Below are 142,822 nucleotides of genomic sequence, written 5' to 3' on the forward strand. Positions count from 1 at the left end.
TCGGGAAGTCTTTTGAGGAGGATATAAAATATCCCATCATCTCATGGAAATTCTTGAGTGGTGATCTGATCATACTTTTGTAATACATCATTTTCAATAGGACTCATTACGTTCAAATTGAAATTATGAACACTCTCGAACTGCTGAGCAAGTTTTTGGGCTTTTTGTTTATTCGTAAGAAACATTTGGTCACCATCTTTGAGGACTGGAATGGGCTTTGAAGGTTTCTTAAGAACCTGAGAGTGAATCTATGTTTGATTTCCGATTGTAAATCTTTAAAAATAACTTTCAAAGCAGGATCACGAGATCTTTGATATTGACGTCTTCGTATGCTCTTCAAACGTATAAGAAGGTGAAGTTCATTGTCAATGCTTGGTGTATTAAACTTTACTCTAGCCTTAGGAACTGATAAGTTTCGGGCATTGAGTATTAAACTGCACAAATCATCGAATGCTCCGTCAATGTCAGCACTGTTTTGTAAAACAATATCATAATTCAAATTTTCTTAGATCGTGGTACGATATCGATTCCAATTGGCCTTGTGGTAATTAAACACAGACCTAGTGGAATTTAAAATAGTTTCACGGGATATTGAAAAAGTTATAGGAAGATGATCAGAATCAAAATTAGCATGAGTTAACAAATCACTGCATGAATGACTTTGATTTGTTAATACCAAATCAATTGTAAATGGATTCCTAACAGAAGGAAAAATGTAGGACCATTTGGAAATAAAACTCAGCCGAGCAATCGTTAAACAACATTTTTTCATTGGAATTGCTTTGTGCATTATTCCATGATTTCAGGAATCCATGTTTTGTATTGAAATCACCGATCATAGAAAAATTTAGATTTATTTCTCTTAAGTTTTTGTAAATCTTCCTTGAAATGATTTTTTTGCTCACCAGTGCATTGAAAAGGTAAATACACTGCGGCTATGAATAAAATGCCAATATCTGTTTCGATTTCAATTTCCAAACTTTCAATAATCTTCGTTTCAAGATGAGGCATAACACGATGTTTTATTCGACGGTGGATAACTATTGCAACTCCACCTCCGGCAACATCAATCATGTCGAACCTGTGAACCATATAATTGGGGTTGCTTTTTAGTTTTATATAAGGCTTAAGAGCGATTCAGTCACAAATGCAGTATGCACATCATGGACTGTTAAACAAAAATAATCTTCTTTCGTTTTTAAAGAGCGAGCATTCCAATTTAGAAAATTTACTGCATTATTTAAAGTCATTGCTGAATTTCAATTTCATAACAATATCAGTTGTAAATTTTATACCTACTTGAACAGCGTCGTACATCAAGTTACAGTTCAACAGAGCGGACATTAACTGCAGCATGGATTGCTGTAGGTAGTCAATCTCCTCGGGAGTTGGACTACCTAAATCAACACTGGCTAACTTTTCAGTACCAAACACGAAAGATTTGTTGCTGTTTGAATTCGAAATATTACCTGAAAGGACACTAGCACTGGTGGTGCCTGAGCAGGATTAATTGTTTTCAATTTGATGTTTTCTAAATTTGAATTATTACCTACAGACACACTAGATACAGGAAATGCTGGTGATGCCTGAACAGTATTGAATGTTTTTTGATTACCCATATGTATATTATTGACAACAGGTTGTTTTGAATACCTATGTTGTCTAGAGGAAATAATTTTGGTCCTAAAAGGCCAATCAAAGAAATTTGATTTGTGTTTACCCCCATAGGCTTGACAATTCCGGCATTGCGTGAGATTATGGATGCCTCCATGTCTTTTAAAGTTTGCCCACTTTATTCGCACGTTGAATAAAACACGTGCTTTTTCTAACAAAAATCAAATTATTTTGGTACGATCAAAATGTACCAAGTAATTTTCCTGGTGTATTGTAGTATTAATAATTTTTTGCGTTTGATTTACGTTTCATGAAAATTACTTGGTTGGGGGAAAAACCAAGTAATTTTGTCGAACAATCTTTAATTTCATCAATAGTTTGGTCATTTAAAAGACCTTTCAAAACAGCCTTAAACAATCTCTCGTTTTTGGCATCATAAGTATAAAATTTGTACATCTTTTCAGTCAAATACTATAATAGATGTTTATGGCCTTCAGAAGATTCGGTGAAAATACGAATTTCACCTTGGTGGCCAATTTTGAAAATTAACTTTCACATGAGAAAGAAATGATGAAAGTTCTGAACGAAAAGCTTTAAGATTTGCAACTATCACCACAATAGGTGGAACTTTAGCTTTCTTCATAACGGCATTTTGGTCAGAATTAGAAGCTTCAAATTCTGATCACCTATAGAAGAAAGAATTTCATACCTATTGCTTTCTGAATCACTCGGAGGAGAAGCCTCACGTTTTCTTGTAGCCGCATCAAAGCGAGCGTTTTTGGTTCGTCCTGGAATTCCAGGACAAATCTCACTTCACTTTCACTATACACTAATTTTGTCAACACAATTCACACATTGAACACTCATTAAACGTTAAAAACAAATTCAATACTTTGCGATTCAACAGTAACTCTTTAAAAAAGATTGCCTGTTGAAAGCAGAAAATTTCTAATATCTCTCGGTAGTCTAAGGCTAAGCCTCGAGCTGTTGGTAAAATGCGACCGTTCTGCAAGGCGCTTTGCACTATACTTTTTTTCCTTTTGTGCTGTGTTTCTGCTAACCTAACGTACTTGCCACTTACACCACAGCTTAGCAAAACAAGAGTGGTGAATCATTCTAGGGAAAATACACAGAAGTTTCAGTTTCGGATACTTCTTCTACCATGATTTTTATTATTTTTTTTGTTATCTCTTAAAAAAATCTGAATTCATCCTGGCTGTTGCTTGGACACGAGAGTATCATACAAGCGTGTTAGTAGTGTGCGATGATGCGATTTCGATTGATTTATTTGCAAACTTCGAAACTCATCCTTTTATTTCAAATTTATTTCATAAAATAAAAAAATGAGCAAACTGGCCATGAGAAGGAAAGGATACTAGAACTGTGCCATTTTCTCGGCAATATTTGATTGGTTCAAAGTACAATGGCATTCCTGATTGTCAAGCAACAGCAAAATTGGTTCATTTACGCTGCTTTCTGGAACCTTATTCAAGTGTTCCAGAACATTGAGAAACAATTTTCCAATCGCCTTGGCATACGGTACGTCAATCCATAATTCATATGGGAACTTTCGATCGAATATTTCTCTAGAAATGTTTCTTCCACGTTCGTAAATACTTGTTGATCTGAGTTTTTGGACGAGAAGCTTCCTGATTTTTCCGTTTTTTCGTTTCTTTGATTTTACAGACGACAGACCAAGGTACTTCTTTAATTCCGCAGGTACAGCACTCGTGCGCTATTTGCACGAAAGTTGTAGTGCGACTAGCAGATGGGCTTTTTAATGCATTGAACTCAAAACTGTAAAAAAATTTTAGGGGGTGCGCTAATGTTTTGTTTTCGTATATCCGTTTACAAACCAATTTTGAACCAGTCAATTTTTTTCATGCATTGCGTTACGAACATTACTGTATTTCAGAGAAACTCACGTTTTCAGAAGCTGTTCAGTGTGTAGACAGCTTAATGCGACATTTCAGTGAGGATGTGACGCAAGTGATCAAATTGAAATCAATTATATCACCTGTAATTGAAAACAAATGGGGCAAACGTGCAATGTGATTATGTATATTTGTTATTTAGTAAATGCAATCGGGATCTAAAATAACAAAATTATAAAATATTGAACTTATTTTCAGTTAATTAAATATTTCGTGGATTCAGTATCCCCTCGCAAAACTTGACAGAAAAACGTTAGCTTCAAAAACCACGTGTAGTTTGACGCAAAACTGCTTTTTAATTGCACTTTCGTGCAACTAGCGGACGTGCAATTAAAACGCAGTGCAACTAAATCGCGTGCAATTAGCGAACGAGTGCTGTATCAGAAACGTGTATCAAAGACATTGTTCCGTTAAAAACTCTTCCCATTGCATCTTCGTTGATGCTTGCTCTATCGGTTTTCCTTTTGTAGTTCCGAATCATTTTTAGGACTGAGAATCAGTCTAAATCGATATTTGTTAATAAACAACATTCAAACATAAATTTGGTAAGAGTCCGAATGTGCCCCACCACCATCCGAAGACAAATCTTAATTCATCTAATAAATAAGATCTTTGTTTCCCCGATATTATCACGTTTTTTCATTGCATATTAGTCACGAACTAAGGTGGTGAACTTAAATTTTCAAATTGTTCACAAAGAAATTAGCGAAATACTTACAACTTAAAGCTCAAACGGTTGTAAACATGAATGACAAAATGGCACTGTGTTGTTTTCGTAAGTAATAAACAACCAAGAGCTATTAAACTATATGGTAGATGTTGGTGTAAGGGCTGCCAACTTACTTATATTTTTAATTTGGTTGAAAATTGCACCATTTGTTTTTTTTAAGCTCTGTCCGAAACTGCCCCCGTCAGAAACTATCCCCCTTTCCCCTGATATATTTTCGTGTGAGAAGCTCACATCAGTTATCAGTTTTCTTTTTGGAGAGTTTTTTCAGATTCCACCGCGGTGTTTTTTGCATGCTCTTCAGATACATACGATTCGCTGCTCTCTTCAGGCAGGTACGAGAAAATGTTGGCGTGTACTAAATAAGCTGTTGTACATCTGTAACATTGAATCTGTGTCATCGCAATACCTAAATGTATTTACCCATTCGAGTACTCTCTCACTTTATAATAAACGTTTCACAAAGCAAGTCGCTTTATTTTACCGCTGCGCATTACTGTCCTTTATAGGTTATGGGCTTTTGTTTCGCGAACATTACACGTTGGAAATCGGCGTGGGTTGTGAAAAGTTGAATCGTTTTTTTCGCGTACGCATATTTTCCGAGTTAAAACAGTTAAAATGAACGGTGACGGGATCGTGCGGGATCATCTGGAACTGGAACAGTTCAACATACTTCGAATCTTCCGGGAATCGAGCGGCTCGTCGGTAGAGAAAATTGGGCGACATGGAAATTTGCCGTGCAAACTTACATGGAGCTGGATGACCTCTGGAGCATTGTGAACCCGGAAAGAAATAAGGATGGATCATACACCGTAGATGCTGGCAAAGACCGTCGTGCGAGAGCCAAGATCATTTTGCTGCTGGACCCAATAAATTACGTGCACGTTAAAGATGCAAATACGGCAAGGGAAGTTTGGTCTAAATTGGAATGTGTGTTTGAGGACTCTGGACTTACCAGGAGAGTAGGCTTGTTGTAAAGGTTGATCCAGACAGACTTGTCTTCGTGCTCCTCGATGTCAGATTACGTCAATCAAATCGTTTCTACCGCACACAAATTAACCGGACTAGGTTTTCCGATATCGGATGAGTGGATTGGAACACTCTTACTAGCTGGGCTTTCGGAAGATTTCCGTGCCATGATTATGGCACTCGAAAACTCGGGTATTCAAATCACTGGGGATGCGATTAAAACGAAGCTGCTGCAGGAGGTAAAACATTCTACAGACGATTCGGCTCTAGCTGCAAACCGGAAGACCAGGGACTACAAAAATAAACAGAAAATAATCCTCCCAAAGGACCCAAGTGCCGCGAATGCCATAAATTTGGGCATATAGCTCGCAACTGCAAAAATGCAGAGAATCGACACGCATTTTGTGCAGTAAAGTCGTCCTTTACGTCGACAAAAGGTGATGATTGGTATATCGATTCAGGTGCAAGTGTGCATATGACCAGTCATAGTGAGTTCTTGAAAAATTTGGAACTGTCGTCGCTGCGAATGGAGGAGGCAGGAAATATACTGCAGTAGGTTCAACTACGTTGCAGCCGATATGTCGGAAAGACAATATACCGGTCCATGACGAACAACTGATTCCAGATCTTTCTGTCAACCTACTTTCCTTTAATCAAATCGTAAAGAAAGGCTACACTGTGGTGTTTACCAATGCGGGATGCAAAATAACAAACGATAGCGGTGAAGTTGTTGCTACAGGTAAGCGTGAAAATGATTTGTTTAAGCTGGAACAACAGCAGGAAGCGGGAAGAAGTATAGCTTGTTCCTCTGCGACTAACTTACACATCTGGCATCAGAGACTGGGTCATTTGAACCTGAAAAGTGTACGGAAACTAGCTAACGGGATGGCGAATGGTATTAAGGTTGTCGGAAGTAGCACTACAGATTGCGATATCTGTCCAATGGGAAAACATTGTCGTCACCCATTCAACAAGCAAGGTTCACGCGCTTCGGAAATTCTTGACGGGGTACACACGGACATCTGTGGGCCTACGGAAGCTAAATCACTAGGAGGCAGGAGATATTACATTGTTTTCGTTGATGATAAATCACGGCATATGTGGGTGTATTTTTTAAAAAGCAAATCCGGTGCGGAAGTTTTGAAAACGTTCAAACAATTCCATTTGTTGGTTGAACGACAATCCGAGCGAAAATTTAAAACTCTTCGTAGTGACAATGGCACTGAATACACGAATAAAGAGTTTGAGGATTATTTAAAACGGCACGGTATTTGGCATCAGCTAACAAATGCATACACTCCAGAACAAAACGGCATGGCAGAACGCGCAAATCGTTCGATAGTCGAACGCACCCGTTGCTTGTTGTACGAAGCACGATTGGCTAAAAGCTTCTGGGCCAAAGCCGTAAATACGTCGGTTTACCTTCTCAACAGATCCCCGACTCATGGTCATAATTTGACACCGGAGGAAGTTTGGACAAAGAAGAAGCCGGATTTGCCTCATTAAAAAGTATTCGGCACGAAAGCTATGGTGCATATTCCTAAACAGAAGCGGCAAAAGTTAGATGCAAAATCCAAAGAATGCCTCATGGTTGGCTACGATGATCGCACGAAAGGGTACAGAGTTTACGACCCGCAGTCGCGCAACGTGTTCATCAGTCGCGAAATTTGTTTCGTCAACGAAGGAACATGGTGTCAACAGAGCACCACCCGTAGAAACATCTTTCAACTCCCCTTCGAAGAAGTAGTGACCCTGTCACCGGTTGTACCGCCTTCGAAGAGTGCCAAGGAAGAAGATGACGATGACGAGTTCTACACAGACTGCGAAAATGACGATTCCGAGCAGGAATTCTATGGATACGAAGATTCCGAAAATACGACTCTAACCGATGCGACCGTGCTCCTTCCGCGCAATTTCTCAAATCCACCTGGGTCGCAGGTGTTAAGGCGAAGCGGTCGAGAGCACAAATTACCAGGCAAGTATAGTGAATTCGAAGTTTCGTTCAGAGGATTGCCGCATTCTAACTCTTTACAGACAACCGACACGAAAGTTTCTGATGAGGAATTTCAAGAGGAATCAGCGACGCAAGCTAATGTTTCGACCAGTGAAAGCGCATCCGTTGTAGCTAGAAGCATGTTCGTTGATGGTGATCCAATGACTCATCAGGAAGCACTGTCCAGATCTGATGCTGAATGCTGGAAGAAGGCCATGTACGACGAGTACGATGCGCTGATGTCGAATAGAACCTGGACACTCACAGAGCTACCGCCGGATCGTAAAGCCATTAAATGCAAATGGGTCTTTAAGACCAAGCATGATGCGAACGGGAACGTCGACAGGCATAACGCGCGTCTAGTTATCGCAGCGAAAGGGGATGGATTACACCGAGACGTATTCACCAGTCGTCCGTCATAGTTCTCTGCGGTATTTGTTTGCCCTCGCTGCTAAGCACGAACTCACAATCGACCAGTTAGATGCTACAACTGCCTTTCTTCAAGGAGAGCTTTCAGAAGAAATCTATATGGATCAGCCTCCTTGCTTTGAAAAACCGAACCAAAGCAAGAAGTTAGTGTGTCGATTAAACAAAGCTCTGTATGGACTGAAGCAGTCCAGTCGCGTTTGGAATGAAAAGTTGGACGCTGCACTGAAAAGTTTCGGAATGGTTTCTTCAGTGTACGATCCTTGTCTTTATTATCGAATTGATAACGGTAAAATGTTGTTTGATGCGATTTACGTAGATGACGTATTCATTTTCTCAAATGATAGAGGCCTGACGAACGAGATAAATCAAAACTAAAGAAATCCTTTCTTATGAGAGATTTCGGATCAGTTAGTAGTTGTCTAGGAATGCGCGTAACTCGTGGGAAAGCTTCCGTGTCGCTTGACCAAGAAGCGTACATTGAGTCAGTGCTACATCGTTTTAATATGCAAGATGCTAAAACCGTTACGACTCCGATGAATGCAAGCGTGAAGCTCACAAAGGATATGGCGGCTAAGACTCCGGAAGAGGTAGACAATATGAAGAAGGTTCCGTATCAAGAGGCGGTAGGTAGTCTCATGTACCTAGCTCAATGTACTAGGCCAGATATTCTATACACCGTTAATCTACTAAGTCGCTACAATATGTGCGCCGGTCCGATGCATTGGGAAGCAGTAAAGCATCTACTACGCTATCTACGAGGCACTAAAAGTATAAAATTGCGATACTCTAAGCAAGCGAACGATATTCTAACAGGATACTCCGATGGAAGCTGGGCAACAGACTTAGATGATCGAAAGTCTACTAGTGGATTCATCTACATGCTACAAGGAGGAGCCGTGTCTTGGAGCTGTAAGCGACAACCGACCGTTGCTTTATCAAGCTGTGAGGCGCTTTCCGCCACCGTTCAGGAAGCCACTTGGTGGCGCGGATTGATTGCGAAGTTCGGCCAAAATATACCGATAGATCTCTACTGCGATAACCAGAGTGCAATTGCTATAGCCAAAAACGGTGGCTATACGCCACGTACGAAACATATTGATATACGGCACCATTTCATTCGAGATGCAGTTGATCGAGGTGTTGTCCAGCTGAATTATATAAGCACCGAAAAACAAATTGCGGACGGATTGACCAAGGCGCTTGAGCGAGTCAAACTGGAGCGCAACCGTGCTGCGATGGGATTGAACACATCAGCTTAAGGGGGTGTGTTGGCGTGTACTTAATAAGCTGTTGTACATCTGTTACATTGAATCTGTGTCATCGCAATACCTAAATGTATTTACCCATTCGAATACTCTCTCACTTTATAATAAACGTTTCACAAAGCAAGTCGCTTTATTTTACCGCTGCGCATTACTGTCCTTTATAGAAAAGACAAGCAACAAGAATGCAACCAATGACGCCTCGGTAAAAATATAGAAGTGTTTGATTTAAGCTAGGTTATAAGAATTATTTTCTTCTAGATTAGATTAGATTTATTTTTCTTTGACCTAAACCAATAAATTCGTGTTTGAATAAACGGTAAATATCAAATGTAGTCCATTCGTCTGCAGTTGTAAAGTTAAGTGAGCAAATGATATGTTTAAGATATCAGACAGTAAACTGAAGGTATAAGAGAAATGTGTTGTACGCAAGAGGTAGTGAAGTATGAGAGTTGTATTTGATGGATTACAACAGGGTCAAATTAAAAACAATGCTGAAAGAATTTAAAATGTATTTTGTTTATTACTACAGATGTTGAAAAGTGCTTTCTGAAGAAGTGCTGCTCTTCACTAGAATAGCATCGTACTGTTTCATAAATTAGATGAAATTATTGTGTATTTAGTTTAACTCCATTTATTTTTTTCAGGCTGGACTCTACATTACGACTATTCTCCTCTGAAAATTATTTACATGTTCAGGACATAGATATTGAGCCATATGTTTCAAAAATGTTAGGAACCGGAAAATTAGGATTTTCATTCGTACGAATAACGGCACTTTTAGTGTCCTGCAACCGCCTCTGGATAGGTTTGTATTGTGTGTTTTATCATTTTATCAAGATAGGCCGATACAAATTTTAAATAGGGTGGCAAGGGTACATAACAGAGAAAAAAAGGAATATCATTAAAAAAAAAATCATATATGCAAGCTACCATGTTTGTTAACTGCATGCAAATGATTGTTGAAAAATATCACATAATTATAATTTTTATTCATTTTGAAGGCATTTACATTGTCACTTAACTTATGTGTTGCTAAATAGAGAATGTACGCTGTCAAAAAACCAAATGATTTAAATTTTTCCCTTCCCTCTCTAATTTACCAGGGAAACGAAAAAAACTGGTCAAAATATTCGTTTTCTCGCAAACGTGACATTTAGAGTAATGTTGTGGCCATTAACAGATCTGTGATGAATCCCCTTACAAGAAAAATTAAACAAATATTTTCTCGAAAAATCAATATTTTTGGTCACCGTCTTTGGAAAAGTTTTCCAAAATAACATAAATTACACTTAAAAAATACGCCTTGACAATTTCTGCTGGATTTATTATTCATTCTAAACAACGCATTTTTGGTAGCCAACAGCACAACTATACCGAACACTTAAAATGTATCATTCCCGCATATATGAACATACATTAACACATATACATGCAAATAACATTAAATTCTTTCAAAAATATTATGCGATTTAGTTTTTGAGTTTAGTTTTTAAATAGTTTATTTGACACGGCACGATACAATTTATGTTTAACTGAGCCAAGTACATTTCTTTTTAATTCTAAATTAGCAGGGAAAAGAGGGAGGCACATTTTTTATATCGCGCGGCCGACTACGAGCTAGTGCGGATTGAAGGTGAGAGGAGGGGTGTTACAATTTTGTTTCTAACTATTTAATATTACAGAATGTATTCATTTGTACGTGGCTAACCAGTGATGTTCTATTTGAGCAGTTTTGGTCTGAGGTGTCTGCGTAAACATAGAGATGCCGAGTCTTCGTTTTAGTGTCTCCAGCCGGGTGTATCATTTTCTTTCAGTTTGTGACGGGAATTGTATTCTAGCAAATAGATAAAAAATCAAATTTTAATGCCAGCATTTTTTATAAACCCGTATAGCTGTGTCATGTACTGGAGATCACCGCTTTCCAGAATGTCTCTAACGGGTACGTTCGGTTGTTTTCCTCGGGCCCGAAGGGAATCTATAAGCTCGGTCCTAACACCACAGTATTCGGTACACGACCGAGCATGTTGTTTGCTCGATGTCATGGTAGCCATGGCCACAAACGCAGTGCTTACTGTCTACAAGCCCTATACGAAAGAGATGCGTGTTTAACGTGTAGTGATTGGACATAAGTCTGGACATCATTCTGTGCCGAACACGCATCAGTATCGGACGTGTTTGGTGATCGCTCCGATAGAATATAAAACAAAAGACGCGCGAGCAAGTGTTGGCATTGTTTGCCTGGTCGAGTGAAGGTTCAAAGTCGCCCGTCTTTGTGCAACTGTTTCGCATCGTGGCTGTTTGCTGGTGCGTAAGCCGATTTGGCTGCTAAGTGATTTGTGCTACAGCAGTGGACGAGAATCTCAACACAAAGGAGGAAAAAGAAGAAGCCAACAGTTGACAGCGAGTTGTGTCGCTGTGCTGAGTGATCACACACCCGGCTCGCTGCTGGTGGCTGTTTGGAGCTGCTGTATTGGTGCTGCTGGCTGTAACGGCTGCAGCTTCGACCGTTCGGACAACCAACCCTGCTGAAAGGAGAAGTAAAGAGGTACGTGTTCTGTCGGCGCTAGTGCGCTAGATTTAGCGCGATGGATGTAGATCCCTCGCCTCCCGTGCCACCATCCCCGAACCCCTCCGACCCTGTCCCTCCTGCCAACCCTTCCTCTGTTAATTCCCCAGTCCCCCCTCGCCCCAGGCTTTACCCGGACGGATCTCAGGGCAGCTTTACTGTTTTCTTTCGGCCAAAAGCAGGACCGAAATCGAAACCGTTAAACATCCTGCAGATTTCGAAAGACCTGACGGAGGGGTACAAGGCCGTGACCGAAATCTCCAATGTCAGACCCAACAAGCTACGTGTCGTGGTCAGCGACCTGGAACAGGCCAACGCTATTGCTCGCTCCGAGCTTTTCACACGCGAGTATCGCGTTTATATACCCGCACGAGACGTGGAGATCGACGGTGTCATAACCGATTCGAGTCTGTCGGTCGAGTGTATCTTGGCAAGCGGTTTTGGCTGCTTCAAAAATGCTTTGTGTCACGACGTAAAAGTAAAGATCATAGATTGCAAGCAATTGCGGTCTGTGTCTCTTGTCAACGGCACAAAAGTGTACACTCCGTCAGACTCGTTTCGTGTTACGTTTGCCGGATCTGCTCTCCCTAGCCACGTCTCGATCGATCGGGTTCGTCTGCCTGTGCGATTGTATGTACCCCGTGTTATGAATTGCACCAATTGCAAGCAGCTAGGCCACACAGCCGCCTACTGCTGCAATAAGGCACGATGTAGCAAGTGTGGAGAAACTCATGCGGACGATTCTTGCAGTGTAAATGCTGAAAAATGTATTCACTGCGGGGAAAATCAGCATGAGCTCTCCACATGCCCGGTGTACTGCAGCGCAGAGATGAAATCAAGCGGTCACTAAAGGAGCGTTCAAAGCGATCTTACGCTGAGATGCTGAAGAAGACCGTGACCACTTCTACCATAACATCGAACCCCTTTGATCTGTTGTCTTCTGATGAAACCGATTCTGACGATTCACCAGCGGGAACAACTTATGCCAATCCTGGGGCGTCTAGAAAGAGGAAAAATATTTCCTCTCCTAAAGTTCCCCGAAAAGGTCCTAAGATTTCCCAAAGTGAAATGAAAGTTACAAACAAACCAAACAGTGCTGCGGAAAAACCGAAGCAAACTCCTCCTGGGCTTGCAAATTTAAAGTCCCAGAAGGAGTTCCCAGCACCAGTGATGGAAACGAAACGAATATGATGCAATCGTCGTTTATTCATCATATGTGCACTTCACGAAGTGTACAGGCCGGGACTAAACTCGAATCCTCTCAACCCATAATGAAATGATGATAGGGTGCATAGGTTTCTGGGAGAAAACAAACACATGACTAGACTACATCAGCTCTGAGAAGCGATTCGATCGTTGCGTTTGTCTTTCCATAGGCCGGTAGTTACGGGAAGAAAGGATAGCAACAGGAGAAATTCATGTCGCCTGAACAGCAGCAGAGGTGTGGTGCGGTGAGAGGGAATGTGTGGGGGAAGGAACTACTTCGGCAGCGGTTGAGTTTAAGCGAGAGTAGGAGAGCATACACTGTCATTTTCTTTCTTTTTCTGACAAAAAAACATATTCATGAGTCAAAAGAATAAGGATATAACAAGTTCTGATCGCTCTCTGTAACAGAGACGAATAACTTCATATACCGAGTTGTGCACATTGAGAACCACGTATTGTGGTGTACACTAATGAATAGACATATGTCGTAAAGAGGAAAGCAAAAAGAGTGCACCAGCACCGATACTTTGTTTTTCGCATACTGACGACGATGTAAACGCATCCTAGGCTTGTTTTATATGTATTCATTAATCGCTAGAGGTGATTTTTTTCCTTCGCTGCCCAGCACTGCCAGGAACATCTAAAACCCCAGTTGTTCCTTTTGCACTCCCAGTTGATTAAACAAACTCTGGATTAGTGAAATCTTCTGACATTGTGGACTGGATTTTTGAAACTTTCAATGTACCCGATCCAATTAAAATTTTTCTTACAGTATTCCTCCCAACAGTTAGATCATTTTTGAAGCAGTTGACTGCCCAATGGCCCCTCCTTGCAGCGATTGTATCCTTCGATGCCTAATTCATCTGCGTATACGGAGGATTCTATCTCTGTCTAACAGTGGAATTGTAGAAGTATTTTACCAAAAATGGATTCATTTAAAGTTTTAATAAATAGAAACAAATGCGATGCATTTTCCCTTTGTGAAACTTGGCTTACTTCAAATATTGATCTCAACTTCCATGATTTTAATATTATTCGCCTTGATCGAGACACCCCATATGGAGGAGTACTTTTAGGGATTAAAAAGTGCTATTCTTTCTATCGTATTAACCTCCCCTCGATTCCAGGCATCGAAGTTGTCGCATGTCAAATGACAATACAAGGTAAAGAGCTTTGTATTGCCTCAATATATATTCCTCCCAGAGCACAGGTTGGGCAACGGTTGCTCTTTGATTTAATAGAACTTCTTCCCTCGCCACGTTTGATTTTGGGAGACTTCAACTCTCATGGTGTGGGTTGGGGTTCCCCCTACAATGATAACCGCTCCTCTTTAATCTATAACCTTTGCGATGACTTCGACATGACTATTTTGAACAACGGTGAAATGACACGTATCCCGAAACCTCCAGCGCGCCCAAGCGCTTTGGATCTATCCTTATGTTCGACGTCGCTACGGTTGGATTGCACATGGAAGGTAATCATCGATCCTCACGGTAGCGACCATCTGCCTATTCTTATTTCAATTACTAACGGTTCAACTCGCATGCGACCAATTGACATTCCCTATGACCTCACACGGAATGTCGATTGGAAGTTATACGAGGAAATGATTTCAAAAGCGGTCGAGTCGATTCAACATCACCCACCACTTGAAGAATACAACCTCCTCGCGGGCTTAATCCTCGACGCCGCGTTGCAAGCCCAAACGAAGAAATATCCCGGCGTAACGATCAAAGAGCGGCCTCCAACTCCGTGGTGGGACAAGAGTGCTCCGATGTCTACACGCAAAGATCCGACGCGTTTTTGGTCTTCCAGAAGGGAGGTATACCCGATGACTATATACGGTATTCGGAGCTTAATACCAAGCTTAAAAGCCTGGCTAAAGCAAAGAAACGCGGAAATTGGCGTCGGTTCGTGAACGAGACGTCGAGGGAGACATCGATGAGCACTCTTTGGAACACAGCCCGAAGAATGCGGAATCGCGTAACGGTCAACGAAAGCGAGGAGTCTTCAAGTCGGTGGATACTTGATTTTGCCAGGAAAGTATGTCCGGACTCTGTTCCTGCGCAAAACTTTGTTCGCGATACGTCTCCGGGTCACGACGCGATAGAATCACCTTTTACGATGGCAGAATTTTCAGTTGCTCTCCTGTCCTGTAACAATAACGCACCTGGGTTAGATAGAATCAAATTCAACTTGTTGAAGAATCTACCCGGCAATGCCAAGAGGCGCTTGTTGAACTTGTTCAATAACTTCCTGGAGCAAAACATTGTACCGCAGGATTGGAGGCGAGTGAAGGTGATCGCCGTCCAAAAACCAGGGAAACCAGCTTCTGATCACAACTCTTATAGGCCGATTGCAATGCTATCCTGTATCCGGTAATTGATGGAAAAAATGATACTCCGTCGTTTAGACCACTGGGTCGAATCAAATGGTCTACTATCAGATACTCAATTTGGCTTCCGCTGTGCCAAAGGGACGAATGATTGTCTTGCGTTGCTTTCAACAGATATTCAGCTGGCGTATGCTCGCAAAGAACAAATGGCGTCTGCGTTCTTGGACATTAAGGGGGCTTTTGATTCCGTTTCTATTGACATTCTTTCGGGTAAACTTCACCGACAAGGATTTTCTCCAATTTTGAACAATTTTTTGCACAATTTGCTGTCCGAAAAGCACATGCATTTCACGCACGGCGATTTGGCAACTTTTCGCATTAGCTACATGGGTCTTCCCCAGGGCTCATGTTTAAGCCCCCTTCTTTACAACTTTTATGTAAATGACATCGACGAATGTCTGGCAAATTCATGCACGATAAGACAACTTGCAGACGACAGTGTAATCTCTGTTACAGGGGCCAAAGCTGCCGATTTGCAAGGACCATTGCAAGATACCTTGGACAATTAGTCTGCTTGGGCTTTACAGCTAGGTATCGAATTCTCTCCGGAGAAGACTGAGATAGTAGTTTTTTCTAGGAAGCATGAACCTGCTCAGCTTCAAACACAATTAATGGGTAAAACGATTTCTCAGGTTTTGATACACAAATATCTTGGTGTCTGGTTCGACTCTAAAGGCACCTGGGGTTGTCACGTGAGGTATGTGATGAAAAAATGTCAACAAAGAGTGAATTTTCTTCGTACAATAACCGGACAATGGTGGGGAGCCCACCCAGGAGACCTTATAAGGCTTTACCAAACAACGATATTGTCTGTCATTGAGTACGGGTGTTTCTGCTTCCGCTCCGCAGCAAACACACATTTGATCAAACTGGAGCGAATACAATATCGTTGTTTGCGTATTGCCTTGGGTTGCATGCAGTCGACCCATACGATGAGTTTGGAGGTCTTAGCTGGAGTACTACCATTGAAAACCCGCTTCTGGAGCCTGTCTTCTCGCATTCTTATCAAATGTGAGGTCTTGAACCGTCCTGTGATTGAAAATTTTGAAAGGTTAATCGAACTTAATTCTCAAACCCGTTTAATGACATTGTATTTCAATCACATGTGCCATAATATTATTCCTTCTTCGAATATTCCAAATCGTGTCGACTTATCAAATACTTCTGATTCTACTGTGTTTTTCGATACTTCCATGATAGAAGAAACTCGTGGAATCCCGAATCATGTACGCGTGCAGCAGATCCCCAAAATTTTCTCCAATAAATATCGAAACATCAACTGCGACAATATGTTCTACACTGACGGATCACTTCTTGATGGGTCCACTGGCTTCGGTATTTTCAATAACAATTTAACCGTCTCCCATAAGCTTGATAATCCTGCTTCTGTTTACGTCGCAGAATTGGCTGCAATTCAGTACACCCTAGGGATTATCGAAAAAATGCCCACGGACCATTATTTCATCTTTACGGACAGTCTCAGTTCCATTGAGGCTCTCCGATCGATGAAAGATGTTAAGCACTCTCCGTATTTCCTGGGGAAATACGGGAACATCTGAGCGCTTTATCCGAAAAATCGTATCAGATTACCTTAGCGTGGGTCCCTTCTCACTGCTCGATACCGGGCAATGAGAAAGCGGACTCTACGTCAGAATACGATCATCAGTTGGCAAAATGCTTGGACCAGAGGGGAACTGGGAAGGTGGTTACATTCCATAATCCCCAAGGTGTCGACAATCCCGTGGTTCAAGGGGTTTGATGTAGGTCGGGATTTCATTCGCGTGATGTCCCGGCTTATGTCCAATCACTATAGATTTGACGCGCATCTCCGTCGTGTTGGGCTCGGGGAAAGTGGTATCTGTGCCTGTGGTGAAGGTTGTCACGACATAGAGCACGTTGTTTGGTCATGCCCTGTACACCGTGACGCCAGGTCTAAATTAATAGCTTCCCTGCAGGCCGAAGGTAGGAAGTCGGCTGTTCCTGTTCGTGATGTCTTGGCGAGCCGTGACCTATCCTACATGTCCCTTATATACGTTTTCCTGAAATCCATCCCCATCCCCCCAGCCCCAGTTTAGTCCTACCCCCTTCCGCCTGCATCCAGCCTAACGACAAGAACACGTTAAGACCCCGGATCCGGAAACAGCAACCAGACCCGCACGATACTCTCAAGGCCCGAGGGAGACAACCCAATATGCCAGTCCGTAATATCTTGGCCCAGCAGCGGAACATGTGCTTACCTATGGCAATGAAAACCATCATACAGTAAACCAGTGCTTTCAATGCAAAATATTATAGCTTTAAGTTACATTTAGTTTCAGCTCGTAGTCGGCAGCGAGGATAAAAAGTTTGCTTTTAGTTATTAAGATACTTTAGAAAGTAAGCTACCAGACATAATTGGCGCCGTTAAACATTAAATTGTACTTGTGCCGTGTCAAATAAATTATAGATAAACAAAAAAATAAGTCTGGACATCACGCGAATGAAGTCCCGACCTACATCCAACCCCTTGAACCATGCTTTCGTCGATACCTTAGGAAAAATGGAATGTAGCCACCGTCCCAGTTCATCTGAGTTCCATGATGATTGCCAACTGTTGAGTGTTCTCTGACGCAAAATGCTATTAAATTCATCATAAGCAATTAGTCTTACATAAATATCGCCATCAATAGCACCTACCTTAGCTAAAGCGTCAGCCTTTTCATTGCCCGGAATGGAACAATGAGAAGGGACTCACGCTAAGGTAACCCGGTGATTTTCATCTGTTAAAGCACTTAAAAACCGCCGTATTTTCCCCAGGAAATACGGGGTGTGCTTCACAGTCTTCATCGATCGCAGAGCCTCAATGGCACTGAGACTGTCTGTGAAGATAAAGTAGTGGTCTATGGGCAGGGTTTCGATGATCCCAAGAGAGTACTGAATGGCAGCAAGTTCTGCGACGTACACGGAAGCAGGAGCATCGAGTTTGTAGGAGGCGGTAAAGTTTTCGTGAAAAACACTGAAGCCAGTGGATTCATCTAGATTTGATCCGTCAGTGTAAAACATTTTATCACAACTAACATGTTTAAATTTATTGCAAAAAATCTTAGGGATCTCTTGCGGTCGCAATTGATCCGGGATACCAGAAATGTCTTGTTTCATGGTGGTGTCGAAGAATATAGCATTATTAGAAGTATCTAAAAGTACGACATTGGAGGAATCGTATGAAGAAGGATTAATATCTTGAGCCATATAGTTAAAATATAAAGTCATAAATCTGGATTGAGATTGAAGGTCGACCAACCTCTCTAAATTTTCAATTACTAATGCGTTCATAACTGTGCATCGAATTAGCAACCGATAAGAGAGATTCCAAAAACGATGTTTCAATGGAAGAATACCCGCTAGCACTTCAAGACTCATCGTATGGGTCGACTTCATGCAACCTAAGGCAATACGCAAACAACGATATTGTATTCGCTCCAGTTTGATCAAATGTGTGTTTGCTGCGGAGCGGAAGCAGAAACACCCGTACTCAATTACAGACAATATCGTTGTTTGGTAAAGCCTCCGGAGGTCTCCTGGGTGGGCTCCCCACCAGGTTCCGGTAATCGTACGAAGAAAATTAATCCTCTGTTGGCATTTTCGTGTCAGAAACCTAATATGGCAAGCCCAGGTGCATTTAGAGTCGAACCAGACCCCGAGATATGGGTTATGCTTCCTAGAAAAAACGACCAACTCAGTTTTCTCCGGAGAGAATTCGATACCCAGCTTTAAAGCCCATTCGGACAAATTGTCTAAGGTATCTTGCAATGGTCCTTGCAGATCGTTAGCCTCGCTTCCAGTAATGGATACAACGCTATCGTCTGCAAGTTGCCGTAGCGTGCATGAATTTGCAAGACATTTATCGATGTCATTGACTTAAAAATTATATAAGAGAGGGCTTAAACATGAGCCCTGGGGAAGACCCTTGTAACTAATTCGGGAAGTTGTCGAATCACCATGTGAGAAATACATATGCTTTTCTGACAACAAATTGAGCAAAAAATTATTCAAATTTGGAGAAAGTCCCTGCGAGTGAAGTTTCTCGCTCAAAACTTTTACAGAGACGGAGTCAAAAGCCCCCTTAATATCCAAGAATGCAGAAGCCATTTGCTCTTTTTGAGCAAAGGCGAGTTGAATTTCGGTAGAAAGCAACGCTAGGCAATGGTTCGTTCCTTTGCCCCGGCGAAAGCCAAATTGAGTATCTGAAAGTAAACCATTTGTTTCGACCCATTTGTCTAACCGTAAGAGGATCATTTTCTCCATTAATTTCCGGAGGCAAGAGAGCATAGCAATCGGCCTATAAGAATTGTGATCAGAGGCGGGTTTTCCGGGTTTTTGAATAGCAGTGACTTTTACCTCCCTTCAGTCGTGCGGAACAATGTTTAGCTCAAGAAACTTGTTGAACAAGTCCAACAAGCGTCTTTTTGCAGAGACGGGTAGATTCTTCAACAAGTTGAATTTGATTCTATCCAACCCTGGAGCTTTATTGTTGCACGAGAGGAGAGCCAACAAAAATTCCAACATCGAAAATGGAGGCTCTTCCGTAGCTACTAAAAACGCGTCGCGAAAGGTTTTCTGTTCCGGTACAGAGTCCGGGCAGACCTTTTTGGCAAAATCGAGTATCCAGCGACCTGAATATTCCTCGCTCTCATTAGAAACGTTACGATTCCGCATGCGTCTGGCCGTGTCCCAAAGAGTGCTCATCGCTGTTTCCCTTGACAACGCGTTTACAAACCGCCGCCAGTATCCGCGTTTTTTAGCTTTAATTAAACTCGTCATCTGTCTATCCAGTGCCTCGTACTTTCGAAGCAGGTTGATAGTGCCGTACTCCCGGTAGTCCTTATACGCCGCGGACCTTCGCGCGTACAGCTCAGAGCACTCTTTGTCCCACCACTTGTTGGGAGGGCGCTGTCTAATCGTTACCCCGGGTATCGGTTTCGTCTGAGCTTGAGTCGCGACGTCGATTATCAAGCCAGCTAAGAACGCGTATTCTTCCTCCGGAGGAAGTTCCTCGTGAGTCTCGATAGATTGCGCTATAATAGACTCATAACATTTCCAATCAATATTACGTGTAAGGTCGTAGGAAATATTAATTGGGTTCGGGGGAGTTGAACCATTAGCAATTGATATAACGATTGGAAGATGATCACTACCGTGGGGATCGTTGATTACTTTCCACTGGCAATCTAACGCTAGTGATGTCGAGCAGAGGGTTAGGTCAAGCACGCTTTCACGTGCTGGAGGATTAGGTACACGTGTCGCTTCCCCAGTATTCAAAACTGTCATATTGAAGTCGTCGATCAAGTTACAGATTAAAGAAGATCGGTTGTCGTCGTACAGCGACCCCCACAGCGAACAGTGAGAGTTAAAATCTCCCAAAATCAAAAAAGGTGCGAGAAGCAATTCTGCTATATCAAGGAGTTGCTTCTGTTCAATCCGCGCGGAATGGGGAATATATAATGAAACAAGGCAAAGGTCTTTTCCTTTCATATTCGTTTGAATGGCAACAACTTCAATATTCGAGATCGAGGGGAGGTCGATTCTGAAAAAAGAATAGCACTTTTTGATCCCTAAAAGTACCCCTCCACCGTGTGAGTCTCGATCTCGACGAATGATGTTGAAATTGTGGAAATTAAGTTGGTCATTTGAATTGAGAAAAGTTTCACAGAGCGCGAACGCATCACAATTGTATGTGTTTATCAAATGTGAAAATAAATCGAATTTGGGGATGATACTACACAGTGACAAAATTCCTAACCACTTTCGACGTATTAGTCATCGAAAGATACGATAGCTGAAATGAGGGCCAAGTTGCTGTGAGTTGCTTCAAATAGGTTTTTACTGTAGGGAGAAGGGCAAGAAGAATGTTTAGAAGGGGATCTGATATGTTGAATGTTTTAAATATCCAGTCCACAATATCAGAGAATTTTATGAACCCTGTTTCTTTCATGTCTTCTGATCGAGAAATGGGTGCACGAGGGGTTTTTGGTGCCCCAGAAAGCGGTGGGTACTCCTGGTTTGATTTGAAATTAAAACCGGGGGGCACTTGCTACGGTTTTTCTTCACCGCTTCCTTTTTGTGTTGTCTTATTGGTCATTCCGCTAGGGGTTATCTTACGACCTTTGCGAGAAAGATTAGGAGAGTTGAGCATTCTCCTCTTCCTATATCCCTCTGGGAAGGCATAAGAATACCCTTCGACGGGATCGTCAGATGTACCCTCATCGGTTGGCAAAAGGAAAAGATGTTTCCTGTCGAGGGTGGCTCAGCCCTCTTAAGCATTTCTGCAAAAAAGCGCTTTGATCGTTCCTTGAGGGAACGCTTAATTTTTTCCTCGCGCTGTTTGTACGCGGGACACGCCGAAAGATCATGCCGAGTTCCCTCGCAGTAAAGACACTTTTCAGTATCCCCACTGCAAGCGGTCTCAGCATGATTGCTTCCGCACTTGCTGCAGCGTGCCTTGTTGCAGCAGTAGGTGGCTGTATGACCTAACTGCTTGCAGTTTTGGCAATGCATGACCCGCGGTACGAACAGGCGTACAGGCAGACGAACCCTGTCCAAAGAGATGTAGTTCGGCAATGCGGATCCGGCGAATGTTACACGGAAGGAATCAGAAGGGAGGAGTTTCTTCTTCGATGAATACTGAATGCATTTGCTTGACATCCAGTATCTTTACATCTTGAATCGGGGGGTTCTTGAAGCAGCCAACCCCGTGACGCAAAATGTCATCGACCGTGAGGCTTCCTTCGGTAACCACACCGTCGATCTCCACGTCCTTGGCAGGGATGTACACGCGGTACTCTCTCGTGAAGAGCTCGTGGCAAGCAATTGCGTTTGCTTGCTTCAAGCTACTAACGACAACTCCCAGTTTGTTCGGTCTAACCTTTGTAATTTCGGTTACGTCCGAAAACTGTTTTGCCAGGTCCTTGCCTATTTGTGTAATGTTAAGAGGCTTCTTTATGGGCCTAAAGAAAACTACGAACGGACCTTTCGAAGCATCTGGGTAAGCTTTCACCCGTGTTGCCGGTACCCTTGGTACGGGGCTAGGTAGCGGGGAAGGTAGAGGGGAATTGATGGGGGAGATCTCAATCTCTTCCCCCTTTGTTTCCACATCCAGGAATAGTTGCACCTGCATGTCGTCCATTTTGCGGGAGCGTTACGCTCTATCGCACACAAACGATAAATATTCGAATGTGGGGGGTAGGGGGATCAAGTAGTTGATATTAAATTTTAAAAACAATTTTTCAAACTACAATGGATCGAAATAAAAAAAAGACAGTAATACTAATACTAATAACAATAGTAATAATAGTAATAATAATAATAATAATAATTATAACAATAATAATAATAATAACAATAATAATAATAATAATTATAATAATAACAATAATAATAATAATATTAATAATAATGATGAAAATTCTAAAGTGAATACTTCACCGAACGTCTAAGCCACGACCTCACGGCTGATAGTTGGATTAATCGAGTGTCTCCGCAGAACAAACAATGACGATCCAGCTTCGTGTTGTGACACAGTGGCCGTATTTTACACTCGACCTTGTAGATGTCACTTGTAGTTGACTTCCACTCGCTCGATCGTATGATGGTCCGTGCTGCTAGCGGGGTAACAGCGGTGCGGGAGAATTATTCTTGCTGATATATCAGCTGCGTATCAGATCACTGGCGGGGTAGCCTGCCCCTACCAGTGTGCAGAAGATGTTTCTGCCGATATACTGCAGGCTATTGTTATCGTGTAGCACAAGAACTGATCGACAAAAAAAAAAACACCCGTACGATAACTCGTGTATTGTTATTTTGCGAATCAAACGGAGACGAACAATTTGCGTCTAATCAAGACGAAAGCAAAACAACGACAAATCGATTATACCACAATCAAAAACAAAATCGCAGCATATATTTGAAAGAGTTTAATGTTAATTGCATGTAAATGTGTTAATGTATGTTCAGATATGTGTGAATGTTATATTTTAAATGTTCGGTATAGTTGTGCTGTTGGCTAACAAAAATTTGTTGTTTAGAATGAATAATAAATCCAGTGGAAATTATCAAGGTGTATTTTTTAAGTGTTGGTGAAAACTGTTTCAACAAATAATAAGTTCGAATTAGAAAGGCTGGGTTTTTTATGTAAATTTGTATAACTTTGCCAGAGACAATGATCGAGGATATTGATTTTTCGAGAAATTTTTTTGTCTCACTTGTTACTCATCACGGATATCTTTATGTTCAAGGAATGGTCTCTTTTTACTATGAAACTTTCCCAAATACATCATTGTTCTAAAACGTACCGGTCGCGAGAAAACGACTTCTGACCAGCTTTTTCATTTCTGGACCACAGTGTATCGGCTCTTTCATCGTTAACTATTCTCGTCAAAGAGGTAAATGATGTAATGATGTAATGATAAAGCATATTTTTTTTGCATGATGGTTCTTTGTAATGCAGAGCATTTTTCTGCAAATTAGAATCGTAGCTATTTTAATTAGATAAAAATTCTCTGTTTTTTCCTGAATAAAATGGAGTAGCGTTTTTTTTTGCAGATAATGCGGTCAATCATAAAGATAGAACCCGGGTACCAACAAATTAAAACTCTTGTAACATTTAAAATTTTTATCCTAACTCGATAGTTTTAGCGACCCCAGACGCTATTTTAAAATTCAAAACGGTGACTTCTGGCTTCCGGAAAACAGCCATAATTAACCAAATACCACGTGTTGTGTCGTCTTAGAGTAAACTGTATGCTTTTGCAAACTGGCTTGCGTGTCGAGAAATGTAAACTCGATAGTGGAATCTGCCCAATTGATGATAACCAATATGTAAACAAAAGATGCCTCCATGCAGCTTGAGTAAAGCACCAACCAAAAAAAAAACAATTTTATTGAAAAAATCTTCAAACTTCTTAGGTCCTAATAAGGTCCGGATCTGACCTTTTCAATAAAATGTGGCCATCTTATTCCTGGAAACGGCATTTTCTTCCTGGAAACGAAACATCACACACGAACACGTTTCAGCTAGTTCATTGTATTTACTATTCCGTTGTAGGTACTAATAAAAAACCTAAATTAATCCACCTAGCGGTCAGACCCAGCCTTTCTCATTCAAACTTTTATTCGCAAAAAAGGATTTACATGAACGCTTCAATCCAATAAATGTATATTCACTCTTTCTAAAATATACAAATATGTTCCATAATCGACCTCAGGTAGCATTTTGGATTGTAAAATGGCAACATCCGGTTTCTGGAAATCAGCCAAAAATGGTTGATTTCCACCCAATATAATAATATCCGGGTCTAGAATGATACACAGGAGCTAAAATCGACCACATATATCATTTTGAATTCTAACATGGAGACATCCGGTTTTTAAAAAATAGCTGAAAATGACCAAATACCACATTATACGAGTATTTCTTTAACCAGTATGACGTTCAAAATCCAGAAATTGTCTCCAAATGCCATCATGAAATATGGGTATTTCCGGAATCGTAATGATGCACTGGAGCCACAAATCGACTTCAGACAACATTTTGAATTGTAAGATGGCAATTTCTGGTTTCTGCAAAGCAGCCTAAAATGGGCAATCCCCATTAAATATGAGTATCTCCGAACCAGAAAGATGCACAAAAATTAAAAATTGATCACAGACACGATCTTGAATTTTAAGATGGTGACTTCCGGTGTCTGGCAAACAGCCGAAAATGACCAAATACCATTCCATATGAATGCTTTCGGAATCAGAATTACGCCCAGATGACAGAAATTGATTTCACAGGCAATTTTAAAGTCCAAAACGATGACTTTCGGTTTCTGAAAAACAGTCCAAAGTGATCAGTGCGTCTTGAGCTGCCTGACAGATCAGACGTATTTTCGGTTGCTTGTAGACTGGTCTTTGACTGCCTATAGCTTCAAAGTTTGTGTTTTGTCAGTGTGTCTTTTAAAGATTACCTGGAAGTTGACTTACATCAGTCTTTCTCAAGACTACCTTTTTTCTTTTTTCTCAATACTTGCAATTTGATATTATTTTTGATCTTTTTTTCGTATCACCTGAAATGGCAGGACGAAAAAAGAAACCACGCATCGCTACGGGGAGGAAAAGAGATGCATCTCTTTCTGAAACTAGCTTATGCAGTGAAAATCTATATGATATTCTGCCTGAGCAAGGAGCTGGCGAAATCGAAATGTTCGAAAGTAAAACTATTTAAAGTGAAATTTCTGTAAAAAAGAAGAAAGTTCCACCTATTGTGGTAACTATTGCTTTTGAATTTAATATTTTTAAAAGAGAACTTTCTACGTTTCTCTCCGACGTCAAAGTTACTTATCAAATTGACCGAAGAGGCGAATGCCGTTTACTGGCCCAAACATTGAAAGATTGGAATCGTCTTATTCAGTATTTGACTGAAAAGATGTATAAATTTTTTACATATGATACGAAGGGCGCCAAGCCGTTCAAGGTCGAATTGAAAGGTCTCACCAACGATCAAACTGTTGATGAGATCAAAATTACTTTGACAGAATTACTTGGTATAGCCCCTACCCAAGGAATTCTGATGAAACAAAAATCACGAGGCGAAAACAGTCAGCGAACTGGAATTACCCTTGTAAATTATTTAATTCATTTTAACCGCAGTGAGGTTAATAACTTGAAATTTTTTGAAAAAGCACATGCTTTATATAATGTGAGTGTAAAATGGGAATTATATCGAAAGTATGGCGGAGGTGAAAAGCATATCACCCAATGCCGTGTTTGCCAACGTTATGGCCATGGTTCAAAGTTTTGTAACATGGACCAAAAATGCCTCATTTGTGGAGACTCTTCTCACAAAAAGGACACATGTCCTGTGAAAGAGAGTAAAAATTTTCGCTGTGCGAATTGTAACGGCAACCATATGTCGAATTTTTATCAATGCCCAGCCCGCCCCAAGGTAAACAAAATTCAAAACAAAATTCTCCAAGCGTACCAGTGACGCATAGTTTACCTACTCCTTTGCATACCCGTTTAACATATGCACAGGTTACAGGTAGTTCGAACATTCTACCGCCTAATGTTGGTAGTTCGAAAATGACCGCTAATATGGGTAAGCAACGCGCTAGAAAATAATTGTACACCTATTACCCCAGCTAATATTGCTACCGAAAATATTTTTTCTAATGTCAACTGCCTGGGGCCTATTACGGCAGGTAAACTTTCTTTTCTGCAACAAGCAATATTCGATTTTATGAACGCCATGTTGCAGGCAAAATCGATGTTTGAAGCCATCCAAATAGGTACAAATTTTACAATTCAAATTGTTTCTAATTTAAAATTTAGCAATGATTTTAAATAAACCAATCAAAATTTGGAATTGGAATGCTCGCTCATTGAAGGCCAATGAGAATGAGCTTTTTAATTTTTCAACAGTAAGTAATGTGCATATTGCAATTATTACTGAAACATTTTTAAAACCTAACATAAAATTAAAATATGATCCCAATTACGTGGTTCATAGATATGATAGGATTCAGGGTTCCGGCGGTGGAGTTGCAATTGTTATTCATCGCCAAATCAAACATCGTGCTCTTCCTCATCTTGAGACGAAAGTTATTGAAACTTTGGGAATTGAAGTTTAAACTGAACTTGGGATTTTATTTATTGCCGCAGCATATTTACCATTTCAATGCACACGCGAGCACAAAAATTATTTTAGAGGTGACTTACAAAACTCACCAGAAATCTTTCGAAATTTTTTATAATCGGCGATTTTAACGCTAAACATCGTTCATGGAATAATTCTCAAAGTAATTCCAATGGAAAAATTTTATTAAATGATTGTTCTTCATGATACTATTCTATTTTGACTCCGAATAGTCCTACATGCTTTTCTTCTGTAAGAAACCCATCAACAATTGATTTGGTGCTAACAGATCAAAGTCATGTATGTAGTGATTTGATCACACATGCTGACCTTGATTCTGATCATCTTCCAATAACTTTTTCTTTATGACATGAATCAGTTTTAAACCCTATGAGCTCTGGTTTTAATTATAACAAGGCTAATTGGGAAAGATACAAAACTCATATTGAGAGAAATTTCAATAATGAGCTTGATTTGCAAAACGAAGTGAATATTGATTCCGCTTTGAAAGCATTAAAATGTGCAATTGTTGATGCCAGGAATTATTCTGTTCCAAAGGCTCAAGTGAAATTTGATTCACCAATAATTGACGAAAATCTTCAACTTCTAATTCGTTTGAAAAATGTCCGCAGACGTCAATATCAACGTTCTCGTGACCCTGTTTTTAAAAATGTTTATAAAGATTTACAGAAAGAGATTAAACATAGATTTACTCTTCTGAGAAATCAAAATTTTGAAACTAAAGTTGAAAAATTGAAATCATATTCAAAACCTTTTTGGAAGCTGTCGAAGATTCTTAAGAAACCTTCAAAACCTATCCCAGTTTTAAAAGATGGTGAACGTTTTCTTGTATCCAATGAACAAAAGGCTCAAAGACTTGCTCAGCAGTTTGAGAGTGTTCATAACTCAAATTTGAATTTTGTGAGTCCAATTGAAAATGAAGTCACACGTCAATTTGATTTAATTTCTTCCCAGAATTTTTTACCTGCAGAAATAATTGAAACTAACATGAATGAGATTAAATCAATTATTAAAAATTTCAAAAATATGAAAGCACCTGGTGACGATGGAATCTTTATATTAATCAAACATCGCCCTGAAAGCTGGAATTTTTAGTGAAAATTTTCAATTGCTGCTTCAAAATTGCATATTTTCCCAAATTATGGAAAAATGCAAAAATTACTCCAATTTTAAAACCGGATAAGAACCCAGCTGAAGTTTCCAGTTATCGACCAATCAGTTTGCTTTCTTTAATAAGTATACTGTTTGAGAGAATTATTCTTAACAGAATGATGTCACACATTAACGAAAATTCAATTTTTGCAGATGAACAGTTGGGTTTTCGCCATGGGCATTCCACTACTCATCAATTGCTCAGAGTTACTAATATGATACGAGCTAACAAATCTGAAGGTTATTCCACTGGAGCTGCTCTTTTAGACATAGAAATAGCATTCGACAGTGTTTGGCATAAAGGTTTGATTGCGAAATTGCAAACTTTTAATTTTCCAATTTTCCTAATCAAAATTTTAAAAAATTATCTTACTGACCGAACTCTGCAGGTTGTCTATCAGAATTCAAAATCTGATAGATTTCCTGTCAGAGCAGGTGTACCTCAAGGTTCAGTCTTGGGTCCAGTCCTGTACAACATATTCACTTTAGATCTTTTTGATTTGCCTCCAGGATGCACAAAGTCATTGTTCTGTGATGACACAAGCATTTCCGTAAAAGGAAAAAGTCTTCGTGTCATATGCAGTCGATTGCAGAAAAGTTTAGATATTTTTTCTTCCTACTTGCAAAAGTGGAAAATCTCTCCCAATGCTTCTAAAACTCAAATGATAATTTTTCCGCATAAGCCTAGGGCTTCTTTCCTCAAGCCAAACAATAATCACGTTGTCAAGATGAATGGGGTTATTTTACGTTGGTCTGACAAGGTTAAGTACTTGGGACTAATTTATGATAAAAAACTTATTATCAAAGAGCACATTGAGAGTATACAAGCTAAGTGCATCAAATATACGAGATGTTTATATTCTCTCATTAACAGGAATTCTAAACTTTGTTTAAAGAACAAACTTTTGATTTACAAACAATTTTTAGACCAGCAATGCTTTATGCTGTACCGATCTGGTCAAGTAGCTGTTCAACAAGGAAGAAAACGCTCCAAGGGATTCAGAATAAAGTTCTAAAAATGATTTTGAAGCGTCCTCCTTGTTTTGGTACACTCGAATTACATAGACTTACTGGTGTTGAACCATTTGAAACTATGTCAAATAAAATTATTAACAATTTTCGACAAAAATCGTTGCAATCCTCAATTGCTACGATAAGCTCTCTTTATAGCCAATAAGTTAGCAATTGAGTTAGTTGTAAGTTTACTTTCGCTTTTCTGACAAGTAGGTTTAAATCCCTACGAATGATAAGTCCTAATTGCGAAAGCAAACAAATCCTAACAATTAAAATTACAAATTTCTAACAGTGTTGAGAAGTCACCATTTGTGATTGGACACACATACTCATTATTTACTAATATTTATCATAAATACTTAAGCTATTAACAAATCCCCCCCTAAAAAAAAGCCCAAAGTGATGAAATACCACCCAATATGAGTACCTTTGGAACCAGAATGTTGCAAGAAACTAAAAAATGACCTCAGACACCTTTATGAATTGTAGGATTGCAACTTCTGGTTTCTGGAAAACAGCAAAAAATGGCTGATATCGACCACAGACCCTGTTTTGGATTCTAGGTTGGCGGCTTCCGTTTCCAACCAATATGAATATATTCAGAATTAATGCGATGTACAGAAGCCAAAAATCGAGGATATTGTCATTTCGATAAAACAAATAATTTCAAACGATTTGTTATTTGACTTTGATCATATCCTATGGCAGATTCGTCGTGCATTTGCAGACTTTAAACACATCGCAAGGAATTAATGAATTTGAAACGTTCAAATAGTACGATACCACATTTAAATTATGTTGAGGCAACATATATCGATCAAAGCAGGTATAATTTCAAATAGTCTTTGAATTTCTCTTCTTTCCATAACTTTTGAGCCACATATCAAATTGTTATGAAGTTTGTTATTTGTAAGTTTGAGAGATGACTCGTTCGTATGACACTAGTTATGTTAAAATAAGTCATGTTGTCTTTGAGATAATAGACTTTCGTTGTTTTATTGACAATTAAATACATAACGGTTGCTTAAATTCGATAATAATCAAATGAAATGCGATCGTATAGGGCAGCCAAATTTTGAAACCACGTGTTCAAATCGGTTGTGTAGTTTCTGAGATAATGAATTTTCGTGATTTTCACATTTTGGTACATTACAGACAAAGTTACAGTTTGATTACAGTAAAATTCAATAGGTTGTTATGAGGTAGTTAGACATATTAATTGTGGAAATCGAGTCAGCCACCTCTGAGAAAAGTGAGTGAGACCAAGTAGTCTTCGGAATATGTTCCTTTTCATAGCTGGATTTCACATTTTTAAACATAACAGGCAAAGTAAAAGTCCGATTGCAAAAAAATCAATAGGGTCTTATGAGGCAGCTAGACCTTCCATTTGACACTGATTTTACAAAAATTGGTCCAGCCATCTCTGAGAAACATGAGTGAGATTAAACAGTCTTCAGAACACGTTTCTTTTCATAACTTTTAAACCACAAGTTCAATCTTTATAAAATTCAAAAGTTAAGGGTATTTCAGGTAACCCGTTCATTTGAAATCAATTTTGTTCAAATCGGTTGTGTAGTTTTCGAGATAATGATGTTCGCTGATTTTTACATTTTGATACGTAACGTCTAAACTAAAAATCCGATTACAATAAAATTGAATAGAGTCTTATGGGACAACAAGACCCTTCATTTTCAATTAATTTCATGAAAATCGGTCCAGCCATCTCTGAGAAAAGTGAGTGAGAAAAAAAATTTCCACACACACACACACACACACACACACACACACACACACACGCACACACACGCACCCACACACACACACACATCACGAGGCAAAAACAGTCAGCGAACTGGAATTACCCTTGTAATTTATTTAATTCATTTTAACCCTCTAGTGCCCAAGTTAATTTCTAGATGGGTTTCGGTAAAATCACTATGAACCATTATAAACTCTTTTTAAGTATTTATTGAAGCTTTTCAGAGCTTCGACTGAAGCCCGCCAAATGGCGGTATTGGGCACTAGAGGGTTAACCGCAGTGAGGTTAATAATTTGAAATTTTTGCCTTTCTCTTAGAAAGGTATAGCAATCACTTGCAAAACCGAAAGTATAAAAGTGCTCCAAAGGGCCGAATGGCATATATCACTCGACTCAGCTCGACGAGCTGAGCATTTTCTGTATGTGTGTTTTTTTTTTAAAGGTGGCGGGGAAATCTGCAAACAGACACCTGAGAAGAGAACTCAGGGTGTGGGGATGAGACTGGGGGAGAGATGCTGGGGTAGTTACACTCGCCCAGGCACCTACTGATCCCAGTCCCGACCCACTAAAACCCCTCCAGTCTCCAGCCCTGGTCTTCCCGGAACGACGGTTACGTATTACGTCGGGGAGTGGCTTTTGTGCGTGATGCACCCTCTTTACTCTTATAACCTCCTAGCTAACTACCTGGAGACTGGTAATTAGCTACCACTGGCGTGTTGGTGGTTGACCCGCCACACACGTTGCAGCTCCAGAACAATCTGAGAGGCGGCCGCACAGACCGCGTTCCAGATGTCCGGGTCGTCGCACATCCTCCGGACTAGATTGTCCGGAGTAGTGCCAGGCCCGCTCACAGCCATCATGTTGCTCCTCGCTCTTACGAAACGGGGGCATACGAAGAAGACATGCTCAGCAGTCTCCTCCTCCTCCACGCACTCGGGACACATGGGGGACACCGCGTGTCCGAACCTGTGCAGATATTGCCTGAAACAACCATGGCCTGACAGGATTTGAGTCAGGTGGAAATTCACTTCACCATGTCGTCTCCCGACCCAGCCGGATATCTCCGGTATGAGTTGGTGCGTCCATCTGCCCTTTGTGGAGTTGTACCATTCTCGCTGCCAGCGGAGCATCGAGAATGACCTTCTGGTACCTCGTATGCCCCTTGTGTCACGTTGGTCGAAACACTCTCTGTCCTCCTTGATGACGATGCTGATAGGCATCTTGCCAGACAAGACACAGATTGCATCGTATGACACCGTACGATACGCACTCGCAACTCTCAGGCACATGAGCCTGTAGGTACTTTCCAGTTTGCCACGGTAACTGTTAGTACCCAGCGCTTTGGACCACACTGGCCCACCATACCTAAGTATGGACGAAACCACGCAGGCAAGAAGTCTTCGCTTGCTGCCATAAACCGCTGAGCTATTGGACATCACACGAGATAGTGCTGCAATAGCCGATGAGGCCCTCTTACAGGCATAGTCGACGTGACTCCCGAGCGTGAGCTTGTCGTCCACCATAACCCCCAAGAGCTTCAGGGATCGCTTCGAGGTGATGGTGCAGTCTCCGACTCTGACCACCGCCTGTTGCTCCGATTTACGGTTGTTCACAACCGTGACCTCCGTCTTATGATGCGCGAGCTCCAGTTTCCTGGAGCGCATCCAGTCCTCGACCTTGCGTATACAGTGCGCGGCCGTCAACTCGACCTCCTCGATAGACTCGCCGTAAACCTCCAGCGTTATGTCGTCTGCAAAGCCGACGATCACAACCCCTACAGGGAACTTGAGTTTCAACACTCCGTCATACATGACATTCCACAACACCGGGCCCAGGATAGAACCTTGCGAAACTCCTGCGGTAATTGGGACGCACTTCTGACGCTCCTCCGTGTCGTAAACAAGTACTCGATTCTGGAAATAATTTTCCAGAATCTTGTACAGCGACACCGGTACATGCATGCTCCTGAGCGCGAGCGCTATGGAGTCCCAACTGGCACTATTGAACGCATTCTTCACGTCGAGCGTGACGATTGCGCAGTAGCGTTTTCCCTTTCTCTTGCGCTGGATTGCTACCTCCGCCGTCTTGATGACGGAAGAGATTGCGTCCAGCGTGGACCTGCCCTTCCGGAAGCCGAACTGGTTACTTGCCAGACCGTGTACACCCTCCGTGTACCTCACCAGTCTGTTGAGGATGATCCTCTCAAGCACCTTGGCCGCGGTGTCCAGCAGGCAGATAGGCCTATATGCCGATGGGTCCCCTGGCGGTTTGCCAGCTTTCGGCAATAAGACCAGACTGTGCCGCTTCCACCTGTCCGGAAAGAGACAGTCATCCAGGCACCTCTGCATGACTGCCCTGAACAGCCCGGGGGCCGTTTTTATCGCCAGCCTGATCGCCAGGTTATGGATACCATCCGGTCCCGGTGCCTTGCTCACCTTTAGGGATTTGGCGATCACGATGAGTTCCTCATTCGTAACCCTTGCCTCCTCCCCTGCCTCAACACGGCTGTCGTCGCTCACGGATTGGATGCTCGGCAGGTTGGCCGACCATCTCTGGTCTATGTCTGAGATACTGGAACGTCGAACGTGAGACTCGACCGCCGGAGGCCAAGGACTTGGCTCGTGGCGTGGAAGGAGTCCCTCGATGATACGCTCCAGCATCGCTGGTGATCGCTCTGCAGGCGCCAGCGCGCCTTTAGTCTTGGCCATCACGATCCTGTAGGCGTCACCCCACGGATTTGTATTGGCACTCACACATAGCCTATCGAAGCAGGCCCTCTTGCTGGCCTTTATCGCACTCTTTAGCATCGATCTTGCCGAACTGAATGCTGCGCGGCGCTCTGTCCTGTCTTCTTCGTTTCGCGCACGCTGCATCCTCCGTCTTGCACGGAGGCACGCACTGCGAAGGTCGGCTATCGCGTCCGTTCACCAGTAAACCGGTGGCTTTCCATTCCTAGGTTGGCGAGTCCTAGGCATGGTGGCGTCGCACGCCCGCGATAATGTGGCAACTAGTTGGTCAGCAGTCGGGCGGAGCCAACTGCCCCCCTCGCGCTCCCTTCTCATTGCCTCTTCGAATACCTCGGCATCAAACTGCGATGTCTTCCACCCGCGAACGGTCGGAGTGTTGGCTCTACCCGTCGCTTGCCGCCTCTCGTTGTTGTCTACACTATAACAGACCGCCTGGTGGTCGCTATTAGTGTAGCCATCGTCTACCCTCCAGTTCTTGATCAGTCCTGGGCTGGAAACCGTCACGTCGATGATCGACTCCGCACCATTTCTGCTAAATGTACTTTTGTTCCCAACGTTGGCCAGATCAAGGTTGAGCTTTGCAAAAGCCCCCAACAGGATCTGACCCCTCTGGTTCGTGGAGCGACTTCCCCACTCAACAGCCCAAGCGTTGAAGTCGCCCGCCACCACCAACGGCGTTAGGCCCGTTAGCTCCATGGATAGGAGGTCGACCATCTGGGTGAACCTTTTGGTAGACCAACGTGGCGGAGCATAGCAACTGCAGTAGAACACTCCGTTTACCTTAGCAACTACGTACCCTTCTTCTGAGGTTGAGACAACCTCCTGAACCGGGAACTTGCTCGTCGTACATATGGCCGCCAAACTGGACTTATCCGCAACCCAGCTACCGTTTCCGTGAGGGATGCGGTAGGGATCCGATATGACGGCGATGTCCGACAAAGACTCAGTGGCTGCTTGGTGTAGCAGCTGCTGAGCTGCGAAGCAATGGTTTAGGTTCAGTTGCGTCACCCTTACGCCCGTGGCTTCGCAGCCGGCTTACCGGCTGGGCTCCTGGGGCCTCCCATAAAGTGTTTGGCGTCCCGTTTCCCGGAACATACCATGCACTTGGGAGACTTCCCACAGTCCTTTGCTTTATGGCCTGCACCTCCACATCGCCTGCACAGCTGGCTCCTATCGGGCCCCTTGCAGGTCCAGGACTTATGTCCGCCCTCGAAGCACCGGAAGCAAATGTCTGGTTGCTGAAATATGCCCAGAGGACATACAGACCAGCCGACCTTCAACTTGCCCTCTTTCAGGGCCAGGTTAGCGGCCGCCGACGGTAGTCGGAAGGTAGCTATGTGGGTCCCCGCCGGACCTTTGCGGAGGCGGATTGACTCCTTAGCCACCTCCACCCCGCACTTCGCTTTTAGGGCTTGTGCAATGTCGCACCCCTCAGTGATTTCTTCAAGGTTTTTAAGCTGGAGAGTCACTTCTGAGGTGAGTGCCCGCACTTGCGCCTCCTTCCCTAGTACCTTTTCAGCTACCGTTTTGTAGGTAGCCCCCTTGTTCTTGGCGTCCTTCCGGAGCTCAAGTATCATCTCGCCAGTGCGAGATCGGCGGATACTCCGCACATCCGCCCCCAGATCCTTGAGCTGGGCTTCCCCCCTCATCTTCTTCAAGACTTCTGAGTACTTCGACCCATCCGTCTTGAGTATGAGGGCATCACCCCTACTCCGCGCCTTTATGACCTTTTTTGATCCTCTGGCCGCTCCGCCATCATGTCGCGTCGCACCTTCCCGACGCTTCCTACCCTCTACGGTAGTCCAAGGGTTGCCGGTAGCCTCCACCTGTGCCTTTTCCGCGGTGGACCTTGAACCGGTTGGCGTGTGTTCCCGTGGGAGTAGCACGACCAATCGTTTCTTGGTGTTCCCGGGGGCCGTTTCCCCCGGGGACTGCCTCGTTCGCTTAGCGACCTGCCCCGTGGAGCAGACCGACGCGAACGAGGGGGCGTCTGTCTGCACCTCTTTAGATGCAGTCGCCCTCCCGGTCCTGGCCGCTTTCTCGGCCGCCTTCACCCGAGCTACGAGTTCTTCGTGCTCCTTTCTGGCTTCATCGATTGTGCTCCGAAGCAGGAGGAGGCTCTGCTTCAGGTCGCCAGCGATTGGATTATGGCATCGAGTTGTTCAGACAGCGCCGCCACTCTTGGCCGCGTGTCCATACACCTTTCGACGGCCTTGACTAGCAAGGGACCGTCTACCGAGATGTCTGGTGTGGACACCGACGGATTCGCCGTTTTTTCACCTCCAGACTTCGCCGCATCCGTCTCAGCTTTCTTCTGCGGAGATCGCTGGATGCCACCTCTTGCGAAGGGATTTTGTAATCCCTCCGCACTCGTCTCTTTCGTTTTGAATGTGTTCATCTTGATGTTAAATGGGTCCCCCTTCCAGCCGCTATCCTTGTCCATGGTGGAGTAGTCGCCTATGTGGTCCCATGATGGTCTATACCGAAGCAGTGAGGTCATGGCTAGGGTAAGCAGTCATAGCGCCTTATGGGCAACTATGACACCCCCGACCGGCGCAAGTCAGGAACAACCATCTGATCCTACTCCTGCCTGATTCCCACCAGGCAATAGACTCGGAACGTACTGGAAGGCCTGCCAGGTTTTATGGGACGAAGACCCCTGCACCGGGTACCACCTCGCCATTTCAAGCCGAGTCACACGACTTTACTAAGGGCGCTCGATGCAGGTGCCAGCCCGAGGATGCGGTACCATTCCGAAATCCAGCTCATATCCGTTCACTACGCTGCCAGTTGCCATAATCGGGACCTTACTGGCATCAGTCCCGATGGGCGGGTAAGTGCTTTTGGGTGTTGGGAGCGGCTCTATTCGCTCCGTCAGAGGTGCTTCCGGGTGATTGTGGCTTTTGCGAGGAGTCGACTGTCCCTGGTCCGACGCTCACCACCCCTAGGCGACCTCCCGCTGCTGGTCCGGGACTGTTCGGTACTGTCAGTGGTCACACCTGTATTGTGCGCCCTCGACGATCGCCACACGTCGACCCGTGGTGGCATGCAGCTCTGCCGATGTATGTATGTGTGTGTGTGTGTGTGTGTGTGTATGTGTGTGTGTGTGTGTATGTGCAGATTTTTATTCTCACTCACTTTTCTCAGAGATGTCTGGACCGATTTTCATGAAATTAATTGCAAATGAAAGGTCTTGTTGCCCCATTAGACCCTATTGAATTTCATGGTAATCGGATTTTTAGCTTAGAGGTTATGTTCAAAAATGTTGAACAAAATTGGTCTCATAAAAACGGACTACCTAGAAAACCCTTAAGTTTTAAATGTCATAAAGATTGAACTTGTGGTTTAAAAGTTATGAAAAGAAACGTGTTCTGAAGACTGTTTAATCTCACTCATGTTTCTCAGAGATGGCTGTACCGATTTTCATAAAGTCAGTGTCAAATGGAAGGTCTAATTGCCCCATAAGACCCTATTGATTTGTTTTGCAGTCGGACTATTGCTTTGCCTGTTATGTTTAAAAATGTGAAATCCAGCTATGCAAAGGAACATATTCCGAAGACTACTTGGACTCACTCACTTTTCTCAGAGATGGCCGACCCGATTTCCACAAAATTAGTGTCAAATGAATGGTCTAGCTGCCTCAGAAGACCCTATTGAATTTTACTGTAATCGAACTGTAACTTCATTTGCAATGTGCCGACTTGTGAAAATCACGAAACTTCATTATCTCAGAAACTACACCGATTTGATTATTATTATCAGATGAGCAGGCTAGTTAAGGGTTAACTGATGACTTATAATTGAACACGTGGTTTCAAAGTTTGGCTGCCCTACACGTTCCCATTTCATTAGATTATAATCGAACTTAAGCAACCGTTATGTATTAAATTGTTAATAAAACAACGAAAGTCTATTATCTCAAAGATTACATGACTTATTTGAACATAACTAGTGTCATACGAACGAGTCATCTCTCTAATAACAAACTTCATAACAATTTGATATGTGGCTCAAAAGTTATGGAAAGAAGAGAAATTCAAAGACTATTTAAAACTATACCTGCTTTGATCGATATATGTAGCCTCAACATAATTTAAATGTGGTGTCGTACTATTTGAACGTTCCAAGTTCATTGATTCCTTGCGGTTTGTTTGAAGTCTGCAAATGCACGACGAATCGGCCATAGGATAAGATCAAAGTCAAATGACAAATCGTTTGAAATGATGGTTTTATCGAAATGACAACATCCTCGTCTTTTGGCTTCTGTACATCACCTTAATTCTGAATATATTCATATTGGGTGGCATTCTGTCATTATCAGCAGACTTTCTGGCATCAATCTGACCCCGGAAATACCCATATTGGGAGGTTTTTTGGGTTGTTTTCCAGAAACTACAAGTGGTCGTCTTCAAGTTCAAAATAGTGTCCAGGGTCAATGTTTGGTTTCTATGCATCATCTCGTTTACGAAAATATCCATATTGAGTATTATTCGGTCATTTCCGACTGTTGCCTATAAGTTACCATCTAAAAAAATAAGTTGCCAATTCAAAATGGTGCCTAAGGTCAATTGTTGGCTCCTTGCATCATTCTGGTTCCAGAGATACTCATATTGGATAGTATTTGTTTATTTTAGGCTGTTTTTCACAATCCGGTAGTCGCAATCTTGGATTTAAAAATGGTATTTAGGAAACTGGTTAAAGAAAAACTCATATTGGGTGATATTTGGTCACTTTGGACTGTTTTTCAGAAGCCGAAAGTCGTCATTTTGGACTTTAAAATTGCCTGTGAAATCAATTTCTGTCATCTGGACGTAATTCTGGTTCCGAAAACATTCATATTGAATGGTATTTGGTCATTTCCGGCTGTTTGCCAGACACCGGAAGTCACCATCTTGAAATTCAAGATTAGGTCTGTGATCAATTTTTAGCTTCTGTGCATCTTTCTGGTTCCAGAAATACTAATATTTAATGGGAATCATCCATTTCAGGCTGTTTTCCAGAAACCGGAAGTTGCCATCTTACAATTCAAAATGTTGTCTGAAGTCGATTTGTGGCTCCAGTGCATCATTACGGTTCCGGAAATACCCATATTGGGTGGTATTTGGTCACTTGCCGCTGTTTTTCCGACACCGGAAGTCGCCATTTTGGATTTCGTAATGGCATTTGGAGACAATTTCTGGATTTTGAACGGCATACTGGTTGAAAAAAAACTCATATTGGGTGGTATTTGGTCATTTTCTGCTGTTTTCAGAAACCGGAAGTCGCCATCTTACAATCCAAAATGTTGTCTGAGGTCGATTATGGAACATATTTGTTACTCTCTAAAAACATTCACCTGCCAATATGGTTCCATTAAGTTGATCAGTTCGCGAGATGTGCAAAAGTTTGTGAAGAAACATGTACTTCCAGAAGAGGGAGGGGCGTCAAACCATTATGGACATATATATTACCTCTAAAAACCTTCACATACCAAATTTGGTTGTATTTTCTTGATTGGTTCTTGAGCTGTGCGAAATTCGTGTTTCATTTTCATGGGATCCCTACCTTATAGAAGAGGGAGTCGGGTGTCGAACCATTATGTACATATTTGTTACCACTAAAAACATTTACCTGCCAAATTTTGTTCCATTTGGTTAATTAGTTCTCGAGATGTGCACAAATTTGTGTTTCATCCAACTATTATGGACATATTAGTTACCCCTTAAAACATCCACATGCCAAATTCGGTTTCATTTGCTTGGTTTGTTCTTGAGTTGTGCAGAAATTTATGTTTCATTTGTATGGGACCCCTCCCTTCCAGAAGAGGGAGGGGTCTCAAACTATCATAGGAACCTTTATCGGCACCAAAATCCCCTACATACAAATTTTCATGTCGATCGGTTCGGTAGTTTTCGGGCCTATATGGATCAGACAGACAGACAGACAGACTTGACTGCATTTTTATATGTAAAGATTACAACATCAATATTTTAGAACCTATAGAGTGAATATACATTTATTGGATTGAAGCGTTCATGTCAAACTATTTGAACAAATGAAAGTTTGAATGAGAAGGGCTGGGTATGACCGTTAGGTGGATTAATTCAGGTTTTTGAAAAAGCACATGTTGTACATAACGTGAGTGTAAAACGGAATTATATCGAAAGTTTGGCGGAGGTGAAAAGCATATCCCCCAATGCCGTGTTTGCCAACGTTATGGCCATGGTTTAAAGTTTTGTAACATGGACAAAAAATGCCTCATTTGTGGAGACTCTTCTCACAAAAAGGACACATGTTCTGTGAAAGACAGTAAAAATTTTCGCTGTGCGAATTGTAACGGCAACCATATGTCGAATTTTTATCAATGGCCAGCCCGCCCCAAGGTAAACAAAATTCAAAACAAACTTCAAAACAAAATTCTCCAAGCGTACCAGTGACGCATAGTTTACCTACTCCTTTGTATACCCGTTTAACATATGCACAGGTTACAGGTAGTTCGAACATTCTACCGCCTAATGTTGGTAGTTCGAAAATGACCGCTAATATGGGTAAGCAAAACACGCTAGAAAATAATTGTATATTACCCCAGCTAATATTGCTACCGAAAATATTTTTTCTAATGTCAACTGCCTGGGGCCTATTACGGCAGGTAAACTTTCTTTTCTGCAACAGGCAATGTTCGATCTCATGAACGCCATGTTGCAGGCAAAATCGATGTTTGAAGCCATCCAAATAGGTACAAATTTTACAATTAGAATGATTTTAAATAAACCAATCAAAATTTGGAATTGGAATGCTCGCTCATTGAAGGCCAATGAGAATGAGCTTTTTAATTTTTTAACAGTAAATAAGTAAATTTTATTCAATGATTGTTCTTCATGATACTATTCTATTTTGACTCCGAATAGTCCTACATGCTTTTCTTTGTAAGAAACCCATCAACAATTGATTTGGTGCTAACAGATCAAAGTCATGTATGTAGTGATTTGATCACACATGCTGACTTTGATTTTGACCATCTTCCAATAACTTTTTGTTTATCACATGAATCAGTTTTAAACCCTATGAGCTCTGTTTTTAATTATAACAAGGCTAATTGGGAAAGATACGCTTTGGAAGCATTAAAATGTGCAATTGTTGATGCCAGGAATTATTCTGTTCCAAAGGCTCAAGTGAAATTTGATTCACCAATAATTGACGAAAATCTTCAACTTCTAATTCGTTTGAAAAATGTCCGCAGACATCAATATCAACGTTCTCGTGACCCTGTTTTTAAAACTATTTATAAAGATTTACAGAAAGAGATTAAACATAGATTTACTCTTCTGAGAAATCAAAATTTTGAAACTAAAGTTGAAAAATTGAAATCATATTCAAAACCTTTTTGGAAGCTGTCGAAGATTCTTAAGAAACCTTCAAAACCTATCCCAGTTTTAAAAGATGGTGAACGTTTTCTTGTATCCAATGAACAAAAGGCTCAAAGACTTGCTCAGCAGTTTGAGAGTGTTCATAACTCAAATTTGAATTTTGTGAGTCCAATTGAAAATGAAGTCACACGTCAATTTGATTTAATTTCTTCCCAGAATTTTTTACCTGCAGAAATAATTGAAACTAACATGAAAATTTCAAAAATATGAAAGCACCTGGTGACGATGGAATATTTATATTAATCAAACATCTCCCTGAAAGCACAATGGAATTTTTAGTGAAAATTTTCAATTGCTGCTTCAAAATTGCATATTTTCCCAAATTATGGAAAAATGCAAAAATTACTCCAATTTTAAAACCGGATAAGAACCCAGCTGAAGTTTCCAGTTATCGACCAATCAGTTTGCTTTCTTTAATAAGTATACTGTTTGAGAGAATTATTCTTAACAGAATGATGTCACACATTAACGAAAATTCAATTTTTGCAGATGAACAGTTTGGATTTCGCCATGGGCATTCCACTACTCATCAATTGCTCAGAGTTACTAATATGATACGAGCTAACAAATCTGAAGGTTATTCCACTGGAGCTGCTCTTTTAGACATAGAAAAAGCATTCGACAGTGTTTGGCATAAAGGTTTGATTGCGACATGGCAAACTTTTAATTTTCCAATTTTCCTAATCAAAATTTTAAAAAATTATCTTACTGATCGAACTCTGCAGGTTGTCTATCAGAATTCAAAATCTGATAGATTACCTGTCAGAGCAGGTGTGCCTCAAGGTTCAGTCTTGGGTCCAGTCCTGTACAACATATTCACTTCAGATCTTCCTGATTTGCCTCCAGGATGCACAAAGTCATTGTTCTGTGATGACACAAGCATTTCCGTAAAAGGAAAAAGTCTTCCTGTCATATGCAGTCGATTGCAGAAAAGTTTAGATATGTTTTCTTCCTACTTGCAAAAGTGGAAAATCTCTCCCAATGCTTCTAAAACTCAAATGATAATTTTTCCGCATAAGCCTAGGGCTTCTTTCCTCAAGCCAAACAATAATCACGTTGTCAAGATGAATGGGGTTATTTTACGTTGGTCTGACAAGGTTAAGTACTTGGGACTAATTTATGATAAAAAACTTATTTTCAAAGAGCACATTGAGAGTATACAAGCCAAGTGCATCAAATATACGAAATGTTCATATTCTCTCATTAACAGGAATTCTAAACTTTGAAGAACAAACTTTTGATTAACAAACAATTCTTAGACCAGCAATGCTTTATGCTGTACCGATCTGGTCAAGTAGCTGTTCAACAAGGAAGAAAACGCTCCAAAGGATTCAGAATAAAATTCTAAAAATGATTTTGAAGCGTCCTCCTTGGTTTGGTACACTCGAATTACATAGACTTACTGGTGTTGAACCATTTGAAACTATGTCAAATAAAATTATTAACAATTTTCGACAAAAATCGTTGCAATCCTCAATTGCTACGATAAGCTCTTTTTATAGCCAATAAGTTAGCAATTAAGTTAGTTGTAAGTTCGATAATAATCAAATGAAATGAGATCGTATAGGGCAGCCAAATTTTGAAACCACGTGTTCAATCATAATTCAACAGTTAACCCTTAACTAGCCCGCTCATCTGATCTGATAATAATATTGATCAAATCGGATGTGTAGTTTCTGAGATAATAAAGTTACGTGATTTTCACATTTCGGTACATTACAGACGAAGTTACAGTTTGATTACAGTAAAATTCAATAGGTTGTTATGAGGTAGTTAGACATATTAATTGTGGAAATCGAGTCAACCACCTCTGAGAAAAGTGAGTGAAACTAAGTAGTCTTCGGAATATGTTCCTTTTCATAGCTGGATTTCACATTTTTAAACATAACAGGCAAAGTAAAAGTCCGATTGCAAAAAAATCAATAGGGTCTCATGAGGCAGCTAGACCTTCCATTTGACACTGATTTTACAAAAATTGGTCCAGCCATCTCTGAGAAACATGAGTGAGATTAAACAGTCTTCAGAACACGTTTCTTTCATAACTTTTGAACCACAAGTTCAATCTTTATAGAATTCAAAAGTTAAGGGTATTTCAGGTAACCCGTTCATTTGAAATCAATTTTGTTCAAATCGGCTGTGTTGTTTTCGAGATAATGATGTTTGATGATTTTTACATTTTGATACATAACCTGTAAACTAAAAATCCGATTACAATAAAATTGTATAGGGTCTTATGGGATAACAAGACCTTTCATTTGCAATTAATTTCATGAAAATCGGTCCAGCCATCTCTGAGAAAAGTAAGTGAGAATAAAAATTTCCACACACACCACACACACACACACACACACACACACACACACACACACACACACACACACACACACACACATACACACACACACACACACACACAAACACACACATTCATTTCTCCATCCTGGACTTTTTTTTAAAAAGTTGCCTATTAACGTCAAGCTTCTTTAAAAAAAATAAAAACAAATTCAACTCTTTTTTTTTTTAAATTGAAATTTAATGTTTATTTTTAATTTTTTTGTACAGTGTATATTTTTTATGGTGCATTACAACTCATTCTCAGTCAGTTTTTCTATATAACCAACGGTTTCTGGGCTACAATGCTTCGAATAAAATCTATGCCAAAAGGCATACGCCCTTTTAGAATGTAACTCATGGGGATAAAAAATCTCTCCACCTGTGAAAAATGCTAAGTTTGCTAAGCCAAATACGTGTACAAAGTTTCATTCAAATCAAAAATGGTCGATATTCGACCATAGGTCATTTGGAGCGATTTTGCTCTTATATACTTTCGGTTTTGCAAGTGATTGCTATACCTTTCTAGGAGAAAGGCAAAAAGTATTATCTTATTCGCTCTTCTCGGCTTTGGCGTCTTTCTCCAGACAACTGCTTTCCCTGCAGGTTTCACTCGTTCCAAAGGTTACAAAAAAACTCACATTGGGCGCGTGTGGTTCACTCTTTTTGTACGCATGTATATGAAAAAAAAAAAAGATTTTGAAAAATAAGCTTCTCTAGTTAATTAATTTTCAATTTTTCTTTTAATTTTTTTTTCGAAAATAAAATAACTCTTTTTCAGAGTGTACATTTTTCTCAGAAAGATAAAATTTTTATCTACATTTTTGCTGAAGACGTCACACCGATCAAACCAACCGTTTTGGCTTTTAAAATATTTGTAATAATCAATACCTTCCCAAAATAGCATTTTTCAATAGCTCTCAAAAATGAGTCGTGTTCCAAAAAATTCAACCATAGCACAAAACGGCATCTTTTGCCTATAGAAGCGTCCATGCAAAGGCTTGGCGTTTTCTTTATTTTACGCGCATCTTTCGCGAACTGCTGTTGGCTGACGCGATGTTCATTTCGTTTCGTTGCGGACTGAACATACTCTTGACCTTGTTAATTCGGTGATATTTTCTGGAGTATGACATGTGCTGGTAGTGTTGTTATCGATGATCGGCAAACCAGCTAATTTGAAAGTATTTCACTGAGCGTCTTAGTAGAATGATATAAGAAATCAGAAGGTAGAAATATAAGCAGGGTTAATATTGTTCACACTCTTGAGTGAAAGTGGAATAAAGCAACCTTACTTACCAGTCAGCTCCAGGCCGAAGTGTCCCTTTCTGTTCGAAGAAGTCGTCTCCATTCAACTCGGTCCATGGCAGCTCGCCAGCCATGTCATCTGCGGAGGCCCCGCAGGTCGTCTTCCACTTGATCGAGCCACTTTGCTCGCTGCGCGCCCCGTCGCCTTGTTCCAGTCGGGTTGTTATCAAGAACCATTTTCACCGGGTTGTCGTCCGACATCCTAGCGACATGCCCAGCCCACCGTAGTCTCCCGATTTTCGCCGTTTGAACGATGAGTGGTTCTCCCAGCAGCTGATGCAGCTCGTGGTTCATCCGCCTCCGCCATGATCCATCTTCCATCTGCACTCCACCACAGATGGTACGCAACACCTTTCGTTCGAAAACCCCAAGGGCGCGTTGGTCCTCCACGAGCATAGTCCAGGTTTCGTGGCCGTAGAGGACTACCGGTCTGATCAGTGTTTTGTAGATGGTTAACTTCGTGCGGCGGCGGATTTAATTCGAGCGGAGTGTCCTCCGGAGTCCAAAGTAGGCACGGTTTCCTGCCATAAGGCGTCGACGAATTTCTCTGCTGGTGTCGTTGTCAGCAGTCACCAGTGAGCCCAGGTACACGAACTCGTCTACCACCTCGATTTCATCACCGCTAATATGAATTCGTGGCGGGAGGTTGACACTGTCTTCTCTGGAACCTCTTCCTCTCATGTACTTGGACTTCGATGCGTTTATGGCCAGTCCAATTCGTCCGGCTTCAGCCTTCAGTCTGATGTACGTCTCCGTCATCTTTTCAAGGGTTCGTGCTACAATATCAATGTCATCGGCGAAGCCAAAGAGCTGAGCAGACCTTCTAAAAATCGTGCCACTCGTGTCGATACCAGCCCTACGTATCACACCTTCCAAAGCGATGTTGAATAGCAAGCACGATAATCCATCACCTTGCCGTAACCCTCTTCGAGGGACTCGAGAGTGTCCCCGAAACTCGAACTACGCACACCCAAACCATCGTCGACTTGACCAACCGTGCCAGTTTATGCCGATTTAAAATCGATGAACAAGTGGTGTGTGGGCACGTTATACTCACGGCACTTCTGTAGGACCCTTCGTACCGCGAATATTTGGTCCGTGGTGGCGCGGGCACCCATAAATCCCGCTTGGTATTGCCCCACGAATTCCCCTGCAAACGGTGATAGTCGACGGCACAGAATTTGAGAGAGTACCTTGTAGGCGGCGTTCAGCGACGTGATTGCGCGGTAGTTGCAGCAATCCAACTTGTCGCCTTTTTTGTAGATGGGGCACACTGTACCCTCCATCCACTCCTCCGGTACTACCTCCTCCTTCCAAATCTTGGCAATAACCCAGTGTAGCGCCTTAGCCAGTGATTCACCACCGTGTTTTAACAGCTCGCTGAAGAGTTGGTCAGCTCCAGCGGCTTTATTGTTTTTCAGCCGGCCGATCTCCTCTCTAACCTCCTGGAGGTCAGAGGCTGGGATTCTGTGGTCATCTGCGCGTACACCGAGATCTACTACCACTCCGTCGTCGTCCTCTGCTACATCGCCATTAAGGTGCTCATCGTAGTACTGCTACCACCTGTCAATCACCTCACACTTGTTCGTGAGAAGGTTGCCGCCCAGGTCCCTGCACATGTCGGCTTGTGGCACATAGCCTTTGCGGGAACAGTTCAGCTTCTTGTAGAACTTTCGTGTGTCATTCGCACGGTACAGTGCCTCCATCGCCTCGCGATCTTGATCTTCCTCCTGGCGCTTCTTCTTCCGTAAGACCGAGTTTTGCCTGTTCTGTGCGCGTCGGTAGTGCTCCACGTTCGCCCTCGTTTGGTGTTGCAGCATTCTCGCTCGTGCTGCACTCTTCTCTTCCACTAACTGTTTGCACTCGTCGTCAAACCAGTCGTTTTTCCTGTTCGGAGCCATAGTACCAAGCGCCGCTGCAGCAGTACTACCTATGGCTGATCGAATGTCCCTCCAGTCATCTTCAAGAGTAGCTGCGCCAAGCTGCTCTTCCGTTGGTAATGCTGCTTCCAGCTGCTGCGCGTACTCCCGTGCAACCTCGGCGTCCTGTAGTTGCTTGATGTTTGGTCGCGGTGGGCGACTTTGACGCGTGTTTCGCACCGTCGAAAGTTTTGAGCGCATGCATACTGCAACAAGGTAATGGTCCGAATCAATATTCGTACTGGCCGATTGTTCCGATCCGTATATACTTCTTCGATATTTGCAACATTTGGTGTTTTTCGGGGCGGCTTGTTGGGCCTTCCCCAACCCCCTGTCTCGCCGGAGGGCCATCGTGTCAGCTCTGATTAGAGTCCCACGCTGACACCAGGACGTTGATCAGCCGCTCCTAACATGGAGATCAGACGCTGTTTTGAGCCGCACCATCTTGGTGGACAGACGCTCGGGTTGGCGAAGCATTTCCTCTACCGCCGAGATATGGTTACCGCGCCAACGATCGCGTCGCACCTTCTCACTTAGCTATTGTCGGATGACAACATTGCCCAGGCAGCGCCAACCAGTTGTGTCCATGTTTTAACTGGTAGTCTATTGTATCATATGACTCGTGGAGGCGTGAGATAGGAACTTGTGAGGACCGGAGCTAAGTTTGACGCTCCTTCGAAGTTGTCGACTCAACATTTGAAGCGCACCATAAAGCAACCATAAACGTTATTTTTTTACAATCCTTTCAGAGTTCTTCCTTCCCGCTTTTTGCATGGAAGTGAACTGTCAAAACACCATGTAGTATAATAATCAGCCTATGTAGATGTAAAAATAAACAAACTACTCGCTACAATTGAAACCGGTTCAGCGCAGTCTAATGCTGATTCTGCTCTTCGTGAAATTCTCGACGAGGTAAAATGTGTCTCTGGAGCTATTACCAGTCTCCAAATTAACCAAACTAGCGCATCACAACAACACAAGTCACTGCATGAAGAATTAAATCAAACTTTGGCAGCTAACAATAAAGTTACGAAGCCCATAATGGACCATTCTTCGCCAGGATGGCGATTTTTGGGCAGTAAATGGCGCTGGACGCCAAACTGGTCGGAATATGCTGGACAACGGACTCGTAGCCTCCAAGAAAAGGCTGCCGAAAAATCTAGACGAAACAGGAAACGCAGGAGGCGACAATATATTGAATCGAAAAACTTCAACAGCAATCGAAACCATACCACCACCAGCAACAGTAACAAGACAACGAATAGTAACTATATCAACAACAACCACAAGTTCACACACACTTACCAAAACGACCAGATCCGTGTCAATGGATCGGATAAACAATAACTGGCAACCGCCAAAGTTAAATTTGCCGGACCACCATCAACTGTTGACCACCCAATAGCAGGCCTCGCAGTTCCAAATTTCATCAACTTCCGAAAGGGTGAAACCATGAACCCTTACCGTTCTGACAACCAGAACCAACATAATATTGAATAACCACCAACTGAGAACACTACTTCGTCAGCAACATTAGAATCGCACCCAACATCGTGGTCGCTCGACCCCATGCGTCCTCCTGTTGTCAACCTAACACAACAATCAGCTGTTGGAGACGGGCGTTTTCTGAAGGCGCGTTTACGAGATCCAAAAATTATGCACCTTGTACGTCTCTACCTTGCGTACATGCATGATAAAGACCCAACGGTTTGCTACGGCGGTATGACGAAAACCAGCATACAAATTACTTTGGCATCAGAGGGACTACCAGTAGCTGCGGAGGAGCTCAGGAAATTTTTCTTCGAAGTACATGAAGAATTCGGCGTACCAAAGCGAGCGGCTTCCGAAGACCTTAATTCTTATAGTAGACATTTGAACAACCAGAGGATTCAATCCCTGCAATGCGCATGGGAAAGGGCCGACAAATTTTATAGACCGATTTTTCGGAAATAATGACTCCTTCCGATTAGAAATAGGTAAACAACTCTCAGTCAATCGACCTACTTCCCAAAATTTCTACACTGAAACAGAATGCGAATGAAATTTTGATTTACTGTCAAAATTTCAATCGCATGAAAAGCCCTGCAAAAATGAAGGAAATTTATAAAAATTTACTTAGCGCATCCTTTTCTATTATTCTGGCTACTGAAACCAGCTGGGATGAAAGTATAAAAAGTGAAGAGAAGCGCCTATAATGTATTCAGAGATGATAGGAATTTGTTGGGTCCCGAAAGAAGTCAGGCGGCGGAGTATTGATAGCTGTTTCGTCTAACTATAGTTCCGAAACTATCAAAACAACAAAAGTTAAGGAATTTGAGCATGTGTGGGTTAAGTCACACATAGCAGGTGAAATACACGTGTTTGCCTCAGTGTATTTTCCTTCTGACCAGGCTCACAAAACCACTTATGAAACCTTCTTCCAAATTACTGAACAAATTTTGTCACAAGTTCTTCCCGAAGCTTAAATCCATATTTATGGAGACTTTAATCAACGCCATGCAGATTTCATGAAGGACTCCGAAAATGAATGTATTCTTCTTCCAGTCGTTGGGGACAATGAAACACTGCAACTTATTTCTGACAAAACCGCAAATTTCGGACTGAACCAAATCAACCACATCAAAAATCAACAGAACTGTTACTTAGACTTTTTATTTACGAACATTTATGATGATTTCTGTGTGACTGAATCTTTGAATCCTCTATGGAAAAATGAGGCGTATCACACGGCAATCGAATACTCTTTATTTATACATGCGCACCAAAAACCCAACGATTATGAATACGAGGAAGTCTTTGAATATGGAAAGGCAAATTATGAAAATATTCGCAATAGATTAAACAATGTTAACTGGCAATTTATACTTAAGAATAGAGGAAATATTGACGTGGCGGTGGATACTTTTTATGAAGTTTTATTTGATATAATTAAACAGGAAATACCTCTGAAGAAAGGGAGACGTACTGGAAATACAAAAAATCCTGTCTGGTATAATAGTCATATTAAAAATTTGAATAACCGTAAACAAAAAGCACATAAAGTCTATAAAAGACACGACAGTAGTGAAAATTTAGCAATCTATTTGGATATATGTGATCAACTAAATCTTGCCATCAGTAATGCGTTACATTGTAAGAACCATAAGTGTTTGTGTCCCGTTTAATATTTATTCGCGAGTTCTTACGTTGCACTAAAATTTAAAATTTAAAGAGTAATGCGTTTGATGAATATAATGCAAAAACTGAACTTGAAATAAAATCCTGTCCGAAGAATTTCTATAGTTACGTGAAAACTAAACTAAAATCTGACAATTTTCCCTCTATAATGCATCTTGACGAAAATGTCGGGGATAACTCGGAAAGGATTTGCAATCTTTTTGCGAAATTTTTCCAAGAAATCTATACAACATTTTCTGAAGAGGATCGCGACCACGATTATTTTGCATTTTATATTTTTTTTAACTTCTCGAGGGATATTGATGTAAACCAAATTCACGTGCAGGATATTTTTCAGGCGTTGAATAGCTTAGATGCCTTAAAGGGTCCTGGACCTGACGGAATTCCGCCAGTATTCATGAAAAATCTTGCAACGGAACTTACAGCTCCATTGTTCTGGCTCTTCAACATGTCATTGGAATATGGATGCTTCCCATCAAAATGGAAAAGCTCGTTTCTAGTGCCAATTTTCAAATCAGGCCGGAAATCCGACATACGTAATTATCGTGGAATAGCCCTAATTTCTTGCATTCCTAAACTATTCGAAGCAATTGTAAATGAAAAACTATTTTCCCAAATTAAAAACCGAATAACTGAGTAGCAACATGGCTTCTTCAAGGGCCGTTCAACATCGACCAATTTACTTGAATTTATAAATTATTCATTAAATGCAATGGATAATGGAAACCATGTAGAAGCTCTTTACACAGATTTCAGTAAGGCATTTGATCGCATAGACATACCAATGCTACTTTTCAAATTGCAAAAAATGGGACTTGAGCCAGAACTCCTGAAGTGGCTCGAATCATATTTAACCAATCGCAAACAAATAGTTAAATTTAACGGACAAAACTCAAATCCGATTCTAGTCACTTCTGGTGTCCCCCAAGGCTCTCATTTAGGACCTCTTCTTTTCATCTTGTACGTTAACGACATTTCCTTTATTCTCAAAGAACTAAAAGTGTTAATTTATGCCGACGATATGAAGCTCTTTTTAGAAATAAGAAATGAAGAAGACATCAATGCATTCCAGAATGAAATATACATATTCTACACATAGTGTAAAAAAAGCTTACTAGAATTAAATGTAAAAAAATGCGGCGATGCTGACTTACAGGAAGTTTTGAAAATAGCGAAAATTTTCGAGACGGTGGCCTTTCAAGAAAAATCTTTCAACAGAGAAGCTCTAAAACCCCAACCTAATGAAGTGAACAAAATTGAAGTAAAATCATCCTACGGTTGGAAAAAGCGCTCTACGGAAACGACGCAAGTGGAATGTCATCGATGTGGATATTTTGGACACATGGCACGGGATGAAAAGTGCCCGGCGAAGGGTAAATCATGCAATAAGTGTAATGGACGTGATCAATTCGCGAGAAAGTGCCGCAAATGGAAGCATTCGATGCCACCCGTTGTTAAGCGTGATGTTATCTCGAAGGTGGCTGACAGTGTCAGTGATGAGGCCAGGAATCATGGTTCCAGTATGGTTAACCAAATTGTCAATACTGAGACGGAATATGTATTCAACGTGACGACCACCGACAACGATGGCGAAGTGCAATGTGAAATAGGAGGTGTTACGGTTTCAGCGGTAATCGATTCGGGTTCAAAATTTAATCTGCTGAGCGAATTCATTTGGGAGCAAATGAAGTCCAAAAAGGTAGTTGTTAGTAACCAGACACGGGAAGTATCCAAGAACTTTAAAGTTCATGGCGGACAGGAATTGTCAGTGCTCGGAGCTTTTACTGCTACCCTCAAAGTGGGTGAACAAATCACTTCGGCTGTGTTTTATGTGGTGAAAGGAAGTGGAAAAATCCTGATTGGTCGCGATACGGCAACGGTTATGGAAATCCTAAAAATAAACACTACTATCAATGAGATTGATGCAAAAGACAAAACCAGTCCTTTAGGCACCATCAAGGACGTGATCATCGATATCCCCGTCAAGACAGATGTTGTACCAGTCATTCAGCCATATCGACGCATTCCTGTCGCATTAGAAAAACTGGTGGATAATAAACTTGATGAATTGCTGAGCAAAGGAATTATCGAAAAAGTGAACGAACCTTGCAAATGGGTTTCTCCGGTTGTCGTCGTGCCTAAAGGAGACGACATGCGCATATACGTCGACATGCGGCGGGCTAATGAAGCGGTGGAGAGGGAGAATCATCCATTGCCGACGATTGAGGATTTTCTTCCGGATCTCGCAAAGGCAAAAGTTTTCTCAAGACTTGATGTAGAAAACGCTTTTCATCAGGTGGGCTAACGACGATCAATTGAAATCAAATTGACAGTGTTTCTAAATCGCGCGATGTAAAGACTTAAGATTTACGTTAGGGAGAAATGAGTTTCATTCATTTACTAAATATAGGAAAGTTTTATTTGGATACATTAAAAATAGAGACGTGAATAACTGTCAATTTGGTAATCTCGGTGAATAAAAACGATTCTTGGAATTTAGATACATATAATTTTGTTTTTAGGTGGAAATATCCCCAAGGTCCAGAGAAATAACAACTTTTATCACACGCAGAGGCTTATACAGGTATACTCGCCTAATGTTCGCATCAGTTGCGCCCCTGAGCTATTCCAGAAAATTATGGAACAGGTCTTGAGTGGGTGCGAAGGGAAGGGGAACGACAAAATCAATCCATTCTGAAGAGGCTTACGATCAGTCAGGCAACCAATGCTGATTGGGAAGTGGAATTGAATAAGTATTTACTGATGTATCGTTCCACCCCCACTCAACAACAGGAAAAACGCCATCGGAAATACTCCTTGGTTACAATATCCGTGATAAGGTTCCATCGATCCATCAACCGAAGGATATTGATGATAAAGTTGTTGATAGAGACAAGGAGAAGAAAGATAAGGGAAAAACATATGCCGATGAGCGACGTAATGCTAGACCGAATCATATTACGGAAGGAGATACAGTATTGTTGAGAAGGATGACGAAGGCCAACAAGTTGTCATCGAATTTCGATCCTGAGGTATTTAGAGTAATCAAAAGAAAAGGCGGAGATGTCGTGGTTGCCTCAGGAGAGTCTGGAGTCGAGTGTCGTAGGCACGTTTCTCATTTACAGCGCATCAACATCTATATTGAAACCTCAACCATTGAATTGGATACGAACCAGCCATCATCATCATCAGGACCAACCCTCTCATCTAAAACATTTAAAACATCGAATCCAAGCAGTGAAAAACGGACAAGTGAATCTACAACAAGCTCTGAACCACGAACTAAGCAGACAACACGCCAGCCATCGTATTTGCAGGATTATATTCACCATACTTAATTGCTATCGTATACTCATATTATAGTAATCTAATAATCATATATATATATTTGAAAAAAAAAAAAATGAAACAAGAAAAGTAATGTAGTATAGTAATCAGCCTATGCAGAGGTAATATCCTATGATTTATGTGTGTGAGTAAAAGACTAAGGTGAGAGAGTACACATAATAAAAAGTAGTAGTGATTTAGACAGCAATCGGTAACGACGTGTTTGATTTCCTCTCTGACAGACCTCGATACTACACACCTCATTATATTTCAGAAAATTCAGTTTATTTCTTTTATTTGTTTATTTGTTTCCGTCAATCATAATAGACTACATCTTGAAAACTATTGCTAACATTACAAATAAAGTTATGTAATTATAGTGCTCAATATTTTTCTAAGAGCATTTCGTGACATCGTTAAATCAATAACTTCACAATATTTATTGAAAAGACTCATCATACTATTAAGTGGCCCGGTCATGGCATATTCTGTTCTATAAGAATTTAATACAAAAATTTTTCGCGTTCTTAATGAGCGTGTAGGAACATAAAAGTTGAGTTTTCCAAGCAAATTTTCCGAACTTATGCGTTGTGAAACTAAATCGTTGACAAGAGTTACCGAAGCGATTTCTCTTCTTTTTGCCTTTCTCCTAGAAAGGTATAGCAATCACTTGCAAAACCGAAAGTATAAAAGTGCTCCAAAGGGCCGAATGGCATATATCACTCGACTCAGCTCGACGAGCTGAGCATTTTCTGTATGTGTGTGTGTGTGTGTGTGTGTGTGTGTGTGTGTGTGTGTGTGTGTGTGTGTATGTGCAGATTTTTATTCTCACTCACTTTTCTCAGAGATGGCTGGACCGATTTTCATGAAATTAATTGCAAATGAAAGGTCTTGTTGTCTCATAAGACCCTATTAAATTTCATTGTAATCGGATTTTTAGTTTAGAGGTTATGTATCAAAATGTAAAAATCATGAAACATCATTATCTCAAAAACTTCAAAACCGATTTGAACAAAATTGGTTTCAAATGAACGGGCTACTTAAAATACCCCTAACTTTCGAATTTTATAAAGATTGAACTTGTGGTTAAAAAGTTATGAAAAGTAACGTGTTCTGGAGACAGTTTAATCCCACTCATGTTTCTCAGAGATGGCTGGACCGATTTTTATAAAATCAGTGTAAAATGGAAAGGTTAGTTGTCCCATAAAACCTTATAGATTTGTTTTGCAATCGGACTATTGCTTTGCTTGTTATGTTTAAAAATGTGAAATCCAGCTATGAATACGAACATATTCCAAAGACTACTTGGACTCACTCACTTTTCTTAGAGATGACTTAACCGATTTCCACTAAATTAGTGTGAAATGAGAGGTCTAGCTGCCTCATAACACCCTATTGAATTTTACTGTAATCGGACTGTAACTTTGTCTGTAATGTACCGAAATGTGAAAATCACGAAACTTCATTATCTCAGAAACTACACAATCAATTTGATCAATCGTATTATCAGATGAGCATGTTAGTTATGGGTTAACTGATGAATTATGATTGAACACGTGGTGTTTGGCTGCCCTATACGTTCCCATTTTATTTGATTATAATCGAACTTTAGCAACCGTTATGTATTGAATTGTTAATAAAACAACGAAAGTCTATTATTTCAAAGATTACATGACTTATTTGAACATAACTAGTGTCATGCGAACGAGAGTTAACAACCGAGCTACCAAAGGAATTTGATGACAATTCAGACAATGCCATCGACGAGCAGGTTGACGACAATCGAACGATCGGAGCCACCACCGAGCGATGCGGAGTCAGCGGTTCATATTCTGGCCAACGTGAATCGAACGGCGGGCATAAATGTAATCGTTAGAATTAATAAAGTTAGTCTTAATTGAGCAGTGAAATGTGTCAGTAGCTTTTTTAAAAACTCCGAACAACACCCAAGTGTTTAACTGGCGCCCGAATAGGGACCCAGAAGTCGGGAAAAGTATAAGTGTTTTAAAGTGTGAAAATCTTCATATTCGGTTAAAGCAGCCGGATCACAACGGTGGAAAGAGCCACACACCAGAAACCAAGCGATCTGCAGGACACTGAGGTAATCACCCGATCGATGTGAGAGTCCCGAGTACCGCTAGGAAAAAGGAGCAACTCGTAGCATCTGCCTGCCGATCCCCCGACGGTAAAGGGATTCCCGTCAACCCAGGAAAAGAAAGTCCAGATATGCTGGCATTCATGTAAGTGATAGTTTTAATAAATAGTGATGGTGTTTTAGTTCAACTGACAAAAGTCCAGACTAGCTGGCATAGTGAAATAAAAAAGTGTGTTTAATTGAGCCTCAAAGAGAGCAAAAAAAAAAAAGTGTTAAATTCAAAAAAATCTGAAGAAAAGTAGATTAATTTTTTATTTTGCAAGAATAATGAATCCACCTATACCCACGTCGGTGAACTCATTATCAAACCAACAGTTCTACGAACTAGGTAAAATACCGGATCTTCTAAGAGATCTTCAACCGTTTGACGGTAGAGCACAAGAATTACTTGCATGGCTCACAGACGTAGAAGATATTTTTCGACATTATCGGGAAAAACACGCAACCCCAGATCAGGTTGCAATTATAGAAAAAACTGTCAGACGTAAAATTCGTGGTGAAGCCGCAGATATTTTGAACGCAAATAATATTACTTACGATTGGCTCGAAATAAAAGAAACTCTCTTACTTTATTATCGAGATAAAAGAGATATCAAAACATTGGACTTTGAACTGACGACAGTGAAGAAACACCCGTCCGAAAGCCTCAGCAGCTCTTACAACCGAGTAAATGAACTGCTCGCTTCTATTATCGTCCAAATTCAAACAGACGAGAGAATGAGTCAAAATGCCGATTCACACACCACATATTTTCGAGAAAAAGCATTAGATTCATTCATTAGAGGATTAGAAAAACCCCTCAATGTGTTATTGAAAACGGCTACACCAACAAGCTTGGCAAAAGCATACCAATTTTGTATAGATTTTTACAACATGGATGCGAGAAGCGCACCATTCAGAAATGAACATTCCAATTATTCAATCCCCAAACCCAGAGAGCTAGACTTGCCTCGACATCCGCCAAAAATTCCACCACGTAACCAAAACTTTCCTCCTCCACCACCTAGAAACTTTCAAAATTCTTGTTTACCCCATCAGTACCGAAACCCCTTCATATCAAATCAGAGAAATAACACGAATCCATTTGTACAACCTCAACCCCGTTTCCAACCAAACTTCAATCCATTTTTGCAACCTCAAAATAGATTCCAACACAATACAAACTCCTTCAATCATCCACCGAAGCCTCTCCCGAGACCCGAACCAATGGAGGTAGTTCAAAGTGTCCGACCTCGGTTTTTAGATTATGGAAACCGACCTACCTTTCCTATCAAACGCCAACATCCCCCATCATCTAAAATACAAAATTTTAAAAGACTAGCTCACCCCATAGAAGGAACATCAACATTTAACGAAGTAGAAGCCAATGACGAAACAGATGCTAAACAATATCCCGAACACCAGTTTGAAGAGTACGAAGATTATCATGATTTTTATGCATACGATAGCAATAGTCACCCCCCCGAAAACATAGATCAAACTGATGCAACTCAAGAAACCAATTTTTTAGGATGGAACCCGAGTTGGTGAAACCGGTTCTACCATTCATCAACCTAAATACAACAATTGGAAACCCTTCCTCATCGATACCGGAGCGTATATCAATTTGATTGATCCTAAACTAGCCTGGAGTTATAACATTTCAAGACCATATAATTTCTCAGCAAACCAAATATCAAGTGCTAATGGAAATTTCGATGCCACATCAGCAATCGACATAAATTTCTTCTATCCAAAAATAAACTTCAAAACGCAATTCCTACTTCACAAATTTCATCCGTTTTTCCGTGGAATTATCGGTACGGGTATTTTAAAAGCACTTAATACCACAATCGATATGAAAAAGATGACTCTTACCTTATGTAGAAATTCTGAAGAACTAGTAATCCCTTTACAAGAATATATACCTCAGAAACAAATAGCTAATAATGTAGAGCAGTTTAGAACTTGTCATCTAACCTCCTCAGAAAAGAAAAAATTGGAAGAAGTTTTGAATGCCAACAAAACGGCATTCCATGAGCCAAATTCGAAACTTACATATGCGACAAAAATTGAGTGCACCATCAACACAACTGATGGTATTCCAGTACACCAGAGAGTTTATCCATACCCTGCAGCCTATACAGAAGAAGTCAACAAACAAATTAAAAAGCTTTTGGAAGATGGTATTATTCGACCTTCTCGTTCAGCCTGGACAGCCCCAGTTTGGGTGGTCTCGAAAAAAACAGATGCCTCTGGCGAAAAAAAATTCAGAATGGTCATTGATTATAGAAAAATCAATGAAAAAACAACTTCAGATCGATATCCCATGCCAGAAGCAGCTATGTAATTGATCAACTCAAAGGCCAGAAATACTTCTCCACTCTCGATCTAGCTTCCGGCTACCATCAGATCAAGATGAAAGACGATGATATACAAAAAACAGCATTTTCTATAAACAATGGCAAGTACGAGTTTACTCGAATGCCATTTGGCTTAAAAAACGCCCCTGCAACTTTCCAAAGAGCAATAGACGACGTTTTAAGAGAACATATTGGAAAAATATGTTATGTGTACATTGACGACGTCATAGTCTTTGGAAAGACTCTCGAAGAACATTCGGTGAATCGAATATTATTTTGAACACGTTGAATAGAGCGAATTTCAAGATTCAATTGGACAAATCCGAGTTTTTACATTCTGATGTAGAATTCTTAGGATACATCATAAGCTCAGAAGGTATCAAACCGAATCACAAAAAAAAATGAAGTGATTCAAAAATTCCCAGAACCCAAAACAATAAAAGACTTGAAATCATTCCTCGGAATGATGAGCTAATACCGTCGATTTGTAAAGGACTTTGCAAAAATCGCAAAACCTTTGACAAATCTTCTACGAGGGGAGAGAAATCCGATGTCGAGCAAAAAAATTTACCTTTGTGATACTGAAAAACAATGTTTTAATAAAATGAAAAACATACTTTCTTCCTCTGATGTGTTGATATACCCTGACTATGAAAAACCATTTTTATTAACTACAGACGCTTCAGACTTTGCTATCGGAGCGGTACTGTCTCAAGGAGAAATGGGTCGAGATAAACCAATACATTTCGCTTCAAGAACCTTGTCTGTGCAGAAGAAAAATTTTCTGTTCCTGAGAAGGAAATGTTAGCGATTTATTGGGCTTTACAAACATTTCGGAATTATTTATATGGAACCAAGTTTAAAATTCTCACAGATCATCAACCCCTCACATTCGCACTCTCGCCAAAGAATACGAATGCCAAATTGAAAAGATGGAAATGGTACTTAGAAGAGCACGATTATGAGATAATGTATAAACCAGGAAAAACAAACGTTGTTGCGGATGCTCTAAGTAGAATGGTATGTTCCATGACAGGAACCCAACATTCTGCCGATACTAGCGACGATTTGTACATCATATCAACAGAGGTACCAATTAACGCTTTCCGTCATCAAGTTATCATTAAAAACGGTCCGAACTCAGTAATAGTTGAACACCCTTTTGAATCATATACAAGAATTACTATAACGATTGCCGATATTAATGGAAATTCTATTTTGCAGATCCTAAAAACTCACTTTAACATAGGTTTGGTAAATGGATTATTAACAGACGAAGACACCATGGGAAAAATTCAAGAAACATATAGAAAATATAGACTGTTAAAAATCCGATTTACTCAGAAGCAACTCGAAGACGTTCAAGACGAAAACGAGCAATGGAACGTCGTAAGGAACGAACACATGAGAGCCCATAGATGTGTTCAAGAAAATAAGCTTCAAATCATGCGGAAATTCTACTTTCCAAAGCTGCATCAAAAACTCAGAGATTTCATTGTGAATTGTCGTATCTGTAACGAAAACAAATACGACAGGAATCCCATTAAATATCCTCTTCAGAAAACCCCGATACCGAATGCTCCTTTCCAAATCGCTCATGTAGACATATTATTCCTCGAGAGCAATCATTTTCTCACCTACATAGATAAATTTTCTAAATTCGCTCAAGTGATGCATGTCCAATCCCGAGCAGCAATTGATATTGTCCCAGCCCTCAAGGAACTCCTGTCCAAATACAAACCACCAGATATTTTAGTCATGGATGGTGAAAAATCATTTATGACCGGAGACCTGGTTAATTATTACAATGGTACTGGAATCACCCCCTACATTACGGCAACAGGAAGAAGTGAGATGAACGGAACGGTTGAACGGCTCCATTCAACTCTCTTAGAATTATACCGAATAACCAAAACTGAGAATCCCAATAAACCTCTTATTGAACTCATGCACATGGTCCTTCATAAATACAATTCATCCATACATACCGCAACAAAATTTACTCCTTACGAAATTATCCTTCCATCTCCCCAAACACCCGAAATCATCGAAAAAGTATTTGAAAATTTAAAAAGGAAGCAAAAACAAGATCTTGACCATCATAATAAATCAAAGAAAATAAGAAATCCTAAAGAAAATAGCGAAGCATTTGAAAAAACCCGACAAAGGCTGAAACACAAAGCAAGATATAAAAAAGTTAAAATAGCAAAAGTTAATAACAGTACAATGGAAGAAAAATTCATAAAAACGACATTAAAATTCGAGAGATCTAACTCAATGCACTTCAATTACAGACTAGGACTTTTAATCCTACATTCAGGATGGTCATCAGAACAAACTATATCACTCCGGAACCTAACTAACCAGCCAATCCTAGCATTCGACCATGGAACTAGCAGAGTAAGAATTGACTCATATTTTTATATCCATCATTTTAACATAAGTTCATATCAATACCATGTACGAAACCTTAGAGACATGTTTGACGAAATAGCGAGCAATCAGTTTTCCATATTAATTATAGAAGAATTTAAACAAATCGATCAAATACTGAACAACCTTATTTCAATTAAAAGATCAAAACGCTGGGATAGCCTAGGATCAGCATGGAAATTTATAGCAGGTAGTCCAGATGCTAACGATTTAAAAATAATTAACTCCTCTATCAATAATCTAATTCAGAATAATAATGCTCAGGTAAAAATTAACCGGGAATTAAACCTACAGATGAAGGAATTCGTACGTAAAACTACTCAAGCCATATCATTGTTCAATACAAAATCCATAGAAAATCATTCCATTTATATATTTTTGAACCTAAAGTATTTACATGAAAAATTGGAGCAAATTGTAGACAGTATAAGTTTAGCAAAGATAGGAATCTTAAACAGCAAAATTCTAAGTACATGAGAAATACAAGTATTAGTAAGAAGACTACACGACGAGAACGTGACAACCAACTCTATCAGCGAAGCACTATCATATGCAGAATCATCAGTGGCAACCAACAGCAAGGAGGTAGCTCTGCTTATCAAAATTCCTAAACTAGACAAAAGAATATTCACGAAAATTCACATTTATCCGATTCGTCATAAACAAAGACAAATTTATCTTGAGAGACAAAATTATTTGAAACACAACAAAGAGATCTATGCCGTACCTTCTTTGAATCCAACGATATTCAACATAGAAGACCTAATACCCGAAAACTCAACATGTATTTCGGAACTCTTAAATGGAAAACCAGCCAGTTGTAATTTTACCCTCAACCTCATACAAGAAGAAATCATCACCGTTAACAAAAATCTGATCATCAACTATGATAGAAATTTTTCACTTACAAGCAACTGTGGAATTTTTAAAAGGAACCTATTCGGTCCATTCTTCATCTCGTTCGAAAACTGTAATGTTTCGATTGACAACAACACTTTTAGCAGCAATATTCATAATCTCGAAGAATCACCCTTACAGATACCACTAGAAGGTATCTCTGTGGAGCAAGGACATCTCATTGTTAACTTGAGCCTCGAACATCTCCATGAACTACATCTCGAGACTAGAAAAGAACTGGAAAATATCAAATTGCAAACAAACAGCTTTCACTGGCCAAAGTTAACCATTTTCGGAGGAATTACTTTCCCTCTAACCACAATCATCAGCATTGTTCTCCTTTGTAATTTCATATCAAGCAGATCCACAAAAATCAAAACTCAACATGACGATCCATTAAAGGACATTCCAACGATCTCAGATGCAAAACCAATTAGAAGATTGACCATTGCGGATGTGATTTCCCTAGAGTCTCATCACTCAGCCGGGAGGAGTTAACAACCGAGCTACCAAAGGAATTTGCTGACAATTCAGACAATGCCATCGACGAGCAGGTTGACGACAATCGAACGATCGGAGCCACCACCGAGCTATGCGGAGTCAGCGGTTCATATTCTGGCCAACGTGAATCGAACGGCGGGCACAAATGTAATCGTTAGAATTAATAAAGTTAGTCTTAATTGAGCAGTGAAATGTGTCAGTAGCTTTTTTAAAAACTCCGAACAACACCCAAGTGTTTAACTCGAGTCATCTCTCGAACTTACAAATAACAAACTTAATAACAATTTGATATGTGGCTCAAAAGTTATGGAGAGAAAAGAAGTTTAAAGACTATTTAAAACTATACCTGCTTTGACTGATATATGTGGCCTCAACAAAATTTAAATGTGGTGTCGTACTATTTGAACGTTCCAAGTTTATTGATTCCTTGCGGTTTGTTTGAAGTCTGCAAATGCACGACGAATCGGCCATAGGATATGATCAAAGTCAAATAACAAATCGTTTGAAATGATTGGTTTTATCGAAATGACAACATCCTCGTCTTTTGGCTTCTGTACATCGCCTTAATTCTAAATATATTCATGTTGGGTGGTATTCGGTCATTTTCAGCAGATTTTCTGGCATCAATCTGACACCGGAAATACCCATATTGGGAGGTATTTAGTTATTTTGGTTGTTTTCCAGAAACTAAATGTGGTCGTCTTTAAATTCAAAATGGTGTCCAGGGTCAATGTTTGGTTTCTATGCATCATCTCGATAACGGAAATATCTATATTGAGTATAATTCGATCATTTTCGGCTGTTTCCTAGAAGTTGCCATTTAGCAATTCAAAATGGTGCCTGGCGTCAATTGTTAGCTCATTGCATCATTCTGGTTCCAGAGATACTCATATTGGATGGTATTTGGTTATTTTAGGCTGTTTTTCACAAACCGGAAGTCGCCATCTTGGATTTCGAAATGGTATTTAAGATAATTTCTGGCCTCTGAGCGTCATTCTGGTTGAAGAAACAGCCATATTGGGTGTTATTCGATCATTTTCGGCTGTTTCCCGAGAAGCCGAAGTCGCCAACCTAGAATCCAAAATGGGGTCTGTGGGCGATTTCAGCTGCTGTGTATCATTCTTGATCCGAATATTACTATACTGGGTGGAAATCGGCCATTTTCGGCTGTTTTTCAGAAACCGGATGTTGACATCTTATAATCCAAAATGTTGCCTGAGGTCGATTATGAAACATATATGTTACCTCTAAAAACATTCACCTGCCAAATTTGGTTCCATTTAGTTGATTAGTTCTCGAGATGTGCAGAAATTTGTGTTTCATTTGTATGGGATCCCTCCCTTACAGAAGAGGGAGGGGTCTCAAACTATCATAGGAACCTTTATCTGCATCAAAAACCCCTACATACAAATTTTCACGTCGATCGGTTCGGTAGTTTTCGAGCTCATATGGATTAGACAGACAGACCGGAATGCATTTTTATATGTATAGATTACAACATCAATTTTTAGAACGTAAAGAGTGAATACACATTTATTAAATTGAAGTGTTCATGTAAATCTATTTTTAAAAATAATAAGTTTGAATGAGAAAGGCTGGGTCTGACCGCTAGGTGGATTAATTAAGGTTGTTTTTATAAAACTTAGCATACTGTTGGCTCTATTGATGATCGTATTGTAGTGATCAATGAATGTTAACTTAGAATCCATAATTCCTCCTAAATCTCTAATTTGATAACACTTTTCTACAACTTGATGTCCAAGAGTGCAACTGGCATGTTCAGGACTTCTTTTCCTTGTGTAGGATATAATATTACATTTTGCCTTTCTCCTAGGAAGGTATAGCAATCACTTGCAAAACCGAAAGTATAAAAGTGCTCCAAAGGGCCGAATGGCCTATATCACTCGACTCAGCTCGACGAGCTGAGCATTTTCTGTATGTGTGTGTATGTGTGTGTGTATGTGTGTGTGTGTGTGTGTGTGTGTGTGTGTGTATGTGCAGATTTTTATTATCACTCACTTTTCTCAGAGATGGCTGGACCGATTTTCATGAAATTAATTGCAAATGAAAGGTCTTGTTGTCTCATAAGACCCTATTAAATTTTATTGTAAACGAATTTTTAGTTTAGAGGTTATGTATCAAAATGTGAAAATCACGAAACATCATTATCTCGAAAACTACACAACTGATTTGAACAAAATCGGTCTCAAAAGAACGATTGAACTTGTGGTTCAAAAGTTATCGGTAAAAAAAGAAACGTGTTCTGAAGACTGTTTAATCTCACTCATGTTTCTCAGAGATGGCTGGACCGATTTTCATAAAATCAGTGTCAAATGGAAGTTCTAGTTGCTCCATAAGACCCTATTGATTTGTTTTGCAATCGGACTATTACTTTGCCTGTTATGTTCAAAAATGTGAAATCCAGCTTTGAAATGGAACATATTCCGAAGACTACTTGGACTCACTCACTTTTCTCACTTTTCTCAGAGATTGTTGAACCGATTTCCACAAAATTAATGTCAATTGATAAGTCTAGCTGCCTCATAACACCCTATTGAATTTTACTGTAATCGGACTGTAACTTCGTCTGTAATGTACCGAAATGTGAAAATCACGAAACTTCATTATCTCAGAAACTACACCTATGGTGTCCCAAAAAAAATCGATGTTGAAAAAGTCATGGTGCTCAGCCCTAAATTGAAAGATAATGTTATTTATAGCATTTTTGTAGAACATTTCGACTTTTTAAAAAATTGTTTTCAGGTTGCCCAAACGTGATTTATGAAAAAATGACTTTTTTCAGCTATAAACCCACTCTTTTGCACTTTTTTCAATTCTGTTCGATTCCTAAATTTTTCCATATATTTTTTTATTTTTGTGGGGTTGTTTTTGAATATTTTGCATGATTTGGTTCAGCATATCATTCAGTTCTATGACTCCCAGAGCCTATTAAACATCACTAAAAAAATAATTTTTCTAATATTTTTTAAATAAAACCCTACAAAACACAAATGAAAAAAATTGTGTTCAAGAACTGAAATTTTCATTGCAAAGCGAGATTTACGACGAAAGTTTACATGTTCGAAGATACTTGATATCTTATCGGGGAGTTGAGATATTGGCATTTATATATGTGATGGAAAACTATGCATTTTAACAAATATGTTGAATAACTGTTTTATTTTGGGAGATAAAAAACAACAATGTTTAAAAAACAACTGCATTTTTAGATGGCTGATAACTTAGTAGAAGGTTTAAAAACTCGGAAAAATTTGTGAAAAAAGTTAGAACGGAAATTGTGATTTTTAGTGCCTTCTATTCGAAAACTCAATGGTGCTCGTAATATATAAGAGATAGAAACATGATGTCTTCAGTAAAGTTTCTTGTTTTAATATAACCTAAAACTTTGTCGAAGACACCGTGCGTCTATCTTATTTTGATTAAAAAGTAAATTTATCTCAGTCATAGGTGGATTGATCACCCATCTTTCTACATTAAAAGATGCATTTTTAAATATCCTGAAACTCCTCCGAACATACCTTATGGCTATAATCATCATTTGAATCACTATTTAAGAAATTATACGCACAAATGGTAAAATAAAATACTGTGCAATGGAGATATTGAGCTTTAGTGGCATTTTTGACAAAATGCATAGTTTTCCATCACATGTAAAAACGCCAATATATCAGCCCTCCGATAAGATATCAAGGATCTTTTTTCATGTAAATTTTCGTCTTGAATCCTGCTTGGCAGAAAGAATTTCAGTTCTTGATCAAAAAAAAATTTTTATATGTGTTTTAAAGGGTTTTATCTGAAAACTATAAGAAAAATTCACTTTTTTGTGATGTTCAATGAGCTCTGTGAGTCAAATAATTAAATGCGATGCTGAACCAAACCATGCAAAATATTCAAAAACAATCCCACAAAAATAAAAAAATATATGGAAAAATTTAGGAATTGAACAGAGTTGAAAAAAGTACAAAAGAGTGGGTTTGTAGCTGGAAAAAGTCATTTTTTCATAAATCACGTTTGGGCAACAATTTTTTAGAAAGTTGAAATGTTCTACAAAAATGCCATAAATAACATTATCTTTCAATTTAGGGCTGAGCACCTTGACTTTTTCAACATCGATTTTTTTTGGGACAGCCTACTACACAATCAACATTATTATCAGACGAGCGGACTAGTTAAGCGTTAACTGATGAATTATGATTGAACACGTGGTTTAAAAGTTTGGCTGCCCTATAAGTTACCATTTCATTTGATTATAATCGAACTTAAGTCATCGTTATCAACTTGTTAATAAAACAACGAAAGTCTATTATCTCAAAAATTACATGACTTATTTGAACATAACTAGTGTCATACGAACCTACAATTCATAGTGGTGTCTGAAGTCAATTTTTAGCTTCTTGCAACATTCTGGCTCCGGAGATACTCATATTGGGTGGTATTTGGTCATTTTCAGCTGTTTTTCAGAAACCGGAAGTCGCCATCTTAGAATTCAAAATGGTATCTGTGGTCGATTTGAGCTCTTGTGTATCATTCTAGATCCGGATATTATTACATTGGGTGGAAATCGGCCACTTTTGGCTGTTTTCCAGAAACCGTATGTTGCCATCTTACAATCCAAAATGTTGCCTGAGGTCAATTATGGAACATATTGGTTACCACTGAAAACTTTCAATCACCAAATATGGTTTCATTTAGTTGATTGGTTCGCGAGATGTGCAGAAATTTGTGCAGAAACATGTACTTCCAGAAGAGGGAGGGGCGTCGAACCATTATGAACATATTTGTTACCACTCAAAACATTCTCATACCAAATTTGGTTGTATTTTCTTGATTGGTTCTAGAGCTGTGCGAAAATTGTGTTTCATTTGTATGGGACCTCTCTCTCATAGAAAAGGGAGGGGTGTCAAACCATCATGCACATATTTGTTACCTCTAGAAACATTCACCTGCCAAATTTGGTTCCATTCAGTTGGTTAGTTCTCAGGATGTGCAGAAATCTGTGTTTCATTTGTATGGCTGTCCAAAAGAAGGAGGGGTGTCAAAACATTATGAACATATTTTTTACCACTAAAAACATTTACCTGCCAAATTTGGTTCCATTTAGTTGATTAGTTTTCGAGATGGGCAGAAATTTGTGTTTCATTTGTATGGGACCCCTCTCTTCCAGAAGAAGGAGGAGTCTCAAACTATCATAGGAGCCTTTATCGGCGCCAAAAACCCATACATACAAATTTTCACGCCGATCGGTTCGGTAGTTTTCGAGTCTATATGGATCAGACAGACAGACAGACCGGACTGCATTTTTATATGTATAGATTACAACATCAATTTTTTAGAACCTTTAGAGTGAATATACATTTATTGGATTGAAGCGTTCTTGTAAATCTATTTTCATAAATAATAAGTTTGAATGAGAAAGGCTGGGTCTGACCGCTAGGTGGATTAATTTAGGTTTTTTATTTTGGTACAGTTGAGTCTAAAACACCATACAGTGATGATAAAAAATTATCAACCGCTTTGTTCATATCTATTTCATTTTTTAGAAGTGATTGCCAGTCGATGTCAGTTAATTTACGATTGATTAGTTCAAAATTTGCTTTAGTGAAGTCATATTTATATTCAGGCTCATGATCAGAGGGTGGAGATCTCAATCATTAGCGAGTACTCAATTGCACTATGAAATTTTTCATTTTTCCATAGGGGATATTCTGCTTTGTCAATTGGTGAAAAAAATTCTAAAAAACAGTTTTGCTCATTCCGGATTGAGTTTACCTGATTTAATCCAAGTTGACTAAATCCGTCAAAAATAAATTGCAGAGTTTCGTTTTCTCCTACTGCAGGTAGTAAAAGCGATTCATTATCATAATTTACAATAAAATCAGCATAATTTTGATTGAAATCTCCATATATATGAATTTTTGAGTTAGTGTTGGACTCATCATTCACTAATTCTACGGTCCTTAAAAATTGTTCATATGATTGCTTTTTGGCAAAGTGGGGTGGAAAGTAAACAGATACGAAAATATGGATTTCACCCTTCAACAGAACTTTAACCCAGACATCTTCAAATTCGGCATGTTTCTGGGTTATGATTTGCTCAGAATCATGCTGAACCCCAACAGCCACAAGCACTCCTCCACCTGATTTCTTATCAGAAAGTGATAAATCACGATCGCTCCTGAACACATTAAAGGAACTGTTGAAAACTTCTTCACTTTTAATATCTTCGTTCCAGTTCGTTTCCGTTGCTAAGATGATTGAGTATGAACATCCACTTGTTCTGTTATCAATGTGATTAATTTTGAGTGCACTGCGCATCCTCTTGATATTCTGAGCGTAAATCAAAACTGCATTGACTACTGGCGTTGTTTTTTCTTTCTCTGAGCGTCACTGATTTTGAAAACACGAATGCTTACAATAACATCTATCACACGGGAAACTTGTTGATCTAAAATTATTGTTATTGTTATAGTTGTGGCTGCCAGCCAAATGGTAAGGACACCATACAGCTGAAGAGGTTGCGGGAGTCGTTAAGTTGAGCGGGCGCGTTGAAACGGTAGGCATGAAAGATGATTGTGACTCATTATTCGCTGAGTACGGATTAAGTACTTCGCCTCGTTGAAAGAGATATACTGGAGATTAGGTGGAGGTCGAGAAAATTTATCCTTCGCTGCAGCAAAAGCACACGGTCTGGTGGTAGTTGGTTGTAGTAGCTGTTGTTAAGATTCCTGTTAAGATTGAGGTAACGATTCGGGATTTGATTGTTGTTATTATTGATACTGTTATTGTTGTTGTTGGAGTTGTTAATGTTGCGGTTGTTGTAGATGTTATTGTTGCGATTGTAGTTGTTATTGTTGCGGTTCTGGTGGTTGTTATTGCTGCGGCTATTGTAGATGTTATTGTTGCGATTGTAATTGTCATTGTTGTTCAGGTGGTTGTTATTGTTGCGATTGTTGTAATTGTTACCATTGCGGTTGTTGTTGTTAGTATTGTTGTTGTAAGCCTGTTGTCGTCGATTCCTCCTTCTTCTGGCTGCATCTGCATTCTTCAACTGTACCAAACGACGCCTTTTACGTTCATCATAATCTGTCTAATCCGCTTTCCAAACTTTTTTTGAACCTAGAAACCGCCATCCTTAATTATTGGCATTATCCAAATTAAGTTCTGTTGCCAAACTTGGAAGTGAAACAGGTGAAGCTATTGGGGGAGCGGCAACACTTGCTGACTTAGTTCTTCGATGCAGGATGACAGAGATTTAAGCTCATCTACAATGTTTATCTCTAACGGATTGGTTTGTATTGAACAGCTGGTTGCTGTTTCTACAAACAGCTGTCCTAACTGAGAAAGTTTGTTATTTATGCTGGTCAGCGATTCCAACTACTTCTCACGATACTCTCACACAGGAGGCATGGAATTTTCGATTACACCCTCCAACACACGACCAAAACACTTCGGTACCGGAGTCTTTCGCGCAGACTTCGCAAATTTGATTCAATTTTACCGACACAAAAACACAACAAGCAAAATGTAAACTAAGCGAAAAACAATAATTTGATTTGAATTCGCGCGTGGATAGTAAATAGGATTATAAATTATAAATTAAATAGTTATGTATATGTATTTAACGTTATGCAACTCGGCGGTAGTAATTTAAAAGGTTTAACCTTACACTACCAGGCGATAAATAAATTGAATTGAATTGATAGGAGCTAACAACAAACACGTCCAACTTGGTTGACGATTGACGACTAATTTTTACTATGCCTATAAAATATTTCAATTCCATGCAATGTTCATATACTCTTTCTTCATTCTTTCGTTATTCGTTAACGAAGATTGTCAAAGCATCGGTCAGTGCCAGTGAAAAAGTGTTTCGGTGAGGTTAATTCTGGCTGCGTGGAATGAAATAGCGATGACGACAACAATGGCCAAAATATTACGCCTAAAGAAACCGGAAGATCCATATAGATGTTTCTATAGGCAAAAGATGCCGTTTTGTGCTATTGGTTGAAGTTTTTGGAACACGACTTATTCTTGAGAAGCTATTGAAAAAACTATAAAATTAATCTACAAATGGTTCAAAAAAAAAAAAAAAAAAACAACAAGCCCGCTCTTTTGATATCAGTTTTGTTCAAATCGGTTGATACATAACCTCAAAATTAAAAATCCGATTATAATGAAATTCAATAGGGTCATTTGTAATTAATTTCATCAAAATCTGTCCAACCATCTCTGATAAAATCGAGTGAGATTAGGATAGCGTTACATACACGCATGCACACACGCACACACACATACACACACACTCACACAAAACGTTCAGCTCGTCTAACTAAGTCGATTGATTTACGACATTCGACCCTTTAGAACACTTTTATACGTTTGGTTTTTTCAGGGATTGCTATACTTTTCTAGAAGAAATGCAAAACTGTAGTACATATTATAAATTTCAAAATATTGTTTATACTTTTGGAATTTATAATACTATGCATATTTCAATTTATTTCACGATCTTTCATCAGCTTTTGCCTAAAAAAAGTCAAAATTAAATTTGGGGTAGAATGTACTATGAAGCGCTACAGAAGAGTACTTGACATGTTCCATTGCTTTTGATTTTAGTTCTGACTTCTGAGACTTCAAGCGCTTCTTATTTTACGTGCTGATTTCTCTTATTGCTCTTATTTATATTTGGTTTCTGCCTTGGAACAATGTAATTGGTAACAATGGTAATTATTATCGAAAATAACACTGCAATCGAGTATTTGAGAATGAGCTTTACCATAAAATACATCATATGCATCCTATATTCTTTCTTCACGTTCAATGGCGCTTAAAAAAATTATAAGCGCTTAAATTACATAAATACTTAACTTGTGCGTTTTAAACAGTTCTTTCCTGTGCACTAAAGTCGCTTTTTACGTGGGGGATACGTGCCGCGTAGAAGGAATCCGCGTAAAAAACGCGTAAATTCCGGAGTCCGCTCAAAATAGCCGCGTAAAAAACCGCTTGAAAGCGACCTTAGTGTACGAACATTAAAAAAAAGCAAAGCCTTGGTGCTCCGATTCGGAACTTGACCTTCTGTTTACTATACACAGACTTCGCAGCCAACCGTTAAAGTGTATAGGACAATTGCGGGGCTAGCGCTACGATCCTACGAGCCAGCATCGTACCTCCAGACTAGCTGGGGAGGCAACAAGGTGTACGAACATTACTTTAATCATATATCATTGAAATTCATATAACTACTGGTGATGAAAGTTGTCAATTCAATCCTATTTCAAATGCATTATCTGAAAATAAAGATTTTTCGCGACATTTAAATATTTTGGAGAATGTACTCGAGAACAATAATTTTTTGAAGGCCAAATCTGTATGGTAACATCCATAACACTCTCAGGACTTTATGAAACTTGCTACGACAACGAGAATTGGAATAATATGAATTCTGTTTTTACGCGACTTTTTTTTACGTAATTTTATTTTACACGATTTTTTTTCGCGATTTTCTGGAAATTACGCGATTTTTTTTTACGCGATTTTCTCGAAATTACGCGATATGAGACATGGGAAATATTGTTTATGAGCTAAGATGTAACACAGACACAAACATACACACATACAAATACATACACATACATACACACATACACACACACATACACACACACACTTATCACATAGCGAAAGATTTTGTAACGACACGATCATTTTTTTCGCGATTTGCTCCAAATTACGCGATTTGTTAAAAATTACGTGATTTTTTTACGCGATTCTTTTTTTGCGCGCACGCATCAATCGCGTAAAAAGAGAATCCAGTATACTCTATTTGCACTGAATCTTAAATTAAACAAGCAATATCTATATCTCACATAAGCATAGTGTATCATATCATACATATTTGCTAAAGCTTTTCGAAATATCTGGTTCAATGATGGCAATTTTGGTCACGGGTTGCTGTCAAACGCGAGTATTTTTTGTCTGCTAATTGTTTTAGCGCTGATGACGATGGTATACATCTTTGAAACGTTGGCGGTGAGACCCAGCCTTTCTCATTCAGGCTTATTATTTTAAATAGATTTACACGAACACTTCAATTTTCAGAAAAAAATACACCTTATCACTCTAAATGACAAATTTTTGGTAGCCTACAGTGAAACTCTACCGAACATTTTAATCATAACATCGAAACGCATATGAACATACATTAACAAATCAACGAATAACATAAAATAAATATGTTTCAAATATATGACGCGAATTTTTTTTTGATCTTGGCATAATCGAAACGTCACTTAGGTTGGATCCGATTATGTATAGACTTGATTATATATCATTTGATAAAATATCATTTTAGATTCGATTATTTATGGTAGAGTTTTTTTTCTATTTCAAATATGTGTTTCTTTTCCCAACTTTTGAACCATGTGTTCAAGCATTTTAAAATTCATCAGTTAACCCTTAACTAGGTGATTACATTGTTCGAAATTAAGAGTCATTTCATTCATTTCGCTTTTTTTATGCACTAAAATTACGTCAAATTTCATATTATATACTGTAATTACAACATCAATATTTAAAAAACCAAAAAGTGAATATACCTTTATTGGATTGAAGCGTTCATGTAAATCTATTTTTACAAACAATAGGTTTTCATAAGCGGGGGCCTAGCGTGGTTGGTAACGTCTCCGCCAACCACGCTCGACGCCTGGGTTCGAATCCCACCGCCGACATAGGTGTCGATGGTTGTGAGGTGGCGTGATCCACTCACAACCAACCCAAACTGGTCTAGATTCGATCCTAGCCGACACCGGGAGATTTTCTGAGGCGAAAAATCTCTGGGATCACGCCTTCCATCGCATGAGGAAGTAAAGCCGTTGGCGCCGGTCCGTTAATAAACGGGTCGTGAGTTAGGGTCCTGGGTGTGGAGTCGCCTCCCTGGGCGTCGGTGATTGGCCACAACAGTGGCGGAACTAGACCGACGGAAAATAAGCGAGAATTAAAAAAAAAAAAACAATAAGTTTTTTTCATTCCGCGTCGAAGACTCGACAGAAACGGACGTGCAAAATGGTCGTTCCATTACATAGTGCAACAATTTTTTTGCCTTGGCTTCTATGTATGATTTTTTTATCAAGTTTGATGCGAAAATAAATTTCCCGGAGTTTGAACATATTTCAACTTAACTAACTTGTTGCCCCAATGGCGCCATTTTGAAATTTTGAGAAATTGGAAATTTTTGATGGTTTTTCGACGCCATTTTGTTTTAAGACCAAATATCAAAATTCTAAGAGTTTGTCCACATATTATCATCTCTTTACCAACTTTTGACAAAAAACAAATCTTAAATCGGACAAAAAACTGAGCTCAAAACGATGATTCTACGAAACCGGTTTTGGCATAGTTTTAGTATATTTCACAAAGCAAAATAATATCGATCATTTTTGGGCATTAATGGTAATGCGCTAGTATCTTAAAGTGGTAGTCAAATTATATCTTATTTTAAGTAAAAAAGTCTCAGAAATCGAATGGAAGGTGTCTAATCTACGTAATATGTCAACAAAATGTCGGTTTTGCCCCAATCTCCTACAATATAAAAATACGTTTATCTGCGAAAAAAAATGTTAAAAAATAATCGATATTATTTTGCTTTGTGAAATATACTAAAACTATGCCAAAACCGGTTTCGTAGAATCACCGTTTTGAGCTCAGTTTTTGTCCGATTTAAGATCTGTTTTTTTTTTCAAAAGATGGGTAAAAAGATGCTAATATGTGGACAAACTCTTAGAATTTTGATATTTGGTCTTAAAACAAAATGGCGTCGAAAAAACATCAAAAATTTCCAGTTTCTCAAAAATTCAAAATGGCGCCATTGTTTCCCCTTAAGTTGAAATATGTTCAAACTCGGGGAAATTTAGTTTTGTATGAAAATACACAAAAAAATTATATGTAGAAGCCAAGCCGGAAAAAAGTCAATTTTTGTTGCACTGTGTTATAATTCGGTCTGTGTGTACGAATAGCCAAACAAAAGAGAAGATAATCCGTGTTCAAGGCCAACAAGCTTGTGAACTGTGTCGCTACGTTGAAGTGATTTTGTACCCGGCTCACTGCAGTGGCTGTATTGTTGTGAACCTACCGGCTGCGTCTTTGATTTTAAAAAGATTATCCGCGTTCAAGTCCATCTGACGAGTGAGTTGTGTCGCTGCGTTGAAGTGATTCCGCACCCGTCTTGCTGTGTGGCTGTATTGTTCTGCAGCTAACGGCTGCAGCATCGAACGATCGGACAACCAACGGAAGAAAAAAGTAAAGAGGTACGTGTTCTTGTCGGTGCTAGTGCGCTAGCTTCAGCGCAATGGAAGTAGATTCCTCACTCCCCGATCTTCCGTCTTCGGAACCACCTGACCCTACCCCTTCCGTTACTCCCTCCCCTGTACATTCTTCAGTCCCCCCTCGCCACAGGCTTTATCCAGACGGAGCAGGGCGCAGTTCTTTTTTGTCTACTTTCGGCCAAAAGCAGGATGGAATTCAAAATCGCTTAACATCTTGCAAATCGCGAAAGATCTGACGTCACGCTACAAGAATGTGACCGAAATTTCGAAAGTAAGGCCAAACAAGCTCAGTGTCACAGTCAGTGACCTGAAGCAGGCCAATGATATAGCTTGCTCCGAGCTCTACACGCGAGAATCGCGTGTATGTACCCGCACGAGATGTGGAGATCGACGGTGTGATAACCGATTCTAGTCTGACTGTCGAGTGTATTCTGGAAAGCGCCATCGGTTGCTTCAAAAATACCGAAACTCAGGCGAAGATATTGGATTGTAAGCAATGTCTCTCGTCAGCGGTAAAAAAGTTTACACTCCGTCAGACTCGTTTCGTGTTACGTTTGCCGGTTCTGCACTCCCTAGCCACGTCTCGATCGACCTGGTTCGTCTGCCTGTGCGATTGTATGTACCCCGTGTTACGAATTGCACCAATTGCAAGAAGTTAGGCCACACAGCCGCCTACTGCTGCAATAAGACACGATGTAGCATGCGGAAGATTCTTGCAGTGTTAATGCTGAAAAATGTATTCACTGTGGGGAAAACCAGCATGAGCTCTCCACATGTCCGGTGTACATGCTGCGCAGAGATAAAATCAAGCGGTCACTTAAGGAGCGTTCAGAGCGTTCCTACGCTGAGATGCTGAAGACCGTGACCACTTCCATGGTTGCTTGATCGATCATCTGTGCGAACGTTTCGGTAGACCAACTTGGCGTAGCATAGCAATTGCAGTAGAATACTCCATCCACTTTGGCTATCACGTACCCCTCCCTGGTGGTCGACACAATCTCCTGAACCGGGGACCTGCCTGTCGTGCAAATGGCCGTCTTCCCAGACTTGTCCGATACCCAGTTACCGTTTCCGGTTGTGATGTGGTAGGGGTCCGAAACGATGACCACGTCCGACAACGACTCAGCAGCTGCCTGGTGTAGCAACTGCTGCGCCGCATAGCAGTGGTTCAAATTTAGTTGTATCACCCTCAAGCCTGCGGTTTAGTAGCCGGCCGTGCAGCCGGACACTTGGGGCTTCCCATGGCGTGTTTGGCGTCCCGTTTACCGGTGCATACCAGGCACTTGGGAGGTGCACCGCATTCCCGCGCTTTGTGGCCTGCGCCAGCGGCGGCATAAACTGGACCAGTCGGGCCCTTTGCACGACCAGGATTTATGCCCCCGCTCAAAGCACCTGAAGCAAACGTCTGGCCGTTGAAAGGTGCCCAGAGGGCAGACCGACCAACCCACCGTTAACGTGGCCTTCTTCAGGGCCTTGTTACCCTTCGCTAGTGGAAGCTTTATGGTAGCAACCTGGGTGCCGGCCGGGCCCCTGCGGAGACGAACTGCTTCCGCGGTCACTACCACTTCACACTCTCGCTCGAAGGCTTATGATTTGTTGCACTCTTCGGTGATCTCGTTCAGGTTTTTAAGCTGGAGAGTCACTTCAGGAGTGAGGGCTCGGATTTAAACGCCTAGCACTTCCTGGGCCGCCATTTTATAGGCACAGCCCTTGCCCTTTGTCTCCTTCCGGAGTTCGAGGATCATCCCGCCGGTGCGCGACCGGTGAATTGACCCGACATCCGCGCCGCGGTCTTTGAGCTTGGACTCGCCTCTCATGGCCTTCAGGACTTTAGCGTATTTAGACGCATCCGTATTGAAAATGAGCGCGTCGCCCATGCTCCGCCTGTTCGACCCTTGCGGCTTCTTATTGCGGTCGCTGCGCTTCGCACGTCGTTCCCGCTTTAGCCGCTTCTTGTCCACCACGGTGGTCCATCCACCAGCACCCGTGGCTTCGCCGTTTGTCGGTTCCTTGCTCGGCTGGACTGACGGGCCAGCATCCTGGCTGTGTCCGAACAACCGCCTTCGTTGCTTCCTGGGCTTGTCGTCGCCGTTGGTCGTCGGTTTAGTTGAACAGACTTCGGCAAACGATGCTGCAGCTGTTTGTGTGTATTTAGACACAGTTGCAGCATTCCATTTTATAGGCTGGTTATGCCTTGCCTCCAGCGCGAGTGCCTTGTTTTCGGCATCGTTAGTCTGCTTAAGGGCTTCCGAAAACTCAGATTTCGCTCTGCAAATATTCATACGTAGCAACAGATGACATTGCTGCAAATCTTTCGAAATGTTACTACGTTCGTCCGTGAACTTGAGTATTTCATCAAGTTGTACGGACACCGCCTCTACACTTGGGAACTTATTCATGTGGCTTTCTACCGCTGAGAGTAGCATAACCCCGGCGATCTGCTATCGTTCTTGGGTGGTCTTAGGTGTTTCCGCCATACCACCAGTCTTTGTCGTTCCGGTTGGTGCTGCCTTAGGCGTGCCCGCCTTTGCCCCAACTCGGAACTCCCCTGTCGGCGTCACCAAAAGGTGTACCAACCTGTGCGCCGCCTTTACTGGCATTAGCCAGTCTCGGTGGAGACCGTGCGATGCCTCGCCTGGCAAACGGGTTTAGTAACCCGTCCGTCCCTTCCGCTACCTTCGCTTCCTCTTCGTTTTTTGAATTATACATTTTAGTTAATAGGGTCCCCCATCTAGCCGCTATCCTTGGTCATGGTGAGGTGGTCGCCTATATGGTCCCATGGTGGCCTTTGCCGGAGCAGTGAGGTCATGGCTAGTGAAGGTCGTTATAGCCCCTCATGAGCAACTATGACGCCTCCCGACCGGCGTAAGTCAGGAAAGGGCATCTGATCCCACTCCTGCCTGATTCCCAACAGGCAATAACCGCGGAACGTACTGGAAGGCCTTCCAGGTTTAACGGGACGAAGACCTCTGCAGCCATATGCCACCTCGCCGTTTCAAGCCGTTGTCACATGACTTTACTAAGGGAACTCGGTGCAGGTGCCAGCCCAACGTCGTGGTTTAAATTCGTATTCCATCTCAAAAACCTAAAACACAACGACCAGTACACCATAATTAGAACCTTACTGGTATCAGCCCCAATAAGCGGGTTAGTGCATTTGGGTTTGGGAGCGGCACTACGCGCTCCGTCGAAGCTAACTAATCGATGGAATCACACACCTATCGGTGGTCGCACAACCCGTGACTGGCCTCGACGGTCGCCAGGCGTCGACCCGTGGGAGCATGCAGCTCGGCCAATACCATAACATCGAACCTCTTTGATCTGTTGTCCTCTGATGAAACCGATTCTGACGATTCACCAGTGGGAACATGTTATGCCAATCCTGGTGAGTCTAGAAAGAGGAAAAATATTTCTTCTCCTAAACTTCCTCGAAAAGGTCCTAAGGTTTCCCAAAGTGGAATGAAAGGTACAAACAAACCAAACAGTGCTGCGGTAAAACCGAAGCAAACTCCTCCTGGGCTTGCAAATTTAAAGTCCCAGAAGGAGTTCCCAGCACTGTCAGGAACATCTAAAACCCCAGTTGTTCCTTTTGCACTCCCAGTTGATGAAACAAACTCTGGATTAGTGAAATCTTCTGACATTGTGGACTGGATTTTTGAAACTTTCAATGTACCCGATCCAATTAAAATTTTTCTTATAGCATTCCTCCCAACAGTTAGATCATTTTTGAAGCAGTTGACTGCCCAATGGCCCCTCCTTGCAGCGATTGTATCCTTCGATGCCTAATTCAACTGCTTATATGAAGGATGCTATCTCTGTTTTACACTGGAGTTGTGGGAATATTTCACCAAAAATTGATTCGTTGAAAGTTTTGATAGATAAAAACCAATGCAATGCATTTTCCCATTGGGAAACTTGGCTTACTTTGAATACTGATCTCAACTTTCATGATTTTAATATTATTTGCCTTGATCGAAACACTCCATATGGGGGAGTACTTCTAGGGATTAAGAAGTGCTATTCTTTCTATCTTATAAACCTTCCCTCGATTCTATGCATTGAATTTGTCGCATGCCAAATGGCAATCCACTACTTGAAGAATACAACCTCCTCGCGGGCCTGATTCTCGACGCCGTATTGCAAGCCCAAACGAAGAAATATCCCGGCATAACCATCAAAGAACGGCCTCCCACTCCGTGGTGGGACAAAGAGTGCTCCAATGTTAACACGCAAAGATCCGAAGCGTATTTGGCTTTCCGGGATACAGATAATGCCGACGACTTTAAACGTTATTCGGAGCTTGATACCAAGTTTAAAAGCTTGGCTAAAGCAAAGAAACGTACTCTTTGGAACACAGCCCGAAGAATGCGGAATCGCGTAACGGCCAACGAAAGCGAGGAGTCTTCAAGTAGGTGGATATTTGATTTTGCCAGGAAAGTATGTCCGGACTCTGTTCCTGCGCAAAACATTGTTCGCGCTGCGTCTCCGGGCCACGACGCGATAGAATCACCTTTTATGAAGGAAGAATTTTCAGTTGCCGTCCTTTCCTGTAACAATAACGCGCCTGGGTTAGATAGAATCAAATTCAACTTGTTGAAGAATCTACCCGGCAATGCCAAGAGGCGCTTGTTGAACTTGTTCAATAAGTTCCTGGAGCAAAATATTGTACCGCAGGATTGGAGGCTAGTGAAAGTAATCTCCATCCAAAAACTGGGAAAACCAGCTTCTGATCACAACTCTTATAGGCCGATTGCAATGCTATCCTGTATCCGAAAATTGATGGAGAAAATGATACTCCGTCGTTTAGACCATTGGGTCGAATCAAATGGGCTACTGTCAGATATTCAGTTTGGTTTCCGCCGTGCCAAAGGGACGAATGATTGTCTTGTGTTGCTTATGCGCTTGTGTTGGCGTATGCTCGTAAAGAACAAATGGCGTCTGCGTTCTTGGACATTAAGGGGGATTTTGATTCCGTTTTTATTGACTTTCCTTCGGACAAACTTCACCGACAAGAATTTTCTCCAATTTTCAATAATTTTATGCACAATTTGTTATCCGAAAAGCATATGCATTTTACGCATGGCGATTTGGCAACTTTTCGCATTAGTTATGTGGGTCTTCCTCAGGGATCATGTTTAAGCCTCCTTCTTTACAACTTTTATGTAAATGACAATGACGAATGTCTGGCAAATTCATGCACGATAAGACAACATGCAGACAACAGCGTGGTTTCTGTTACAGGAGCCAAAGCTGCCGATCTGCAAGGACTATTGCAAGATACTTTGGACAATTTGTCTGCTTGGGATTCACAGCTAGGTATCGAATTCTCTCCGGAGAAGACTGAGATAGTTGTTTTTTATAGGAAGCATGAACTTGCTCAGCTTCAGCCACAACTAATGGGTAAAACGGTTTCTCAGGTTTTGGACACAAGTATCTTGGTGTCTGGTTCGACTATAAGGCACCTAGGTATCTGATGAAAAAATGCCAACAAAGAATGAACTTTCTTCGTACAATAACCGGATTAGGGTGCGGAGCCCACCCAGGAGACCTTATAAGGGCTTTACCAAACACCGATATTGTCTGTCATTGAGTGCGGGTGTTTCTGCTTCCGCTCCGCAGCAAACACACATTTGATCAAACTGGAGCGAATACAATATCGTTGTTTGCGTATCGCCTTAGGTTGCATGCAGTCGACCCATACGATGAGTTTGGAGGTCTTAGCTGGAGTTCTACCATTGAAAAACCGCTTCTGGTGCCTGTCTTCTCGTATTCTTATCAATTCAAGACCTCACGAAATGTCCTGTGATTGAAAATTTTGAAAGGTTAATCGAACTTAATTCTCAAACCCGTTTTATGAAATTGTATTTTAATCACATGTCTCAAAATATTAACCCTTCTTCGAATATTCCAAATCGTGTCAACTTATTAAATACTTCTGCTTCTACTGTGTTTTTCGATACGTCCATGATAGAAGAAACTCGTGGGATCCCGGATCATTTACGCGTGCAGGAGATCCCCAAATTTTTTTTCCAATAAATATCAAAACATCAACTGCGACAATATGTTCTACACTGACGGATCACTTCTTGATGGGTCCACTGGCTTCGGTGTTTTCAATAACAATTTAACCGTCTCCCTTAAGCTCGATAATCCGGCTTCTGTTTACGTCGCAGAATTAGCTGCAATTCAGTTCACCCTAGGGATTATCGAAAAAATGCCCACGGACCATTATTTCATCTTTGCGGACAGTCTCAGTTCAATTGAGGCTCTCCGATCGATGAAAGATGTTAAGCACTCTCCGTATTTCCTGGGGAAAATACGGGAACATCTGAGTGCCTTATCCGGAAAATCGTTCTAGATTACCTTAGCGTGGGTCCCTTCTCACTGCTCGATACCGGGCAATGAGAAAGCGGACTCTTTGGCTAAGGTGGGCGCAACAAACGGTGACATTTATGAATACGATCATTAGTTGGCAAAATTCATGGACTAAAGGGGAACTGGGAAGGTGGTTACATTCCATAATCCCCAAGGTATCGACGAACCCGTGGTTCAAGGGGTTGGATGTAGGTCGGGATTTCATTTGCGTGATGTCCCGGCCTATGTCCAATCGCTATAGATTTGACGCGCATCTCCGTCGTGTTGGGCTCGGGGAAAGTGGTATTTGTGCCTGTGGTGAAGGTTATCACGACATAAAGCACTGTACACCGTGACGCCAGGTCTAAATTAATAGCTTCCTTGCAGGCTGAAAGTAGACAGCCGGCTGTTTCTGTTCGTGATGTCTTGGCGAGCGTGACCTACCCTACATGTCCCTTATATACGTTTTCCTGAAATCCATCCACGCCCCAGTCTAGTTCTATTTCTTCCGCCTACATCCAACCAAACGACAAGAACACTTTAAGACCCCGGATCCAGAAACAGCAACCAGACCCGCACGATACTCCCAGGGCCCGAGAGAGACAACCGTAATATCTTGGCCCAGTAGCGGAACATATACATATGCTGCTTACCTATGGCAATGGAAAACCATCAAACAACAAACCAGTGCTTTTAACGCAAAACATTCTAGCTTTAAGTTAGATTTAGTTTCAGCTCGTAGTCGGCAGCAAGGATAAAAAATTTGCTTCTAATTATTAAGATACTTTAGACAGTAAGCTACCGGATATAATTGGCGTCGTTAAACATTAATTTGTATTTGTGCCGTGTCAAATAAATTAGAGATGTAGAAATAAAATCAAAATTTTGAGACTAAAGTTGAAAATTGAAACCGTATTCAAAACCCTTTTGGAAGCTGTCGAAGATCCTTAAGAAACCTTCAAAGCCTATTTCAGTTTTAAGAGATGGTGAACGTTTTCTTGTATCCAATGAACAAAAGGCTCAAAGACTTGCTCAGCAGTTTGAGAGTGTTCATAATTCAAATTTGAATATTGTGAGTTCCTAGAATTTTAAATTAAATCAATTAAATCAATCATTAGAATTATTAAAAATTTCAAAAATATGAAAGCTCCTGGTGACGATAGAATCTTTAACATATGAATCAAACCGATCTTCCCGAGAGCACAATGGAATTTTTAGTAAACATTTTCAATTGCTGCTTTAAAATTGCATATTTTCCCGAATTATGAAAAAATGCAAAAATTACTCCAATTTTAAAGCCGGATAAAAATCCAGCTGAGGTTTCAAATTATCTACCAATCAGTTTGCTTTCTTCAATACGTAAACAACTGTTTGAGAGAATTATTCTTAACAGAATGATGTCACACATCAACGAAAATTTAATTTTTGCAGATGAACAGTTTGGATTTCGCAATGAGCATCCCAGTACTTATCAATTACTCAGAGTCAGTGCTGATAAAAGTCATTTTCCCCAGCAAAATTCTTCGAAAATTTCAGCCAATCATTTTCAATTTTCACTTCCAATGATCGCAGCACTCTTTCAGATACACTAGATGTTCGTCCTAGTAACGTGCTGTGATACTCAGATGAAATAGATCGCGCGCATCGTTCACGGTTACGGAATAAAATTTGACGACAAATCCAACCAAATGATCTTCACTTCAAAGCGAAAAAGAAAAACAAACAGTCCACTCAACCAAAATGAACCTCACCGAAACACTTTTTCACTGTCACTGACCGATGCCTTGACAATCTTCGTTAACTGATAAACTGATTTTGTTGTCTCGCTTTCATCGCATGAAATATAATGAGGTGCTTTGACAGTTCACTTTCATGCAAAAAGCGGGAAGGGGAACTCCGAAAGGATTGTAAAAAAATAACGTTTATAGATGTTTTTTTTTTCACTTTCACTCAACAAATATCAACCCTGCTCAGAGTTACTAATGTGATACGAGCTAACAAATCTGAAGGTTATTCCACTGGAGCTGGTCTTTTAGACATAGAAAAAGCATTCGACAGTGTTTGGCATAAAGGTTTGATTGCGAAATTGCAAACTTTTAATTTTCCAATTTTCCTAATCAAAATTTTAAAAAATTTTCTTACTGATCGAACTCTGCAGGTTGTCTATCAGAATTCAAAATCCGATAGATTTCCTGTCAGAGCAGGTGCCTCAAGGTTCAGTCACGGGTCCAGTCCTGTACAACATTTTTACTTCAGATCTTCTTGATTTGCCTCCAGGATGCACAAAGTCATTGTTCTGCGATGATACAAACATTTCCGTAAAAGGAAAAAGTCTTCGTGTCATATGCAGTCGATTGCAGCAAAGTTTAAATATTTTGTCTTCCTATTTGCAAAAGTGGAAAATCTCTCCCAATGCTTCTAAAACTCAAAAGATAATTTTTCCCCATAAGACTATAAGACCATATTAATAATTTTCGACAAAAATCGTTGCAATCCTCAGTTGCTACGATAAGCTCTCTTTATAGCCAATAATTTAGCAATCAGGTTAGTTGGAAGTTTACTTCCCCTTTTTTAACAAGTAGGTTTAAATCCCTACGAACGATAAGTCCTAATTGCGAGAGCAAACAAATCCTAACAATTAAAATAACAAATTTCTAACAGTGTTGAGAAGTCACCGTTTGTGATTGGACACACATACTCATTATTTACTAATATTTATCATAAATACTTAAGCTACTGATAAATCCCCCCCTAAAAAAAGTAAAGCCCTTTATCCACCTATTGTGAAACTTTACCACTTAGATATGTCATTGGTGAGTGATGCAGCCGGTTTAATCGATGCCAAAACCATTAATGAAGGCAACTCTGCTCATGGCTGGAAGATGTTAGAGGAAAGATACGAGAATAAGCGCCTTTCAATTGATATCCATATACGCGGACTGCTTAATCTCAAATGGATATCAGAAGAGAACCACAGTGAATTGAGACATCTGGTGGATGAGTGTTCCCGATACGTAGAAAGCCTCAAATTCCTTGAGCATGAGTTCAACGGCGTATCCGAGCAAATAGTAGTCCATCTGCTAGCAAATTACATGGATGAGGAAACCAGAAGATGTTGAGAATCAACCATTGCTCATGGTTGACTCTCAAGTTTCTAGAGGATCAGTGATGCTGTAAAGTATCTTAGTTACCACCAAGTCAAGCCAAAACATTGGAACCAGCCAAATCTAATCATCAAAAAGCTTTAGCACTCACGCCCAGCGAAGTAGAGGTTAAGTGCGACTTTTGCTGAAAATGACATCCGAATCTTACATGTTCCGAGTTTTAAGAGAGTACGCGAGAAAAACGTTTGGTTTAATTGTTTAAGGAAAGGTCATTGTAATTGCCTATCTGCAAAATTCTACATAAAGTTTAAACGCCGCCTTCATAGTCTGCACCACTTAGAGGTGCAGCGATCAGCAAACGAACAAGAAACATCGCCTAAACCAGAAGTACCCGCACAGCAGGAAAACCAGCAGCAGCCACCACGAATAACTATTGCCATATGCTCATCCGTAAAAACTAGACCACTGCTGCAGGTATTGTTGCTGACAGCGGTAGTGGATGTCATCGATAAAAATAACAACCCCCGTCCCTATTGAAGTATGTTAATACGAATGGGATTTCTGCCGACAGTGTTGCGATTGGAGTGCGAAAATAAAACCTTCTTCACACTCCAGTCAAAGCCCGAGCAGCATGGTATGTTTTTCAAATCATATTCGCACCACGGTGCTCCGCTGGACCATTATTATAAAAAAAAATGTCCATCAAATCCAAGCATAGGGGTCAATTTTTGAGGTTATTTTACACCTCTGGTTAATTAAAAAAAAATTCACCAACTGGATGTCGAGAAATCTCAATTTTAGTGTGTTAGATAATAAATTTCCAAATAATTCTTATTCGATTCATGCAATATCATCGAAATTTATCCAAAAACTTGCCCAAATCATTTTATACCAAAATATACTTGTTGGTGTTGTTACATTTATGATAATTCACCACTGACTTAATTCTCCAAATTGACTTAAGTATGTTATTTGTATGGCTTAGTAGCTCTAGTTTAATTTAAATGCTACTCTCTGTGAAGTAAATGGGGAAAAATGAATCATTGTGTTTCATTACAAATCCACACACAAATGCTCACAAACACATATAAATATTCACACACGTGTACATATAAACACACAAATTTTGAAAATTATGTACTATATTTTCTCTATTAGAAAGACAAGCGCTGCTAAATTTTTGGCTTCTACTACTTTATCAAATTAGTGCGATTTCCAGGTTCTGGATAGTGAAAGAACAGTGTATAATGAAAGGTTTTCTTTTTTGTCTTGAGCATGGGTTCAAAGAGACAATTTCTGATTTTGCCAGCAGCTGAGAAAAGCTACAACTTCCGTTTTTTTCAAAATACCACATCACTAACCCTAGAAAGATAGTCGCGTCAATTTGACTCCTTGCTTTAGTGACATTACCCTCTTTGTTTTCAAATAGTGCGAATATGTTCATGTTTTTCAAATAGAGTTGTATAAAATGGTGACGTGGGACTAAACACTGTAATTAGGGGATTTTTTGTTACAAAATATACAGAGCCTGCAGACAGAATCAATGTCTTAGCTCAGCGACTGTACGTATTTTTATTTTCAGCCTCCCCTAGAAATCAATTCTTGAAATATATTTAACAATAATCGAAAGAATATCGTTTATATCTGACGATATTATGCCTGTAGTATTTTTTTGTGCAAACAACATGTATTTGACAAGGCACAAGCATATCGTGCTTGTTGAAGAAGCGTCAAGAATTTCTCGTAATGCGTCAAAGTCAGAATTAACTTTATATTCTCAAAAACCAAATCCAATAATACTTCCGTTATCATAATGAATGGTTTTGTCTTATTTAACTCTGATTAAATCAAATCTATAATATGGATCTTTCTTTCAAAATAATATGGAAACCCTTACAAAGGTTCATTAATTCGCAAACATAAGAAGATATTTTGAACAAAATTACTAACAAGTTCCAGCAAAAAATCGTAGCAATCCACAATTATATTTTTGTTTTTTTTTGCTTGACATTTTTTTTCATTTGCCTACAACTACATTCGCTGTATTACGAAGACAGCTAATATACGTTTATTATGGTAAAGCTTAAAGCTCCCAGTTGGTTTCGAGGTATGATGCTGGTCTAACAAGCCAGTTGTCGTGGGTTTGAGTCTCGGCTCGGGAGAGACTGTTAGTGTCAGTGGGATCGTAGCGCTAGCCCCGCAATTGTCCTGTACACTAAACAGTTGGCTGCGAAGTCTGTGTATAAGAAACAGAAGGACGAGTTCCGAATCGGAATGTAGCACCAAGGCTCTCCTATAACAAATGTATATATTTAGGAATTAACTCTTTCGATACTATCCGGTCACGATTATTTAGTGAATATCGAAAATAAAATTTAAAAAAATATCCGTTGCAAAAATTTACAATTCTTGTTGAGTAATTTATGGTAATCATATTTATGAGATAAACTTTCAATCACCATCAACAGCAGCATTGCAGTTTTTCCTCGATTACACACGTATAGAAATATACGAACAAAAGTGTACCACTGCAATACGAATAGTACAGCTGCAGTACGGATAGAAGAGTACCCCTGAAATGTACGAATAGAAGAGTACCGCTGCAATCATAGACGACGAGAGACCTGCGGTTCTTTACTCCACTAGTACTGTTGCTTTTACCGGCATGTTTTCTTGCAAGACATCAGTTTTAATTAGGTTCTGAAAGCAGGTTTAGAAATTGTTCAAGAATGGGGATTGCTTCAAACTTTTTGGAAAACTTTTACCTTCGAGACATCATATTAGTCTAAGCTCATGAAAGCAAAACAAATTGACCTATTGGGACGGGAAGACTCTGACAATTTTTATTTCGAAATTGATACAGAGAATGCTCGCATGTAATTGGTTCATTATTCGCGTAAATTTGTTAGTAAAACTTTTTTATCAATTTTACCGCTTAGCAATGAAATTAGAGTGATAACTAGCATATTAAAAAATTGTTAAACATTTTATCTATCCAACAACATATTAGGTATTGTTATCCATCATGTGGTTATGCTGTTATTAACGTATAAAATCTGACACAACATTTGCCAGTTTCATTTACAATTTTACAGAATGCATCCCAGTATAGTAAATGAAGACGTAGTCCCACGTCAAGAACGGATTTCTGGTATTTGTTATGTATCGATGTGTTACCACCATAATGATCTATTTATTCATTTCGTAAATCAGAAGTAGACAATATACAATTTTCTAATATTCTATTACAATGTTTACTTACAAACTATTTTTTATTCAACAAGCGTTGCTATTGCGTATTGAGCTAAAAAAGTGTTTAAGCTCATGCCGAGACATTGTAAAGTCAATGGTTTCGCAGTATTGATTGTAAGTGGCCATCATACGATTCAAGAAACCGAATTTTGCATAATTTGTGCGGTAATGATTGGTGGCAAACGTGTTTCGATTTCGAAGTTGTCTAATAGGTGCGTAGAAATTTAGCTTAGATAAAAGTGTAGCTGAATCAATGCGCTGCGAAACGATGTCGTTTACAAATGACACTATTGCAAATTCACGACGCTCTTTCAACGATTGTATGTTTATGAGCATGCAACGTGCTTCATATGATGGAAGAGGGAATGGTGTCCAATCTAATTTGCGAAGAGCATACAATAGAAATTGCTTTTGTACTGATTCTATTCTTTCTTCGTGCGTTATCGTATAGGGAGACCATACAATGCTGCAATATTCCAGTATTGTTCTTACATAGGCTATATATAATGTTTTGATGGTATACGGATCCTGAAAGTTGTAACGAAAGCGCTTTATAAATCCAAGCATGTTATTAGCTTTGTGGATTATTGTGTTGTAGTGGTCAATGAAGGATAGTTTGGAGTCTAAGACAACTCCTAAGTCCCTAACTCTTTCACAATTTACTACAGTTTGGTTTCCTAATGATATTGTAATGTTTGGTGTTGTTCTTTTTCGACAGAATGATATGTGGTTGCATTTTTTACAATTAACTCTAGTAAGCTTTTTTACACCATGCGTAGAATATGTATATTTCATTCTGGAATGCATTGATGTCTTCTTCATTTCTTATTTCCAAAAAAAGCTTCATATCGTCGGCATTAATCAACACTTTTAGTTTTTTGAGAATAAAGGAAATATCGTAAACGTACAAGATGAAAAAAGAGGTCCTAAATGGAAGCCTTGGGGGACACCAGAAGTGACTAGAATCGGATTTGAGTTTTGTGCGTTAAATTTAACTATTTGTTGGCGATTGGTTAAATATGATTCGAGCCACTTAAGGAGTTCTGGCTCAAGTCCCATTTTTTGCAATTTGAAAAGTAGCATTGGTATGTCTATGCGATCAAATGCCTTACTGAAATCTGTGTAAAGAGTTTCTACATGGTTTTCATTATCCATTGCATTCAATGAATAATTTATAAATTCAAGTAAATTGGTCGATGTTGAACGGCCCTTGAAAAAGCCATGTTGCTTCTCAGTCATTCGGTTTTTAATTTGGAAAAATAGTTTTTCATTTACAATTGCTTCGAATAGTTTAGGAATGCAAGAGATTAGGGCTATTCCACGATAATTACGTATGTCGGATTTTCGTCCTGATTTGAAAATAGGCACTAGAAACGAGCTTTTCCATTTTAATGGGAAGCATCCATATTCCAGTGACATGTTGAAGAGACAAAACAATGGAGCAGTAAGTTCCGTTGCAAGATTTTTCATAAATACTGGCGGAATTCCGTCAGATACAGGGCTTTGTGAGGCATCTAAGCTATTCAACGCCTGAAAAATATCCTGCATATGAATTTAGTTTACACCAATATCTTTCGAGAAATTTGGATAAAATGCAAAATAATCGCGATCTCTTCAGAAAGATTGACCTGTGCGCCGACCATATCATCGGCGGCGGCGGCGTAGGAAACATTTTACCTCGGCGGCGATCGGGGCGCCGGCGTGACGCCGTTGACTTTTATCGGCGGCGGCGGCGTGTATCGGCGTGACTCTAATTACCACTTATAAAATATTGCGCATAATGTGTACTTTTGTACTCTCCCAAGTTCAGTTTGAACTTCAATTCCCAAAGTTTCAATAAATTTCGTCGCAAGATGGGGAAGAGCACGATGTTTGATACGGTGATGAATGAAAATTGCAACTCCACCGCCGGAACCCTGAATCCTATCATATCTATGAACCACGTAATTGGGATCATATTTTAATTTGATGTTAGGCTTCAAAAATGTTTCCGTAATAATTGCAATGTGCACATTATTTACTGTTAAAAATTGAAGAAGCTAATTCTCATTGGTCTTCAATGAGCGAGCATTCCAATTTAAAATTTTGGTTGTTTTATTTAGAATCATTGCTGAATTTTAAATGAAAAACGATTTCAAGCGTAAAATTCGTTCCAATTTGAATTACTTTGAACATGAAATTTGCTTGCAACATGGCGTTCATAAGATCGAACATTGCCTGTTGCAGAAAAGAAAGTATACCTGCCGTAATAGGCCCAAGGCAGTTGGCATTAGAGAAAATATTTTCGGTAGTAATATTAGCTGGGGTAATCAATATATTTTGATTTTCTACCGTGTTTTGTCTACCTCCCATATTAACGGTAATTTTTGAATTACCTACATTAGGTGAAATAATGTTCGAACTACCTGTTACCTGTGCATACATTAAACGGGTATGCAAAGGAGTAGGAAAAATGGGCGGTACAGCAGTATAGCTTGTAGAATTTTGTTTTGATTGGAAAATTGAATTTTGTTTACCTTGCCTTGCCTTAACAATTGCTAAACGGACTGGGCATTGATAAAAATTTGACATATGGTTGCCGTTACAATTCGCACAGCAATAATTTTCACTCTCTTTCACAGAAAAAGTGTCCTTTTTGTGAGTAGAGTTCCCACAAATGAGGCATTTTTGGTCCATGTTACAGAATTCTGAACCATGGCCATAACGTTTCAAAATACTGTATTGGGTGATATGCTTTTCACCTCCGCCAAACTTTCGATATAATTCCCATTTCACTCGCGCATTATAAATAGCATGTGCTTTGTCAAAAAAATTCAAATTGTTAACCTCACTGCGATTAAAATGAATTAAATAATTAACAAGGGAAATTCCAGTTCTCTGACTGTTTTCGCTCCGCGAGTTTTGTTTCATTAGAATTACTTGGATAGGGGCTATGCCAAGTAATTCTGTTAAAGCAAGTTTGATCTCATCAACGGTTTAATCGTTGGTGAGACCTTTCAATACGACCTTAAACGGCTTGGCGCCTCTAGTGTCATATGTAAAAAAACATACATCTTTTCAATTGAATACTGAACACGATTCCAATCTTTCAATGTTTGGGCCAGTAAGCGGCATTCGCCTCTTCGGCTAATTTGATAAGTAACTTTGACATCGGAGAGAAACGTTGAAAGTTCTCTTTTAAAAATGTTGAGTTCAGAAGCAATAGTTTCCTAATAGGTGAAGGTTTCTCCTTTTTTAAGGAAATTTCCCTTTGAATAGTTTTATTTTCGAACAATTCAATTTCGCCGACTTCTTGCTCAGGCAGAATATCAAATAAATTTTCACTGCATAAGCTAGTGTCAGAAAGCAATGCCTCTCTTTTCCTCCCCGTAGCGATGCGTGGTTTCTTTTTTCGTCCTGCCATTTCAGGTGATACGAAAAAAGTTGAACAATAATATCAAATTGCAAATAGGTAGTCTTGAGAATGACTGATGTATGTTAACTTTCAGGTAATCTTTAAAAGACGCACTGACAAAACACAGTCCAGAAGCAACCGAAACACGGCTGACCTGTCGGGCAGTTCAAGACGCACTCTGACTTCGGCGTGATATTAATCACATGTACCTGACCCCTTCAGAGCAGAAAAAAACGAAATTACAAAGTAACACGGAAGCTTAGCTGAATGCATCTAAAAACATTTGCTTTTTGCCTTTCTCCTAGAAAGGTATAGCAATCACTGCAAAAACTAAAGGTATAAATTTGCTCAAAAGGGCCGAATGTCGTATATAACTCGACTCAGTTCGACGAGTTGAGCATTTTCTGTGTGTGTGTGTGTATGTGTGTGTGTGTGTGTGTGTGTGTGTGTAACGCTCTCCCAATCTCATTCGATTTTCTCAGAGATGGTCTAGTTGCCCATAAGACCCTATTGAATTTTATTGTAATCGGATTTCTAGTTTAGTGGTTATGTATCAAAATGTCAAAATCAAAATTTAATTAAAATAAACGGGCTATCTAAAATACTCTTAACTTTTGAATTTTATGAAGATTGAACTTGTGGTTCAAAGGTTATGGATAGAAACATGTTCTGGAGACTATTTAATCTCACTCACGTTTCTCAGAGATGGCTGGACCGATTTTCATAAAATCAGTGTCATATGAAAGGTCTTGTTGCCCCGTAAAACCCTATTGATTTTTTTTGGAAACGGATTATTGCTTTGCCTGTTATGTTTTAAAATGTGAAATCCAGCTATGAAAAGAAACATATTCCAAAGACTACATAAACTCACTCACTTTTCTCAAAGATGGTTGAATCGATTTCCACAAAATTAGTGTCAAATGAAAGGTCTAGCTACCTCATAACACTCTATTGAATTTTACTGTAATCGGACTGTAACTTCGTCTGTAATGTATCGAGATGTGAAAATCACGAAACTTCATTATCTTAAAAACTACACAACCGATTTGAACAATGTTGATATCAGATGAACGGGCTAGTTAAGGGTTAACTAATGAATTATGATTGAGCACGTGGTTTCAAAGTTAGGCTGCGCAATACGTTCTCTTTGATTATAATCGAATCTAAGCAATCGTTATGTATTAAATTGTTAAAACAAAGAAAGTCTATTATCTCAAGTATTACACGACTTATTTGAACATAATAAGTGTCATACGAACGATTCATCTCTCAAACTTACAATTAACAAACTTCATAACAATTTGATATGTGGTTCAGAAGTTATGAAAAAAATAGCAATTCAGAGACTATTTAAAACCATACCTGCTTTGATCATTATATGTGGCTTCAACATAATTTAAATATGGTGTCGTACTATTTAAACGTTCCTGGTATTGCTGGTGATTAATTTTTCGAAATTACGAGTCTTTTCTTTTATTTCGCTATTTCTTAAGCACTAACATTACGTAAAATTTCAATTTTCATACTTCAATTACAACATCAATATTTTAGAACCCTAAGAGTGAATATTCCTTTATTGGATTGAAGCGTTCATGTAAATCAATTTTTACAAATAATAAGTTTGAATGAGAAAGGCTGGGTCTGACCGCTAGGTGGATTAATTAAGGTTTTTCTTTTAAACTTTTCAACAACTTTGCTGAGGGAAGCAATCTGGTATATTGAAAATTAGAACAAATATTTTTTCGACGGAGAACTGCGTCTCTCATTCGTTGTTTTGCTTTCGTCTCGATTAGACGCAAATTGTTTATCTCCGTTTGAGTTCGCAAAATAACAATACACGAGTTATCGTACGGGTGTTTTTTTGTCGATTAGTTCTTGTGTTGCGCGATAACAATAGCCTGTTGTATATCGGCAGAAACATCTGCACACTGGTAGGGGCAGGCTACTCCGCCAGTGATTCGATACGCAGCTGATATATCAGCAAGAATAATTCTCCCGCACCGCTGTTACCACGCTAGCAGCATGGACCACCATACGATCGAGCGAGTGGAAGTCAACTACAAGTGGCATCTACAAGGTCGCGTGTAAGATACGGCCACTGTGTCACAACACGAAGCTGGATCGTCATTGTTTGTTCTGCGGAGACACTCGATCAATCCAACTATCAGCCGTGAGGTCGTGACTTAGACGTTCGGTGAAGTATTACATTTAGAATTTTTACTATAATTATCAATATTATTACTATGTTATAATATTATTATTAATATTATTATTGATATTATTATTATTGTTATTATTATTGTTATTATTACTACAATTATTATTATTATTATTATTATTATAATTACTATTGTTATTAGTATTAGTATTACTGTCTTTTTTTTTATTTGATCCATTGTAGATTGAAAAATTGTTTTTAAAATTTAATATCAACCACTTGAAACCCCCCCCATATTCGAATATTTATCGTTTGTGTGCGGTAGAGCGTAACGCTCCCGCAAAATGGACGACATGCAGGTGCAACTTTTCCTGGAAGTGGAAACAAACGGGGAAGAAATTGAAATTTCTCCCATCAGCTCACCCCTACCTTCCCCTGTGCCCTCCCCTTTGCCAAGTCCTGTACCAAGAGTACCGGAAGTACGGGTAAAAGCTTACCCAGATGCCGCTGGCGGTCCCTACGTTGTGTTTTTCCGGCCCATAAAGAAGCCATTGAATATTATTCAAATTGGCGAAGACCTGGCAAAACATTTTTCGGCCGTAACCGAGATTACGAAGGTGAGGCCGAACAAACTGCGAGTTGTCGTGAGTAGCTTGAAGCAAGCAAACGAAACTGCTGGCTACGAGCTCTTCACGAGAGAGTATCGCGTGTACATCCCTGCCAAGGATGTAGAAATCGACGGTGTGGTTACCGAGGGGAATCTCACTGTCGATGACATTTTGCGTCATGGAGTTGGCTGTTTTAAAAACCCTTTGATGCAAAGTGTAAAGATACTGGATGTCAAGCAATTGCATTCAGTATCCATCGAAGAAGGGAAGAAGAAATTCCTCCCTTCGGATTCCTTCCGAGTAACATTCGCCGGATCCGCGCTGCCGAACTACGTCCGCTTGGACAGGGTTCGTCTACCTGTACGCCTGTTCGTACCGCGGGTCATGCATTGCCAAAACTGTAAGCAGTTAGGCCACACAGCCACCTACTGCTGCAACAAGGCACGCTGTAGCAAGTGCGGAGGCAATCAGGCTGAGAACGCTTGCAGTGGGGATACTGAAAAGTGTCTTTATTGCGAGGGAACTCGGTATGACCTTCCGGCATGTCCCGCGTACAAACAGCGCGAGGAAAAAATTAAGCGTTCCCTTAAGGAACGATCAAAGCGCTCTTTTGCAGAAATGCTTAAGAGGGCTGAGCCACCCTTTACAGGAAACATCTTTTCCTTCTTGCCAACTGATGAGGGTATATCTGACGATCCCGTCGAAGGGTGTTCCTATGCCTTGCCAGTGGGATCTAGGAAGAGGAGAATGCTCAACTCTCCTAATCTTTCTCGCAAAGGTCGTAAGATAACCCCTAGCGGAATGACCAATAAGACAACACAAAAAGGAAGCGGTGAAGAAAAACCGAAGCAAGTACCCCCCGGTTTCAATTTCAAATCAAACCAGGAGTACCCACCGCTTCCTGGGGCACCAAAAACCCCTCGTGCACCCATTTCTCGATCAGAAGATAAAAAAGAAACAGGGTTCATAAAATTTTCTGATATTGTGGACTGGATATTTAAAACATTCAACATACCAGATCCCCTACAAAATATTCTTCTTGTCTTTCTTCCTACAGTGAAAACCTTTTTGAAGCAACTAGCAGCAACTTGCCCCTCATTTCAGCTATTATATCTTTCGATGACTAATACGGCGAAAGAGGTTAGGATTTTTTTCACTGTATTACAGTGGAATTGCAGAAGTATAATCCCCAAATTCGATTTATTTTCTCATTTGATGAATACATATAATTGTGACGCATTCGCGCTCTGTGAAACTTTTCTAAATTCGAACGATCAACTCAATTTTCACGATTTTAACATTATTCGTCGAGATCGAGACTCACACGGTGGAGGGTTACTCTTAGGGATCAAAAAGTGCTATTCTTTTTTCAGAATCGACCTCCCCTCGATCTCGAATATTGAAGTTGTTGCCATTCAAACGAATTTAAATGGAAAAGACCTTTGCCTTGTTTCGTTATATATTCCCCCATCCGCGCGGATTGAACAGAAGCAACTCCTTGATATAGCAGAATTGCTTCCCGCACCTTTTATGATTTTGGGAGATTTCAACTCTCACTGTTCGCTATGGGGGTGACTTCACTATGACACTTTTGACACTTTTGAATACTGGGGAAGCGACACGTGTACCTAATCCTCCAGCACGTGAAAGCGTGCTTGACCTATCCCTCTGCTCGACATCACTAGCGTTAGATTGCCAGTGGAAAGTAATCAACGATCCCCACGGTAGTGATCATCTTCCAATCGTTATATCAATTGCTAATGGTTCAACTCCCCCGAACCCAATCAATATTTCCTACGACCTTACACGTAATATTGATTGGAAGCGTTATGAGTCTATTATAGCGGAATCTATCGAGACTCACGAGGAACTTCCTCCGGAGGAAGAATACGCGTTCTTAGCTGGCTTGATAATCGACGCCGCGACTCAAGCTCAGACGAAACCGATACCCGGGGTAACGATTAGACAGCGCCCTCCCAACAAATGGTGGGACAAAGAGTGCTCTGAGCTGTACGTGCAAAGGTCCGCGGCGTATAAGGACTACCGGGAGTACGGCACTGTCAGCCTGCTTCGAAAGTACGAGGCACTGGGCAGGCAGATGAAGAGCTTAGTAAAGGCGAAAAAACGCGGGTACTGGCGGCGGTTCGTAAACGCGTTGTCGAGGGAAACAGCGATGAGCACTCTTTGGGATACTGCCAGGCGCATGCGGAACCGTGACGTTTCGAATGAGAGTGAGGAGTATTCAGATCGCTGGATACTCGATTTTGCCAAAAAGGTCTGTCCGGACTCTGTACCGGAACAGAAAACCTTTCGCGACGCGTTTATAGTAACTACGGAAGAGCCTCCATTTTCGATGTTGGAATTTTCAATGGCTCTCCTGTCGTGCAACAATAAGGCTCCAGGGTTAGATAGAATAAAATTCAACCTGTTGAAGAATCTACCCGACTCTGCAAAAAGACGCTTGTTGAATTTGTTCAACAAGTTTCTTGAGCTAAATATTGTTCCGCATGACTGGAGGGAGGTAAAAGTCATTGCTATTGGGAAACCCGGGAAACCTGCCTCTGATCACAATTCACATAGGCCGATTGCGATGCTCTCTTGCCTCCGGAAATTAATGGAGAAAATGATCCTCTTACGGTTAGACAAATGGTTCGAAACAAACCGTTTACTTTCAGATACTCAATTTGGCTTTCGCCGGGGCAAAGGGATGAACGATTGCCTAGCGTTGCTTTCTACTGAAATTCAAGTCGCATTTGCTCGGAAAGAGCAAATGGCTTCTGCGTTCTTGGATATTAAGGGGGCTTTTGACTCTGTCTCTGTAGAAGTTTTAAGCGAGAAACTTCATTTGCAGGGACTTTCACCAAATTTGAATAACTTTTTGCTCAACTTGTTGTCAGAAAAGCATATGTTATTCTCACATGGCGATTCGACAACTTCCCGAATTAGTTATATGGGCCTTCCCCAGGGCTCATATAATTTTTACGTCAATGACATCGATGAATGTCTTGCAAATTCATGCACGCTAAGGCAACTTGCAGACGATAGCGTTGTATCCATTACTGGTAGCGAGGCTAGCGATCTGCAAGGACCATTGCAAGATACCTTAGACAATTTGTCTGAATGGGCTCTTAAGCTGGGTATCGAGTTCTCTCCGGAGAAATCTGAGTTGGTCGTTTTTTCTAGGAAGCATAACCCAGCTCAGCTGCAGCTCGTACTAACGGGTAAAACGATCTCTCAGGTTTTAGTCGCTAAATATCTCGGGGTCTGGTTCGACTCTAAATGCACCTGGGCTTGTCATATTAGGTATCTGACACGAAAATGCCAACAGAGGATTAATTTTCTTCGTACGATGACCGGAACCTGGTGGGGAGCCCATCCAAGAGACCTGCTGAGGTTATCCCAAACAACAATACTGTCAGTTCTTGAGTACGGTTGTTTCTGTTTTCGCTCCGCTGCGAACACGCATATTTTGAAACTAGAAAGAATACAATATCGTTGTTTGCGTATTGCCTTGGGTTGCATGCAGTCGACCCATACGATGAGTCTTGAAGTGTTAGCGGGTATTCTTCCGTTGAAACATCGTTTTTGGAATCTCTCTTACCGGTTGCTAATTCGATGCACAGTTATGAACCCATTAGTAATTGAAAATTTCGAGAGGTTGGTCGACCTTCAATCTCAATCCAGATTTATGACTTTATATTTTGGCTCAAGATATTAATCCTTCTTCATACGATTCCTCCAATGTCGCACTTTTAGATACTTCTAATAATGCTATATTCTTCGACACCACCATGAAACAAGACATTTCTGGTATCCCGGATCAATTGCGACCCCAAGAGATCCCTAAGATTTTTTCCAATAAGTTTAAACATGTTAGTTATGATAAAAGGTTTTACACTGACGGATCTAATCTAGATGAGTCCACTGGCTTCGGTGTTTTCCACAAAAATTTTACCGCCTCCTACAAACTCGATGCTCTTGCTTCCGTGTACGTCGCAGAACTTGCTGCTATTCAGTACTCTCTTGGAATCATCGAAACCCTACCCATAGACCACTACTTCATCTTCACAGATAGTCTCAGTGCCATTGAGGCTCTGCGATCCATGAAGACTGTGAAGCACACCCCGTATTTCCTGGGGAAAATACGGCGGTTTTTAAGTGCTTTAGCAGATAAAAATTACCGGGTTACCTTAGCGTGGGTCCCTTCTTATTGCTCGATTTCGGGTAATGAAAAGGCTGACTCTTTAGCTAAGGTGGGTACTATTGATGGCGATATTTATGAAAGACCAATTGCTTATGATGAATTTTATAGCATTTTGCGTCAGAGAACACTCAACAGTTGGCAATCATCATGGAACTCAGATGAACTGGGACGGTGGCTACATTCCATTTTTCCTAAGGTATCGACGAAAGCATGGTTCAAGGGGTTGGATGTAGGTCGGGACTTCATTCGCGTGATGTCCAGACTTATGTCCAATCACTATACGTTAAACACGCATCTTTTTCGTAAAGGGCTTGTAGACAGTAATCACTGCGTTTGTGGCGATGGCTACCATGACATCGAGCATGTTGTTTGGTCGTGTGCCGAATTCTGTGATGTTAGGTCCGAGCTTATAGATTCCCTCCGGGCCCGAGGAAAACAACCGAACGTACCCGTTAGAGACATTCTTGGATGCGGTGATCTCCAGTACATGACACAACTGTACTGTTATTTGAAAAAGACTGACATTCAAATTTAATATTCTTTTGTCTATTTGTCAGAATACCCGTATACGACGCTGGAGACACGAACACGAAGAGCCTAAATCTATGTGTCAAAAACAAAAACTTAAACTGCGTCTCTCAGGAAGTTCGGCTACAGACTAGGCTACATAGGGGTGTACAGTGAAAATCTAAAACCAGAAAAAGTGAAAAATATGTCCAATTTCAAATGTTTGTGAATCAGATAGTTTTCGATAGATTTCCTTCATACTTGCAGCAATCGATTTGAAAATCTTCTAAGATTCCCTTGAAATACAGAAAATTGTAATTTCATATTGTTCCACTAAAAATTGTCAATCCTTGTCAAAACGCAAAACTCGAGCACTGATTGGTCGTTATATGATTGTTTTTCAAGCACGGTCGGCAGAATTATAGAGCTAGTTATTTGAAATTTGCTTTTTGGCCTGTTTCAGCTGAAACTGCTCATATTAATTCTATACAAGTCAGCAGTCCTCACTTAGCAGAGTAGCGGCAGTGCAGCGGATACCATTGGCAGCGGATCGCAGCCGCAGCTGTGGAATTGCAATGGATAGCGCAGCCGTTGCAGGAGGTCTCAGCATCGATAGTAGCAGGGCCAGCTGATGTAGCGGCACATCCTCAAGTGAAATGCTGTCTCTGTGCGATAGCGGGTGGTGATAAATGCATTCAATGAATAGTTGATGCATTTTGACAACAAACCTACGCTTTGGAAAGCTGGCGTTCAAAATACATGAGTTGGCAAGTTTTCAGTGTTCAATCAGTTTTTCACTGCGTTATACTTTATTCGCACTGTCTGTGATAACGTAACGCAAAGATTTGATCAGCATCTTATCCGATACTGAATAAAATAGCAAATTGTTATTTTTAGGATGAAATAAATACCCAATTGAAGAGTTAATTTACACCTTCAAATGATAGAACAGTTATAAATTTGATTTATTCCCCATGCCTCTAAGAACGTACCGAATTATCTTTTTCTTCGGTAATACATGAGCCGTTGCGGAACAGAGTGGTCTATGAGCCATCGAGCAAATTTGTCAGAAGAAGCAATTTTCGAAAAATCTTTGAATAAAATTCTGTTCAACGGATTCTTTTATACAAAATGTTCTAAAATAAAGGTTATGAAGTGGCTTAACAAGTGAATACATAAAATTACCATTTTTTTGGCGAAATAAGTGAATCTACCATACTAATGTACATAGACCACTCTGACTTCATATATATTATACTGGAATCCTCGTATCGTTTCGGAACAGAGCGGTCTATGTACATAAACACAAATAAAAATAACCTTAACTCGTACACCCAACGCAAACGGGGAACATTTTATTACTTTAGGGCAATTTTTTATTACTTATTGCGTCTTAAGACTGCGTATACACAAATAGTAATAACCGAAGAGTAACAAAAATTATGACAGGCACACGCTTGTATGTGTTTCTGCAGGAGAACATGCAGCCAAGCATGTGTTAGCAAGACTTTTTTTTTTTTTTTAAAGGTGGCGGGGAAATCTGCAAACAGACACCTGAGAAGAGAACTCAGGGTGTGGGGATGAGACTAGGGGAGAGATGCTGGGGTAGTTACACTCGCCCAGACACCTACTGATCCTTGTCCCGACCCACTAAAACCCCTCCAGTCTCCAGCCCTGGTCTTCCCGGAACGACGGTTAAGTATTACGTCGGGGAGTGGCTTTTGTGCGTGATGCACCCTCTTTACTCTTATAACCTCCTAGCTAACTACCTGGAGACTGGTAATTAGCTACCACTGGCGTGTTGGTGGTTGAACCGCCACACACGTTGCAGCTCCAGAACAATCTGAGAGGCGGCCGCACAGACCGCGTTCCAGGTGTCCGGGTCGTCGCACATCCTCCGGACTAGATTGTCCGGAGTAGTGCCAGGCCCGCTCACAGCCATCATGTTGCTCCTCGCTCTTGCGAAACGGGGGCATACGAAGAAGACATGCTCAGCAGTCTCCTCCTCCTCCACGCACTCGGAACACATGGGGGACACCGCGTGTCCGAACCTGTGCAGATATTGCCTGAAACAACCATGGCCTGACAGGATTTGGTCAGGTGGAAGTTCACTTCACCATGTCGTCTCCCGACCCAGCTGGCTATCTCCGGTATGAGTCGGTGCGTCCATCTGCCCTTTGTGGAGTTGGACCATTCCCGCTGCCAGCGGAGCATCGAGAATGATCTTCTGGTACCTCGTATGCCCCTTGTGTCACGTTGGTCGAAACACTCTCTATCCTCCTTGATGGCGATGCTGATAGGCATAATGCCGGACAAGACACAGATTGCATCGTATGACACCGTACGATACGCACTCGCAACTCTCAGGCACATGAGCCTGTAGGTACTTTCCAGTTTACCACGGTAACTGTTAGTACCTAGCGCTCTGGACCACACTGGCCCACCATACCTAAGTATGGACGAAACCACGCTGGCAAGAAGTCTTCGCTTGCTGCCATAAGCCGCTGAGCTATTGGACATCATACGAGATAGTGCTGCAATAGCCGATGAGGCCCTCTTACAGGCATAGTCGACGTGACTCCCGAACGTGAGCTTGTCGTCCACCATAACCCCCAAGAGCTTCAGGGATCGCTTCGAGGTGATGGTGCAGTCTCCGACTCTGACCACCGCCTGTTGCTCCGATTTACGGTTGTTCACAACCGTGACCTCCGTCTTATGATGCGCGAGCTCCAGTTTCCTGGAGCGCATCCAGTCCTCGACCTTGCGTATACAGTGCGCGGCCGTCAACTCGACCTCCTCGATAGACTCGCCGTAAACCTCCAGCGTTATGTCGTCTGCAAAGCCGACGATCACAACCCCTACAGGGAACTTGAGTTTCAACACTCCGTCGTACATGACATTCCACAACACCGGGCCCAGGATAGAACCTTGCGGAACTCCTGCGGTAATTGGGACGCACTTCTGACCCTCCTCCGTGTCGTAAACAAGTACTCGATTCTGGAAATAATTTTCCAGAATCTTGTACAGCGACACCGGTACATGGATGCTCCTGAGCGCGAGCGCTATGGAGTCCCAACTGGCACTATTGAACGCATTCTTCACGTCGAGCGTGACGATTGCGCAGTAGCGTATTCCCCTTCTCTTGCGCTGAATTGCTACCTCCGCCGTCTTAATGACGGAAGAGATTGCGTCCAGCGTGGACCTGCCCTTCCGGAAGCCGAACTGGTTACTTGCCAGACCGTGTACACCCTCCGTGTACCTCACCAGTCTGTTGAGGATGATCCTCTCAAGCACCTTGCCCGCGGTGTCCAGCAGGCAGATAGGCCTATATGCTGATGGGTCCCCTGGCGGTTTCCCAGCCTTCGGCAATAAGACCAGTCTCTGCCGTTTCCACCTGTCCGGAAAGAGACAGTCATCCAGGCACCTCTACATGACTGCCCTGAGCAGCCCGGGGGCCGTTTTTATCGCCAGCCTGATCGCCAGGTTAGGGATACCATCCGGTCCCGGTGCCTTGCTCACCTTTAGGGATTTGGCGATCACGATGAGTTCCTCATTCGTAACCCTTGCCTCCTCCCCTGCCTCGACACGGCTGTCGTCGCTCACGGATTGGATGCTCGGCAGGTTGGCCGACCATCTCTGGTCTATGTCTGAGATACTGGAACGTCGGACGTGAGACTCGACTGCCGGAGGCCAGACTTGGCTCGTGGCGTGGAAAGAGTCCCTCGATGATACGCTCCAGCATCGCTGGTGATCGCTCTGCAGGCGCCAGCGCGCCTTTAGTCTTAGCCATTACGATCCTGTAGGCGTCACCCCACGGATTTGTATTGGCACTCGCACATAGCCTATCGAAGCAGGCCCTCGTGCTGGCCTTTATCGCACTCTTTAGCATCGATCTTGCCGAACTGAATGCTGCGCGGCGCTCTGTCCTCTCTTCTTCGTTTCGCGCACGCTGCATCCTCCGTCTTGCACGGAGGCACGCACTGCGAAGGTCGGCTATCGCGTCCGTCCACCAGTAAACCGGTGGCTTTCCATTCCTAGGTTGGCGAGTCCTAGGCATGGTGGCGTCGCACGCCCGCGATAATGTGGCAACTAGTTGGTCAGCAGTCGGGCGGAGCCAACTGCCCCCCTCGCGCTCCCTTCTCATTGCCTCTTCGAATACCTCGGCATCAAACTGCGATGTCTTCCACCCGCGAACGGTCGGAGTGTTGGCTCTACCCGTCGCTTGCCGCCTCTCGTTGTTGTCTACACTATAACAGACCGCCTGGTGGTCGCTATTAGTGTAGCCATCGTCTACCCTCCAGTTCTTGATCAGTCCTGGGCTGGAGAACGTCACGTCGATGATCGACTCCGCACCATTTCTGCTAAATGTACTTTTGTTCCCAACGTTGGCCTCTGGCCCCTGTGGTTCGTGAAGCGACTTCCCCACTCAACAGCCCAAGCGTTGAAGTCGCCCGCCACCACCAACGGCGTTGGGCCCGTTAGCTCCATGGATAGGAGGTCGACCATCTGGGTGAACCTTTTGGTAGACCAACGTGGCGGAGCATAGCAACTGCAGTAGAACACTCCGTTTACCTTAGCAACTACGTACCCTTCTTCTGAGGTTGAGACAACCTCCTGAACCGGGAACTTGCTCGTCGTACATATGGCCGCCAAACTGGACTTATCCGCAACCCAGTTACCGTTTCCGGGAGGGATGCGGTAGGGATCCGATATGACGGCGATGTCCGACAACGACTCAGTGGCTGCTTGGTGTAGCAGCTGCTGAGCCGCGAAGCAATGGTTCAGGTTCAGTTGCGTCACCCTTACGCCCGTGGTTTCGCAGCCGGCTTACCGGCTGGGCACCTGGGGCCTCCCATAAAGTGTTTGGCGTCCCGTTTCCCGGAACATACCATGCACTTGGGAGACTCCCCACAGTCCTTTGCTTTATGACCTGCACCTCCACATCGCCTGCACAGCTGGCTCCTATCGGGCCCCTTGCAGGTCCAGGACTTATGTCCGCCCTCGAAGCACCGGAAGCAAATGTCTGGTTGCTGTAGTATGCCCAGAGGACATACAGACCAGTCGACCTTCAACTTGCCCTCTTTCAGGGCCAGGTTAGCGTCCGCCGACGGTAGTCGGAAGGTAGCTATCTGGGTCCCCGCCGGACCTTTGCGGAGGCGGATTGACTCCTTAGCCACCTCCACCCCGCACTTCGCTTTTAGGGCTTGTGCAATGTCGCACCCCTCAGTGATTTCGTCCAGGTTTTCAATCTGGAGAGTCACTTCTGAGGTGAGTGCCCGCACTTGCACCTCCTTCCCTAGGACCTTTTCAGCTACCGTTTTGTAGGTAGCCCCCTTGTTCTTGGCGTCCTTCCGGAGCTCAAGTATCATCTCGCCAGTGCGAGATCGGCGGATACTCCGCACATCCGCCCCCAGATCCTTGAGCTGGGTTTCCCCCCTCATCTTCTTCAAGACTTCTGAGTACATCGACCCATCCGTCTTGAGTATGAGGGCCTCACCCCTACTCCGCGCCTTTTTGACCTTTTTTGGTCCTCTGGCCGCTCTGCCATCATGTCGCGTCGCACCTTCCCGACGCTTCCTACCCTCTACGGTAATCCAAGTGTTGCCCGTAGCCTCCACCTTTGCCTTTTCCGCGGTGGACCTTGAACCGGTTGGCGTGTGTTCCCGTGGGAGTAGCACGACCAATCGTTTCTTGGTGTTCCCGGGGGCCGTTTCCCCCGGGGACTGCCTCGTTCGCTTAGCGACCTGCCCCGTGGAGCAGACCGACGCGAACGAGGGGGCGTCTGTCTGCACCTCTTTAGATGCAGTCGCCCTCCAGGTCCTGGCCGCTTTCTCGGCTGCCTTCACCCGAGCTACGAGTTCTTCGTGCTACTTTCTGGCTTCATCAATGGTGCTCCGAAGCAGGAGGAGGCTCTGCTTCAGGTCGCCAGCGATGTTTCGCCTGTTCGCCAAGAACTCGATTATGGCATCGAGTTGTTCAGACAGCGCCGCCACTCTTGGCCGCGTGTCCATACACCTTTCGACGGCCTTGACTAGCAAGGGACCGTCTACCGAGATGTCTGGTGTAGACACCGACGGATTCGCCGTTTTTCCACCTCCAGACTTCGCCGCATCCGTCTCCGCCTTCTTCTGCGGAGACCGCTGGATGCCACCTCGTGCGAAGGGATTTTGTAACCCCTCCGCACCCGTCTCTTTTGTTTTTGAGTTCAACATTTTTGTTTATTGGGTCCCCCTACCAGCCGCTATCCTTATCCATAATGGAGAAGTCGCCTAAATGGTCCCAAGGTAGTCTATGCCGGAGCAGTGAGGCCATGGCTAGGGGCGGCTGCCATAGCGCCTTATGGGCAACTATGACACCCCCGACCGGCGCAAGTCAGGAAAAGACATCTGATCCTACTCCTGCCGGGTTCCCACCAGGCAATGGACTCGGAACGTACTGGAAGGCCTGCCAGGTTTTACGGGACAGAGACCCCTGCACCGGTTGTAATCTCGCCGTTTCAAGCCGTTATCACACGACATTACTAAGGGAGCTCGGCGCAGGTGCCAGCCCAAAATCATGGTACGAAAACGAAATCCGATTCTTATCCTATAGTGATGCGACCAGTTGCCGTAATTGGGAACATTACTGGCATCAGTCCCAATGGGCGGTATAGTGCATTTGGGTGGTGGGAGCGGCACTACTCGCTCCGTCGGAGCTGCTTCCGGCCAGTGTGGCTTTTGCGAGAATTCAGCGGCCCAGTGCCTGAATCTCGCCACGACCTAGGCTAGCTCCCGCTGATGGTCCGGGACTGCTTGCTAGCAGTGAGCACTTCCGTGGCCTTCGGTAATCGCCAATTACCGACCCGTGGTGGCATTCAGCTCTGCCAAATGTGTTAGCAAGACTTCACTCGCTGCATTTGCATTGATGCAACGATCAGATTCATTTTTGCTCTGTTCATCCCCACATAATGAGAATCTCACCCGTCAACCTCAAATGTCGAATTAGAAACACTTTCGTTTCGTCCCCCAGTGTTTACATTAAATGAATATATGTTATACTGTCTGAACAGAGTTGCCGAAGTTGCGAATATTGTTCTGGATGGGCACGAGTTTTGTATTTTCAAACAGGTGCAAATGACTTTCCATGAACCAATGAGTATGTGTTTTGCATAGCTTGCAAGAAAGCGAATGTTTTTGTTTTTCTTTAACACAGTTTACAGATCGTGAAGTCATTTAAAGACGCATTTCAAGACTTTGAAATCATCAACGTTTGCATACTCTATGACGGGGAAAATGCTGCTTGGCAGCTCTTGTCATATTCTTCCTCTACTCCGTATGCATACAACGAGCGAACTAATACACGCTCACCGGATGAATTGGAGATTGAAGAAACTTGTGTGCAACATATGCGACGGTGTGTGATTTGTTTTTACTTGAGATGGAAAGGGAGCAGTTTTTGACAGAAAAAAACTTGCATGTGGTTGAAACGACCATTATTAGATAGTCGTACTCCCGTAACACGTGCTAAATATATGACAGTATGTGTTGTTACTTGACTGAGAAAGAATTTTATTGCCTTTTTAGTAATAGGTTTGTTACCTAAAAAGCAATTTTGCGCTATTGCTTCTAAGGTAATAAGGAAAAGTTTTGCGTGTACAAAATGACTAGTGTCACATGTTATTTGATGTATATGGCATGTCACATGTAAAATGTAACACAAAATGTTACATATTACATGATATTTGACATGTTACATTTTTCGTGTTACATTACGTGTAACATGTTACAGGACAAGTGACAAGTTACATATCACATGTAATATGTTTGATGGTACATGTTACATAATGGTATTACCTCGATTTATGTACATAGACCACTCTGTTCCGAAACAGAACATAAATCGAGGTAATACCATTATGTAACATGTACCATTAAACATATTACATGTGATATGTAACTTGTCACTTGTCCTGTAATATGTTACACGTAATGTAACATGTCAAATATCATGTAATATGTAACATTTTGTGTTACATTTTACATGTGACATGCCATATACATCAAATAACATGTGACACTAGTCATTTTGTACGAGTTAAGGTTATTTTTATTTATGTTTATGTACATAGACCGCTCTGTTCCGAAACGATACGAGGATTCCAGTAAAATATATATGAAGTCAGAGTGGTCTATGTACATTAGTATGGTAGATTCAGTTATTTCGCCAAAAAAATGGTAATTTTATGTATTTACTTGTTAAGCCACTTCATAACCTTTATTTTAGAACATTTTGTTTGAAAGAATCCGTTGAACAGAATTTTATTCAAAGATTTTTCGCAATTGCTTCTTCTGACAAATTTGCTCGATGGCTCATAGACCACTCTGTTCCGCAACGGCTCATGTATTACCGAAGAAAAAGATAATTCGGTGCGTTCTTAGAGGCATGGAGAATAAATCAAATTTATAACTGTTCTATCATTTGAAGTGTGTAAATTAACTCTTCAATTAGGTACTTATTTCATCCTGAAAATAACAATTTGCTATTTTATTCAGTATCGGATAAGATGCTGATCAAATCTTTGCGTTACGTTATCACAGACAGTGCGAATAAAGTATAACGCAGTGAAAAACTGATTGAACACTGAAAACTTGCCAACTCATGTATTTTGAACGCCAGCTTTCCAAAGCGTAGGTTTGTTGTCAAAATGCATCAACTATTCATTGAATGCATTTACTACCACCCGCTTTCGCACAGAGACAGCATTTCACTTGAGGATGTACCGCTACATCAGCTGGCCCTGCTACTATCGATGCTGAGACCTCCTGCAACGGCTGCGCTATCCGTTGCAATTCCACAGCTGCGGCTGCGATCCGCTGCCAATGGTATCCGCTGCACTGCCGCCACTCTGCTAAGTGAGGACTGCTGACTTGTATAGAATTAATATGGGCAGTTTCAGCTGAAACAGGCCAAAAAGCAAATTTCAAATAACTAGCTCTATAATTCTGCCGACCGTGCTTGAAAAACAATCATATAACGACCAATTAGTGCTCGAGTTTTACGTTTTGACAAGGATTGACAATTTTTAGTGGAACAATATGAAATTACAATTTTCTGTATTTCGAGAAAATCTTAGAAGATTTTCAAATCGATTGCTGCAAGTATGAAGGAAATCTATCGAAAACTATCTGATTCATTTACATTTGAAATTGGACATATTTTTCACTTTTTCTGGTTTTAGATTTTCATTTTCGAACTTCCTGAGAGACGCAGTTCTCCGTCGAAAAAATATTTGTTCTAATTTTCAATATACCAGATTGCTTCCCTCAGCAAAGTTGTTGAAAAGTTTAAAAGAAAAACCTTAATTAATCCACCTAGCGGTCAGACCCAGCCTTTCTCATTCAAACTTATTATTTGTAAAAATTGATTTACATGAACGCTTCAATCCAATAAAGGAATATTCACTCTTAGGGTTCTAAAATATTGATGTTGTAATTGAAGTATGAAAATTGAAATTTTACGTAATGTTAGTGCTTAAGAAATAGCAAAATAAAAGAAAAGACTCGTAATTTCGAAAAATTTAATCACCAGCAATACCAGGAACGTTTAAATAGTACGACACCATATTTAAATTATGTTGAGGCCACATATGTTGATTAAAGCAGGTATGGTTTTAAATAGTCTCTGAATTGCTTTTTTTTCATAACTTCTGAACTACATATCAAATTGTTATGAAGTTTGTTAATTGTAAGTTTGAGAGATGAATCGTTCGTATGACACTAGTTATGTTCAAATAAGTCGTGTAATACTTGAGATAATAGACTTTCCTTGTTTTAACATTTTAATACATAACGATTGCTTAGATTCGATTATAATCAAAGAGAACGTATTGCGCAGCCAAACTTTGAAACCACGTGTTCAATCATAATTCATCAGTTAACCCTTAACTAGCCCGATCATCTGATATCAACATTGTTCAAATCGGTTGTGTAGTTTCTAAGATAATGAAGTTTCGTGATTTTCACATCTCGATACATTACAGACGAAGTTACGGTCCGATTACAGCAAAATTCAATAGAGTGTTATGAGGTAGCTCGACCTTTCATTTGACACTAATTTTGTGGAAATCGGTTCAACCATCTTTGAGAAAAGTGAGTGAGTTTATGTAGTCTTTGGAATATGTTTCTTTTCATAGCTGGATTTCACATTTTAAAACATAACAGGCAAAGCAATAATCCGTTTCCAAAAAAAATCAATAGGGTTTTACGGGGCAACAAGACCTTTCATATGACACTGATTTTATGAAAATCGGTCCAGCCATCTCTGAGAAACGTGAGTGAGATTAAATAGTCTCCAGAACATGTTTCTTTCCATAACCTTTGAACCACAAGTTCAATCTTCATAAAATTCAAAAGTTAAGAGTATTTTAGATAGCCCGTTTATTTTAAATTAATTTTGATTTTGACATTTTGATACATAACCACTAAACTAGAAATCCGATTACAATAAAATTCAATAGGGTCTTATGGGCAACTAGACCTTTTATTTGCAATTAATTTCATTGAAATCGGTTCAGCCATCTCTGAGAAAATCGAATGAGATTGGGAGAGCGTTACACACACACACACACACACACACACACACACACTCACACACACACACACTCACACTCACACACACACATACACACACACACAGAAAATGCTCAGCTCGTCGAACTGAGTCGAGTGATATACGACATCCGGCCCTTTTGAGCAATTTTATACCTTTAGTTTTTGCAGTGATTGCTATACCTTTCTAGGAGAAAGGCAAAAAGCAAATGTTTTTAGATGCATTCAGCTAAGCTTCCGTGTTACTTTGTACTTTCGTTTTTTTCTGCTCTGAAGGGGTCAGGTACATGTGATTAATATCACGCCGAAGTCAGAGTGCGTCTTGAACTGCCCGACAGGTCAGCCGTGTTTCGGTTGCTTCTGGACTGTGTTTTGTCAGTGCGTCTTTTAAAGATTACCTGAAAGTTAACATACATCAGTCATTCTCAAGACTACCTATTTGCAATTTGATATTATTGTTCAACTTTTTTCGTATCACCTGAAATGGCAGGACGAAAAAAGAAACCACGCATCGCTACGGGGAGGAAAAGAGAGGCATTGCTTTCTGACACTAGCTTATGCAGTGAAAATTTATTTGTTTTTCTGCCTGAGCAAGAAGTCGGCGAAATTGAATTGTTCGAAAATAAAACTATTCAAAGGGAAATTTCTTTAAAAAAGGAGAAACCTTCACCTATTAAGGAAACTATTGCTGCTGAATTTAACATTTTTAAAAGAGAACATTCAACGTTTCTCTCCGACGTCAAAGTTACTTATCAAATTAGCCGAAGAGGCGAATGCCGCTTACTGGCCCAAACATTGAAAGATTGGAATCGTCTTGTTCAGTTTTCAATTGAAAAGATGTATGTTTTTTTTATATATGACACTAGAGGCGCCAAGCCGTTCAAGGTCGTATTGAAAGGTCTCACCAACGATTAAACCGTTGATGAGATCAAACTTGCTTTAACAGAATTACTTGGCATAGCCCCTACCCAAGTAATTCTAATGAAACAAAACTCACAGTCAGTCAGACAGACAGTCAGAGAACTGGAATTTCCCTTGTTAATTATTAAATTCATTTTAATCGCAGTGAGGTTAACAATTTGAATTTTTTTGACAAAGCACATGCTATTTATAATGCGAGAGTGAAATGGGAATTATATCGAAAGTTTGGCGGAGGTGAAAAGCATATCACCCAATACAGTATTTTGAAACGTTATGGCCATGGTTCAAAATTCTGTAACATGGACCAAAAATGCCTCATTTGTGGGAACTCTACTCACAAAAAGGACACTTTTTCTGTGAAAGAGAGTGAAAATTCTTGCTGTGCGAATTGTAACGGCAACCATATGTCAAATTTTTATCAATGCCCAGTCCGTTTAGCAATTGTTAAGGCAAGGCAAGGTAAACAAAATTCAATTTTCCAATCAGAACAAAATTCTACAAGCTATACTGCTGTACCGCCCATTTTTCCTACTCCTTTGCATACCCGTTTAATGTATGCACAGGTAACAGGTAGAACATTATTTCACCTAATGTAGGTAATTCAAAACTACCGTTAATATGGGAGGTAGACAAAACACGGTAGAAAATCAAAATATATTGATTACCCCAGCTAATATTACTACCGAAAATATTTTTTCTAATGCCAACTGCCTTGGGCCTATTACGGCAGGTATACTTTCTTTTCTGCAACAGGCAATGTTCGATCTTATGAACGCCATGTTGCAGGCAAATTCCATGTTCAAAGTAATTCAAATTGGAACGAATTTTACGCTTGAAATCGTTTTTCATTTAAAATTCAGCAATGATTCTAAATAAAACAACCAAAATTTTAAATTGGAATGCTCGCTCATTGAAGACCAATGAGAATTAGCTTCTTCAATTTTTAACAGTAAATAATGTGCACATTGCAATTATTACGGAAACATTTTTGAAGCCTAACATCAAATTAAAATATGATCCCAATTACGTGGTTCATAGATATGATAGGATTCAGGGTTCAGGCGGTGGAGTTGCAATTTTCATTCATCACCGTATCAAACATCGTGCTCTTCCTCATCTTGCGACGAAAGTTATTGAAACTTTGGGAATTGAAGTTCAAACTGAACTTGGGAGAGTATAAAAGCACACATCATGCGCAATATTTTATAAGTGGTAATTAGAGTCACGCCGATACACGCCGCCGCCGATAAAAGTCAACGGCGTCACGCCGGCGCGCCGATCGCCGCCGAGGTAAAATGTTTCCTACGCCGCCGCCGCCGATGATATGGTCGGCGCACAGGTCTATTTGCAATCTTTCTGAAGAGATCGCGATTATTTTGCATTTTATCCAAACTTCTCAAAAGATATTGGTGTAAACTAAATTCATGTGCAGGATATTTTTCAGGCGTTGAACAGCTTAGATGCCTCACAAAGCCCTGGATCTGACGGAATTCCGCCAGTATTTATGAAAAATCTTGCAACGGAACTTACTGCTCCATTGTTCTGTCTCTTCAACATGTCACTGGAATATGGATGCTTCCCATTAAAATGGAAAAGCTCGTTTCTAGTACCTATTTTCAAATCAGGACGGAAATCCGACATACGTAATTATCGTGGAATAGCCCTAATCTCTTGCATTCCTAAACTATTCGAAGCAATTGTAAATGAAAAACTATTTTTCCAAATTAAAAACCGAATGACTGAGAAGCAACATGGCTTTTTCAAGGGCCGTTCAACATCGACCAATTTACTTGAATTATAAATTATTCATTGAATGCAATGGATAATGAAAACCATACAGAAGCTCTTTACACAGATTTAAGTAAGGCATTTGATCGCATAGACATACCAATGCTACTTTTCAAATTGCAAAAAATGGGACTTGAGCCAGAACTCCTGAAGTGGCTCGAATCATATTTAACCAATCGCCAACAAATAGTTAAATTTAACGGACAAAACTCAAATCCGATTCTAGTCACTTCTGGTGTCCCCCAAGGCTTTCATTTAGGACCTCTTTTTTCATCTTGTACGTTAACGATATTTCCTTTATTCTCAAAAAACTAAAAGTGTTAATTTATGCCGACGATATGAAGCTTTTTTTGGAAATAAGAAATGAAGAAGACATCAATGCATTCCAGAATGAAATATACATATTCTACGCATGGTGTAAAAAAGCTTACTAGAGTTAATTGTAAAAAATGCAACCACATATCATTCTGACGAAAAAGAACAACACCAAACATTACAATATCATTAGGAAACCAAACTGTAGCAAATTGTGAAAGAGTTAGGGACTTAGGAGTTGTCTTAGACTCCAAACTAACCTTCATTGACCACTACAACACAATAATCCACAAAGCTAATAACATACTTGGATTTATAAAGCGCTTTTGTTACAACTTTCAGGATCCGTATACCATCAAAACATTATATATAGCCTATGTAAGAACAATACTGGAATATTGCAGCATTGTATGGTCTCCCTATACGATAACGCACGAAGAAAGAATAGAATCAGTACAAAAGCAATTTCTATTGTATGCTCTTCGCAAATTAGATTGGACATCATTCCCTCTTCCATCATATGAAACACGTTGCATGCTCATTAACATACAATCGTTGAAAGAGCGTCGTGAATTTGCAATAGTGTCATTTGTAAACGACATCGTTTCGCAGCGCATTGATTCAGCTACACTTTTATCTAAGCTAAATTTCTACGCACCTATAAGACAACTTCGAAATCGAAACACGTTTGCCACCAATCATTACCGCACAAATTATGCAAAATTCGGTTTCTTGAATCGTATGATGGCCACTTACAATCAATACTGCGAAACCATTGACTTTACAATGTCTCGGCATGAGCTTAAACACTTTTTTAGCTCAATACGCAATAGCAACGCTTATTGAATAAAAAAATAGTTTGTAAGTAAACATTGTATTAGAATATTAGAATATTGTATATTGTCTACTTCTGATTTACGAAATGAATTAATAGATCATTAGAAGAAGCAATTTTCGAAAAATCTTTGGATAAAATTCTGTTCAACGGATTCTTTCAAACAAAATGTTCTAAAATAAAGGTTATGAAGTGGCTTAACAAGTGAATACATAAAATTACCATTTTTTTGGCGAAATAAGTGAATCTACCATACTAATGTACATAGACCACTCTGACTTCATATATATTTCACTGGAATCCTCGTATCGTTTCGGAACAGAGTGGTCTATGTACATAAACATAAATAAAAATAACCTTAACTCGTACAAAATGACTAGTGTCACATGTTATTTGATGTATATGGCATGTCACATGTAAAATGTAACACAAAATGTTACATATTACATGATATTTGACATGTTACATTTTTCGTGTTACATTACGTGTAACATGTTACAGGACAAGTGACAAGTTACAGGACAAGTGACAAGTTACAGGACAAGTGACAAGTTACATATCACATGTAATATGTTTCATGGTACATGTTACATAATGGTATTACCTCGATTTATGTACATAGATCACTTTAAAGTTCGAGTTTTAAAATTTTTCTAGTCTTGTAACTTCAGTTTCTTGAGTAGATGCGGTTTATGTAAAAATCTCATTTTTGAAAAAAAATGGTCTTTAGACCAGTCTGTTCCGCAACGGCTCATATGCAACATCCGAACAACTTTTGTTATCTGCCTCAAGATTAAGTTATCAAGTAATCGAATCTCTACAATTGTCGATCCTTAATAGACAAGCAACTATACTATTGAAAATGGTCAATCCTTACTGAAACGCAGATCTCAAATGATTTGATGGGTCGTTATGTAATTGCTTTCCCAAGCACGGTCTACAGAATTATAGACCTAGTAATTCGGAATGTACTATTCGGCTCATATAAAAGCCAGTTTCAGCCGAAACTGCACATATTGGTTTTAGACAGCGACAACAACAATCCTTTCTTAACAGCAGCAGTAGCAGTGGTATCAGCAGCGATATTGGCAGGGTCAGCTGGTGCAGCGGCACTTCCTCTAGTAAAAGCTGCCTTTGTAGCAGTAGCGAGCAGCATCAGTATGTACAATGGCCGACACTTCCTCTAATGCAAAAGTCGCCGTATTTTGACACAATACACAAACGTTTTGGAATGCTGGCATTCAAAATACATGGGGCGTCAAATTATGAGTATAAAACAGCTTTTGACTGTGTAATCAGAAAAATGCCTGAATCCCCTCTGTCGTGGTAGCACACAGATGCAATCAACGGTATATTCGCTATAAAATTCAACAACAATTGTCCTCATAAAAACAACAAACAAATTATTGAAGATTTTATATTTCCTCGTTTTGCGCTAGAATGAAAAGTAAAATGTTATTTTAATCTGCATGCATTCTCACTGTTGGAACTTATTTGCTTTGTATAGTGTTTGTTCCATCCCTGTTTAGTGATGTATGTGCAAACTGAAATTTGGTAGAACTTAAACTACTGTTTTGCACAAAATTTTAAACATATTCAATACAAGTAAGGGAACATCAAATGACGTAGCATTTAGCAGAAAATATTCACGAATTCGCAAAAAAAACAAAATCTCTGCACTTACCAGCATTTAAAATAAACGAGTATCTTGTAATTTTCACTACTAAAAGGCACGCGTTGGAACTATAACCGATTGTTCATGCTCTAAAAGCGCTTCCAGAAGGTTGCTTAATGCCACAGATGAAATGATTTTGATAACTCCCACTGCAAAGCTTTGTGCGATCTATAAGTGTACTTTTTTCTACGGAAAAAAAGTTAAAGGGTATGTGCTTGAGTGCACAAACGTAGGCTTGCCGTGGGAAAAATATGAATTTGGTCAGTCCCATGTTACATGCCTATACAAGTATTCTGTCATAAATATATCGGATAAATGCTTTTTTGCACACACATGTTATACACACATACACGTAATGCACACACACACACTACTGACACACACACACTGCTAACACACACACACACACACACACACCACTCACACACACACCACTCACACGCACACGCTACTCAGACACACCTACGCTACTTACACACACAGTGACACACACACATACACACACATATATACACACACATACATACACACACACACAAACACACGTTACTTACACATACACACACGTTACTTACACATACACACACACGTTACTTACACACACACACACACACACGTTACTTACACATACACACACACACGTTACTTACACATACACACACACGTTACTTACATATACATACACACGTTACTTACACATACACGCACACACCACTCACACACGCACACACGCTATTCACACACCCACACGCTACTCAGCCACACACGCTTGATATACGACACACTATACCTACATTATCGGCAGCACCCAAACGGCTTCCAAGTCTTCCAATGGTCCCCAGTGCCGTTCACGTCCAATTTCGGGCTGTATTCAAACAATGATATCTGAATTAGATTACCACTCGTGGGGTCCAACTCAGATCGAAGGGAAGCCGAACTGTTCGCCTTGACGGTCGACCAGGGAATGATCTTCTCTCAACACGGAATGTCCTTTTATAGCGTCACTCAGTGTGGGGAACATGGGTGATTGGGGGAAGAACCAATCACGTAAAAGCATCTCTGCTTTCCTTCTTCGTCGCCTACGTTGGGTGATGAATGCGATGCCAATTGGCTGGCATTGCTAGCCAATGACTGAATGCGTGAAATCATTTCGTCTATGTTTTTGAAGTCTGCGTTAGGGAAATATACCAATCGTATGAAAATGTATGTGGATATTCGACCTTCAAACTTTTTCGCAATTTTCACGGAGTAATAAGCAAATGGTAACTAAAATTATCATGTTATACAAAACTTGTATATTTTAGCTTTCCAACGGTATATTACCTATTGAAATCGGAACAGTTTTTTGAGCGCTATTAGCATCTAAAATCTTCCATTCCGCCAACCAAAAACGTTACATGTTCAAACCAGTTTTCACAGAATGTACCTTAGTATAGTGAAGAACGACGTAGTCCCACGTCGAAAATTTGGTCTTTCAGAAAAAAATGCTGCGTCGATTTCCATCTAATCCCCTCCCCCTTGTCACAGTTTGTCACAAAACAATTATACCCCCCTCCCTCATCGATGCTACGTTATTCAAGTATGCTCCCTAATGTAACAAACAACCTTATGTAGTTCTACGTTAACCTTGCGGTCGTGGCTTTGCATACAACCCTTGTGATTTTTTTATACAATCAACGGGTTCTGGGCAACAACGCTTCAACTAAATCCTATTCCAAAATGCATTACTCTCGAATTTGAGAAAAAAAATCTCTATTTGTGAAATATACTCAGTTAACTCCAAACATGTGCAAAGTTTCATTCAAATCAAAAAATTGGTTTTTGCGTGTTTTTAGTTTATTTGGCTCATTGTGATCTCAAGTGTCTTTTTTATATAGTTAATTGTGTGTTATTTCGCGTAGAACAAATTGTGTATCTCAAATGCATCAAAACTAATTCCAAGTCTTTGCAGGTACAGGAAATGGAGTTGTGATTTCGGTACCCCTAAATGATTTAGCTGGATCCACTTCTTCTAAAATGATACCCCGGTGTTGTATGGCCAATGCACAGTTATCATTCCATGGACATCGAGATGCTGTAAAATTTTTTGTTTCCGTACCAATGAACCCAGAAATTCAAAACCAGTATCCAAATAAAAGGGATATGTTGGTATTATCAGGAGGAGAAGGTTATATTGATTTTCGGTTAGGTAAGTATTCTGCTCTTGAATTTGGGTTAGTTTCAATTATTACATAAAGGTGAACGTACATCTAATTCCCTAATCAGTCTATGTTATCGTGTGCATGAATATTGATGACCGCAAATATTGTATTTGCACCTTCCTGATTATCCTGAGCTAGTAAAGTTGCTCAAAAATACCACATAGCTTTCGAATAAACATTCGATCTATTTCAGAATCAACTTCAACTATCACTCGGTTGTGACAATTATCATACAATGCCACGTCAAAAATTCAGAGATTCACTGAGATAATTCATTCTCTCTCATAAATTGAATTTGCAATAAGACTGCAATCATCGAAGCAGGCGTGTGCGTTGCGAACAAACGTCTTTTTTCGAGTCCGCGTTTTGACGTAGGACTACGTCTATCTGGATGTTAGGTACCTGAATTTGAAAATCTAGTGATTCAACCAGGGAAAAGTGGTCAGGTTTTGAGCGCTTATATTTCAGTCATTTATAATCAGGTTTTCGAGGGTTTGGCATCAATCGATCAGAAATTCCTTCACGGTTAAATTTATGTATAAAACTTATTGTTTGAGATACACTATTGAAAAATTGATAAATAACATCGATTGTCTAAATCATACCGAGCAACCAATAACCACCTTTCTTCACAAGCACAGTCGACACTAACGGATACAACCGATGTGACGATGTGTTTTACGGAGCCAACTATATCTAATGCCTTATGGTCTAAAATATCTTATAAGCTTAAGGCAAATTTTTTATCCTCGCTGCCGACTACGAGCTGAAACTATATCTAATACTAAAACTAACATGTTTTTTTTTATCCGAGATTCGTTTCACTGTTAAATGGGCACTTTTGATGCTCTTCAAATTAGTAAACGATTTGTTGTTGTTTTAGTTGAAGTTACTTTCTGTTTCCGATGCTTACTTACTTTCCTCACCATTCCCTATTCTCCTTAACTCCTCCCTCAGTGTAGAAGCAACCGGTGCTGAATAAACAACCCGCTGAATTATTCGTTGTACAAACGTTGCAGCGTTCATTGTTCATGTGCTTATTCAACAGTGGAATTCCAGCTTAACAGTACTTGTTCAAACGTTTGCAAAAGATTACCAGCAACACTAATAAATATATGTTCTCACCTAATAAAGGCTTTTTGAACGTTTTAAACGGCAATCCGGCAGCTGTTATCCAGTATGTGTTGTCCAAATGCCGCACACATGCGTTTGAAGTCTCCCAAGGAGCAATTCTTAGGCTCTTATTAGACGCAAGTGTTGAATCGCCGGATTTATGAATCATCCTTCTGAACACTTCGTTATATGGTCCCCGTGGCTCTGTGGTTAGCGATGTCGGTCGGCTAGCTCTCCCACACGGTTGTGATATCAAGTTCGATTCCCGATTGAGTCGAGGATCTTTTCGAGCTGGAAATTTTCTCTACTCAGCACTGGGGCACGGTGTATCGTTGTACTTATCCTACACATGCAAAATGTCTCTTTCCACGGGGACTCTTTCCACGCCACGAGCCAAGTCCTTGGCCTCCGGCAGTCGAGTCTCACGTCCGACGTTCCAGTATCTCAGACATAGACCAGAGATGGTCGGCCAACCTGCCGAGCATCCAATCCGTGAGCGACGACAGCCGTGTCGAGGCAGGGGAGGAGGCAAGGGTTACGAATGAGGAACTCATCGTGATCGCCAAATCCCTAAAGGTGAGCAAGGCACCGGGACCAGATGGTATCCCTAACCTGGCGATCAGGCTGGCGATAAAAACGGCCCCCGGGCTGTTCAGGGCAGTCATGCAGAGGTGCCTGGATGACTGTCTCTTTCCGGACAGGTGGAAGCGGCAGAGACTGGTCTTATTGCCGAAGGCTGGGAAACCGCCAGGGGACCCATCGGCATATAGGCCTATCTGCCTGCTGGACACCGCGGGCAAGGTGCTTGAGAGGATCATCCTCAACAGACTGGTGAGGTACACGGAGGGTGTACACGGTCTGGCAAGTAACCAGTTCGGCTTCCGGAAGGGCAGGTCCACGCTGGACGCAATCTCTTCCGTCATCAAGACGGCGGAGGTAGCAATCCAGCGCAAGAGAAGGGGAATACGCTACTGCGCAATCGTCACGCTCGACGTGAAGAATGCGTTCAATAGTGCCAGTTGGGACTCCATAGCGCTCGCGCTCAGGAGCATCCATGTACCGGTGTCGCTGTACAAGATTCTGGAAAATTATTTCCAGAATCGAGTACTTGTTTACGACACGGAGGAGGGTCAGAAGTGCGTCCCAATTACCGCAGGAGTTCCGCAAGGTTCTATCCTGGGCCCGGTGTTGTGGAATGTCATGTATGACGGAGTGTTGAAACTCAAGTTCCCTGTAGGGGTTGTGATCGTCGGCTTTGCAGACGACATAACGCTGGAGGTTTACGGCGAGTCTATCGAGGAGGTCGAGTTGACGGCCGCGCACTGTATACGCAAGGTCGAGGACTGGATGCGCTCCAGGAAACTGGAGCTCGCGCATCATAAGACGGAGGTCACGGTTGTGAACAACCGTAAATCGGAGCAACAGGCGGTGGTCAGAGTCGGAGACTGCACCATCACCTCGAAGCGATCCCTGAAGCTCTTGGGGGTTATGGTGGACGACAAGCTCACGTTCGGGAGTCACGTCGACAATGCCTGTAAGAGGGCCTCATCGGCTATTGCAGCACTATCTCGTATGATGTCCGATAGCTCAGCAGTTTATAGCAGCAAGCGAAGACTTCTTGCCAGCGTGGTTTCGTCCATACTTAGGTATGGTGAGCCAGTGTGGTCCAGAGCGCTAGGTACTAACAGTTACCGTGGTAAACTGGAAAGTACCTACAGGCTCATGTGCCTGAGAGTTGCGAGTGCGTATCGTACGGTGTCATACGATGCAATCTGTGTCTTGTCCGGCATGATGCCTATCAGCATCGCCATCAAGGAGGACAGAGAGTGTTTCGACCAACGTGACACAAGGGGCATACGAGGTACCAGAAGGTCATTCTCGATGCTCCGCTGGCAGCGGGAATGGTCCAACTCCACAAAGGGCAGATGGACGCACCGACTCATACCGGAGATATCCGGCTGGGTCGGGAGACGACATGGCGAAGTGAACTTCCACCTGACACAAATCCTCTCAGGCCATGGTTGTTTCAGGCAATATCTGCACAGGTTCGGACACGCGGTGTCCCCCAATTGTTCCGAGTGCGTGGAGGAGGAGGAGACTGCTGAGCATGTCTTCTTCGTATGCCCCCGTTTCGCAAGAGCGAGGAGCAACATGATGGCTGTGAGCGGGCCTGGCACTACTCCGGACAATCTAGTCCGGAGGATGTGCGACGACCCGGACACCTGGAACGCGGTCTGTGCGGCCGCCTCTCAGATTGTTCTGGAGCTGCAACGTGTGTGGCGGGTCAACCACCAACACGCCAGTGGTAGCTAATTACCAGTCTCCAGGTAGTTAGCTAGGAGGTTATAAGAGTAAAGAGGGTGCATCACGCACAAAAGCCACTCCCCGACGTAATACTTAACCGTCGTTCCGGGAAGACCAGGGCTGGAGACTGGAGGGGTTTTAGTGGGTCGGGACAGGGATCAGTAGGTGTCTGGGCGAGTGTAACTACCCCAGCATCTCTCCCCTAGTCTCATCCCCACACCCTGAGCTCTCTTCTCAGGTGTCTGTTTGCAGATTTCCCCGCCACCTTTAAAAAAAAAACACACATGAAAAATGTGCCAAAAAACAATATCGATAACGAATTCTCTCAACTAATCTAGTTGATCGAGATCGCTATTAGCCCCAAGGCTAAGCGTGCGATATTGTTTTGTTGTTCTAAACACGTCGTATGATTGGTTTATTGCAGTATAAAGGTTTTTTAAGCACTGAGAAAATCAGTAATTTATCTGCTTTCAAATCAAAGTCAGTGGTGCCCCGAAATATGTTTTTATTCCTGGAATTCTGGTTTTCCGGGGATTTGTTCAAAAACAGAGGATTCCTATGAATATTTGAACAGCATCCTACAGTTATTATTTCAAAGTTCATGAAATTACTTCTACAGGTCATTTTCATGGTTTCGGGTGGTTTTGGGGCCATCATATAATCTAAAAGCTAAAGAAAACTCCTGCTGAAGTATTTTCATGTATTTTGATTCACATATGTAAATTTTTCTTTTATTTCTTTGGCCGCTAAGAGCCTCAGGGAAATTTGTCCCGAAATTTCCTTTTGAGGACTAATCCTCAAATCACCTCCAAACCGTAAAAACGGCCCGCTAGAGTATATTTATGAATTTGATACCCATATTGCTATCATTTTATTAAATTGCTAAAGGACTATTTTGGAGGCATATTACCAAAAACGTCCGAAACTGTGAAAATTACCTGTTGAAGTTTTTTTATAAACTTTCAGCCAACAAATGCAAGATGCAGTTCAAATAATCATGGAGTTTCTCAGTTTCGAAAATATCCTCGGCAAACCAGATTTCCGGGGAAAAAACCTTTGAGGCTTTGCAGACGCTGATTAGAAAGTAAATACATAAGTTGCTGAGTCTTTAGATGCTTAAGCTGTGGAATTAAAAATTGCAAAAGTTACAATCAAGAATTTTAATTTACTTTGGCCTCGCCGGGCACACAAGGGGTAAAAAATTCAAGTTACCCCCGTGTAAAAACTGGGTGCTGTGTACTGTGTAAAAATTAATATAATCAAAAACTGTCTTTTTACGAGTTCTGAGATATCGCTAAGTTTTTCGTTTCAAATAAATGTGTGCACACTCGTGCGTGTGTGATTCATCTGAATAGGTTACAAGGTAGAATAATTCACATCAAAGCATTATTAGTAATAATCAATTAAAAAAACAAATTTAGTGCATCTAATAGCGTTTGCATGCCTTCTGCTTTTAACCTCATTTCATAACCAGACAGGTACACAGTAACTGTTCGCTAACTGGGCTCAAATCTTTTATTGAGGTGTCGCGAAGCAGCGTTAGCCTGCTGTTCATCGAAATTTCCTCAACGTTGTAATAATTAAAAGCTTTCGGCTGCTCAACACAACAAAACGAGACCAAGTAAATTGTCACATGTTTATTCCCAAGAACTCTTCTATCGCTTCCTATTTCTTCTTCTCTCTCTCTTCTCACCCTGCTTCTTCCTTCACTCTACTCCGGCATGCCTTTCTACTCGCCTCTCATCTTATTATGTACTTATTCTTTAAACCATTTACTCACAGCAGTGCTACTATGTTTGGTGTCCGGGAGGCCGTTCCATGTGTCTTTGCGCAGTCCGCTTTCCCGTTCGCTATCCAGAGGGACTCCTCAATTCGCTGGAAAGCTTCTCTCGTCCTCGCGTGTTCACGTGAACACCTCCTGAGCCGGAATCAAAATTGAGCAAAAGAACCCTAAGAGAACAAAGTCAACATCAGCGCGATTCCTTATCGCAACCGCCGTCTTTTCCAACTCACCCTTTACGGGGCCACCTTAGGTTTTGAACGAGCCAATTTCGAACGAGCGTTTTCTGTTCGGCTGTCTTCGTTTGCAAGCCTAATGATTGCAACAAATAGCTACAAGTGAAAATGCTGTCATGAGCTGGCAATTTTAACCTTCAATCTTAATACTCACATCCTGCTTCAGTTGGAGGAAAGTTCACTCCGTGCAGTGTGCGCGATTGTCTTTGAGTTGTTGTAAGTTCCGTTGATTCCGATTTACTTGTGACACGTTCACTTCACCAGTGACGTGCGATTATCTCAGTGTATCCGTTGATTCTCGAATTTCGATTCACTTGAACCTGAAGCTAAACGTGCGATTGCCTTTTGCTTGCCAAATTTGTGCTCTAATCCCGGAAGAGTGCGATGACGTTTTGACGGCCTCCCATTTGATGACGAAATTTATTGCTGGTATTTCTTATTCAAGAAAGTCGGGAGAGTTCAGTTGGGTGTACAATGTTGTTTTTATGACACCACTTATGCACTGTGCTAAATCATGCTTGCTTTTTGCAAAATATTTATTATCTACGCTACAACGTTTATTTACCTTTGAAATGACATCCCAGTTAAAGAACAGAACTACAGTGAATTCTATCAGAACAGTCTTCCGGTGTTCCGTAACTGATTGCATAGTTACTTGAATTAAACCTGAATAATTTTCGTTTATAATACAAAAGATATTAAAATTCTATTGATATTGGAAAGAAACGAGACTGATTAAAAATTTGAGAATGTGCGGTGAAAATATGCCTTTGATTGAAAACATTCCATTTTCGTATATTTGCAGGAATACATGGTGTTAAAACTTTTTAGATGCAGATTAACAGATTACATATTAAGATTAGTGTGGAATAAATATTAATAAAATTTAACTTAAATATATGCAAAAACGTAACCTAATATTCAATCGCCAACACCATTACTCTGCTCTCCTGTGTCGTTTTCTTGTAGCAAAGCTGTTCCGTCCACTCCTCTCGTTTCATTAATAATCACTTCTCCAGCAACTAAAAAACAGATATTTTAATAAAAAAAAAACTTGTTTTCAAAGAGCAAATTGTAAGAGAAAATGTATACAGGCATAGTGCACTCAACATATGAGATGTTTGTATTTTCGCATTAACTGAAACTCTAAACTTCGTTTGGAGAATAAACTTTTGATTTACAAACAATTTTTCAGACTAGCAATGCTTTATGCTGTACCAATCTGGTCAAGGGGCCGTTCAATAATTACGTAAGCATATTTTTCCACTTTTTCAACCCCCCTCCCTTCCTTGCAAGACATCGTAAGATTTGTTGATACCCCCTCTCCCCCCTAGTAAAATCTTACTGCCAGCATACATAGATTTTTATTTTAGTTTTATCATTATAAAGCAAGCACAGTACTTCGTTTCGTCTTCTGTCCTTTATTCGAGTAATTTCGTAATTTCCTTTTCACGAATTTTATCGTCCACGCTGTCATGAACATGGTTATTTGAACAGCTGCATAAACAATGTTTTTCTTACGTAAGAAAATCAATTCACCGCCCCCTCCCTCCCTTGTAAGATAGCGTAAAAAAATTGCACATCCCCCCTTCCCCCACTATTTGCTTACGTATATATTGAGCGCCCCCCAAGTTGTTGTTCAACGGGGAAAAAACACTTTAAAGGATTCAGAATAAAATACTACAAGAGATTTTAAAGCCCCTTTCTTGGCTTGGTACACTCGAACTACAAAGACTTACTGGGGTCGGAACATTATAAGCTATGCCAATAAAATTATTATCAACTTTTGATAAACATCGTTTAAATACTCACTTGCTGCGATAAGCTTTCTTTATAGTCAAAAAGTTAGCAGATGAATTATTTGTTAGATTATATTTCTTTCCTTTACAAATAGGTTTAAATCCCTTCAATTGCGAAATCAAATAAATGCTAACAATTATAGTCTCACATTTCTAAAAGTATGTTTTGTGATTAGCCACACAAAATAATTAGTAACTGATAGTTTACTATAAAATACTTGAGTTACAAATAAACTCACTGTTGAAAAACAAACGTTTTTAACACTCTTATCATTGCATACAAAGTATCCCTTCTACGATCTAATTGATGCGGTATTCCTAAATAAGTGAACATCATATATTCAATTGACTAAACCGATTTACGTTCGATCGAAAATACGATACGAATCATTCAAAACAAAAACAAATGTAAATAAAAATACAAATAACTGATAAGGTATCATCACCATCCCAAAAAATTATTGGTATGGAAAAATAAAGTTTACACCAATATTATTCACAAACACTCGAAATAATAATGTACCCGAAAAAGTCCTCGGAGGTTAAAGATAGGAATAGTACGAAAGTTTTGTGTCGTTGTTGGGCATCAACATAATATGACAAAACGATTGAATTCATTTCTTTATCTCACCTGGTCATCGCGGTATTATGCATCATCTTCACTTTGGTGTATAATTTCTATGAAGCTCCTAAAAATGAAAATGTAAGAGTATTCAAATATCATACAACATATTGTGGTATCTACTTACCGTTGTTTTGTGGCAAATGATCTAAGTCAAATTTGTGAATTGAAGTAGCTGCCTTTCCCGGTAATTCATTGATGCGGAACCACAATTACCGCTAGCTTTGACGGCTTATACCACACTCCTTCAATTGAAATACGTTTACAACAGTTAGTGACTTGAATAGTTTCAGATCATATTAATAATTACCTTGCTTCACGGAAGCTGTATTGAATATTTGGAGGAAACTTAATCAAAATCGGTAAACAACAACACAATAATACTGGAGACTGAAGCCGCAGAGACTGAAGACTGAACGGATACTGACAGCGACATAATCGAGCCATTGGCATCTCTATAGCAAGTAACAGTGAATGACGATGAACTTGTGTCCTGGGCCCAAACTCATTTGTGCCCACTGTCAGCTGTCAGATAAAGGTGTATGAAAAGTTGCGGTGATACGCTATCTCGTTTACACATACGTTGAGATGTTCGCCCTTGAAACATGGCGCGATGCCATTGGGCTGGACATAATAATGATCAGGGATGCCAGAAGATTTGAATTGAACAGCAGCAACAATTTTATGCGCAATTCTCAGAATATACAAGAAGCTTATTTGTCATAGAAATATGGGAAATATATGTTAGATTTCTACAACATAGAAACGATCAATCCAGGCTGGTCGATTGAATTGGCCGATCGATTTATCACAAAAGAATAGATTGATTCAGTAAAAGCTTTTTTCCTGAATCTTGCCCAATGCTATCATCTGTAATTACTTAGTAACTGTTAAATGTTGCTTTTTATCGAGCTGCGTTTGTTCGAAAATTAAAACAGTAAAAATAATAAGAAAAAATAAAAATATTTATGAAAAGTATAAACGGAGCAATACATTTCACAGAAACGTTAGAAATAAATTCGATGAGTAAATACAATTTCTATAAACAGCTGTTAAGAGAGAAAATACCAATGCCGGCGTGCGGTATGACAGTTGCTTACATCCGCACACGCACTTAAAACCAAGATTTGCAGACTATTCTGTCGATATGGCATGTCTGGTTACGTCCAGTGCTGATAAAAGTCATTTTCCCCAGCAAAATTCTTCGAAAATTACAGTCAATCATTTTCAATTTTCACTTCCAATGATCGCAGAACTCTTTCAGATACACTAGATTTTCGTCCTAGTTACGTGCTGTTATACTCAGATGAAATAGATCGCGCGCATCGTTCACGGTTACGGAATAACATTTGACGACAAACCCAACCAAATGATCTTCACTTCAAAGCGAAAAAGAAAAACAAACAGTCCACTCAACCAAATAAACCTCACCGAAACACTTTTTCACTGACACTGACCGATGCCTTGATAATCTTCGTTAACTGATAAACTGATTCTGTTGTCTTGCTTCCATCGCATAAAATATAATGAGGTGTTTTGACAGTTCTTTTCCATGCAAAAAGCGGGAAGAGAGAACTCTGAAAGGATTGTAAAAAAATAACGTTTATGGATGCTTTTTTTCACTTTCACTCAAGAGTGTCAACAAATATCAACCCTGGTTACGTCAAATCAACCGGTACGCTTTGTTTAGAGGTGAGTGCAAAAAGTTTATGTTTCAACAGTTATGCAATGCCTGTTCAACATTTAATAGACCAGAACGTTTAGAATCATATTCACTTTAAACACAGTGCACGTCATATTACAGATTAGCTCATATCATTCATCGATGACCGCCGAGCAATGGATCGCAAGTTTAAATCTCAACAGAAACCCACCAAAAAAGGATGGTTTTAAGAGGGTGGTATTGCCTCCTAATATAAATTAAAAATTTACCCATATCATTTCCAAAAGCAAAAAAATAAAAAAAAGCTAATACAGACAAACTTCGATATAAGGTACATTTCGATTTTTAAGTTGTACCTTATATCGAATTGTACCTTATATCGAATCATGATACATTTTCAACAATAGGGCTTCAAATACTTTATTTTGTTGTCATTTGTCTACGTATAGTTTATTTTGGGAATAGAATCCAACTATAAGTGTTAATCAACTTGTTTTGAGTACAACTTGAAACACATAGTTTTTTTTGGCTTTTTAGGAGATCTTTAGCCGCGTGTAAAAGTTTATTTCCAAAAAGTATGTCATCTAGAAAAAAGAAAAAATCAAGCCGTTACGTTATTATCTCTATTTTTTTCAACATTGATTTATTACTTTTTATTGAAACTGCTTCTTTTATTCTTCTTCTCGTTGTTATTTATTTTTTGTTCCGATCTATAAGAACCATGAATATCTGCTTACGGGTTGACAACTTTTTCAATAATTTCCTCATCCTTCAGGATTTCGGAATCTGTATTTTCTTCATTTCATTTAAAAATGACCGTTTGAACTTTCTTTTCTTTACACATAAGGGTGGCCTAAAGTTGCACTTTGCACACTGGTTTAAAACGTGAAAAACGTGATCGTCAACCTTTTGAGTGTGAAATATTCACATGCTATTGTGTATTCGACAAAGTTTTTTGTTTATCTCGAGGGGAAACTTTTGATACAAAAATATTTTTGATTAATCTGCCTAAAAGTGCAATGAAATTAATTTATTTAAATTACTTATTAAATCAAAGTTAAGTCTTTAGCAAAGTTGCAGGTAATATTATGCCGAAAATTTTTGCTAAAGACGCTTTGATTTTATCCCTTGAATATTGACCACATACAGGTAGTTTTATACACACATTCTTAAAATGTTTGAAAATCAAAAAATACCAATCAACTTTTTTGGGTGTGATTTCAGAGGCCTACTATACAGTAAGATCGCTTTTTACGCGGTTTTTTTTACGCGGGTTGCTTTTCTCCATTACTCAAAAACGGTACAAGCTATCGACCTCATTTCAATCACGTTTTCCGTTTTAGGCCACGAGTGATCATATATCAGTTTTCAAAAAAAATCACAATTTTTGGTGTGAATACTCAAAATTTAAAATATCGAATTTTGGTCTCTAGATTAACCACTATCATATTCAACGTTTTAGGACGGTTTTCTTTGTTATATTTGCAACTCAAAAAAGTCTTTTTTACGCGGGCTTATACAAATTTGGAACGCATCCCCCGCGTAAAAAATGACCTTAGTGTATTCTGAACATTTTTACATATTTGAGAAATACATAACTCTGCCGAACATACCTTAAGCATATTTCCAACTTTTTCATGGGTTTTATGATGTTTTTGATAAGAAATGCACATTTTTGAAACATTTCTAGCAATTCGAGTTCTAATAAAATTTTGTCTTTTAAAATTTCAAACAAATTCTCCAGGGATCAAACTTTAAGTAAATTTTTTTATCAGCTCCTCCGTTCCCATCAATGTTAAACCACGCTATATCATGTTTTTTCAGCAACATTGAATTTTTTGGACGGGTTTTCAAACTTCCGCTAAGTGTGGATTATATAATGGACACTCCCCAAATGATCAATGGTAACCAGAGACGTTGCAAGATAACCAATATATTGTTTATAGAAGTTTCCATACCAATTTCGGAGTTATTTGTAACATAATAAAAATGTGTACCTTATATCGAGGTAAAATGTACCTTATATCGAGTGACGCTATATCGAAGGTACTTTATAACGAGGGTACCTTATATCGAAGTTCGCCTGTAATAATAATTAGAGTAAAAAAAATCAAACTTTTTTTTTGCATTTTGTATGTGCTAAAAGAGCTGGATTAATGTCGATCAAGCTTTTTTTCCACGCTACTATTCAGCATGAGCTGCATGAGTATGTTCTAATGCGCGAAATAAAAGTTTGCAAACATTATTATTAAACACGCGTTTAACAAAAGCAATTCAAAAGTCGGGCAACGGTTTAACAGATGTTTAATAAACATTTTATTCAACTGGTCGAACACATACAGAACAGTAGCCTGATAGACTTTTTCCGGTGCATTTGTTCAACGCTGGTTTAACAAGTGTTGAATGGAATGTTCTGCTGTTGTTGTTCAAGACCCTCTTCGCCGCTCCTGAACAACTGTGTGTCGGATAATTTCTCCAAATTCAACTGAACAACCATTGAACAGAAGTTTTCTATTTTCCATCTCGATTGTTGTTCAACTGTAGTAGCCTAATAAAAGTGGTTGAGTAAATGTTTACGCAACAATAATTGTTCCTTGGGCAGTGACATACGGACGCTAGGTGTTAGCAGTTGAAAGGTGGAAAGACACTAAAATGGCTGGAATTCTGGCCGGAATAACCAGATAACAAGAATAATCGTCAACCGGCACCTTTTGGTACCTCGAAGTGTTGTAATTGAAGCGGCTAGTTGAATTTTCTGTTTTACAAAATGTTGCTGATAGCGGGAGGAGCCTTGCTAATATGCATATTTTTGTTGGTGTTCATTTCTCGACAGCGGCCGGTGCAGCTTTCAAGAATGTTTTTCTTTCCTTGCCATTTTCTTCTCTTCGACGGAGCTACCGGTCATCTCGTGCCGGTTGCACCCGCAATGCTGATGGCTGTTAGTAGTACATGACTACTAAAAAGTACTAAAATGGCTGGAGTTCTGGCCGGAATAATCGGAGAATAAGAATAATCGTCAACTGGCACCTTTTGGTGCCTCGAAGTGTTGTAATTTAAGCGGCTAGTTGAATTTTCTGTTTTACAAAATGCTGCTGCTAACAGGAAAAGCCTTGCAAATATGCATATTTTTGTTGGTGTCCATTTTTCGACAGTAACCGGTGCAGCTTTCAAGAAAATTTTTCTTTCCTTTCCATTCCATATTCTTTTTAACTCCTCCCTCTTTCCAACTAACTGACAAAACCTCGATACAAAAGGTACCATTTAAACATTTCACCCCATCAGTTTCATACCTAAACCGTACCGGTGACATACGGACGCTAGGTGTTAGCAGTTGAAGGAGGAAAGACAAAATAGTACCCGTCATCTCGTGACGGTTTCACCCGTTGTGAGCACACCCGTCGACTTCGGTAAAGCCCATCAATCTTTATCGATACTCATGACGTCTGTCATACAAGGCAAACAGCCTACATTACCACCGGAATCTGTCATCGCTTCTGACTTGCCAAAATTAAAGAAAAAGGAGAGGTCTAACCGGTAGTCTACCTACTCAATACTTATCATTAAATTAGTGTATAACTTAATTGTACTACTTAAAATTATCGGTTGTTTATATCTAATATTTAATCTAGCTAATTGATTATATTTAACTCGCCTAGTTGATCTGCATCAACGCTAAAATCAGCAAACGGTGAGTCCAATTCTAATTAGTTATTTCTACAAACACATGCAATAATGAGTACTCTTATAGCTACATCTACAACTAGTTGAGGCTTAAAATTATTAGCAAATACTTACAAAAGAATAAAGAACGTGAAAGGTTTCTACTTTATAGGTTTTTACTATATAATTGCTATTTATCTACCCCTGGAGTCTTAATCGAGAAGATTGAAAGCAGATTGTAAGCAAACAAATTCGTTGAAGAATAGCAAAATTACTAACAGTAAGATACATCAACAAGACTGGTAGTGAAGTAGCTCAAAAATAATTTAATACAAGGAACAATACTTAACCCTCTAGTGCCCAAATTAATTTCTAAATCACTATAAACCATTATAAACACTTTTTGAGTATTTATTGAAGCTTTTCGGAACTTCGACTGAAGCCCGCTAAATGGCGGCATTGGGCACTAGAGGGTTAAAGGAAAAATTAACGGCGAGGAAGGGCTGATACCAAAAATTCCCCTAATTTTCAAAGATTGTCCATTCGAGTTCAAACATATACAATTTCATGTACGCCTGCATTCGATATGACCATCAACGAATCATAAAGGTAATCTTTGGAAGTGTGCAGATTTAATCTTGAATTCCCATGTTTTTCGCAAGGTCAATTGTAGGTAGCATGCTCACGCACATGCTCATTTACGCACCAGACAACAAAACGAAAAACATAGTCTACCACAGAACATTGAAATGACCTTCAGTGAGAAAAAAACGCTACCTTTTTGCTTCAAATATATATTTTGTAAATAACTTAAATAACATACTTATATTACTAATACTAATAATATGGCAAATGGAATGTTTCGTCAAATGAAATTTTAAATTACCAATCAACGGAATGTGTTTCTGCAAACCGAGTTTCAATAAAATTTACAAAGCAATGGACGGCATTTAAAAATGTCTAAATATAGGGCGTTTTCCAACATTTTACTATGCAACAATAGGAACACGTACTGCTACTGTTAGATTGAATAATATGCTTATTGGTCATTCCGCTAGAGGTTTTCTTACGACCTTTGCGAGAAAGATTAGGAGAGTTAATAATTCTCCTCTTCCTTGATCCTTCTGGCATGGCATAAGAACAGCCTTCGACGGGATCGTCAGATGTACCCTCATCGGTTGGCAAAAGGAAAAGATGTTTCCTGTCGAGGGTGGCTCAGCCCTCTTGAGCATTTCTGCAAAAGAGCGTTTTAATCGTTCCTTGAGGGAACGCTTAATTTTTTTCTCGCGCTGTTTGTACGCGGGACACGCCGAAAGGTCATGCCGAGTTCCTTCACAGTAAAGACACTTTTCAGTATCCCCCTGCAAGCGACCTCAGCATGATTGCCTCCGCACTTGCTGCAGCGTGCCTTGTTGCAGCAGTAGGTGGCTGTATGACCTAACTGCTTGCAGTTTTGGCAATGCATGACCCGCGGTACGAACAGGCGTACATGCAGACGAACCCTGTCCAAAGAGATGTAGTTCGGCAGTGCGGATCCGGCGAATGTTACGCCGAAGGAATCCGAAGGGAGGAATTTCTTCTTCCCTTCTTCGATGGATACTGAATGCAATTGCTTGACATCCAGTATCTTTAATCTTGAATCAGGGGGTTCTTGAAGCAGCCAACCCCGTGACGCAAAATGTCATCGACCGTGAGGTTTCCTTCGGTAACCACACCGTCGATCTCCACGTTCTTGGCAGGGATGTACACGCGGTACTCTCTCGTGAAGAGCTCGTAGCTAGCAAATGCATTTGCTTGCTTCAAGCTACTCACGACAACTCGCAGTTTGTTCGGTCTAACCTTAATAATTTCGGTTACGTCCGAAAACTGTTTTGTCAGGTCCTTGCCGATTTGTATTATATTAAGAGGCTTCTTAATGGGCCTGAAAAAAACTATGAACGAACCTTTCGAAGCATCTGGGTGAGCTTTCACCCGTATTTCCGGTACCCTTGGTACAGGGCTAGGTCGCGGGGATGGTACAGGGGAAGATAGAGGGGAATTGATGGGGGAGATTTCAATCTCCTCCCCATTTGTTTTCACATATAGGAAAAGTCCCACATGTACGTTGTTCATTTTTGCGGGAGCGTTACGCTCTACCGCACACAAACGATAATTATCCGAATATACGGGGGATCGAGTAATTGGTATTAAATAAAAAACAAACAATTTTTCAAGCTAAGATGGATCAAATGAAAAAAACAAAGACAATCGTATTGGGGACGAAAAATAATAATGTTAAGCGTTGTTTGACCAATAAATAGTTAATGGGTTCGATGATGGCAATTTCGGTCACGGGTTACTTTAAAACACGTTTTATTATGTCAAAGCCGACGTTTCAAGGATATATTTCCTCGTCCTCAGGGCAACTACGATTAACAGTTTACAATTTACATAGATTAGTCACACGAATTAAGTTATTACATACACAACTTACAAACAAAACAAACAAGTTCTCGTCAAAATATGGTGCATTGGTGTTAAATTGCTGTTGGTTAACTACACTACACTGTGGATGTCAAATATGTAAAATAATTATTGGTTTGTGACTTTTCAAAATTTAAAAAAGCAAACGGATGAGTTGGAAGATACTGTGTAAGTGTAGCTCATCCGTTTGCATTTTTAAATTTTTAAAAGTCACAACAACAATAATAATAACAATTATAATAATAATAATAATAAAAATAAAAATTATAATTATAAAGCGAATACTTCACCGAACGTCTAGGTCTTTTGCCTACACGACCTGGTGGCTGCTAGTTGGTTCAATCAGGGAGAGTGTCTCAGCAAAACAAACAATGCCATTCGCTTCTCTGCTACCGTTGCGATAGGAAGCATTTGAACACAGCTCCGTTATTCTTTGCTCGCTCGAACAAACAATACCGTTTGGTGCGCGCGTGGCTTGTTTTTTTTTCGGTATAGTGAAGTATACAATAGACGTCCAGCTGTCGAAGCAAATTCTCGCGCCGCCGGGCGCTGGTTACTTCTTGTGGCACAGAAGACTGTGCATTGTCTCCAGACGATACACGTGCTACTTGTGTTTTCGGTACCGATACTGGAGTCAAATCAAAAGCCGTTCAGTAGTTGGAGCAAACCCCCCGCGCCGCTGGGCGCCGACTATATCCTAGCGGTGTGGTTACTGTACATTGTGTGTAGACGGTCACATGTCGTTTGTGCTACCAGTGCAGTACTATATCAACCGTTCAGCTGCCGAAGGAAACTTCCCGCACCACCAACCGTTAGTTAGTCCTTGGTGCTGGCTCAGCTGAAGAGACTGATTGCGATTCCTGCCACCTACTGGATCAACCCAGCTATCAGCCAGTGGGGCGCGTAGGTCAAAACTCGAAAAGTCTGGTGAAGTATTCACATTTGTTTTTATTATTATTATATATATATATATATATATATATATATATATATATATATATATATATATATATATATATATATATATATATATATATATATATATATATATATATATTTTTATTTTTTTTTTTTTCTCAATACAATTGTATTTTTGCCTTTCTCCTAGAAAGGTATAGCAATCACCGGGAAAACCAAAGGTATAAAAGTGGTCCCAATGGCCGAATGTCATATACCACTCGACCTCTTTCGACGAACTGAGCATTTTCTGTATGTATGTATGTATGTGTGTATGTGTGTGTGTGTGTGTGTGTGTGTATGTGCAACTTTTTTTTCTCACTCACTTTTCTCAGAAATGGCTGGACCGATTTCCATAAAACTAACTGCAAATGAAAGGTCTAGTTGCGCCATAGGTTGCTATTGAATTTCATTGTAATCAGATTTTTAGTTTAGAGGTTATGTATCAAAATGTAAAAATCACGAAACATCAATATCTCAGAAATCACACAACCGATTTCAATGAAACTAATTTCAAATAATCGGGCTGTCTTCAGAACCCTTAACTTTCAAATTTCGTTATGATTGAACATATGTTTTAAAAGTTATGTAAAGAAAAGTTATCCTGAGGTTGTTTAAACTCACTCATTTTTCTCAGAGATGGCTGAACCGATTTTCACAAAATTAGTGTCAAATGAAAGGTCTAGTTGCCCCATAGGTTGCTATTGAATTTCATTATAATCGGATTGTAACTTTGTCCGTTGTTCCTAAAAATGTGAAATCATTTAATGAAAGTAAACATATTGTCTTTCGCCTAATGATCACTGGCTAATTAAAAGGTATAAAAGTGATCCAAATGGCCCGAATGTCATATACTACTTGACTCAGCTCGACGAATCGAGCATTTTTTGCATGTATGCATGTATAGGTGTATATGTTTGTCTGTGGGTGTGTACGTGTGTATGTGCACCTTTTATTCGCACTCACTTTTCTCATAAATGGTCTGACCGATTCTTTCTACCTTGGTGTCAAATGAAGGGTCCGTTTAGGTTGCTATTGAATTTCATTGTAATCAAACTTTTAGTTTTGGCGCTGCATCAGAATGTAAAAATCGCTCTTATATCTCAGAAGCTATGAACATATTTGAATTGAAATTAATGGGCTTTTAAACCCTTAAACAATGAATTACATCATGTTTAAACATGTGGTTTGAAAGCTATAGAAAGAAGCGTAACCCGCAGACTGTTTAAAACTATAGCTACGATCAAAATATGTGGCCTCAACATCATTTCAATTTGATATTTTACTATTTCAATGTTTGCGGCCTTGCTCGGGATTGAAGTTGGAATTAAAAGTCATTTCTATCATTTCCCTTTTTGCCTGTCTCCTAGAAAGGTATAGCAATCACTGCAAAAAATAAAGGTATAAAATTGCTCAAAAGGGCCGAATGTCGTATATCACTCGACTCAGTTCGACGAGCTGAGCATTTTCTGCATGTGTGTGTATCGCTCTCACTCACCAATCTCACTCGATTTTCTCAGACATGGCTGGACCGATTTCGATGAAATTAATTGCAAATGAAAGGTCTACATGCCTTATAAGAACCTATTGAATTTTATTGTAATCTGATTTCTAGTTTAAAGGTTATGTATCAAATTGTAAAAATCACGAAACATCAATATCTCAGTAACTACACAACCGATTTTAACAAGATTGGTTTCAAATGAACGGGCTACCTAAAAACCCTTAACTTTTGAATTTTATGAAAATTGAACATGTGGTTCAGAAGTTATGAAAGGAAACGTGTTCTGGAGACTATTTAATCTCACTCATGTTTCTCAGAGATGGCTGCACCGATTTTCATAAAATCAGTGTCATATGGAAGGTCTTGTTGCTCCATAAGACCTCAATGATTTTTTTTTTGCAAACGGATTATTACTTTGCCTGTTGTGTCTAAAAATGTGAATTCCGGCTATGAAAAGAAACATATTCCGAAGACTACTAGGACTCATTCACTTTTCTCAGAGATGGTTGACCCGATTTCCAATGAATTAGTATCAAATGAAAGGTCTTGCTGCCTCATAACACCCTATTGAATTTAACTGTAATCGGACTGTAACTTCGTCTGTAATGTATCGGGATGTGAAAACCACGAAACTTTATTATCTTAGAAACTACACAACCGATTTGAACAATATTGATATCAGATGAACGGGCTAGTTAAGGGTTAACTGATGAATTATGATTGAACACGTGGTTTCAAAGTTTGGCTGCCCTATACGTTCCCTTTTCATTTGATTGTAATCGAACTTAAGCAACCGTTATGTTCTAATTTGTAAAACAACGAAAGTCTATTATCTCAAGTATTACACGACTTTTTGAACATAACTAGTGTCCTACAAACGAGTCATCTCTCAAACTCACAAATAACAAACTTCATAACAATTTGATATGCTGTTCAAAAGTTTTGGAAAGAAAAGAAATTCAAAGACTATTCAACACTATACCTGCTTTGATCAATATAAATGGCCTCAACATGATTCAAATGTGGTATCGTACTATCTGAACGTTCCCGGTATCGCTCGTGATTAAATTGTTCGAAATTAAGAGTCATTTCTTTTATTTCGCTATTTCTTAAACACTAACATTACGTCAAATTTCATATTTTATACTTTAATTACAACATCAATATTTTAGAACCCAAAGAGTGAATATACCCCTTGATTGGATTAAAGCATTCATGTAAATCTATTTTTACAAATAATAAGTTTGAATGAAAAAGGCTGACGCATGTTTATAGTTTGCGTGCGGAAGAGCTGAACGCTCCCGCAAAAATGGACAGCACCCAGATGGAACTATTCCTGGATGTAGAAACAAATGGGGAAGAGATTGAAATCTCCCCTGCAGTTCCCCCCTGCCTTCCCTGTACCTTCCCCTGTACCTAGCCCAGTACTGAAGTTCCCGGTACGGGCAAAAGCTTACCCAGATGCCGCTGGCGGTCCTCTCGTAGTTTTTTTCAGGCCAATTAAAAAGCCATTGAATATTTTTCAAATCGGCAAGGACCTGGTCAAACGGTTTTCGGACGTCACTGAAATTACGAAAGTGTGACCGAACAAACTGCGAGTTGTCGTGAATAGCTTGAAGCAAGCAAACGCAATTGCTTGCCACGAGCTCTACACGAGAGAGTATCGCGTGTACATCCCTGCCAAGGATGTAGAAATCGACGGTGTGGTCACCGAAGGGAATCTCACTGTCGAAGACATTTTGCGTTACGGGGTGGGCTGTTTCAAGAACCCCCTGATGCAAAGTGTAAAGGTGCTGGATTGCAAGCAATTGCATTCAGTATCAATCGAAGAAGAGAAGAAGAAATTCTTTCCTTCGGAGTCCTTTCGAGTGACATTTGCCGGATCCGCACTGCCGAACTACATCCGTTTGGACAGGGTTCGTCTAACTGTACGCCTGTTTGTGCCGCGGGTCATGCACTGCCAAAACTGCAAGCAGTTTGGTCATATAGCCACCTACTGCTGCAACATGGCACGCTGCAGCAAATGCGGAGGAAATCACATTGAGACCGCTTGCAGTGAGGACACTGAAAAGTGCCTTTATTGCGGTGGTCCCCGGCATGACCTTTCGGCGTGTCCCGCGTACAAACAGCGCTAGGAGAAAATTAAGCGTTCCCTCAAGGAACGATCAAAGCGCACTTTTGCAGAAATGCTTAAGAGGGCTGAGCCACCCTCGACAGGAAACATCTTTTCCTTTTTGCCAACCGATGAGGGTACATCTGACGATCCCGTCGAAGGGTGTTCTTATGCCATGCCAGAAGGATCAAGGGAGAGGAGAATTGTTAACTCTCCTTATCTTTCTCGCAAAGGTCGCAAGATAACCCCTAGCGGAATGAGCAATAAGCCAACACAAAAAGGAAGCGGTGAAGAAATGCCGAAGCAAATACCTCCCGGTTTTAACTTCAAATCAAACCAGGAGTATCCACCACTTTCCGGGGCACCAAAAACCCCTCGTGCACCCATTTCTCGATCAGAGAATAAAAAAGAAACAGGGTTTATAAATTTCTCTGATATTGTGGACTGGATATTCAAAACATTCAACATAACAGATCCCCTTAAAAACATTCTTCTTGCTCTTCTCCCTACAGTGAAAACATTTTTGAAGCAACTAGCAGCAGCTTGGCCCCTCATTTCAGCTATCATATCTTTCGATGACTGATACGGCGAAAGAGGTTAGGAATTTTATCACTATATTACAGTGGAATTGCAGAAGTATCATCCCCAAATTCGATCTATTTTCTCATTTGATAAACCCATACAATTGTGATGCGTTTGCGCTCTGTGAGACTTTTCTCAATTCAAATGACCAACCCAATTTCCACGATTTTAACATAATTCGTCGAGACCGAAACTCAAACGAATATGAATGGAAAAGACCTTTGCCTTGCTTCGATTTATATTCTTCCATCCGTGCGGATTTAACAGAGGCAACTTTCTGATATAGCAGAATTGCTTCCCGCACCTTTTTTGATATTGGGAGATTTTAACTCACACTGTTCGCAATGGGGGTCGCATTACGACGACGTCCGATCTTCTTTAATTTGTGCCTTGATCGACGACTTCAATATGACACTTTTAAATACTGGGGAAGCGACACGTGTACCTAATCCTCCAGCACGTGAAAGCGTGCTTGACCTATCCCTTTCCTCGACATCACTAGCGTTAGATTGCCAGTGGAAAGTAATCAATGATCCCCACGGTAGTGATCATCTCCCAATCGTTATCTCAATTGCTAATGGTTCAACTGCCCCGGACCCAATCAATATTTCATACGACCTTACACGTAATATTGATTGGAAGTCATATGAGACGGTCATAGTGGAATCCATCGAGTCTCACGAGGAACTTCCTCCGGAGGAAGAATACGCGTTCCTTTCTGGCTTGATCATCGACGCCGCGACTCAAGCTCAGACGAAACCGATACCCGGGGTAACGATTAGACAGCGTCCTCCCAACAAGTGGTGGGACAAAGAGTGCTCTGAGCTGTACGCGCGAAGGTCCTCGGTGTATTTGGCCTTCCGAAAACACGGTACTCTTGATCTGCTCCGAAAGTACGATGTACTGGATAAGCAGATGACGAGTTTAATCAAAGCGAAAAAACGCGGATACTGGCGGCGGTTTGTAAACGCGTTGTCGAGGGAAACAGCAATGAGCACTCTTTGGGACGCGGCCAGACGCATGCGGAATCGTAATGTTTCGAACGAGAGCGAGGAATATTCAGGCCGCTGGATACTCAATTTTGCCAAAAAGGTCTGCCCGGACTCTGTACCGGAACAGAAAACCTTTTGCGACGCGTTTTTAGTAGCTACGGAAGAGCCTCCATTTTCGATGTTGGAATTTTCGATGGCTCTCCTCTCGTGCAACAATAAAGCTCCAGGGTTGGATAGAATTAAATTCAACTTGTTGAAGAATCTACCCGATTCTGCAAAAAGACGCTTGTTGAACTTGTTCAACAAGTTTCTTGAGTTAAACATTGTTCCGCACGAGTGGAGGGAGGTCAAAGTGATTGCTATTCGAAAACCCGGAAAACCTGCCTCTGATCACAATTCATATAGGCCGATTGCTATGCTCTCTTGCCTTCGGAAATTAATGGAGAAAATGATCCTCTTACGGCTAGACAAATGGGTCGAAACAAACGGTTTACTTTCAGATACTCAATTTGGCTTTCGCCGGGGCAAAGGAACGAACGATTGCCTAGCGTTGCTTTCTACTGAAATTCAACTCGCCTTTGCTCGAAAAGAGCAAATGGCTTTTGCATTCCTGGACATTAAGGGGGCTTTTGACTCTGTCTCTGTAGAAGTTTTAACCGAGAAACTTCATTCGCAGGGACTTTCACCAAATTTGAATAACTTTTTGCTCAATTTGTTGTCAGAAAAGCATATGTATTTCTCACATGGTGATTCGACAACTTCCCGAATTAGTTACATGGGTCTTCCCCAGGGCTCATGTTTAAGCCCTCTCTTATACAATTTTTACGTCAATGACATCGATGAATGTCTTGCAAATTCATGCACGTTAAAGCAACTTGCAGACGATGGCGTTGTTTCCATTACTGGAAGCGAGGCTAACAACCTGCAAGGACCATTGCAAGATACCTTAGACAATTTGTCTGAATGGGCTCTCAAGCTGGGTATCGAATTCTCCCCGGAGAAAACTGAGTTGGTCGTTTTTTCTAGGAAGCATAACCCAGCTCAGCTGCAGCTCCTACTATCGGGTAAAACGATCACTCAGGTTATAGTTGCTAGATATCTCGGGGTCTGGTTCGACTCTAAATGCACCTGGGCTTGTCATATTAGGTATCTGACACGAAAATGCCAACAGAGGATTAATTTTCTTCGTACGATTACCGGAACCTGGTGGGGTGCTCACCCAGGAGACCTACTAAGGTTATACCAAACAACGATATTGTCAGTTCTTGAGTACGGTTGTTTTTGCTTTCGCTCCGCCGCGAACACGCACATGATAAAACTAGAGAGAATACAATATCGTTTTTTGCATATTGCCTTGGGCTGCATGCAGTCGACCCATACGATGATTCTTGAAGTGCTAGCGGGTATCCTTCCGTTGAAACATCGATTTTGGAATCTCTTTTATCGGTTGCTAATTTGATGCACAGTTATGAACCCATTAGTAATTGAAAATTTCGAGAGGTTGGTCGACCTTCAATCTCAATCCAGATTTATGACTTTATATTTTGACTATATCGCTCAAGATATTAACCTTTCTTTATACGCTCCTTTCAATGTCGCACTTTTAGATACTTCTGATAATGCTATATTCTTCGACACCACCATGAAACAAGACATTTCTGGTATCCCGGATCAATTGCGACCGCAAGAGATCCCTAAGATTTTTTCCAATAAATTCAAACATGTTAGTTGCGATAAAAGGTTTTACACTGATGGATCTAATCTAGATGAGTCCACTGGCTTCGGGGTTTTTCACGAAAACTTTACCGCGTCCTACAAACTCGATGCTCCTGCTTCCGTGTACGTCGCAGAACTTGTTGCCATTCAGTACTCTCTTAGGATCATCGAAACCCTACCCATAGACCACCACTTCATCTTCACAGATAGTCTCAGTGCCATTGAGGCTCTGCGATCAATGAAGCCTGTGAAGCACACCCCGTACAGACTGTTTAAAACTATAGCTACGATCAAAATATGTGGCCTCAACATCATTTAAATTTGATATTGTACTATTTCAATGGCCGCAAGGCCTTCCTCAAGATTGAAGTTGAAATAAAAAGTCATTTCTATCATTTCACCTTTTGCCTTTCTCCTAGAAAGGTATAGCAATCACTGCAAAAACTAAAGGTATGAAAGGGCCGAATGCCGTATACCACTCGACTCAGTTCGACGAGCTGAGCATTTCCTGCATGTGTGTGTATGTGTGTGTGCAACGCTCTCCCAATCTTACTCGATTTTCTCAGAGATGGCTGAACCGATTTCAATGAAATTAATTGCAAATGAAAGGTCTAGTTGCCCTATAAGACCCTATTGATTTTTTTTATCTGATTTCTAGAAGTTATGTATCAAAATGTAAAAATCACGTAACATCAATATCTCAGAAACTACACAACCGATTTGAACAAAATTGGTTTCAAATGAACGGGCTACCTAAAAAACCCTTAACTTTTGAATTTTATGAAGATTGAACATGTGGTTCAGAAGTTATGGAAAGAAACGTGTTCTGGAGACTATTTGATCTCACTCATGTTTCTCAGAGATAGTTGAACCGATTTTCATAAAATCAATGGTAAAATGGAAGGTCTTGTTGCCCCATAAGACCTTCATGATTTTTTTTGCAAACGGATTATTGCTTTGCCTGTTATGTTTAAAAATGTGAAATCCAGCTATGAAAAGAAACATATTCCGAAGACTACTTGGACTCACTCACTTTTCTCAGAGATGGTTGACCCGATTTCCACAGAATTAATATCAAATGAATGGTCTAGCTACCTCATAACACCCTATTGAATTTTGCTGTAATCGATCTGTAACTTCGTCTGTAATGTATCGAAATGTGAAAATCACGAAACTTTATTATCTTAGAAACTACACAACCGATTTGAACAATATTGATATCAGATGAACGGGCTAGTTAGGGGTTAACTGATGAATTATGATTGAACACGTGGTTTCAAAGTTTGGCTGCCCTATACGTTCCCTTTTCATTTGATTGTAATCAAACTTAAGCAACCGTTATGTCATTAATTGTTAAAACAACGAAAGTCTATTACCTCAAGTATTACACGACTTATTTGAACAAAGCTAGTGTCATACAAACGAGTAATCGCTCAAACTTACAAATAACAAACTTCATAACAATTTTATATGCTGTTCAAAAGTTTAGGAAAGAAAAGAAATTCAAAGACTATTCAACACTAAACCTGCTTTGATCAATATATGGCCCCAACATGATTTAAATGTGGTATTGTACTATTTGAACGTTCCCGGTATCGCTCGTGATTAAATTGTTCGAAATTAAGAGTCATTTCTTTTATTTTGCTATTTCTGAAGCACTAACATTATGTCAAATTTCGTATTTTATACTTTAAAGCATTCATGTAAATCTATTTTTATAAATTTGAATGAGAAAGAATAAGTCTGACCGCTAGGTGGATTAATTTAGGATTTTGCCTTTCTCCTAGAAAGGTATAGCAATCACTGGAAAAACCAAAGGTATAAAGATGGTCCCAATGGCCGAATGTCATATACCACTCGACCCCTTTCGACGAACTGAGCATTTTCTATATGTATGTATGTGTGTGTGTGTGTGTGTGTGTGTGTGTGTGTGTGTGTGTGTGTGTGTGTGTGTGTGTGTGTGTGTGTGTGTGTGTGTGTGTGTGTGTGTGTTTGTGTGTGTTTGTGTGTGTGTGTGTATGTGCAACTTTTTTTGCTCACTCACTTTTCTCAGAGATGACTGGACCGATTTTCATGAAATTGATTGCTAATGAAAGGTCTAGTTGCGCCATAGGTTGCTATTGAATTTCATTGTAATCGGATTTTTAGTTTAGAGGTTATGTATCAAAATGTAAAAATCACGGAACATCAATATCTCAGAAACCACACAACCGATTTCAATAAAACTGGTGCCAATTGATCGGGCTGTCTCCAGAACCCTTAACTTTTGGATTTCGTCTTGATTAAACATATGGTTCAAAAGTTATGTAAAGAAAAGTTATCCTGAGGTTGTTTAAACTCACTCATTTTGCTCAGAGATGGCTGAACCGATTTTCACAAAATTAGTGTCAAATGAAAGGTCTAGTTGCTCCATAGGTTGCTATTGAATTTCATTGCAATCGGATTGTAACTTTGTCCGTTGTTCATAAAAATGTGAAATCACATAATGAAAGTAAACATATTGACTTTCTCCTACCGATCACTGGCTAATTAAAAGGTAGAAAAGTGATCCAAATGGATCGTGTACGTGTGTACGTGTGTACGTGTGTATGTGCACCTTATTTTCGCACTCACTTTTCTCAGAGATGGTCTGACCGAACCGATTTTAATGAAATTAATTGCAAATGAAAGGCCTAGTTGCCCTATAAGACCCTATTGAATTTTATTGTAATCTGATTTCTAGTTAAGAGGTTATGTATCAAAAGTTATGGAAAGAAACGTGTTCTGGAGACTATTTAATATCACTCATGTTTCTCAGAGATTGCTGGACCGATTTTTATAAAATCAGTGTCATATGGAAGTTTTTGTTGCCCCATAGAACCCTAACGATTTTTTTTTTGCCTGTTATGTTTAAAAATGTGAAATCCAGCTATGAAAAGAAACATATTCCGAAGACAACTTGAACTCACTCACTTTTCTCAGAGATGGTTGACCCGATTTCCACAGAATTAGTATCAAATAAAAAGACTAGCTGCCTCATAAAACCCTGTTGAATTTTGCTGTAATCGGACTGTAACTTCGTCTGTAATGTATCGGGATGTGAAAATCACGAAACTTTATTATCTTAGAAACTACACAACCGATTTGAACAATATTGATATCAGATGAACGGGCTAGTTAAGGGTTAACTGATGAATTATGATTGAACACGTGGTTTCAAAGTTTGGCTGCCCTATACGTTACCTTTTCATTTGATTGTAATCAAACTTAAGCAATTGTTATGTTTCTCTTTGAAAACAACGAAAGTCTATTATCTCAAGTATTACACGACTTATTTGAACATAACTTGTATCATACAAACGAGTCATCTCTCAAACTTACAAATAACAAACTTCATAACAATATATGTTGTTCAAAAGTTTTGGAAAGAAAAGAAATTCAAAGACTATTCAACACCTTACCTGCTTTGATAAATATATATGGCCTCAACATGATTTAAATGAGGTATCGTACTATCTGAACGTTCCCGGTATCGCTCGTGATTAAATTGCTCGAAATTAAGAGTCATTTCTTTTATTTCGCTATTTCTTAAGCACTAAAATTACGTCAAATTTCATATTTTATACTTTAATTACAACATCAATATTTCAGAACCCAAAGAGTGAATAAACCTCTATTGGATTTAAGCATTCATGTAAATCTATTTCTACAAATAATAAGTTTGAATGAGAAAGGCTGAGTCTGACCGCTAGGTGGATTAATTTAGGTTTTATACCATGAATCTTGTGTGTAATAAGTGAACAAGGGTCGCTTTACAACCAAGAAATGTAAATGCTAACTTCAAGAGCACTTCATAATTTCCG

General features: G+C 40.4%; 1 protein-coding gene and 1 long non-coding RNA gene across 2 annotated transcripts; one reads left to right on the top strand and one right to left on the bottom strand.

Annotated features, from left to right (window-relative positions):
• The first annotated feature begins 9,569 nt into the window (after positions 1-9,569).
• Positions 9,570-115,713, top strand: LOC129719936 (JNK-interacting protein 3-like). The gene is made up of 3 exons (XM_055671348.1): positions 9,570-9,736; positions 115,227-115,463; positions 115,670-115,713. Exons 1-3 carry the CDS (start codon positions 9,658-9,660, stop codon positions 115,696-115,698), a joined length of 345 nt encoding a protein of 114 aa, XP_055527323.1. The 5' UTR covers positions 9,570-9,657; the 3' UTR covers positions 115,699-115,713.
• Positions 115,714-120,669: 4,956 nt separating this feature from the next.
• On the bottom strand, positions 120,670-121,343 carry LOC129719941 (uncharacterized). The gene is made up of 3 exons (XR_008727232.1): positions 121,064-121,343; positions 120,907-121,005; positions 120,670-120,843 (listed from the first exon to the last, which is right to left on the bottom strand). It is a non-coding gene; the product is annotated as an uncharacterized LOC129719941 (long non-coding RNA).
• Between the last annotated feature and the right edge of the window lie 21,479 nt (positions 121,344-142,822).

This window comes from Wyeomyia smithii, chromosome 2 (genome assembly GCF_029784165.1).
Source record: "Wyeomyia smithii strain HCP4-BCI-WySm-NY-G18 chromosome 2, ASM2978416v1, whole genome shotgun sequence".
NCBI classification, from domain to species: Eukaryota; Metazoa; Arthropoda; class Insecta; order Diptera; family Culicidae; genus Wyeomyia; species Wyeomyia smithii.

Coding starts and splice junctions, on each gene's coding strand:
- LOC129719936 (XM_055671348.1), top strand. CDS start 9,658: ATGTTAGGAACCGGAAAATTAGGATTTTCATTCGTACGAATAACGGCA. Junction 9,737..115,226: donor CTGCAACCGCCTCTGGATAG/GTTTGTATTGTG, acceptor AAGTCTTTGCAG/GTACAGGAAATGGAGTTGTG. Junction 115,464..115,669: donor TTATATTGATTTTCGGTTAG/GTAAGTATTCTG, acceptor GATCTATTTCAG/AATCAACTTCAACTATCACT.